Consider the following 135,147-nt stretch of genomic DNA (forward strand, 5'->3'; position numbering starts at 1 on the left):
TGTTACATGAAGGGTTTCCTGAATGCTTTCCTGAGGACATTGTTTCTCTCTACAAAGTCATCAAGGTCAAATTCATCATGGGCTTCACTAGTCCTGGTCTTACCAGGACCCTGGTTAGTGGGGCCCCAAACCCATCTCAGTTCCTCATTTGGGGGGAATCCAACCTCAGACTCTGTGGAACCTGTAACAATGACGGGAGCTCAATACCATGGCTCTCAGCATTTGCCCCCCTGGAAGGCCGAGCCAGCAAAAAATCAAGCTGGCACATCCAGGCAGAGCCTCAGGATGCAGTCCTGAGTAAGACACTGTCAAGGGCATTCAGAATCCTCCAAGGTTTGTCTTCTCAAGCTCTGTAACCTCTGTAATACTCCAGCTCCATTTGGTGTGATATGATTTTGTGGTTCCCTAATTTTAGGGGGGCTTCTGTTCTGACAATAAATCAGTGACTTTAGATTTTCTGCCTCAGGAAACTCCCACAGATCAAACTCCTTAGACAACAGTGAATGACCCCACTCCTCAATTCATTGCTGACTGATAATCTGGTCAGTAATAATCTGGTCAAGAGATTCAAATCCCAGAGGCCACTCCTTCCTACCTATGAGCCATAGAATAAGCATATCTATGATTGAAAGCTGGATAAATGTATCTTTTTGCTTCTGTTTCTCTGCTGAATTCCCTTACAATCCAGTCCCCTGAAGTTAAGCCTTTGTTTTATTTTTGGAAAAAGAAAAACTCTGTGTTGAGCAAACTAAAACAAAGGCAAAGGGACAAAGTTAGTCTATGTAGAGGGCAAGTATTGAATAAATCCATGAACAGCGAGAGTCCGGTCCACATATTACTGCTCTGTTAGGACAAGCCATTCAAACTACTGGCTCACCATCTCCCTAACAATCTTTGAAAGACAAACTTGGGATAAATTTAGAATAATCTTGATGGAGAATGCCTGCCACAGGAACAAGCCATTTTAACTATACTGTGTCCCCCTTAACAACGAATTAAAGACATACTTGAGGTAAATACATTAGTATGATCATTTCTCCCATATGCTACTGTTTTGGGGATTGATAAAATCACAACTTTTCTGTTGATGCTGATGAGCTTCACAACTCTGCTATTTACAATTCTGTGCTGAAAAGTACCTTGGTATTGATAAAGGTAGATACTGAAAAGTCAAAGTATGGATTGTGCATTAATCCTGGAAGATATATGTCACCTGAAAGTAGCTAGTAATACTGTAACACTAGCCTAAAAGGCATATAAACTCTGGCACTCGGATTAATAAACAAAGAGTGCAAAGCATATCTTTCTCCTAGCCTGGGATATCCATTCACACTCTTGGTATTCACTGGAGCTGGACTCCAACGAGCCTAAAACTCAATTGTTTTCAAGCGTGTAAAAGTATTAAATCATTACACTAAGGATAAATATCATTAAATTAAGTTCCTGAAGGACTTGGCAACATTTTGTATTTTAAAATATCCAAATTTCATTCCTTTAGAGCCTCTACTCTGATTAGTCAAAATTAGTGAGGTTTTAGGAAGGTGCAATAACATCTGGTATTTTTGTAGACAGTACCTTTAATAGCTTCAAAATTACTAGCTTATTTTTCCTAGACCTTTCTTTTGAGGTTGTCAAGCTAAACAGCATTATCCCCATTTTACAGAAAGGGAAACTGAGACTTAGAGAAATGGTGATTTGTCCAAAGTCACCCAGATAATAGAGATAGATGCTAACTCCACCTTTCTATCCCCAAGACCCACCCAGCCTTTTTCCATTTGCAGAACACACACACACACACACACACACACACACACACACACACACACACACACTCTCTCTCTCTCTCTCTCTCTCTCCCTTGAGGGCACTATAGAGTGTCCAAACCTTTTAGGTTGCATCTTCAGATCACATCCCACTCTACAGGAACGTGCCTTTCCAGGCCCCTGGCTGGTTGAGAGTCTTGAGCAAAGAGGAAGTTTTTGTTCAATATGGTATTCAGTCCTCCAAATGTTCTCCAGAAGTCTTCCCCCACAAATAGCGTACCTGGAAGCCCTGAGCCCCAGGGTTTCTCTGCCTGTATCCCCACCTCCCACTCCTTCCCCTACTTTCACTCTTCTGTTCACCAGACTCACAAGGTGCTATTCCAGAAAAGTTTCTCAATTCTTCCATAAGATTAGTTATAAATATCACACAATTATGTATCACATATTTTTGGACTTTCTTGATGTATTAATTGTGCTCTTTTTTTTTCTCTAAAGAAAATTCTATTTGTCATATGGGCTGGCTCTCTTGCAGGGGTAGAGGAGGATTTAGGAGATACTATGGTTATATAAGAAACAGAAAATATCAATAAAAGCTATTTTTTTAAAAAAGAATACACTTGTCACTTTTCAAAGTGCTTTTATATCTGTTACTTCATTTGACACTAGAAAATGTAATCTCTTTGAAAGCTGGGACTTTGAATTTTGCCTCTGTGTCTCTACACAATAATTATAAGAGCCAGCGTTTACATAGTGCATTAAGACTTGTAAACCACACTGCCTTTAACTTATTTGATTCTCATGAGAACCCTCTGCAATCCCTATTATCCCCATTTTAAAGATGAGCAAACTAAGGTTGAGAAGCTAACCGGCCCGTTTGGGGTCACATGGTAAAATGAGGCATCATTGAACTCAGGACTATTTTCTGCCACTTTTTGTATTCCCAACACATAGTAGACCCTGACAAATAAATGTTTATTGAGTAACACTGCAACACTTATACACAGTGCTACCTAGCTGCTGAATGTCCGGCACACAGGAAGCATCTAACAAAGGCTTGTTAGGTTGGATTGGTTTGAATTGTTAGAACCTAAGATAACCTCCACACTAGGAAAAAGAACATTAATTGGATTTGGTGGAGTTTTCTGACTCTTGACCCAAAAAACAAAACCAAACAAACACCAGGAAAAGTCTGATGCTGAAAGGGAGACTATAGGTTCATCGGAAGTTTTGTTCAAGTATATGATAGGGAGGATTCTTGTTCAGAAATTGGACCATTTTTCTCAGAGCCTGTGAGCAGTAATTCTGTAAGTTTCCCAGCTCAACCCCCTTTCACAGTAGAAGTCTTTTAAGACAGCAGAAGCCAAGAAGAGTCAAAGGAGAGGCTGCTCTTTCAGGAGCCAGGGCAGAATCCAGGCCAGCAGAAGCCCCTCCCCAAGGCCAGGGGTCCCACAGCCCGAGGTTGGCCACTGCCCAGCTCACACTCCCGCTTGTTAATGCAGCAGTGGGCACAGGAAAGGGAGCAGAGACAGTGGAAAAGCACCAGACACAGGGCCGCTCAGAGTGGGAAGTGATTCTTGCAGGCTTCCACAGGATAACCTCGGCTGCAGCATCAGCTGAGCAACCAGGACGCAATCAGGGTGGGGGAAGGGGAGGGACCCCCCCCCCCAACAAACCAACCCTGATGTGTTTCTAGTGCACTGAAACCACTGGTGAGAAAAGGGACAAAGGCACCCGAAGGAAATCAACAGGCAAGAAAAAGCACATTCGAGTCCTAACTCCAGTGGAAAAGACAATGGATTTGCAGTCAGGGGATCAGATCTCCTTGGATGACTGGCCACTGGGGGCTTCAATCTCCTTTCCCTAGAGTGAAGGGGCTGGGGTGAGAGCTTCTGGTTCTAGATTTATGATCCCCTGACCACTCAGCGCTCTCACTCTGCTTCTCATAGAAACCCACTGGAACTTTGGGAGAGTAACCAAAATCACGGATGTGACAGCAGCATGGGAATCCAGCCGTGTCCTGGGCAGGACACCTTAGTAAAGAACCTTATAGTGCTGGAGAGATTTATGATCATTTGGATTTTTACACAGCCTCTCTGGGCCTCCAGTGATCACTGTTAAGAGTAGAAAGAACATAAGAGTTGGGGTACAGGCTCTAAGTTTGAATCTGCTTTTGTCATTAATTAGATGTCTAATCTTGGGCAAGTGGCTTCCATCTGGGAGTCATTTTCCTCATCTAAAAAGCAGAGTTTTCATCATCGTTGCACAACCTCTCAGAATTATTTTGAGGGAATAGCTTGATAAGTGTATGTTTTGGTTACAAAAGGATAGGAACTGGAACTGTACTTTCACTGGCATAGGGAAGTCAGAGGTAAGGAAACTCCCTTTCCTGGTGCAGGTTGTCACTGTGAGCACAGAAAGTTTAAGTGACTTGCCTAGGAGCAGGCAAACGATACATATCTGAGGTGAGATTCCAACCTGGGTCTTCCTGATTCCAGTATCAGCTCTCTAGGCACTACCACACTGAAATGTTTTGTATTTGTTTCATTTGATCCTGTAGAATCCAGTACCCAACACAAGTATCACCATTTTACAGACAAGAGAAACTGAGATTCTAAGAGGATGAACTACTTGGTCAGACTTATAGTAAGAGCATTTGATCAAGGACAACAAACAGGACAGCTATAAAGACAGAAGCAACATTTTTAAGAAATAAGACTCCCAAAGTGCCAGAGAAAATCTGGAGATTCTAATCCCAAAGGTCAGCATAGCCCAAAGTCATCTACTGAGGGCTGCAATCAGCAGTGAGCACTTCAGGAGAGAGATGGTAATTCCTTTAAGAACCAATGTGTGGGAGCAGTTAGATGGGGCAGTGGATAGAGCACCAGCCCTGAAGTCAGGAGGACCTGAGTTCAAATCTGGCCTCAGATACTTAATACTTCCTAGCTGTGTGACTCTGGGCAAGTTACTCAACCCCAATGAAAGAAAGAGAGAGAGAGAGAGGGAAAGAAAGAAGAAAGGAAGGAGGGAGGGAGGGAGAGAAGAAGGGAGGGAGGGAAGGAAGGAGGGAAGGAAGGAAGGAAGGAGAGAAGGAAGGAAGGAACCAATGTGACTTAGTGGACAGAGATATGATCTCAGAGTGACCTCAGCCAAGTCACAACTCCTCAGTGTTCCAAGCCCCAGCTTCTTACAATGTGGTTCAATACACCATATGGAATCTTATGACTGAATGGGGGGGGGGGGAGTTGAAAAATTATGAATTGTAAGAAAACTTTTGATTTGCATACCTATTTTACACACCTATATATCTAGAGCAACAAAAAATTTCTCAGGTGAAAAGAGATTGCACATGGAAAAAGTTTTAAGATGCCCTGCTCTAGGCCAGGGGGTCAAACTCACATGGATACAAAGGCCACCAAATTCTACAGAAGGCTATTTTCAGCCCCTGCAGCCGCACATTGACTTAGAAAACCACATGTTCGTATTATCTATGTTTTATTGTATCTGTTTAAATATTTCCCATTTACATTTTCATCTGGTTTGGCAGGCACTTGGAAGTGTAGTGGGCCCCATGCAGCCAGCACAGCCAACACCTGTTAGAGGCACAAACTGAAAAAAAAAGGTGAGCACCTGCCTTGTTTAGGAGTTCCTTCTGTCAAAGAAACCACAAATCCAGTCCCTAACTCAGAACAGGCCATGGAGAATGTGACCCTTACAGATTTTATTCCACTGATGAAACATCCCAGAGTTATTAAAAGAGCACTGGATTGGGTCGGAGGACTTGGTTGCAAAGCTCAGCTCGGCTTATACGTCCATTTTTATTTACTTGGATGAGTCTCATCCCCTCTGGGTCCCAATTTCCTGCTAAGAGACATTCCTGATAGTGAACTATAATCATATGCATTTCAGAAGCATTCTGGTGCTTGCTACCACCACAAGGGGGCAGCCCTGACCCATCATACAAATTCAAGGGGTGGGAGATGGGGAGAAGTGGTATAAAATAAAATCTTCTCTTTGCCTCCCACTCCCACACCCCCCCCACCCCAGCTCCCAGCCTCCAGGGCCTAAAAACAGCCTCTTCCGCTCAAATTCCCCTCAGATTGTCCCAATTCCACCATGCTTTATGAGCCCCAGGCCACAGAGGATGTAATGAGGTGGAAGGCCCTCCCAGGACCAGGGGCACGACCAGTAATTCCCCAAGATGATGGTGCAAGGGCTCCAATGACTCCAGCCTGAGACTATGTCCAACTCACACTGCCTACATCCTATTTGAACATAGCTGCCTGCATACTGTCTGCCCCCTGACAAAGTGAGCTCCTGGGGGCAGGCGCATTTTCTCAGACTGCCAGCACTTAAACAGAGCCTGGCACAGGGTGAATGTTTAATAAATGCCTGCCATCTGAATGGCAGCCTGCCTCCGGCTCTCCCAGAATACAGCCCCAACCATTTCAAACTTTCACTCAAGTGAGAACAGCATCATCCCTCCCAAAGCCCAAATCTCTAGGATAGATGCTAATAGAGGAATAAGAGATATCCCTTTGACAAGCGTGGTTGCCTGCCCCTTAAATTTCAACCCAACACCTATTTTCGAATCTCTGACCGATGTATGAAAAGGGGCCTCACTTTTCAGGTCCTCCTCCCAGATGACTAATTCAGTCTCTGGGATGGTGCTGACCAAAGGACTAATATTAGACAGAACAGTATATAGCTTATAAATTATATGCTGCTATCAAGTGCAGCAACTTGATAGCATGAGAAACAATTTCCTCTATTTCCCCCAAATCTCCCTGACTCCTTTTGGTCCCTCCAGGCCCTTGGTGACTAGAGTTGATCACAACCACTAAAATGTAGTATGGTTAATGTAGTTTGGGACACTCTGTCCCAGGGACCTGCTAGGAAATTCTGGGAAAACAGCTGCTGCTCATCCTGCAATGGCTCAGGCTGCAGCCTTTCTCAGTCACTGATGGTCTTCCACCCTGTGCGTATCCCACCATCACACCAGCAGGGAGAATAGAGGCAGCATGGTTCTCAGGATCCAGTTTAATTGGATTGTACTCTACAGGAAAGGGGGTGTTTTCAAGCAAATTCAACAGAGAGATGCTCCCCCTCCTCCCAGTGGGAACAACTGGCCTCCCTCTCACAGCTCACGCTCTCCTTCTCTTGGGAATACATCCCCTTCCAGGGCATAAAGGGAGAGTTTCCAGGAAAAATAAGAACAGGGAATGGGAGGGGAGGGGATGGGAGAAGAGACAGACTGATTTTAGAATTCACTCCAATGCAGTCTGGGCCCAGGAGTGCCAGCACCATCCCACCGGCCTACACAGCCTCTGGAAGGAGACAAAAGCTTCCAGTTGTGCTCACACGAAGCCAGACTCAAAACTCCCCCCAAAGACTGACAGCTGGTATTTCACTAGTCATCAAAGGCCAGTCCCAGGGCCAATGCCAACTCATCCTGGGGCCATGGTGAGGATAACTCCCTTGTAAGCTGGCTTCCCACGAACAGAGTTCCAAGCTCAGGAAACTTAAGCAGTTGTAGTCACCACGAGACAAAGGGCATCCTCCCTCGCCGGGAACACGAGTTTTCTTTTATAGTGCCTCTCCTCAGGCTGGACAGCAGCTTAATCATCGGATGGTAGCAGCAAAATGCCCAAGGAGATTGGTGGAACCAACCTGGCGATCAAGAGGAAGAAAAGGGAAGGGGGGGGAGGCTGGAAAGGGAGGAGGAGGAGAACGGCTGGAACAAGAAGCAGAGAGAATCCTACGCAGGGTCTAGGAAGGCTGGGGCAGAGATGGTGGCCACGGACTGCCACTTCCACAGGCTCCCGGAAGGGCCCTCCATTAGCTCTTCTCAGGACGATTTCTGTTCAATACAGCTTTGGGAGCAAATTCAAACTTGTCCTTAAGGCTCACCACCTGCGTGAGGTCCTTGCCTAACAGCTCTTCCAACTTTCGGTCTTCCCGGCGCTCTGAGATGCTCTTCTCCTCCTCTATAGGCTGGGGCGACTTCCCCCTGATGACCCACTCCAGGTGGTAGCCCACAGCCCCCACCACAAAGGCCACAGGGAACGTGACATAGGGAGCGTAGGCTCGAAACGCTGTCCAAAATAAAGGCCACATGGCATCTGCAAGATGGTATGAGACAACATTAGGGACAGACTGTCATCTGCTGAAGGTGAAATCGTGGAGGCAAAGTATTAAACTTAAAGGGTTCCGTGTCCCTTGTGATAACTACTACTGTCAGGGCTCTCAAAATCACTGGGAGGACTCGGTGAAGGAGCCCTCTAATTTAGCTGTCCTTTAACTTCATATTTTCCAGGTGCTCAACAAATACTTGTTTATGACAGATCAATTTCCTTTTATCAGAAAAAAATCAAATCACCAGAACTTAGGCTAATCTTTTAAATTATATTTTTAAGGAAGACAAAGGAAAGGTAAACAGCTAAGTTTTATTCCAAAAATGCAATTTCCAACTCTATCATGTGGTCAAAAGAAGATTCAACCTGCTCTTAATTCTTACCTTCACAATCCTGTCCAATAAGCCTGAGTGGAGCAGGGTGGAGACACTCAACCGCTCTTAAGCATTTTACCATCCTCCCTTTCTCTTCCTCCTCAAAGGGACTTCTCAATCCAAAAACCATCCTCATCACTCCCTCCCTCTGACCCGCAAAAATTACAGGGAATAATGAGTAGTTACTCTCAAACCCAGCCCTAGTACATGATCACTTTCCATTAACTAGAAGGTACAACAGGCCAGGATCCTAATCTAGCACTAAACCTTTGTGAATAAGAGAGATTTGCTTCATTTTTGAAGGCAGAACAGCCCTGTGCTCAGATCCTGTATTCCATTTACACAACCACTCTCTAGCCACACTTAGGGGGCACCCTAGGGCCTGAGGTCCATTGTCTTAGTCAGTGCTAGATTAAGAGGAGAGAAGTCTCAAGCTCCCCTAAAGAGGCAGACCAGTCCTCAAGTAAGCTAAGGACACAACAATGCCCAGATAGGCCATGCCATCAGTCTCCGCAGTCCGCTGCTTGTTTTCTCACAGGAGGGCCAAGAGTTGATTTGTTTACAACAATTCAAAAAAGAAAGGCAGTTTCCAAATAACCCCACAGTTAACAATGGGGCCATCATACCTAAAACCTTGCTAAAAGTACATTTTTTTTTGGTCTACATGACTTGCTACAGTCAAGATGCCCCAACTTTACTCTCCCCCGTTTAGCCAAGTACTTCCTCTCAGCCTTCCTCTTTTGGAGGCCTTTAATTTAATCCTGCAGATGCTCCTCTACTCCCATAATTACTTTAGCTGCTTTTCCTGTATCTTTTGTCAACAATATCACAGCTTTATTCAGGTGCAGCAGCCAAAACCCGTGCCCAGTATTGACACAAGGTCCAATCTCTAATACAAGACAGTGCTGTTTTCTTTAAAAGCCCTCTCCCGAGGATGCAGACTGCTTTGCTAGCCTTCCTGACCCCACTATAGTCATAGAGAAAAAAGTCAATAACCAGAAGATTCCCTCTGGAGCTTAGCAGATACCCAGAGGAGTTAAGGGTTCTCTCCTCCAAGCCCACTCAGCCACCACTTGCACAGCTCGGGAGGTTTTCCTGTAATCTGCCTCCACCAGCTTCTATAAAGGATCTGCCCCGAAGGCCAGAACTCGCTGAGGTCAGAACCAATCCAAGGGACGCCTCCCTTCAGCTTCAAGGCTTGCTCCGATAACTATTTCCCACCTTTATCCAACCAGATCTTTGACCTCAGTCCCCCCCCCCACCCTGTTTTTGACTTTTTCTGTGTTCCTAGATCTCAGCAGAGTGCTGCATACACAACAAGTACTTAATAATTGCTCACTGACTGACTGGCTTCTTGAGACCTGCCACACAACCTGGCTTTTCCTGCCAGGCCCCAACTGAAGCCCCTCCAAAGCAGAGATACTTTCATTTTTTTATTTGTATCCACAGCACCTAGCAAAGGCCTGGCACGTGGTAGGGGGTTAATCGATGCTTCCAGAATTAAACTGACTCGGTGCCAGATGTTAGCACTCCTCTCCCCCTTCTTACCAGGAACACCACATTAGTGGGGAACAAGACTTTGTTACGGCCCAAAGATGAGCAGGCCTAGTTCTAAGTGAGGATATGTGGGGGAGGGGGGGAATCTCAAACTACAGAGCGGTGCTAAGTGCTTTCAAAGCCTCAGAATCCAGCCCCGCCTTTCTCCCGACCCTCCCTCCTTACAAGGGGAGGGAAGTATTTATTCGGTGCCTACTAAGTGATCCAAAGGGTCGGGTTGTCCAGATGTCCTAAGGGAACAAGAAGTGGAACAGGAAGGGTGGACCCAAGGGGCTCTCTGGAGGTCCCTTCCCGCTACGATCAACGAGCAAGGACACCAACAGGGGCCGCTGGGCTTCTTGCAGGGGTACAGGGCGGACCCGCCCCCTCCGACAGTCCAGGACCTGGGTGCGAATCTTTAGTCATTGCTCTGGACAGGAATCTCTTCTATAGGACTCCCAACACGGGGTTGAATACTTTCAGCGATGGGGAGATCACTACCTTAGGAGGCATCCCATTCCACTAGAGGTGAGCTTTGCTCCCCCACCCCCACCCAAGATAGGCCCCTTGGCCAATTCCTTCCCCTGCTCCGCACCTCCCAGAGTTCCAGATTCTAGTTTAAGTCAGTAAGCATTTATTAGGCGCCTACGATGTGGCTCCAAGGGCCGCGCTGAGGAGCTTTGGCCCTCCAAGGAACGACAAGAGTGGCCCGGGTACCCCGGCTCTCAGCCTTCTCTTCTCCGGACCCAACATTCCCGCTCCCTCCGAGGGAGAGCGTGGCCTCTGGGTGTCACCAGCGGGGCCGAGCCGGGAACTCTCCGGGTCTCGGGGTTGGCACGAGCAACACCTCGATAAACTGAGGCGGGAAAACTCCAGGAGCATCCGGGATTTGTCCCGCCCCTTGGCGGTTGCCATGGTAACCTTGGGAGGCCAGGGCAAAGGTGATAGAGTAGGGGGCAGGGGAGGAACAGCCCGGCAGCGGCTGGAGCCGAGGCTTCCTCTTCCCACCCCCAACACACACACATACACACTCCGCACGCACACACACAATCCCCCAAGGTTGCCATAGTAACTGAGCCAGGCAAAAGGGCAAAGGTCATAAAGCGGGGGGAGGGGGGGAAGAGAGAGGCACTGCGGCTACCGCTGGAGCCGGAACTCCCCTATTTCCCGGCACTCACACATACACTCCCCGCGCCCCGGGAAGTCCCGCGCTCACCTGTGCCTCTAGGCCCTGTTCCGGGCCCTGCTCTGCACCCCCTCCACCCGCCAGCAGGCCTTGCGCAGATTTCCCCACCCCCACCCCGCTCCCAGCGGCCTGCGGGGCCGGACCCACCCGCAGAGAACGGATTGGTCAGGTTCCGGGAAGCTGCAGGGGGAGAGAGAGTGGGGCTCCGGCGCCTGCGCCTGCGCCTGCGCCGGCACTGCCAGCGTCTCTCGGAGGGAAGGCGACAGCGCCACCTAGCGGTGTGGCGCGGACGGCAGGGGACCTTCCGAGCCCCGGGGATTTATGAATGGGTGGGCACGTGGTACAGCCCTCCAGGCAACTGGGCACCTAGAGCGGGAGAAGCCAGGTCTGAGCTGGAGTCCCCGGGGAGGGCGCAGTGCCTGCTGGTGAGCGCTCGGATAAGAGCCTGCCTGCCTACTCGCGGGGCACAGAATCACCTCCTATATCCACGCGATAGCAGGGTCACCCGGGGGCCCTCACGGCGCCGCAGGCCGTCAACGCCCCCGCGGCCGCCGCGCCCAGCCTGCCCGAGGCGAGGTGACGGAGGCCGCAGTGCCAGGCCGCTCCTCCCAAACGCGCCGGTGGCCGCCCCGGCGGGAGAGTCCGGATCAGCTTCCCCCCCCCCCCTCAAACGGCAGGTCCGTCTCCCCTAGCAACTTCTCCCTCTGGGGAGATGCTCGAATGGGAGAGTCTGAGCATCAGTCTGAAACCCCGCGAGGGGTAATCCCAGCTTCGGGCCGTCCCCCTACAGCCAGGCCTGTGGGAGGCTGCTTGTGATGAGCCGCACCCTCTGACCTCCAGAGGCGGGATGTCTCTCCCTGTCACGTGACACTGTCTCTCTCAACCTCCCCCCACCCCCCAGTGTCCCAGCTTTCTCCTCATCCTGGTTTCGTCCCCCGGCTTCAGCCCCGAGTCTCCCTGCTCTCTTTCCTATTAGCTGCATCACGTGGAATGGAGCCCAAGGAAGAGACCTCACGGGCACATTTTCCATCTCCTTTCTAAGCCCCATTCCCCACGGGCAGCTGCGCACCAGGGACCACGAGAAACGTCTCTGAAACCAGTTCTCTGTAGACTCCTCCTCCCGCCCGCCGTGGTTGGGTATTCTTTAAAAATGTAGTCGGGGAAGAGACTCGAGAGCGCCCTTCCACTCCCCCCTCATTGTAAGCTGTGGACCGGCCCACGACGACGGTCCCACAGCGGCGGCCCAGGCCCCAAGCCAGGCCTGCTGGCCCCCGGAGCGGAGCGCTCCGCTCCACAAGTGGCCCTGGCCTTGCAGAGTTTCCTCTCCCTGACAGTGGGCAGTAGCAGTTGTCAAGGCCGGAGCTTCAGACGAGAGGGAAGTGGCCCTCAGGCGGACAGGATGGGGCCCTTCCTACTGGGCCTTGCCCAGGAGGCGGTCTCCGTGGGGAAGCCGGGCCTTGGGGGAAGGGATGGGTTTTGGCCGAGACTTCTGGACTAGGAATCTCGGTGATCGTCCTGGGCTTAGAATGAACGGGGAATCCGGGCTTAGTCTGGAGCAGGGAAAGGCCTGGCCCTGACTGGAAGAGGGAAGGGAGGAAAAGGACACAGGAAGGTTCCTGTCCGGAGAAAAATCTGGTGTCCAGGCCTTTGCTGCACCTCCTTCAAGCACGCGAACGCGCGCACACACACGCACGCGCACACACATGCACGCGCACACACACAGGCCCACCAAATAGATGCTCCGGGCCCTGGGATACGGGAGGCTCCTCATGGAGGGAGAGTGGGCAAAAAGGGGTCCCTGCTGAAAGAGAAGCATAAGAGCATGGCTCCTGTGCTGGGCGATGCTTCCACCGCCGCTTTATTCCTCCTGGTATAGTCAAGGTGGGTCCAGGGAATGGGAGTTGAGGGGGAGGGGAAGCCTCCCGCCTCTCCCAGCACCCTCCCCTCCCTGCAGCAGGTGGAGAATGGGGCATGGCATCTCCTGGGTTGGTCCAGCCACTGTGGTCCCCAGCAGGCCTGGCAGGGGAGGGCGGGGATCCTATCCCAGCCTGTTAGGGTGGGTGGCTGGGTTTAGGGATTCCCCTCTGCTGGGGGGAGGTTCAGAAATCTTCATAAAAAGGGGGTGTTAAAAGCCACAAAGCTCAGTCCCCACGAAGCCCAGCCCCGCGGGGAGGGGGGGACATGGAGCCTGAAGGGCGGGGGGCCTGGCCCGGCCCGGCCCAGCAGGGAAGGGGACAGGATGGCAGAGATAGTGCCTGAGGCAGCCAGTGGAGGAGAAAGCAGAGAAGGGGACCCTGGCCCAGAGGGGAAAGGAAGCGAGGGGGTAGTTCTAGGTGAGGAGGTGTGTGTTTGGGGGGGAGGACTCCCCTCCTCCCCCCACAAAGGAGTCTTAGCTTGGGACCCAGAAGGTAAAAAAACCAAACCCAGAAACTGTGATAGGGCCAGACCAGGCCAGGGTCTGGGAAGGCAAGGGGCCGTGGGGCTTCCTGGGGGGACACAGAGGGCTGGGCCCACCTCTGCCCTGGGAGGGCCCCGATATCACAGTGACCTCTACGCTGTGTATGTACAGTACAGATAGAAAACAAGGGGCCGCAGGTGGCAGGCGGGCAGGGCCTCGGGCAGGGTCTGGCAGGTCACAGTCTGGTCTGGGCCTCGGGGATATAGATCTCTATGCTGTCCGCACTCTCTGTGGCTGAGCTGTGGCGGAAGGAGGCTGCCCGCTTGGCTGCCAGGAGCCTCTTCCGAGCTTCCTGCCGCTGCCGGTCTACAGAGTCCAGGGAGCGATCCTTCACTGGGACCCCCCGCCCCCGAGAGGGCTTCTTTGGTATCGGGGGAGGGACCTTCTTCTCCTCCTGCGAAGGGAGAGAAAACAACGTGACTCAGGAGGCAGGGGCTGGGGTGAGGGGAAGGTTCCTGAGGGGCTCTGACGAAGGAGACTCCAGGGGTGGTGATAGTGAAAGAGCACGGAGACCTGAGAGGCAGGGAGGATGGAGAGCGAGAGACACAAGGGACGGGAGTGGGAAGAAAGCAAGAGGACCCAAGGGGCAAAGATGAAGAAAGAGCTAAAAGACCCAAGGGAAGGGAGAAAGTGAGTAGGAAAATATGAGAGCATTAAAGAGGGGGGAGAGAGGGAGGGAAGAAGGGAGAAAGAAAGTAGAAAATCTCACTGAGGGGCAGAGACAGGGAAAGATTAAAGAGACCTGAGATACAAGGAGGGTACAGAACTGAGAAAGATAGCAGAAACAGGAGCAGTGGAGAGAGACAGGGACACACAGATAGGAGAAATAAAGCAGAGGGTAGAGAACTGAAGGGGAAAGATGAGAGGGGAAAGTGGAAAGAGAAGGATGAAGGTAGACAGCAGGAAAACTTAAAAGGAAGGGATGAGAAGCCTTCAAAACAGGAAAACAAAAATTGGAAACGTAAGGATGGGACATACCTGAAGACAAGACAGTAAAAATTAATGAGAAAAGGATGAAGAAAAAAAGATCACATAGATCCCGGGGTGATGGATGAAATGAAGGTAAAGAGAGCTAAGAGACAGGAATGGAAGAATAAGAAGTGAGGCGCAGAGATCAAAGGGAGAAGACCTGAGTGTTTGCATATTGGGGGCAGATGAGAAGGGCAGGAATGGTAGAATTCAAGGGGTATGAGCATTACAGTTGGAGACAAAGAAAAGGAAATAGCAAAAAAGATAAAATTCAGCACAGAAAAACTTGACAGATGAAAACAGGAGTTATTATGACAGATATTGACCAAGATCCTCTCCAAATCATAATAATCCCAAGAAAGAGGCAAGCCTTGGGTGGTGGCAGGGACTACCTGTCCCCACTTCACTACTTCTCCCATGTCAAGAGTATACCCAAGGCAAAGACGACTTAGAGATGACCCTGAGACATCCCAGAGTGAGTGGTTGTCAGTGGGAATGATTGATCTTAAAACATGAAGGGTTCCCTACAAGCTTCCAGACAAGGGAGTCATTGTTAGATAGCTCTGATTTTTTAGGAAGAAGGAACTTGCCTTCCCATAGTTTCTACTAGCTTTCCTTTGTGTCTACACAAAATGTCTGATCCTTTCATCCTTCCTTCTCTCCTACCCCAATGCCTTCCCTCTATGGTGTCTTCCATTTATATACATACATATATATGGGTGTGTGTATAAATACATATATATATATATATATACACATATATATGTGTGTGTGTGTGTATTGTACGTATAATATGCATGTGTAATAAATACACACATATATACACATACCATATGTATCATGTATATATGGTCAACTTATGTTCTCTCCTTATAATGTCAGTTCCATGAAGGCAAGCACTGTGTTTTTGCCTGCCTTTGAATTCTCAGAATTAGCCAGAAATGCTTGTTGGCGTCCAAGACCTTTTTTGACCTTTTGATCTTTTCCCCATGAACTGATCCGGACTAAAGTTAAGGGACAGGTCTTAACCCCAAAATCCTAGGGGCCAATGAGAATTGACTCAGTTGAGGGCTGGAGACCAAAATGAGGAAAAGCATTATCAAAAAGGATTAATAATCGTCTTTCTCAACAAAGAATTAAAGGTTGGTTGTAAAATCAAGAAAGAGATGTCCAGTCTGAAGACCAGAGTATGGTCATCTCTTGTGACCAAGACCACTGGTAAGGGAATGATAATACTAACTCATATCTCCCTATAGCTTTAAGGATCCCAAAACTCTCTTCCCCATCTCTCTGTGAGTTCAGTGGTATGAATATTATTATCTCCACTGTATAGAGGAGGAAAAGTGAATCTCAAGAAATTGGCCACACTCACAGCTGTAAAGATCAGAGCTAGTGTTTGACTTCAGGTACTCTCTGGTATCACACTACCCACCTCGAGAGACTGTGGAAGGTAAATATCTCCATCCAAAAGAACTTCCAGCGTCTGTCCCCATAAAATCCTACAATCAACTCTACGTGAGCCAGTTATGGCATAAACATAGTTCTAAAAGTCAGTGTAAAATGCCAGGGACACAGGGCTGACTGCCTTCTTGACTGCTTCTCATTCTGTAACTTGGTGTGTTTCCCTTATGTTAACATTGCAGACAAAGCAGGGCTCTGTTTTTTATCTAACCCTGGCTTATCTTTATTTGTGGCTTGATTAAAGATATGGCAATTCATAGATTCTAAGCTAGAAGGAATCTTAGAGTCCAACACCCTCATTTTATAGAGGAAGAAACTGAGACTCAGGAATGTTGTGATCACACAGGTGGAAAGTAGCAGCATCAAGTAGTCCAAATCCAGGCCTTCCCGGTTTCAAGTCTAATAATCTTCAAACTACACCATTTATTAGATGCCAAGCTGATTAAAATCAGGATGACAGGTTCAAGATGGAGTGGAGTGCAGGCTGAAGTCATGGGTCAAACTCTAATAAGAGGACATTTGTGCCTTCTGTTTAATAGTTCAAAGACCCATTATTTCATCAGCATTTAATTTACCTCCTCCTCCACCCACAAACACAGATCTTTACCATTCTACATCTTGATAGAGAACTTGATAGAGAGGTTGGTCCTCTCTGGGCCTGTACCTAAGTCTTTCTGTCTTGGTAGCATCTACAAAAACCTTTGAGAGCCTAGAAACACCTTATCCAACAAAATAAGACATAGGAGGACTTGGAATTTACTCGTAATACAGGTAAGCTTCTACGTGTGACTTTGAAAACACAACTTTTCCACACAGGGTGGGACTGATGTGATTGGATAATAGTTCATATTAAAAGAGCTCAAGCTTTTGCTGGACCTTAAGCTAAATATTACTTCTGAGTGATGTAAGAGTCAAAGGAGGTCCATTGCCAAGAGTAATGTTTAACTTAAAGATAATATAACTGAAGTTGAAATAATAGGGTGAAAGGAAGTGACCAGAAAGGCAGAGGCCATGTCTTTATTATCTTGTCCTGTACTTCTGGGCTGCCCCAGGGTCAGGATCTGCAGGACAGAAAACTCAGTACCCTTCATATAATGTTCAGCCTCCAGGTGTATGAGGGAAAAGGCAGAAGCCATCTAGATAGTACCTGGAACCATGACTAAAATCATCCAGAGATTAGTTGTACTAAGGGGACATGGGAAGGGAGTTTGCATATAGCAGAGAGACTAATCAGAAGGAAGCAAAACAAGAAAAGGCCTTGGGCTAAATTGAGTCCAGATGTGATACATTAAAATTAAATGAGGGGATCCAAAGGCATAGATACTGTATTCTAAGCAAAAAGCAATGGTCTTGGAGCCAAAAGAACCGTTTTCAGGTCCTAGATTCAACACTTACTTAGCAGTGTGACACTGGACAAGTCACCTTTCTGAATTCTGTTTTCCTCATCTCTAAAATGGTGTTGGGATGCACCTACCTCAAAGGTCATTAGAAATTTTCCCTAACTGGACAAGTTTATCATTACTATCCCTGCATGAGCCTGGGTAGACATATCCTTTTGAACTGGTAACCACAATCTTTCTATTGGACTCTATGACTGCAGGAGCTGTAGCTCCTATTGCAGATGGTTACAGAGTTACCTTTTCTATCTCCTCAAAACCTAGCACAGTGCTTGATATATAATTAATAAAATGGTTATTGAATGAATGAATTATATGATCATTACCTCAAATACCTGCAGACTGCCATGGAAAGTGATTAGATTTCTTTTACATGGGTCCAGAATTGAAAAATAGGAATAAGGGCACGTTCCCTTATTCAAATTCCATCTTTGCCACTTACTAACCATGTAACACTGGGCAAATTATATATTCTCCCCGGACCCCAATTCCCCTATTTGTAAAATGAAGGGAAATTGTGACTAGATCTCTAAGGTCCCTTTCTGCTTTAAATTTATGCATGTCAGTTACAGAAAGATTTCAATTCAAGATAAGAAGGAATTCCCTTAAAATGCAAGTTATAATAGTTATTGTTTAGTCATTTTCAGTCATGTCTGACTCTCCATGATTCCATTTGGAGTTTTCTTGGCAAAGATATTAAAGTCATTTTCTATTCCTTTTTCAGCTCATTTTGCAGATGAGGAAACTGAGAAAAACAAGGGTAAGTGACTTGGCCAGGGCCACACAGCTAGTTAGTGTCTGAAGCCAGATTTGAACTCACAAAAATAATTCTTCCGGATTGCAGCCCAGAACTCTTTCCACTGAACCACCTAACTGCCCATATAGTTATAGCTAGCTTTTCCATAATATTTTCAAGTTTTACAAAACATGTTCTCTTAGTTGGTCCTTACTAAAAGACTACAAAGCAAGTATCACCATTTTAACAATGAACAAACTGATCCCAAGAGAGGCTGTGTCTGTTAGTATCTGAGGCAGAACAAACATATTCTATCTGCCATGTCACTTAGCTGTCCTTTGTTGTTATCCAACAAAGGAATAAGCTTAAGCCAGTTGGTTTAAGGGGAAATCTTAAAAATTAGGGATCTTTTCATTTAGATCTTTGGGTCCCTAGCATCTAGTACAGTGCTTGACACAATCACACAGTAGACATTTAATAAATGTATGTTGATAAAATGATCACTAGAAGAAAATGAACACAGAAATGGCATGTAGGAGCTGTCAGTGGTCCTGAACAGCACTACCATTATGAACAGCTCCTGAAAGGCAGAAACTGGGCTAATGTATAATTGCCACTACACTGTGTGCCCCAAGGAATACATGTTAAGCTTGTAAACAAATTGTCTTTACTAGGCACCTTTTTGATTGTCTGCCCCAAAGCTTAAGTGGGAATTTTCATCAGAGCAGGACTTTCAAAAAAGCCACAGAACTACCTTCTTGGAATATGCTGTCCTTGTACTGCAGAGAAACCAGTCTTGACTGAGTACATTTTGCTCCCAGGCAGAGTACTGGGCACTAGTTCAGGGGAGGCATGATTTTTTCTCTGGTATCTCTGGGAAAGCAGGATTTTCTGCAGAGAGGTATTTATCTGTGTGTATAGGTATGGAGCTGAAAAAATTCTGTGCTTGCTTTTAGCTGCTCGGGATGCCAGGGCTCAGACATCAATGTTAAGAGCTGATCTCAGGTCTCATGATTCTAAGGCCCTAAATCTCTTAATTGCTATGGGGAGCAATCAAGGAGAAATGGAGAAATGGAACTAGTTGAAGTGACTAGATGACAATTATAAAGGAGCCTGTAGAGAAGATTTCTGCAGTGGTAGGAAAGTTGAATCAGTGGCTTTCCCACCATCTTCAAAATTTTTATAAAGCTTTCAAAAGCCTCTTTATACAAGCTCCCTAGAATATGAGTGTGTATCTATGTCACAGGAGAAGTGAGGCTGTTTTTAGTCAATGAGAGAGAAGAAAGTTTCCCAAGGAAATCCCTGGTGATAGAAATTCAGCAGAAGAGCATCTGAGAAAGAAGAACCAGGGCTTAGTATCTCAAGGTACCCCCAGGAGGCTTAGTTTATCTGAGACCACCCACCTCAGGCTCCAGGGGTTTCCAGCTATTGGCCTTAAGCTGCTGCAGCTCCAAAAATTTGAGGCTCACATCCTCGATGGCAAGTTGTAGGAGGTCCCAGAAACCAGCCAGGTCCTGGGAAGTGGGCACAGGAAATGAGGCTGGGTCCTGCAAAGGTAAGAGAAGAGAAGAATATCCCAGAACCTGATTTAGGGCAAGATTGGAGAAACTTTCCTCAACCCCCATCCATCAGAAAAGCAGGACAAATTCAAGGGGAGCCCAAGCACTTATTATGCAGCCTGAGGAGAAACTATTCCAACCCTGACAAGACCTACACTTTTGGCCCCAAAAGCTCTTACATCAATATGGGCCCCCTCCTCAGATTCCAATTCCACAGAGAGAGTTTAAACATTTTCTTTGTCAAGGCACAAGTCTTCTTTGATAGAGATACAAGATTCTGGCCCGAGAGGAGAAGAAGGGCACTCACCATGCTTTGCTGGCACAGCCGGAAAAACTGCTGCACCTTCTGTGACATAAGAAGCTGGGCACTGCCTACTGCACTCCGAATCTTCTCTAGGACTGAGAAGGACAAAAAAGCCATCAATTTTTCTTGAAAAAGATACCTCTATCCTCAGCTTCAGGTATTCTCTCCCACTTGTGATCTCTGTCATATCCAAAAGGTCAAGCTTAATTAACTAATATCTACTGTTTGTCCCAATTGTCTTATTAGTCCCTTTTCACCACAAACCCTTGATCTTCCACAAGCACCATATAGTCTAGTCTATTGAGCAAATTAAGTCCATTGGGATGAGCTCCACTGTCTATTCTGACCCTTATTTTTATCTCTCTGCCTCTATCTTCTCCCTTCTTCTCTCTAGTCTCAGAAAATAAGATGGTTTTCCTCTTTGCTAAAGCTAATTCCCTTCCTACAGTTGTGATCCCATCACCCTCTGCTTTCTATAAAATCTTAATCCATTCAACATCTCCTGTCTCCTGCACCTCCATTTTTCCCTCTTTATTGGCTGATTCTCTTTGTCTACAAATATTCACATCTTCTGCTTATTTTGGAGAAAGAGGAGGAAAGATCACTTGTCTTAGCTGCTACTATCCAGTTCTTTTTCCTTTTATGATCACACTTTTAAGAGTAGTATTCTAATCCCCCAAACACCAATCCCTCACTCTACATCTTCAACATCCAATCGCTCTTAAACTCCCTGGCTAGGAATAGCCATCACTTTCCCTCCAAAGTCACTAATGACCTCCTAATCACCAAAAGCAATGACCTTTCTTAGTTCTCATCGTCCTTGACTTCTATGCTACATCTGACATCTGACATCTGACATGCATACTCCCTCCTAACTGTATTTCCTTACCATGGCTTTGGTGACACTGCTCTTTTCCTGGTCCTCCTTTCCCCTCTTTAACCTTGATTTTTTCTGTTGCTTTCATTAGATTCTCTGTTTCCTTCTTGGTCTTCCTGGCTTTCTTTAAGATTCAGTTCAAGTCCCACTTCTACAGGAAGCTTTTACTGATCCTTCAGATGATAATGCCTGTTCTCAGATTACTTTCCATTTATTCTGTATATATGTTATTTCTAACCTACTTGTTTATATATGTTGCTTCTCCATTAGAATGTAATCTCCTTGAGGACAGAGACAATTTTTGCCTTTCCTTGCATGCTCAGTGCTTAGCATAGTGCCTGGCACATAGTAAGTGCTTAATAAATGCTTTTTGATGAATGACTCCTTCCATGAACTAAATGGCATCATTCCTCGCAGATCAGTCCTCAGTCACAATCTGCTTATCTCTCAGAGAGAAAGTAGGACTCCCTCAGAGAGAAGAAACATTTTCTGAAACTGTATCCACACTGGCAGAAGAGATTTTGGAGAATCCTAGGCTGGAAGTCAGTAGATACAAGATTCTGGTCCCAGTCCTGCCACTAACAATATGTGATTCCACTTAAGCTCCTCTCTCTCTGGGCTCAGTTTTCTCTTCAGTAAATGAGGAGGTGGGAGAATATGATCTCTAAGGACTTTCCCAAATCCAACATGGTATGATTAAAAAAAACTTTCATGTGCGAATATCTTGTCTCCCAAAAGATTCTTGAAGGCAGAGTCTATAAGATCTTCCTTCGTGTCTATGTGGGAACCTGCAGAGGACCAGGCAGTGGGAATTATATGAACACTGACATCAGGGAATGAAAATCCTGTTTTACACTCATTCTGACCTTGTGAGGGTAGTTGCATCATTCATGTGCCTATAACCATATCTCCCCTATAAAAAGGAAGAGGGAGGTCTTAAGGAGTCTGTAAAGAAAGGAGTTTCTTGGGGGATCAGGTGGGTGTCAGGCTGATTTATCCTTTCTCGGTGATGGAAAACACTAATAATATTTTAAACAAGGTCTTCTTTCTCCTCTTTCTCTCAAAGAGAGACAGTAATGAGCAAGTGATTTTTTTGGAGCACCCAGAGGGAAAATGGCAGTGATAGAAAAGGGGGATATCATCAGAATTTAGATATAATAGAAACTTAGGGGTTGACAAGGTCAGGGGCTTGGAAATGAAACCCCACATGAAGAAAGTTGAAACATGAGCATGGGAGGACAGCAGTTATGGCCAGACTAAATCACTCCTTCTCTCTCATGCTAGTACTTCCAATGTAACAAACAAAGCAGGAAAAAACAAAACTTGTGAGTTGATGCTATCAGTAGTATTATTTCAGAAGTAATTACTTTCATAATAAGGGAAAAGAAAAAGAAAGAGTCAGATAACAACCCTGTGGCAAAACAATGTGGCTCCAGGGTTTGTGCATTGTATGGTATATGTACCTAAAAAAGTCATGTGTGTCAGACTGTTCTGTGAATTGCTTGGGGAGAGTTGGGCACAGAGAACATGAAAAGGTTTGGCAATGATGACTATATCACAAAAACAATGAAAGCTACATATGGGATGATCCCTTCCTCCAAGACAATAGGACAGGAACAACCAGAAATCACAGGATCCTAGTACCCTCAAACCAAGTTTAGACGTCTTGTACGAGCTAAGCTTAAAGAATGGGAAACTTCTCAAGGACAAAGGATGTGATTTGCTTCCTCATTGTTATCATCCCCTGAGCCAAGCCCTGTTCCTATGCTTAATAAATGTTTGTGAATTCAGCGGAGTTTGCGGAATTGGAAAGATTCTAGCATAAAGGAATTTGTGAGCAGAAGGCAAGTCCCTCTGGGGAAGGCCCCAGAGGTAATTTTCTCAAAGCTGAAGCCCTCAGCTAGGCTATAGCTCTGACCATTCTTCACAAGCCACCTCCGACTAAGGGCTCCTGAGAGGGGGTGCTTTTAACTATATCTCCCAAACCAAAGCAATGATAAAGTGATGCTGCAATGAGCCAGATATTGGAAGAAGGAAAACTCTGGTCAGAAATGGAGTGATACCTCCCCAAACCCAGCCATAACCCATATGGTTAACCCATGCAGCCCCATGTCCTCACTCAAAATTAACCCAAAGTTGTCTACATGTCACTAAAACAGTAATAGCATTCATGTAATGCTTTACAATATTACCTCATTTGATCCTCACAACCACACTGGAAGTAGGTGCTATTTTACAGATGAAGAAACTGAGGCAGGAAGGGGACTTGTTAAGTGAGGCTTACTTCCAGCTCCAGTGCTCCATCCCCTGTGCTCCTGGTGACATGCCCCATCCCCCCCATCATGGGCAGCCCACTTACTCTCCTCAGGCAGGTCATAGTCCTCAGCCTCCCGCTCCATCTGCTGGCACCAGTGCTCCATCTTTTCCACCTCTGCCTGTAGCATCTTGATGAACCACTCGCCATCCCTGGGGCAGGGGGAGGCACGGCCGGAGTCGGGCAGGCTGCGGGAGCCACGCTCCATCCACGAGTCTCGGCGACCGTGAGTTGGAGCCGGAGTCGGAGCAGGGGCCGGGCCGGAGCCGGGCGGCCCATCCGGGGCAGGAGGCTCATAGGACAGTGGGTAGCCCTCGCGGTAAGCCCACTGGCCCTGCGTGTGGACGGTGCGGAAGACAGAGTAGGCAGGACCTCGCGGCCCCGGCTGGGGTTCAGAAGCGTGCCGCTGGAAGGAGCGGCCGAACTGCAGAGCCTTGTCCTCCGTGGCTACGGTCGCCAAGCCAGCCAGGCCTTCCAGCTCCAGGTCTGCCTGTACTCCAGCAGTCACGCTATTGGAACGCTTGAACCGGGCCCGCCTGGCCAGAGATGGGTATCAGTCATCTCAGCTGTCTGCTGAGCTGTCTTCCCTCAAAAGCCCTGCAAATTTGCCCCTCTCTGTCCCTGGTCACCTAGTCTAAAGCCTCAGGTCCTGCCCTTTCTTCCTGCCCACAGTTGCCTCTCAGTCATATGGCATTTTATCCCTAACCGGGTCCTTTCTTCTTCATCCCCTTAAGTTTACCTCAGCATGTCCTCTTCCCGTATCTCCCCTAGACACACTCCAAAGCCCTCCCTCCCTCTTCTCCTCTCCTTTCTCATCCTCTTCCCTCAGGTCCTGCCACCTCCCTCTCCAGACCTCGCTCTTTGCCCTTCTGCAACCCAAGCCCACCCTGCTACATCCCGGAGACACTCCTCCCTCTTCCCAGGATCCACTCCAGCCAAAAGGAACAAGGAGAAGGCTGGAAGGAAATGTGGGCCTCCTAGGGAAAGGGAGCCATATGGGCTCTGCCTGAAAAAGGCCCAGCTAGGCCTGTTATTTTAAAAATAAGGACAGGGAGCCCAGAGAGTTTCGGTGGCTTTTCCAAAGTCATATAAGCTGTGAATAGCAGAGAGGGAATTCAGACCCAGGTCTTCTGAATCCCAATCCGGGGCTTTTTCCATCTTAACTCATGAATCATTATTTCCCAACTCAAGCTCTTTTCTTACAGCACAAGGAAAAATCCCCTTTCCGAGAGACCTGAGTTCTAGTCCAGGCTCTGCTGCCAACTCACCATAAGCATAAGCGAGTCACTGAACTTTGCTTCCACTTTCTTTTCTTTGGTGATAGGGCATGTGTGTGCATGTACATGTGTGTACACGTGTAGATGTGTGTTATGTGTATGTGTGTGTGCATGTACATGTGGGGGGATAGAGAGACAGAGAAGGCAAACATTCCTCAAAGCCTCTTCCAGCTCTGATATTCTGTGGCTCACATTTCTCCATACTCCTAGCACTGGGTATACACGAAATGTCTGCCATATTGAATGCAGAGAGTCTGGGAAGGACTTTTCCTAACAAACAAGTCCTCCAGGAGGATTCAAAGAAGCTTACTTTGAATTCCATTTCTGCTACTTGCTAATAGTGTTATGATCTTGGTCAAATAACTTTTCTGGGCCTCAGTTTCCTAATCTGTAAAAGTTAGGCTTTGGGTTAGGTTATCTTGAAGGGCTTTTCCAATGATGAATCCTAGGAACTTATGATCTCAGCACAATGTTAAGGATGCAGGCAAGTGGGGAGTGGGAGACAGGCAGGGACAGAAATGGGTTTCTGATTCCTTAGTCCCACCCAGGCTGCCTTGTAGACAAGAATGGTTTGGGAGCGAGGGCTCCCTTCTGCTCCCCACCCAGTAGTTCCCTCCCTATCTCCTTTCCTCCCCTCCTCCCTTGCAGCTGCCTGGGAGCTTGTCACCATGGCGACCGGCCCTGGATGGAGGCCACAGCACCTAAGGAGAGATGTGCTGCTGGCATTCAGTCTCCAATCTCTGCCTTGTGGCATCCCGACTCTCCCCCACACCCTAAAGCCAAAAAGGGATGAGGGGAATCCGCCCTGGATCCTGAAATGGAAATGGAGTTGGGGGAAAAGGAAGGACAAGGGTGGAGAGTCCACCGGGGAGGGTCAGTCTAGGACCACGGGAGGACGCCCAGTCAGCCTGGGGGTGGGACAGTGGCTGATCTTGTAACATTATTGTCCCCGCACTCACCTCCAGATTTTCACTGACCCCTCCCTCTCCCTCACCCAGGCTGTTGCCAAGATTCTTCTTCTAAAAAAACCTTCCTATTCATCTCATCCGCCCCCACCTCTCCACTCACACAGCTACCATTCCAGTATAGGACTTCATCACTTCCTGCATGGACTAGGTCCTGAGCCGTCTCCCTGACTCAGTCTCACTTCCTCTCCATTCCATCCTTCAGGGAGTTGCCCAAATAATCTTGCTAAGGGGCATGTCTGACTAGGTCCCTCCTCCATTCAAAGTATTTCCTACAAGATAAAATTCAAATTTCTTAACCTGGCATTCAAGGCCCTAGCAATACAAACTGTCCCCATCTTTGCAGTTCTACCCTCTTAAACCTCCCCCAACTCCAACCTAGTTAGTCTCCATGCTTTTCTGTAAATGTGCCATTGTCCTTGCATGTCAATATGATGTAATAGAAAGAGCCCTGCACTGAGAGGCAGGAAACCTAGTTTGAAATACCAGACGCTTACTAGATATATAATATTGGACACTTCCTTACCACACCCCAAGGAATCTCAATTTTCTGATCTGCAAAATGGGCATAACATTTGAATTCATACTGTTACACTTCCTTCAAAGCCCAATTCAAATGTCTCCTCCTCCTAGAAACCTTCCTTGACTACTCCCTTCTCAGGAACTGAATAGCCCTTAAGATTGGAACAACAGTTTATCACTTAGCTATACTCTAGCACCTGTTCAGGTTTTGGTTTATTTCCTGCCAGTACCTTGTGAGATCTGAACAGTTACCATAACAAATTTGCTTTGTCTCCTGATACACAATTGAGCACGCAGGAGACATTGATAAAAATGTGTTGATTGGGACTATAAATAATAAGAGTTTGTGGTGATGTTAATAATCATTTGGTTTTGTTAATGGTTACTAAGTTTAGAATAAATAAATAAAAATAAAATCTGTTGATTTATTAAATGACATGGACTGCTGCCCTTGGCCATTATTACTCTCAGTACATACTGCCATCTCTTTATAACGAGAGGAGGAAAAGTGGAACTTAGTAGTCACATGTCGGAGGTAAATCAGTCTTTCTCTATAATGAGGAGTCAACAATCTTTGCCCTAACTCAACATTTCTCCCAGAGATAGAAGATGAAGAATGAGGAAGAAGGAGACTCCCCCCTTAACTTACCTCTTGTCCTCCTCCACCTGTACCCCAATGGAGTGGAATTCTCTCCGGCTTCTTGTCTCTGTGTCAGAGTCTGAGATGGTCTCTACCTGAGAGATAAAAGAGACATAGAGTAACAACTCTACCCTGTATCCAAAAGGCCCTTTCCTTGAGGGAGTAAGCAGCAAAAATTTTCCAGGGAACAATCAACTAGATGAAGGCTGATTCCCCAAATTTTCTCTGGCTAAATAGAATAGCAGTTGAAGAGAAGAAGTGTGTGACAAATCTCTCATGATAGTCTATGAAAGAGATAAAGGGATGTGGACTAAAGGAGCATACAGTGTGGCAGATTCAGAATGAATGGAATGACTGAATCCATTAAATGGTCATGTCTACCTGGACTGAGGTTTCTAGTGAAGTGTCCTAGGTCTCAGCTCTTGGTCCCATTCTATTTGTTTTTATAAATTACTTGGCTAAAGACACAGATGATATACTTAGTAAATTTAAAGAGAGAAGACATGAAACTTGGAGGGGCAGCTAACAGGATCAGGACCCAAAAAGTCTAGAGCTGCAACATTAGGGAAAAATCTAAAAAGAAAACAACAAATCAAAAGAAATTTAATAGAGATAAATGTAAAGGTTCAAAAATTATCTTCACAGGAATAAAATAGGAAAAGTGTGACTAGAGAGCAAGTCATCTGAAAAAAGATTTAAAAGTTTTAGTGGAATATAAGCTAGCAATCAATAGCAAGATATATTAGCCAAAAAAACAGAGAACATTAAAAGAGATACAAGGAGAAAAGCAATGATGTGAAAATCCCACTATATTTTGCCTCAGATCATACCTAGAATACTATGAGTTCCAAACACTATATTTTGTGTAGTGGAAGGTTATATCCAAGGGTTTGGAAGAACCAATTGTTAAATCCCAGTGTGAGTATGCCTCAGAAATAGACAAATGCTATAAATCAGGACTTCATTTATTGTCTTATTATATTTTACTTACTTATTTTATATTATTTTATTTGTATTTTATCTAGATTAAGAAAATAGTAATAATGCAGATTAAAGTTAAATGTATGGATACATATTTTTTTTAGAGAGCTTGGTTGTTTAACCTTTACCAGAACATTCCTATGTTGCTAAGCCCAACAGGAGGGCAATAGAAAGCCCAGGAAATGAAGTCATTACTAAATATGAGACCTGGTGAGTATAGGCTAAAATAATAGTAACTGACATTTATATAGAGCTTTAAGATTTACACATATTTCATTTGAATTAAAGTGTATAATAACCCCATTTAATATATGAGGAAGTGACTTGTCCAAGTTCACTTGGCCATTAATAGAGCCAGAATTTGAATAGAAATTATCTGATAATAAATCTAACACTCTTTCCAGATCAGTAGAAACTGGGTAAGAGGGATATTTAGACTGGAAGTTGTATTGTGCATTAATGGTCCAATTAAGGATATACTAAGATGCAATTCCCAGACTCTATGAATTCAATTCAATTCAGCAGATTTTTATTAAGAGTCTATTCTATACTAGGAGCTGAGCTAGGAGATGAGGTTACAAAACTAAAAAATAGCTCTCGCATTCTGCTGGGAGTTAGAATATGTAAATAGATAAGAAAATACAAAAAAAAGGACTATTTTTGAAGGCTATGAAAAATTGTTTCAGTCTGAGAATTATGTAACTGAGAGATGATCTTTAAAGTTGTTACATTTAAAGATTTATTAACAAGACACAAAGTGTTGGTGGGCAGAATTCTTAGAACAAAATTAAGAAAATACAAGACAAATTGTTGAGAAGGAAATTTCTAACTAGAGAGATAAAGGAAGGCTTCCCATGGGTGTCATAGCTAAAGATGAAGCCTTGAAGGAAGCAAAGGACTCTAAGAAGCCGAGATGAAAAGGGAGTAGATTCCAAATATGAGGAACAATCTATACATAGGCCCAGAAATAGGAGACTGAATGTCAGCTTCAAGGAAGGAAAGGTGGCTCATTTGGCAAAAACATAGAGTACACGAAGAAAAATAATGTCAAATCATGAAAAGGTAGCCATGTTGGAGAATTTTTTTGTATTTTATCCTGAAAGAGAGAATTCAAAATAAAATCAGCTCGATGGTTCCCCCATACCTGTACCCCAATGGAAGGCCTCCATTTGCGCTGCCTGGCCAAGCTGCGAAGCTCTTCCCTCCCAGGGATGGTCTTGATGATGAGAGTGGGGGGTTTGGGACTGGCCCGAGCTGGGACGGGGGCCAGCTCAAGGGTCCGGGTCCCTGTGGGGGGGCCGTCCAGGCCATCGGCCGAGCTGCAGCGCCGGGTGGGTTCTGGAGCCCAGGCGGGGCCCTCGGGGGGTGGGTAGCTCTCATGGGCAGAGTCGGTACTGCTCTGGGCCGTGATGGAGATGCGTGGTGGAGTCTGTCGTCCCGCAGGGATGGGCGGTGGGGCTTTTCTGAAGTTAAAGGCTGTGGCAAGAAAATGGAGATTACAGACAGACTCTCCTTGGCCTGAGACCACACTAAAAACTCTCATAGCCACCACTGGCAGACCCTGGGTAGCTCAGCAATAAATGCAGCTCCATGAGGAAGAAGCACCCGGCTGTGCTGCTTTCCCACCCATTCTCTCATTTGACAACAGCCAGGTTGGACAGAGGGAGGAGCACTTACAGGTGCTGGTCTTCAGGACGCTGCTTGGCCCTGCTCCCATGGGGGCAGTGAGGAGGGGCAGACAGTCGTCATCCTGGGAGCAGCCGGCCTGGATGGCCCGGAGGTAGCTGTGGCTCCGCATTCGGAAGCAGCCGGGTAGGTCCAGGGCGTCCACTGCCTGGGACTCAGGCTCCCCAAATACTGACCCACACACGGCCTCAAACTGCTGGCTTAGCTCCTCGCTGAGCTGGTGGGGGTACAGGATGGGGAGCGGGTCAGGGAGGAGCCTCCTGAGGAGAGCAGCCCATCCCCAACACTCCTAAGGACTGCGGTTGTTAACGTGTTCATGTTCACAGTCTGTATAAATTATATATCTAGCTATATTCGTCTCCTCCATTTAGGTTAAATAAAGTCTTTGGGGGTTTTTCCATCAGGAGAACTAGATTCTGCCCATTCCTGTACCTAAGGCGGGTCCCTCTGCAGCCAAGTCTCTAAGCCCTCAGCATTCCCTTTGAGACTGGCCCCACCTCAACCACAAGCCTCCCTTTTCACACACCTTCCAGAGTCCCAGGGTCCCATCTGAGTCCTGTTCTCGGCTTACTGACCAGCAGGACACAGGCTCACACAATGTGGCATAATAGCCTTCCAAGGGGACCTTGACTTTTAAAACTCACGCTTTATTCTTAAGCCTAGAGAAACCTTAATAGTGAAAAAGTAAGCCTAATTTGGCACGGAGAAATAATAAGGGCAGATCTTAGCACTCCTTTCTGGAATGATATGGTAGAGGACTAGAAAATATATCTCAACAGTCTCCTAGTGATCTTCCCTTCCAATCCTTCCTTCCCACTGATACCAAAACAGTCTTTCTTACGCACTGATCTGATGGAAAAAAATCTTTGGCTCTCTTTCACCTTCTGGGTGAAGTGAAAACCACTTACTGACATCCAAGGCCCTCTAAAATACTGACATACAAAACCCTCCAAAATATTGACATCCAAGGCCCTCTAAAATCCTGGCATCCAAGACCCTTTAAAATACTGAGACATCCAAGGCCTTCCAAAATAGTGACATCCAAGGCCCTCTAAAATACTGACATCCAAGACCCTTTAAAATACTGAGACATCCAAGGCCTTCCAAAATAGTGACATCCAAGGCCCTCTAAAATACTGACATCCAAGGCCCTCTAAAATACTGAGACATCCAGGGCCTTGCAAAATAATGACATCCAAGGCCCTCTAAAATCCTGACATCCAAGGCCCTCTAAAATACTGACATACAAAACCCTCCAAAATATTGACATCCAAGGCCCTCTAAAATCCTGGCATCCAAGACCCTTTAAAATACTGAGACATCCAAGGCCTTCCAAAATAGTGACATCCAAGGCCCTCTAAAATACTGACATCCAAGGCCCTCTAAAATACTGAGACATCCAGGGCCTTGCAAAATAATGACATCCAAGGCCCTCTAAAATCCTGACATCCAAGGCCCTCTAAAATACTGACATACAAAACCCTCCAAAATATTGACATCCAAGGCCCTCTAAAATCCTGACATCCAAGGCCCTCCAGAATAGTGACATCCAAGGCCTTCCAAAATAGTGACATTCAAGGCCCTCTAAAATCCTGACATCCAAGGCCCTCCAAAATACTGACATACAAAACCCTCCAAAATATTGACATCCAAGGCCCTCTAAAATCCTGACATCCAAGGCCCTCCAGAATAGTGACATCCAAGGTCTTCCAAAATCCTGACATCCAAGGCCCTCCAGAATAGTGACATCCAAGGCCTTCCAAAATAGTGACATTCAAGGCCCTCTAAAATACTGACATCCAAGGCCCTCTAAAATACTGAGACATCCAGGGCCTTGCAAAATAATGACATCCAAGGCCCTCTAAAATCCTGACATCCAAGGCCCTCTAAAATACTGACATACAAAACCCTCCAAAATATTGACATCCAAGGCCCTCTAAAATCCTGACATCCAAGGCCCTCCAGAATAGTGACATCCAAGGCCTTCCAAAATAGTGACATTCAAGGCCCTCTAAAATCCTGACATCCAAGGCCCTCCAAAATACTGACATACAAAACCCTCCAAAATATTGACATCCAAGGCCCTCTAAAATCCTGACATCCAAGGCCCTCCAGAATAGTGACATCCAAGGTCTTCCAAAATCCTGACATCCAAGGCCCTCCAGAATAGTGAAATCCAAGGCCTTCCAAAATAGTGACATTCAAGGCCCTCTAAAATCCTGACATCCAAGGCCCTCCAAAATACTAAGACATCCAAGGTCTTCCAAAATCCTGACATCCAAGGCCCTCCAGAATAGTGACATCCAAGGCCTTCCAAAATCCTGACATCCAAGGCCCTTCAGAATAGTGACATTCAAGGCCTTCCAAAATACTGATATCCAAGGCCCTCTAAAATCCTGACATCCAAGGCCCTCCAAAGTACTGAGACATCCAAGGTCTTCCAAAATACTGATATCCAAGGCCCTCCAGAATAGTGACATCCAAGGCCTTCCAAAATAGTGACATCCAAGGCCCTCTAAAACCCTGACATCCAAGGCCTTCCAAAATAGTGACATCCAAGGCCCTCTAAAACCCTGACATCCAAGGCCTTCCAAAATACTTTTTGTGCAGCAAAATAACTGTATGGACATGTGTACATATATTGTATTTAACATATACTTTAACATATTTAACATGTATGGGACTATCTGGGGGAGGGGTTGGGGGAAGTAGGGAAAAAATTGGAACAAAAGGTTTTACAGTTTTCAATGCTGAAAAATTACCCATGCATATATCTTGTAAATGAAAAACTATAATAAAAAAAAATACTGGCATCCAAAGCCCTCCAAAATACTGACATCCAAGGCCCTCCAAGTTACCGACATCCAAGGCCCTCCAAAATCTAGCCTTACCCTTCCTTTGGAGGCTTCCCTTCCAATATTGTATGGCCTAGTCAAAGTAAACTACTCTCTACATCCCTCCCAAATATTCCGGGGGAATCTCTCCCCTCCATGTCTATGTTCTTGCTGTTCCCTATGCCTGAAGTGCCTTCCCTTCCACTCCTCACCTAATGAATTCCTGCTAATCCTTGAAAATTCAGCTCAAACACCACTTCCTCCAGGAAGCCTTCCTGATTTCCTTTCCAGACATCCCCCCATGGGTCTTATAGAGCATTTTGTCTCTAATTGCAGAGCAGTGTTGTGTACTGGAGTGACTCCAGCATGTCTTAGCCTCCTGCCAAACTTTAAGTTGCCTGAGTGCAGGGTCTGTGCCCTATTTAAACCTCTATATCTCCCCAGTTACTGTGCCCTGCAAACAATAGATGCCTCAGAAACCCTTGCTGTTTCCCACATCTAATCCTGTAATATTGGGGAGGGTGAGGGAGGAAGGAACAGAAGAGCCCTGGTGGGTCAGTGCCAGAAACGAGGGGGTGGCAGGTGGAGCTGGACCAAGGTGGCTGAATCCTGGCCTGGGGAGCTCAGCCTCAGATGGTGATGGGCCCAAAGCTTGTTCGGAACACAAAGCAGCATTTGTCACTTGGCCTGGGCACAGCTCCCAGATAGGAGATAACAGGTGTCGTTTGTACACTGGGCCGGCCTGACAGTCAGATGGGAGCAGGTCCCAGCACTCAGGGGCAGTCGCTCAGTGGCAAGATGTGAGAGAAAGACATTTTGTCAATCAGGTTCTCGAGAGACCCTTAGAGTAAGGGAGGTCTGCAGCTACCCAGAATTCCACAGCCCTCCACAGACAGGGCAGTTTGTCCTTCCCTTAATGGCTAGAAAACAATCTTACATTTTTGCTTCTGGGAGAAAGGGAGGAATCTAAAAAAGACCTGGAAGGGGGAAGGGAGTGAAAGTAAAGGAGCCCAGCTGGAGCTCAGAGACCTGGTTTTCTCAGTTCCGACTACTGCCCATCAAAGCAGAAGCTGATTCTCCCTCCCTCTCTTCAGGCATCTATTGGAAGATAACTTACCTGTCCTGTGGTGAGGGAGCGACCATAGGCAGGGGCCCCAGTTCGGGGGTGAATTCGGGGTGGCACACAGCAGCTGGAATAGGTACAAAATAGGAGTCAGCAGGGTTTGATGGAACAGAGGGAACTCTGGGGAAAGACCCCCCCAGAGAGAGCCCCTGCATCCAGAGAGAGGATCCGGCCTCCAGCCCCCGCAGGCCACCTCCTTACTTGATCCGAGCCTGGTCCACGCTGGACGAGCGGCGATAAGCATAGCGGCGGGAGGCTGCCTTTGGAGACATCTTGGGGCTGCCATCCGAGTCCCCACTGTCCTCATCGCCCATTGCCTTGATGTAGCTACCACTTCTCATTCTTCGACATGGGATCTCCCCATCCTTGCCCCCGGTTGGATAACCTCCCCAGTCGTCATGGGGCACCTAAAAATCAAGACGAGCAAAATGAGGAACAAAATAAAACTTTCCTTCCTCCACTCCCCCCCAAAACTCAGGGGAGTGACCATCTCTCTGTCCACATCTAAGCTCCATGCTTGTCCTTCTGATTCCTCCTCTCTCTCTCTCTCTCTCTCTCTCTCTCTCTCTCTCTCTCTCTCTCTCTCTCTCTCTGTCTCTCTCTCTCTCTCTCTCTCTCTGTCTCTCTCTGTCTCTATCTGTCTCTCTCTCTCTGTCTCTCTCTGTCTCTCTCTGTCTCTCTGTCTCTCTCTCTCTCTCTCTCTCTCTCTCTCTCTCTCTCCTCCATCGCCTCTACTTACTCTCTCTCTCTCTCTCTCTGCTTGATCATTCTCCTGGACAGACCTTTATCCTGTTAAAGCTCCTCAGTGCCCCATTTCCTTGTCTGGCTTCCCTTACCTGCCTTTACTCTTGTCATTTACCTTCTAACCTTAATACCCCTGACCATATTTTCATCCTGACCAGAACCTCCTCAGTGCTCGAGTACTCTACCCAATCAGAGAAGGAGGGTCAGGGATTCAGTCTTCATCCCTCCTTCTCCATCACCTCCATTAAACTCACATGACAAATCCTGTTAACTCTTCCTCTTCCCAAGACATATGTCACTCCTCTACTCCAAAACTTTCTCTGGATCCCTATCGCCTCTAAGATAAAAAAAAATCTTGTTATTTAGTCATTTCTGACTCTGTGACCCCATTTGGAGTTTTCTTGGCAAAGACACTGGAGTGTTTTGCCATTTCCCTCTCATTTTACAGATGAGAAAACTGAGGGAAATAGGGTGAAGTTAGGGTCACACAGCTAATGAGTATTTGAAGTCAGATTGAATTGAGGAAGAGGAGTCTTCCTCACTCCAGGTGTAGTGCTATTAAGCTGCCCCTTTAGGATAAGACACAAACTCCTCATCCCGGCATTCAAGGCCCTCTTTGATAAGGTTGCAACCTTATTTCACCTTGTGCTCTGTGTTCCAGCCAAACTGGATGACTCACTAACCCCTGGACACATTTGGTGCTTTTCTGCCTTTAACACTGCTCATTATGTGTCTTCTTCTATCCAGTCATCCTCTGGAATTTCCAACATAGCTCTCTATGATTATCCAGTCTACCCATCCTTCCAGCCTTAACTCAAGGCTTTCCAGCCTTCTGCTGTGTCTGTCTGTACAGTCTGTATCTCATAATCAGGGACTTCACATTCATTGGTCTCTGTCTCTTTCTGGTCCACTGCTATGACTTTTCTGATTCCATCTGACTTTGAACTCCCTAAAGGCAGGATCTGGATTTTATTCTTCATAGTCTCCCTTAGTAGAACCCAGCATAGGATTGAGGACATTACAGGCTTTTGTAAACATTTCTTAAGAAGATGGTTAAATGGATGAACGGATGATAGCACTGGAGGATGGAGGGAGAGAAGGATGGATGGATCAAAAGCAGTCAAGTCTCCGTAGCTGATGACTGACATTCAGTTTTGGGCCCAACGGTTCCTAAGTGAAAACTCAATCAGCCATAACACTCACCCCTAGGACCCCACTGTAGTCATGGTTATAGTTAAGTTGTCACCCTCATCCAAGAACAGTAAGCCCGACACTATATAACCCAGCAATTTTTATGGTGCTGGTGAGTGAATTGGCTGCTCCCCCAGCCTTGCTGGGAGAGTTAATGCAAAGTGGTGACTGTGCATGTGGATAGATTAAAGAGATCCATATAGGACCCATACCACAAAACATCCTGGCTCTGCAGTATTTCATAGCTGGCCCCGTTTCCTTCCTTTTTTGTAAGTATGTGTTTCTTTCTGGGTCAGTGACTCAGGCCTTTTTCATCAAAAGAAGACAAAACTTGGTTTCCCTGACCCTAGGAAAATGGAGAATACTGTTGAGAGCCCCATTGATTTACCTATGTCTATGGAGAGCAGGAGCCAATTAAAGGCAGCATGATGTAGTTGATAAGTGCTGAATTTGCAATCAGGAAGGCAGGTTCAAATCCCCATATAATCATGGGTAAGTGCTTAAGCTTGTTTGCCCATCTGCAAAATGGGGATAATGGTGCCTGTATTACCTACTTCTCAGGGTTATCTGAAGTTCAAATAGACTAATGTATGTACTCTGCTTTGCAAACTTTAAAGCCCTTTTCAAACGTCAGTAATTATTTGTATTGAGTCCCAGTTCTGATGAGATCCTTCACCAGTCTGGTCTGCTGGACTTTGGTTCTAAGGCTTCAGCTATTCCTAATTATGAGAGAGGGCTCTGAAGGAAGATGAAGTTGTTTCACAGAATGAATAAGCAAAGAACTGAGAGGAGTTAAGTTTGGGGGTGTCCCTAAGGACCCTCTCTTTACAAAGAGACAGCCTGATCCAAAAGAAGGAAAGCTAGGCAATTGGGAGAAGGGGGATGATATAATCCTTCATTATCCCAGGAGGCTGAAGCCAAAAACTATAGGCAGAAAGAAGGGATAACTTCATAGAGTTGGAGTTCTCTCAGAAGTATCCAGAAAGAGGGTCCTGGGCCCTTGGAGCCCCACTTGTACTGCATGATTCCCAACATCCTCTAAGAGGGAGTTTGCCCAAGAAAGTCACTAAGGAAATTGAGCACGTAAGCAGTGGGACTCAGCCCAGAGAGGGTGTCTCCAGCCCCCTTACTGCTACCCACCAACTCGCACCCATCTGGACTATGGCTTAATATACAGGAATGATGGGCTCTTGGCTGCAGATGGAGTATAGCTAATGAAGGTTGGGAGGGATATATTTGCCTGGAGATTTGCTGATTTAGTCAACAAAGCTTTAAACTGAAAATTGAGGAGGAGGAGGAGGAAGAAGAAAAAGAAAGTGCTCACATTCAGCAGCCAAGCCATATCCTATAGAGAAAAAAGGTATAATGGAGGAAGAACAGCAGTAGAGGTGCTTTTTAATTCAAGCATAAATGATTCTTATGGCCTCAGATAGCCATACTCCAAAAACTGGTGAATGAGAGTTTTTTATGAAAGAAGGAAAATACAAACTAATAGGTATCATGGAGTTTTGATACAATGCAACTCATCACTAGAATGTGGTAATGGAAGAGTAAACCTTGTTCAAAAAGAAAAAATGAGTGAATTAGTTAAGGTTGGGGGTGTCCCTAAGGACCCTCTTTTACTCTTTACAAAGAAACAGCCTGATCTAAAAGAAGGGAGGCCAGGCAATTGGGAGAAAGGGGATGATAGTGGTAATATATGTAGTAAAATAACTTGATATTTCAAATAAATTACTCCTGGGTAAAAATCTAAAAATTAAAATCAAGAGACATTGAAGAGCATTCACAGGAGGCCTAATGGAGAGAAAACAGAAACAGACAAATAGAGGAAATGAATGATTTACAAATATATGGCAGCACATAGAGGCAGGCAAAATGGTGTTAGGAAACTTCAATTGGAAATCTATTCCATCATTATTAAAAGCAAAGTAGCCATCACTCTTTTGAGCTACAGTACTGCACCTAGAAGGTATCACAGTTCACCCAGAGCATGGACATTATGAACTGAACTGGTCAGAGGAGAATTTCCTTCCCCTGCTCTCCCTCTTTTACCCCAGTTTGGAGAAATTAGCCCCGGGGTGTTTTTTTCTGTTCCATGTCATTTAGTCTTCCTGGTTTCAGATTTTGTCCACCAGAACTGAGAATTGTAGTCATAGTGACCTTAGAGCCAGGCTCCTGAAGGAATGATCAGTCAGCCAGCCCAGGATGGAAGCCCTAAGAAGCCAGGGTGTCTGGGATGCCTTCTTTGGGTGGGCTTCAAACTTGGAACTGGGTATGTGCTCTCTAGGAAGTAAACTAAGCTATGAACCTAACCCCCTTCCCAGAGAAAGAGTCAGTATAAAGAGGGGATGAGGGGTGATGGAGATTGCTATGCTTCTCACATGTTGAGGGGAGAAAGTAAATTTACATATTAGTGACTAGACCTTCTGAAGTAAATGCATCTGTGTAAAAGCTTTAAAAAATCAGAGCAATTAATAAATTATTTTATTTCATCCTTCAGAAGATAGAAGAGATGATAAAGAGAATGGCTATTCTGCATCTGATTATGACCCTAAAGGACACTAATTACTAAAGAGAAAAGCAATCTTGGGATGATGTGACCACCCCATCTTAGAGATAATATTAAGGACAAGGTTTGATAACTATACTAGACTTTAGGAGAATAAATTTCTTACATTTCTGTCTTATCCTGAGCCTGAAAGTCTAAGGAGGAAGATGGATCATGAGAAAGGAGAATATCAAGAAGAACATGTGACGATGAAAACACAAGCCATCCCAAACTAAGCTTATTTTCCTTTTAGATAGTGCTGCTAGTCATATTAGGGATATGGCATTTAACATAGTACAGTCAGATGTCACTAAGACGTTGGACAATCTCTTTGTGGATGAAATAAAGAAATGTGATCCAGATGACTGTAGAGTCGGATGATTTCAAAACTCACCGAATGACTAGGGACAAAGAATATTGATTAATGAACCTATTTTAATAACTAATACGAGAGTCACGAGGCTTTATAGTTGGACTTATTCACCATGGAGAACATATTACACTTACTACATTTAGCTCTAGAAGACACAAGGACCAATGCTAAAAGGAAAGACTATATCTCAATATAAGGAATAACATGTAATGACCCCTAAGATCTCTTCTAGGTCTGGGATTCTATAATTCTCTTTATATCAATAATGAATTGAGAATTAGCAACATTATATGTAACATTGTCACAAACATGTATCTGATATATAGTCTTATATGATTAATAATAATAGCATTGATATGCTATATTGTTTCATTGATGCTCACAACAACTCTTTTGAGATAAGTGCTACTATTATGGCCATTTTACAGATGAGGAAACTGAGGTTTAGAGAAGATAAGTGATTTTTCCAGAATCACACAGGTGGTAACAGTCTAAAGCAAGATTCAAACTCAGAATTTCTTGACTCCAAATCTAACTCTCTATCCACAATACTTCCAAACTGCAAATGTTAATGTACCCAACAGATATATCTTATCCACTGAGTCAAATTCCTTTTGAAATCCATTTAGTTATATAATCACAAAGATATGTTCTATTTGAGAAAATAATTGATAATAACATGTCTCTCACATTCTCATGTTTTAATCAAGGGCTATGTTTTCATGTAGGCATAGATTAATCTCAAAAACTCAAAAACTTATGGGATTCATAGGATCACATTTCTAAGCATCTCATGGCAATAAGGAAAACACAATGTGGGTCAATAGTGTATGTCATCTCAATTGTCTTTTTAAAAAATGGTATCCTCTGTATTCTGATGGAAGTGGAAATCTTCAACATAAAGAAGATCCAACTCACTTCCAGTTGATCAATGATGGACAGAAATAACTATACCCAGAGAAGGAACACTGGGAAGTGAATGTAAATTGTTAGCACTACTGTCTATCTACCCAGGTTACTTATACCTTCGGAAGCTAATAATTAATGTGCAACAAGAAAATGGTATTTACACACATATATTGTATCTAGGTTATATTGTAACACATGCAAAATGTATGGGATTACCTGCCATCGGGGGGAGGGAGTGGAGGGAGGGAGGGGATAATTTGGAAAAAGGAATTAAAAAAAAAAAAAAAAAGCTTTTTAAGAAAAAAAAAATGGTATCCTCTGACTTTTTCTATTCTTTTGGAGTCTTCCCTTCATTGATAAATCTTATGAATAGTTCTCCAAATGCCTTTAAAATTAAATTACTTCATGCATGGGTTTCTCATTTTCATAGAATTATATATGTTTAGAGTTTGAAGAGACTTTCAAGTCATCTTGTTCAATTCATCCTTTAACAGAAATATTAGGTACAAACATCCCAATGGTTTCCAATTTCTGTGTGATGATCTCTCGGTGATAGGTAACTTTACTTCATCTTTCAGTCCCTCATATTGTTAGAAAGTTCTTCCCTTTACTGACCAAAACTCTACCTTCCACCCTTTGGTCTTCATTATGCCCTCTAAGGACAAAAAAAGTAAATCTATTCCATATAATAATTTTTATATGCTGAAAAATGCAAACATTCCCTCAAAATAACATTGATCTTTCATAGAGTGATGCAAGACAATTCCTAAAGGCCTATGATGAAAAAATGCAGTCTACCTCTAGAGAGAGAAGTGATGTCATCTGAGTGCAAAATGAAGTATTTTTTCTCTTTATTTTTCTTGCTTTTTTGAAATTTAGCTAATATGGACATTTGTTTTGCTTGATTTCATATATATAATTCTTCTCAGTGGGTGGGGGAGAGAAAGAAAGAATTTGGAATTCAAAATTTAAAAAGAAAAGAATGTTTTAAAAGAATAAATATCTTTAAATGATATTGATCATTTTTTAAATTCTAGTAATACTGTCAGTCTCACATCCCTTAGTTAAAGGGAAAGAGTTTAAAGGTGGTGGTTCCACCACTAAAATAAATGTTCATAAAAATACTAACCCATCTGTCATACTTTGTATTTTTCTGTTATCTTCCTTTCAGTTTCATCTATAAATGCACTCTAGATTATCTAGCTCAGCTCCCTCAACTGCTTTTCACTGTCTTATGAGGAATATTATTCATAACTTTCCATCTTCCTCCCTTGTAAAGATTTGAAAATGAATTTAGATTCTAAACTTGTGCTTTTCTTGGCTACCATGTCATTCTCCCTGGAAAGAAAATCAGGTACTTGTTGGCAGAGGCAGTTTTCTGAATTTTCCTAACCTCCTCATTGGCGATTGTTCTGTATCAATTAATTCCCTTTAAAAAAGTGATAGACTCAATGTCTTTTCTTTTATCCATTTCCTGTTTGGGGGAAATTTTTGTTAAAGCAGGCTTTTACATGTCAAGTTCCAAATCACTTTCAATGTCCTGTATCTTTATATCTTTTTTTTGTTCCTAACTTGGCATTTACCTTATCCTTAGCTCTAATAAGCTAGCAACCTACAAGTAGCCATTTCTTATCTACTAAGATTTAATCATTTCTACTTTTTACATCATGTATTGTTCAATATGTCTAGTACCCTCCAATTCTCATCTTTGAAAAAAAAATTTAATGTGATTGCTATTCCTGCTCAAAATGTCAGCTAATTTCCCTCCTGGAAGATAAGATAAAGGAGTTGGAGGAATAATTCTCAATTTTCCATGTTTTAAAGAAAAAAGCAAAAGAATACAACTGTCCTTTTAAAAAGTAAAAGAAGGAATTCAAAGGAAAAAGTGAAAAAGAAAAGATTTCTGAAGAAGCAGAGGGAAAACATGATCTATATCAGGAGGTGAGAGGATGAAAAAATGACCCAAAGATAAAAATGAAAGGATTCTTGGAGTTAATTAATACGTCCTTCTTATATAGGAGGGTTCTAGACCTTATGATAAAATGATCGACTGGTTCCACATCAAAAGATAATGATGTATATCTATAAGTACCATCAAGAAAGAATTCACTCAGAAGGGTTAGGGAGAGAAAAAACAAAGAGTGGTGATTGATGTTTCCTGGATGAAGAAAAAAGTTGAACTGATGTTAATAGTAATGACTGCTGTCCTCCAGGAGCATGTTCTCAAGACAGGGCAAAAAACTTCTCAACATGGATGAAGTCAAATGACTTCTACCCACTTCTGGTGATTGAGTGGACATAAATAATATTTACTTCCAGAGTAAGATCCAACAGGAACCTAGAAAGTATTTCTCAGAATTATGAAGTCTTGGACAAAAAAAAAAAATAACTGGAAACCTTAGAGGCCCTGGTATAGCATTCTCATCACTGGTGATGATCAAAGTCAAGGACTTCAGAAGAAAAAGACAGATTTGGAAAATGAACAGTTGGTTAAGAAGACAGTGTCTGGGAAAGGATTTGGATTTCTGGACCACAGCTTAAAATACAGGCTCTAGGCCAGGGATTTGGATTTCTGGATCCCAACTTAAATTACAGGCTTTTGGCACCTAACAATGACTGGTGAAAATGTATTTGCTTGGAGTCTTGCAAATGTGATCAAAAGGGAAAGAGTGATGGGGGAGAAGGGAAAGTGATAGTGATGCCAAAAAAAAGAGAGAAGAAAGAAAAGAGCATCAATGAATCACTGAAGAAAACAGAAGGAAGTTCAGAAGGGGACACAGACAAGCAGGGCAGTGTTGCAACTACCATGTTAAATGAAATCTATACTTTTAGAAAAACAAACTCTACATGACGAAGAACTATGATTTCCTATATAATCATTGTTCTTATTTCAATATAGAAATATTCATATCTGTTAATGCTTGTTAAGTTCATAATAAAAAGGAAATTTAAAAATAAAATCTCAGCAAAAAAAGCTTTAAATTTTCTTTCTGAAAAAAAGGGAAAAAACTGCCTATAAATATCTACCAAGAAAGATGCTATGGAGATTAACTACAATGTAGGAAGAAAACTAACAATATGGATGTTCCAAAATTCACAAGAGACAAAATTCAAGAAAAGAACAAGTTATAAAACCCATAGTCCCACATGGACAGATGGATAAAATATGGGTAACAAATAACATGCTCTTGAAATTCTAATATGAGGGGAAAACTATGACCTCATACTTACTACCATCTCCTTATAAAGAAGTGATAGACTAAGAGCACAGATTGACTAACATTTTTTTACACAAATTGAGAAAAACTGTTTTCTTTGACTATAACATGATATTTAATGGGGGGGCTTAGTTTTTCTTGATTAACTGGGAAAGCGAGAGAATTGCTGGGATAGGACCTGTAACTATAATATGATTTTGGAATAAAATACTTCATTGTGAAGATAACAGTTTAGTATTATATATTAAGAAGAAATACTAATGTTAGAAAATTGAAGAATTGGAGGGAACTGGTCTGGTAAAAAGCATTTTTAAAAAGTAAAATTTTCATTAGAGTATATTACAGTCCACCTGGACAGAAAAAGAAAATGGAAGATAGAGGGCCTATGTTAAAGAACATCGATTTCCATTAGAGATCACAAACTCCAAGAAATCAGAGTTACCTGAGGGTCTTCCATCAAACATATATAGTCTAAGTGCTAAAGATACTACAGAGTCTCTGCTTCCAAGGACTTAGAAACTGAAAGCTGAGTATTTTTTCCATCTTCTGGGTACATTCTGTATATGTCTCATCCCTTCACCAATAAGGGTACCACCATTACCTACTTTCTTCACTTCACTTTGTATCTTGCTGAGAGATGATAGAAAAAACTCATACAAATGTGCTAACTGGATCCACTACAGATATTTTTCAATTCTTATCCTTCTTGACCCCTCATATACTTCTTCCTCCTGGACACATTTTTCTTCCTTTGATTCTGTGACCTTGCTCCTTCCTAATTTTCCTCCTATTTGACTAATCCTTTACCACATCATCATATATATCCTTCCCTTTAGTAACAAGTGATCCCTAATGCCCTGTTCTCTATATATACTCTCTCTTGGTCATCTCTGCTAACACAGGTTTTAAAATTATTTCCAGATAAAAGAATCTTAATTCTATATATGCAACACCAAGCATTCTCCTGAATTTCAATCCTATAGTCACCTGCTGCAAATCCCTATCTGTCCCATTAGCAACTTGGATTCAACATTTCTAAAATAAAACTCATTACCTTCCCCTAAAATACTTCCCTCCTCCAAACTGGCTTATTTCTGCCAAAGATACCACCATTCTTTCTTATTACCTAGACTGGAATTCTCAGAGTCATCCAGGACTCTTCCTTCTTCTTTTTCATTCTTCACATCTAGCCAGTTGCCAAGTCTTATCTATTCTGTTTCCACTATATCTCTCAAATCCACCCTCTTTTCCCCATTCAGATGGCTACTACCTAATTCTTATTCTCACTACCTCAAACCTAGACTATTGTAATAGTCTCCTGATTGGTCTTTCCCTCCCTTCCAATCTGCAAACCCACATGCAGAGAACAAAGATCTATCCATTTCACTTCCCTGCTTAAAATCCTAATACTTCTAAACCAAAATGTAAAGCCTAATAGCCCAAGCCCCCCATGATCTGATTCCCATCTATCTTTACAAATGTAATTCATATTACACTCTTTTTCCCATTGTCCATGTTTCAGACAAAGTAGCCTATTACGTAGGATCATAACTGGGAATATCCTAGTCATTCTACCCTAGTTGTGGTTCATCTACTCACTATTTCCTGAACTCAGAATTCCATTTCCCTTATTGGTGATTTCAAACTATTCTAGATTCCCAAATGTTCTCCCCTTACCTCCACATTTTAGAATAATCCCTGGATTCCAAAATTTCTCATTTGAAATGCCACCTCCCATATAAGGCCTTTCCCAATCTTCCCGGTACATTGTGCATTCTCCCTTCTCAAACTATCTTATATTTACTTATCTGTGTACATAGCATATCTCTCCTCAAGAATATAAGCTTCTTTAAAAAAAAAAAAAAAAAGAATATAAGCTTCTTGAGGACAGGGACTCTATCTTTATTTTCATCTTTGCCTCTCCAGGACCTAAAAACATAATTTGCATATAACAAGGCATTTTATTGAACTGAATGATGAGCTTGGGGAATATATTCCAAGCCTGACCCAAGAGCTAATAGTGATGAAGAATTTCAATTATTCAGACAGCTGCAAGAGCTCTCTATCTTTGCCCAAATCAGAGAAGCTAATAATAATTCTTTGATTTGCCTAATGATCATTTCATTTTACAGAAAGAGGAAGACCTAATTCTGACCAACAAGGAGAAATTAGGTACTGAAGTAGAAATAATGAAGACTTTGAGGGGAAGTGAATATTTCAACTTAGAATTCCTAATGGTAGAAAAGAAAGTTGGGTATACATAATATGATCCACACTCTAGAATTAAAATAGAATTCTCAAAGGGTTCGGATATAGAATAGGAAGAATCCCATAGTCAGCCTGGAAGTGATGGGAAGCTCTCAAGGATGAAAATCTGAGAACACAATAAGAAACAATTCTGATTAAGGAAAAAAGAATTGAGAGTTGCTTAACATGGCCAATGAGAATTCATAAACTTGAATTTTTAATATATATTCAAAGAATGAAATGAAATACTAATTTTCATCCTATACAAAATGGAATATGGGAGATTCAGAGAAATGTGGGTAAACTTGTTTTAAGGTAGAGTGGAGTAACCAGGACTAGGAAAACAATATAAACAATAATATAAATGCTAAGAACAGAAAAAAAAAAGAAACTGAAGAACATAGAATTATAATGACTAAGCTTAATTTCAAGAAAGAGATAAGATTATACATCTCCCACCCTTATTTGAAGAGGTAGAAAAATAAATATATGGAATACTGAATATATTGTCAAACTTTAGTGATGTATTAGTTAATTAAGTTGAACTGCTTTTTTTCTTTCTTCTTCCTTTTCTTTTTTCTTTCTTTCTTTTTTTTTGTTGTTGTTGTTGCTATTTTTTTTTTACAAGAAATGGACCACTGGGTATGAGAAAGGGAAAGGATGTATCTGAAAGTAATGGCAATATAAAAATTAAAACATCAATAACAATTTAAAATGTAAGATAAAAGAACACATTGTTCAATTTTAAATAACAGGCACAAAAATGGAAGCAAGGGCAGGAAATATAGAGAATGAATTACAAAGTATGATAAAGTCTTGTAAAAAAAATTAGCATCAGGAGCAAATAATAAATTACTGGTCAGGTCTATGGATAAGAGGACAATTCCTGGTCAAAAAAAGAGACAGTGAAGAACCAAGAAGGTTAAGGGTAATTTTGATTATATAAAATTAAGAAGTTTTTTGAACAGACAAAAATAATGAAGCAACTCTGGTAAAGGGAGGAGTCTTATAGCAAGTCTTTCTGATAAAAGTCTAATTTCTAAAATATATTCAAATTTATTATAAGAAGAGTGATTCCCCAAATGATAAATAGTCTAAGGCTATGAATAGATAGTTTTCAGAGGGAAAAAACCAAGCTTTAAATAGTCATGTTTTTAAAAATGCTCTAAATTGCCAGTAATTTAAAGAAATGAAAATTAAAATTATTCAAGTTCCACATAACACCCATCATATTGGCACAGATAGCCATAAAAGAAAATGATAAATGCTGGAGAGACTATGGGAAAGTGGGTACATTAATGCACTGTTGGTGAAGCTATGAACTGATCTGATCATTCTGGAAATTACTTTGGAACTATTCCCAAAAAGCTATTAAACCTATGTATACCCTTCGACCCAATGATATCACTACCAAGGAAATCAAAGAAAGAAAAGAACTCATCTATACAAAAATGTTTATAGCAGCTCTTTTTGTAGTGACAAAAAATTAGAAACTAAGGGGATGCCCCTCAAATGGAGAATGGCTGAACAAATTATTGTATATGTATATGATAGAATTCTATTGTGCTACAAGAAATGATGAAGGGGATAATTTAGAAAAACATGGGAAGATTTGTATGAACTATTGGCAAGTGAAATGAGAAGAATCAAGATGACAATTTTTACAAAAAAATCATACAATTTGTACAATAACAACAATGTTGTAAAGATAAACATCTTGCAGGCATTATGAACTCTAATCAGCATAATGATCAACTACAATTAGTGTCCAGAGAATTGAAACTGAAAAAGGTTACTCACCTCCTTGTAGCAAGGTAATGGATTAAGAAGATAAATTGATATACATTTGTTGGGTGGGGTCAATGAGGGAATCTAATATTCCTTGACTATACATTGTGTTAATGGGGGTTTCATTTTTAATTGGGGCAAGGGAGAGGAGAGAAAGGGGAATGTAAAGAAAATAAATTTGAATATTTTTAAAATTTTAATTTTAAAAAAGTGCGATATTCTTGAGTACCACAGCTCAAAATGAAATGAATCTGAAAGAATATTAAATATGACAAAAAGAAAGGTTTAAGTTTTACTGGAGGGAAGAAGAAAATGAAAGAAGGGATAGAGCCACTTTTTAGAGTGGATGGAATGATCATAATGGATGATAGAGAGAAGATAGACTTTTATTTTCCTTCTACTTTTTAAGTTAAAGACATTAATCACTTAACAGGAAAGGACAGAATAAAAATGAATAATGACACGTTTTTAAAAAAAAAACCCAAGTAGGGAAACAGTAAAAGAGTACCTATATGCCCATGAACTGAAGTCAACCTGGCCTATATAAACTTTAGGGATTACATCCCTAAAGGAACTGCTCCAGACAACTGCACATTCTCTACTAGTAATCTTTGAAAAACTACAGAGAAAAGTGATGTGCTATATGATAGAAAAAAATGAAAATATGCTGATTTTTTTAAAAAGGAAGAAAATTGAGTCTGCAAACTACAGTCCAATGATCTTGACTTTGGCTCATGGCAAAACTCCAAGATGTATTATTAAAGGAATGATTAATGAATGTTCAGAAAAGGAAGCAGTGATTACCAAGAGATGACATGGCTTCATCACAAAGCCATGAGCAATTAGATTATCAGGTCTGGAGTCAGGAAGACTTACATCTAACTTGAAACATTACCAACTGTGTAACTGCCTCAGTTTCCTTAACTATAAAATGTGATAATAATAGTATTTCCCTCCTAGGGTTGCTGTGAACTCCAAATAAGATGATAATTGTAAAGTGCTTAATATAATGCCTAGGACATAGTAGTTGGTATATCTAAATATATATCAATACTAATTATTATTATAATCGAGAGCAGGTCATGTAGGACTAACTTCATTCCTTTTTTTTAGAGGGTCACTAGATAGGCCAGAGAAAGACTATTGTTTACTGACATTTTAGAAAGAGAAAAAGAAGAAAAGATGGAAGGAAGAGAGGGAAAAAAAGAGAAAGAGGGGGGATAGAAAGGAAAGGGAGGGAGGGAGAAAAAAAGAGGAAGAATGGAAAGGGAAAAGGGAGGGAGGGAGAAGGGAAAGAAGAGATGGAGGGAAGAAAATTATCTCTTTTGATCCTGACAAAAATCCTGGAAGGAAGATACTATTATCCCCATTCTGTAGTCAAGGAAACTAGGCAAGCAAAAGTTAAAGTTGCTTCACAGGTCAAACATGAATTCAGGTCTTCTGATTTTAGGCTCAGTGCTCTATCCATTGTACCATCTAAGTGAATAAAAGGAAAAGACTTGGGCTCAATAAAAGGAGAAATTCCCAAGGAGTAAAAGCTGTACGTATATGACCTGGTACACCTGAGGTGCAATTGAGTCTCTCGAACTGGAAATCTTCAGGCAAAGCCCAGATGACCACTTGTCCGGATATCATAAAAAGACAATGTTGTCTTTGTAAAGGTTAGAGAAGAAGGCTTCTGAGGTCCTTCCAACTCTGGAAGTCAGTGACTTCCTTCATTCCTTGATGCTGAAGTGTACTTCTCCATATATTTTTCATCTTCCATCCTCTCCCTCCCCTGCCCACATCTAGACTGACATCACCAAATTGAAGGAGATATATTAGGTGCATTTAATCAAATTCTTCACAGAACTCGTCTACCTTGTATTATCCTAGCATATATGCTACAATTATCTTCGGGGGATTTATTTGTTTCCCCTTTTTAAGAGCACTGTCAATTAAGATGACCCAGTATCCCATGAAGTAAGATTACCATGAGGGCAAAGGATGAAGTCAATGGACTCTCCAACAAGAACCCTCCATGCCTTCCTCTGAGTTGTTAACTTTATTCTTCTAGTTTCATTCATAAAGATAACAATAATATGCTGGGTATCAGTCAGGCCCTCTAGTAGTTGGTCAGTTGTCATTATCAATGTCATTTGGTCATTACAGAAAAATTATACATTAAGAATACCAACTATTAAATTAATGTATGTAGGTGGTCTTTTTAAAATGGTGCCTTTTAGTACATTCTGTCCCCCTTTCCTGACATGCCCTGGAAGACTTAACCTTTCATGTCTAGAACCCTAAAGCTCTGCTGTCCTGAGAAATGTCTCACATTAACTCACTACATCCAAATGTAGACTTCATCCACCATTTGCTCCCCAAAGATCTTCTTACTGCCACAAATGGATGTAACCCTGCAGCCCCCCTTTTCTAATTCTAGAATATTAATCGAATCAATATTGCCATTGCCTTTCCAAAGGATGTGTTAATTCCCTAAGGCTTCTCCACTCACCATTCCTGTAACTTTCCAAAACACCACCTTGTTTGTATTCCCAGCTCTCATCAGTGTTTGGTATGAAGTAAGTGCTTAATAAATGGCTTTTTATTCATTCATCTCACTACTCACGATAGAAGCAAAAGAAGGAAACACAGAACTGGGGGCCAGTTTAAATTTGCATCATGCCCAAAGAAATTCTCAGGTGGACAAATTTCTGAGGATGAGCCCCTCTGTGCTTGTCCTCAAATGGCAGGCCTACAATCCATCACCAGAATTGTACTTGAAATCTTTCCAGTTTGAAGGGATCACTGATGTTTGGAACTCAGGATCACCTCCACTTTATAATAAGGCATCAATGGAACTTTAGTGTTATAACCTATGTTTCTATTATTTCATAATACTCCAGAGAGACTGCCCTAGAATCTCTCCTTTCTGCTCTATAGACATTGGATTTGGGGGGGTTATATTATCCAGGAAGGTGGTAGCTGACTTTGCCATTCTTTGAAAAGGAAATACTAGGCACTCCTGAGTTTGGGCAGTTGGGCACAGAACTGAAAATGAGTATGAAAAATGTATTTCAAATCTTTGGATTTCCACCCAATCACCTTCTATTACCTGCTAATCTAAAGAGGAAGAAGAGAAAACAGTAGAGGAGGAAGAAAATATTGAGAAGGAAGATAGAAAGAGAAAGTGAGAGGAAGAGAAAAAAATAAGGATGAAGAGAAAGGAAAGAAAGAAAAAAGGAAGATAAGAATGGGAAAGGAGAGAGAAAAAGGAAAGGAAAGGAGGGTGAGGAAGAGGATTGGAAGCAAGAAAGGGAGAAAGGAGAGAAAGAAAAAAGGGGAGAAGGAAGAAAATGGGAAGAGAGAGGACAACATGAGAGAAGAAAGAGAAGAGGATGGGAATAAAGTAGGAGAGAATAAGGAAGGAGAAAAGGGAGATTAGAATAAAGAGAAAGAGAGAAGACATAAAGGGGAGGAGGAAGAAAATGGGAAAAGAGAGGACAATGTGAGAGAAGAAAGAGGAGTAAGGTATAAGAGAATAAGGAGGGAGGAAAAGGAGAAAATTAGAATAAAGAGAGAGAAAACTTAAAGGGGAGGAGGAAGATAGTGGAGACAGGAGGAAGAAGAAAAGATCAAAAGGAAGAAAAGGAAAAGACAAGAAGAAGGAAGAATCTCTTGGTTTCCTGCTATCTCCCTGTCCAGCTGCCTGAGCATTTTGCCTTCCCCATCTTCCCCCTCACTGACCCCCTCTGAATACACATGGACTTCTCTCTCTCTTCCCTAAAGCCCAACATCCCCATCCCCATGACTTTCTTCCTGCTGTCCAGAGCTGAACTCCAGCAAACACAGACTGGTAGTAAATGGAGTTGGAGTGCCAGGAGGATTGAGGATTGAGGTTAGAAATGAGTGAGAAAAGAATAAGAGACCTGGTAACATCTCTTCCCCAGAGATCTTTGGCAGCGAGAGCCAGTCTGGGAGGAGGAGGGATGGAGGAAGGAAAAAATGACTTCAAAGGTCCTTCTCTGCCTGGGGACTGGGCATGTGTATCAGACCCAGGCCAGGGAGCAGGAGGAAGGCTGACAAGGTCATTAGGTAGGCTGAATATTTGCATATTTCCAATTTGTGTGAACTGGTTTGAGACAAATAGGGGGGTGGGGGATGGGGATAATTCACAGTGCTAGTAAGGCAAAGGGCCAAGAGAGCTCAGTGAAGGAATGGGCACCAAGCAAAATGTGGGCTGAGTAATGAAACAAAGGTCTCAGGGAAGGGCTGGTGGCTCAGCAAGGGGATGGGCGTCCGTGAGGGCTGATGTCCCAAGATTTTTTTCCAGAGGCAGGGAGGGGGGATGTCAGCAAGCAGAAGCCTTTCGAAGGAGACAGGGACTTAGTGAAGGGGCTGAGAACCAGCAAGAAGACAAAAGGTACAAAAAGGAGATGGTGTTTCAGTGAGAGGAATGGGGACTTAACCAAAGGGATAGGGGGCTTACTGAGGGGAAAGGGACCCAGAAAAGGAGAGCATGGGGATGGAGCGTTCAGTGAGTAAAATTGAAGCTTAGTGAAGGGATGGAGGCTTGGATTCCAGTTGGACTATAGTGTTCCTTCCCCTCTTTGGGGTAGGGAGATTGCATGTTCTTGAGGAGTAGCAGATAGTCTAGAATCTCCAAGGAATACAGAGAGCCCCACCTTAGTGACTCTGTAGTGTACCCCAGACTGAGCTGGGGGCTCTGGATCAAAAGGAGCCCCAGCCCCATAAAGGCCCTGTCTCCTGCCCCTTCCTGTCCCAAATAGTAAAACTGCATGATGAGGTGGGAAGGAGGGGAGAAAAAGAGAGGGAGCAGAAAGAGACCAGACTGAAAGAGATGGAATGAAATCCAGGAAGAGAACTGGAGTAGCAAATCTGTCCCCACTCCTCCTGCCGCTTGGATCACTGGCAGCTGCATCCCTCGCTCCCCTCTGCAGGATCCTGTGAGGTGCATGTTAAGAAGGAGGGCCCAGGGGAGGCCTGGAGTCTATCTCCCCTCTATCTGCAAAAAGCTCTAGAGAGAATCAGGAAGAGACCCCTCTCCTCTTCAAATCTCCCTCCCCTTTCCCCATTCCTGGTTCTAAGGAATTTCCTACACAGCCTAGTCTGTACTTGTAACTGAGAAGTAGAGAAACAATTATGGAGAGAGGAAGCACTGAGTATGAGGAGGAGGAAAGGAAATGGGAAGGGGGAGGCAGTCAAGGAGGCACCCCCAGTCCTGAATCCTACCCCACAGGGCTTCAGCCCACGTCTCTGGGAATAAGGAGATGCTGGTTTCATATCTAAGACCTCCCTACCCCACCCCACCCCATCCCATCTGCCTTTCCCACAAGGGTAACAAGCCAAAATTCATACACACCCATTCCTCCGTTTATATTCGCCTTTCATCAACATTGGCCCTACCCTGTGCTGGGGAAGGGAGAGGGGGCTGCCCTCTGCCCTAGGTTCCTCTTCCAACACTCTTCTCTATGGTTCTTGCCTACTTTCTTGGACCCCCCTCTCCTCATAAAGCTCAGTACCCTCCCTCTGGCCTTTCTGATGACATACCAGCAGGAAGGTAGGAAATATCTGCCACGTGCATCCCTTATGGCCCCAAAGCAGATTATTTCCAATCAACTCTATTGGGCCTTTTATTTGATTAAAATAGTTAACCCAAGTCCACATAGTGTCTAATCTGTTAATCCCTTGTCAAGGCTGCAGGGATGGTCTTTAAAAGGCAACATAGGTGACCCAAGGCAGAGAAAAGCAACAAAAGAGATTTCAGAAGGTCCTCCAGCCTGCTAAACCCCACTTTATAATATGAACCATCGAGGAGGGAAGTACCTGTAATGAAAAGTCCATACTGTCAGTGGACTTCTGTCCTTGCTCCAGCTAGGTTGCTGTCAAATTTGTGAATTAGAAGAGAAAAAAAGTACTAGGTTTGGAATCAAAATATCTGATTTCAAATCTTGCCTCGGCTATTCACTCCCCACATGGCCTCAGACCAGTCCCTCCACCTGGCTCACAAGTAAAATGAGAAGGATTCACAGGCTTCAGGCTTCCAAAATGGTCAATGATCACAAAGAAGGCTGAGAATCCTCGGGCCATATACTCTGAGGTCCCTTTCTCAGTGTACGAAGCCGGCTCTAACTGGAGAGAGCCAGTTGTGTGAGCATTTATTTTGGAGAATTCAACAAATGTTGTAAATCAGGATTGAGGGCTGGTAAAGAACAGGAGCCACACCTAGGGAAGACAGAGGAGAGGGCAAAGAAGAGCTCACCTTCGTCTACCTTTCAGTTGATCCCTAGTTTAATTATTATTACTAACTAGGTTCTAAATTCTGTGATTTCTATGTTACTGAAGCACTGCACATGCCCTTTAAATTCAGCATCTTGGGGCAAACTCCTAGTCCCCCCACCTTGATTGCGCTTCTGCTGTTCGCTATTTCCTGAACTCCGTATCCCATTTCTCTTCTCTGTGGCTTCAAACAACCCATCCTGGATTCCCAGGTATTCTCTCCTCAACCCCACATTAAAATCCTACAGTGTTTCCCTAGACGCACTAAATTAAGATGCAAAGGCCTCAGTCTGACACCTAAAATCCACCATAATCTGAATCACAACTACCTTTACAGATCTATTTCATATTACTCTTTTTCCCCACACTCTGTGTTTCAAACTGACTGGTCTGCTAGATGGAATCATACCTGGGAAGATTGGTACCCAAGACAAGTACCATAAACTGTACTCAGGGCAAGGAGCATGTTCAATTGAGATTAGATTGAGTTGAGAGCTGATTGTTAAAACATACTGCAGGTTCTAGGTCATATAAAAATACAAGCCATGACTTAAGTCTTCTGGGTCTCTAGACTGTTCTAGTTCAATTCCTTTCCTCCATAAGGAATAATAGATCAAAAACTGTTGGATTTTTGAAATCCAAGACCCTGGATCCAAAGGTTAACACTGCCTTCTAGGTCTATGACCCTCAAAAATTCCCTTTTTGAACTCTGTTTTCTTGCCTAGAGTTAGACCAGGGGACTTCTGAGGACTTCTAGGTATAGATACTCTGATCCTTTAGAAACTAATAAAACTCCCATCTTGTGTGGTCTGGGTGGCTAACATGGAGCAAAGGAATTTCCCAGTTAGGAACAGAGGCATCAGGCTCCCTGTTGTCCCAAATGGGACTGATGGGGCTGAAGCCAGAGGCAGGTGTGAAAGCTCACTCCAGAAGAGCAGTATGGTAAAGGCAAAGAGTTCTGGACTTGGAATAGGACCGAGTTCTACTACTACCTGCATGATATGGACAGACCTCAGTGTCCACATCTGTAAAATTTGGGAGTTAGACTAAATGCCATTTGAGCCTCCTTCCAGCTCTGAGTCTGTGATCGTGTGCTTCTTTCTCACTTGGGTTTCTTTAGAATGAGCTGTGGCCCATGACGGGGACCACAGAGCTCAGCCTAGCTCAGCCCTCGGCTCCTCAGCAGCCCAGCCAGAGATAAGCAGGACAGGAACACAAAATAAGGCCCTTCCCTAGTTCCCAGAGGAGCTGGAGCATCCTTTCTCTCAGGAGCAAGCAGCCTTGGAGGTAGGGACAGACTGCAGGGAACGGGGAAGGGATGTCCCGGCTTCTCTGATACCAGCAGTGGCTTAACCCTGCTAATGAGCAGCCAGAAGGTCAAGGAAGCCACACCTGGAAAGAGCTGGCCAGTCATCCAGCCTAGAAGGCCTGCGTGTTTTTCCCCACCCTTCCCCCCAACACACACACACACACACACACACACACACACACACACACACACATACACTCTCAAGTTCCCCCTATCTACATTTTCTCCTTAATACCCAGAAAATGTGAGAGCTCAGTTATTTTCATGACAGGGTATTTGACAGTGGATATTCAGTTTGCCAAGTGGATGATGGAGAGATGATAATGGTGGGAGCAAGCTCCATACTCCCCTTCCAAGAGGAGTGTGGGGGGAGACAGAAAAGGGTGAATGTGTCCAGAATCAGCACCCCCCCAGCATAGCCCCCCCACCCCACTAGAACCTCACCTGCAGATAGTGGTAACTCCTATCCTTGGCCTTGGTCTCAGGCCCCAGGAGCCCCTTGCCTGGCCCGGACCCCTGGAACCCATCCCGGCCCCTGGCTGACCATCATGGTGTGCCAGGCACTGCGCTTCACCGTCTGCCCGTCCAGGGACATGGACATGCCAGTACAGGCCAGGCACCGGCCCTCGGGCCCGCCTGGAAGCCCCTTGAAGCTCAGGTCCCGGAAGGTGCCATCAGGTGCCTCTAGGCAGAAGGGGGCACCAGCCTCTCCTGGGGGCCTCCCACCTGCCAAGAAGCCACTGTCGCTGTCCAGGTTGTCGTCTGAGCTCCACCAGCCCATGGACTTGGGTGTGTGCCGCCCATTAGTCTTGCGGTCCTTGCTCTTGCTCCTCTTGCCGTGGCGGGACTGGTGGTGGTGGTGGTGGTGATGGTGGTGGTGGTGGTGGTGGTGTGGGGGCCCATGTGGGGAATGGTGACCAGCATATCCCTCACTCCCCGATCCGGTTCCAGACCGGCTCTCCGCCTTGGGCCCATTGTAGTCTCGCTTCCCTGGGGCTTCCAGAGAATGGGACTTGGCAAAGAGCTTTTGGACAGAGTGGACCAGGTGGCGGATGCGACTGGGGCTCTCGCTTCGGGGCTCGGGGGCACCCCCACCAGGACCAGAGCCGGCCCCAGTCCCACCACTGCCCCCCGCCACCCCTCGTGGGTACGGCAGGGTGTGGAAACCGTCCTGCTGCAGAGGCAGCTGCTTCTCAAACTGGTCCAGGAGTGTCGGGGGCAGGCGGGCAGCGACCTTCCCTGGAGGATGACCAACACAGTCTTCACAGCCATCAAAGGGGGCCTGCCCAGGGAACATCCTGGGGAAGGTGCTGCTGCCCGCCCCGCCAGGCCCTGGCCCGGCTCCCAGCCCCCCGTCAGGACCTGCGGAAGGTGGCTCGCTCAGACTCAGGGGGCCGTCGGGGGACAGGTGGCCTGGGCCAGCCCGTGAAGGGCAGTAGCGGGGGTCCGTGGGATAAGGTTCGCCAGGGCCCAGGAGGTACGGGGGTCGGGAGCCCGAGGCCGTGGGGCCGTAGTCCATGGGCGAGTCAGGCAGGCGGGCGGGGCGGGGCTGGCTGCCTCGGTCGCCATGATAACCCCTCATGGCCTCAGCGAAGATGACGCAGACTCTCCATGGTATTGCAGGCCAGGCCCGGGGGGCCACCTGGACATTGGGAAGAGAAGAGAGATCAGTGAGCCTGGAAATCAATCTCCCCAGTGAGCGGCCAATAATTTGTACCAGACCCAACATCCTTCTCCCTACTCCCCCCAGCTCCCAGAATCCATTCAGGACCAAGGACAGAAGCCATCATGTATGAACTATAATAGCTCCCAGAAATCTAGCCCAGGTGCACACCCTGAAACATTTGCATAAAACAGCCTCATTGGTAGAGAGGATGATAACTCAGGTTCATATCCATCAATGAGGACGGCTATGCAAATGACCCAGGTGTGCATCTGTGCATTGGGAGCTATTGTAATCCTAGAGTGCATGAAGGTTCACAAAGTGCTTCCCTTGGGCAAACCTATAGTAAAATAGTACTAAAATAGTAAAAATAGAATTTTTATCTGAGTCTTACTAATGGGATTAGAGAGACTGGAGCTCGGTCTCCTGATTCTATTGCACTCTTGTTCAGTCTGACTCTTCCTGATCCCATTTGGGGTTTTCTTGGCCAAGACACAGGGGTGGTTTACCATTGCCTCCTCTGGCTCATTTTACAGATAAAAAAACCGAGGCAAACAGGGAGAAATCGTCCGGGGTCATACAGGTAGTAAACGTCTGAGTTCGGAGTTTAGCTCAGATTTTCCTGACTCCAGACCCTGCACTCTGTCCACCGTTCCACCTAGCTGCCATATCAGGTCACTGCACACAGTGCCCAGAATGAGTCAAGTGATGTCATTGGTCCTCTTCAAATAACAACAAAGGAAACAATAACATAATAATGTGTGATACATAAAAAATAATAACTGGCTTCATGTAGTGCTTTATGTTTGCAGAGCTATAATGTTCATGATATTTTTTGAACATCACAGCACCCTTGGGTCAATATCTCTCTCTTTCAAGACCAGGAATCCTGAAATTCCGAGATACCCTTCCATCCCCAGGAGTGCACAAATTGTGAGAAGAAATTAGCGACCTTAGAGGGCATATGTTCTTCCATGTGACTGAGATTCTTCACCAAAAACTCTCTTTGATGGCCACAACTGCTCTATTGCCCTTCCTCCCCCAATTAGAATGTAAGCTCTCCAGATCCAAAAGAACATTGTACACAAAACAAGATTATGTGATGATCAACTGTGATAAATGTGGCTCTTTTCAGCAATGCAGTGATTCAAGGCAATTCCAAAAGACTTGTGATGGAAAGTGCCATCTGCATCCAGAGACAGAACTATGGAGACTGAATGTGGAACAAAGTATAGTATTTTTACCTTTTGTTGTTATTTGTTTGCTTGGTTTTTTTCCTTTCTCGTTTTTTTTCCCCATTTGATGTTGTTGGGGGGTTTTTTGCACAGCATGACAAATATGGAAATAGGTTTAGAAGAACTGAACATATTTAACCTATATTGGATTATTTGCTATCTGAAGGAATGGGGAGGAGGAGAAGAGGGAGAAAAATTCAGAACACTAGGTTTTGCAAAGGTGAATGTTGAGAACTATCTTTGCATGTATTTGGAAAAATAAAATACTATTAAAATAAAAAGTTAAACAAATTAAAAAATGAAAAATATTTTTAAAAGAATGTAAGCTCTCTGAGGGCAAGCACTGCTTTGGTTTTGGATTTCTATTGGTTCCCAGAGCCAAGCACAGCGCTTAGAGAATAAAAAGCATTAAAAAAATGATTATTCGTTCATTCATTCATTCATTCATTCATTCATTCTTCCCCAAACAACCTATTACTCCCAGGATGGAGATGGGTATGAGGGATAAAAAAATCCTAGACTCCCAAATTAGAAAGACCTGGATTCAAATCCTGCTTCCAGCTCTTACTAGCTATGATTCAGTGCAAGTAACTTCACTTGTTTCCTCATCCATAAAATGGGGATAACAAAACCTATAGAACCTATTTCACAGGGTTTTTGTGGGACTCTAATGAGATTGTAAAACAGTTTGAAGACTTTAAAGCATTTTTTAAAGTTTTAAAGGCTATGTAAATGTCAGTTATCATTATTATCCTCAAGATCATGGGGCCTTTAAACCCTTCACATGAATCTTTCCCTCTCCTCCCACCATCCCTGGGAGACGTGATTCCCCACTTTACGGAGGAGTATACAGATTCCCATGGAACAGGTGAGCTGCTGAGCACGTTTCCAGGAAGCCCCAGAGCAACTCATAAGGGAAACTGGAATGGGAGCCAGGCATCCTAGCCCCCGGGCTGTCACTCACTCACAGGATCCTACAGTTCAGGACCAGAAGAAAGCATAAAGTCTAACCTCTGGCTTTTCAGATGGGGAAAAGAAAGCTTAAAGAAGGGATGTGATTTGTCCAATGTTATGTAGCAAGATATAGTAGTTGAACCCAGGTCTCTTGATCCCTCAGTTCAATCCTTTTTTCTGAAATGCTAGAAATCTTCAATCTCACACTCTTTCCACATTCTACTTTCCAACGCAGTCATCTGTCTCAGAAAAAAAAATGCAAAAGTAAAGTACTTTTACTCTGTCACATAGCTTCTGTTTACTCTCACTTTCCTTTCATGGCTTTATCAATCCCCATGCCTCTACTTCCTGTCCATTTGTTGCTTCCTTTGTTATTAAGCTTAGTTCAGTCATTTCAGTCATAACAGACCCTTCATGAGGCCATCTGGGGTTTTCTTGGCTGAGATAATGAAGTGGTTTTCCATTCCTGCTCATTTTACAGATGTGGTAACTGAGGCAGGCAGGGTAAAATGACTTGCCCAGAATCAGACAATTGTTTGAATTGAGATTTAAACAGGTTTTTCTGAGATCAAACATTCTATCCAGTACATCACGTAGCTCTCTATAATATGCATTATTTTGTTTGAACTTCCAAATCTGTGAAATCAGTACAAAAGTCTCTCTTTTACAGATGAGGAAAGTGAGAGGAATAAATGACCTGCCTGTTGTCACATAGCTTCTAAGTATCTGACCCCATGCCTCCTTAACCTCAAGGTCAGCATTCTATAGACTACACCATATTTTACAATACCAATACCTTGAGGCTGTCTCAAGGGCGTTTGAGGCTCTAAATTCTATTATCTTATGTAGGTGACTTGCCAAGGTCACTATAATCCAAAGTATGAACATCGGATCAGAGATCTAGACCTTAAAGTTCAATTCATCCAACCTTCTCATTTTGCAGATCAGGAAATTGAGGTATAAAATTTCAGTGGCTTCCACTGAAAGGAAAAGGACCACAGCCACAGGACCATAGGCCCAGGAGATCTGTCTGGGTTGGGGAGAGTGTTCTTTGGGGTACGGGGGGAGGAGCTGAGGAAACGACATAATTGTTTCCCCTCATTAAGATGAGGATGAGGTCTGGTTTAGAAGCAATTTCATTATTCTCTCATGAAGCTTGGTTAATTAACAGACTCATTAGCATACCCAAAGAGGGCCCAGGACAGCTCAGCTAGTGCTATTCCCCAGGGGGTGAGGTCTCTGTGATCGTCAGGGATGCTGAGAAAAGCTTCAGACTCCCCCTCCCCCCACAGCCTCTCCCACTCCCAGCCCCCGCCCTCAGCCCAGCACAGGGCCAGCTCGCTTATCCGCACCCCCAAGCTCTGCCAAGCCCTTTGCCCTCTCCCAGAGCTCTTCTCCTTCAGGAAGCCTTTTCCTATTAACCCTTCACGCTGTGTTCCCTAGTCTCCTTCCAGACACTAAAAAGGATACTTCCTGGCACTTTATTTAGAACCACCTCCTCCCACACTCCACCCAATCTGGGCCCCACCTGTCTCATCGCTTCCTTTGTTCCTGTGCCTGGCAAGTGTCCCCACAAGGTCCTTCCTTGATGCTCCATGCCATCTGAGCTCCCGCACCTGCCCTTACCTCCTCCTCCTCCTCCTCTCTTAGTCTCACCTACTGTCCATCTGACTGGCTAACTCCAGTGGTGGACAGGAGGACCCGGGTCACGCTGCTAGGAAGGGGAAGAGCTGAGAGTCATTTCCGGATCCTTCTAAGCCCAACTGCAGCAATCTTTTTGCTGCACCACACTTGCACCCAGACTCAGAGATGATTGATCCCATATTTTTGTCAATCATATCACTTTCTGTTCATAATCCATCTATTTACATACATACCCACAAACACAAACACACACTCATATACTACATTGAGAGAATGTTTTCACCTGGGGTCTCACAATCCCAGTCTATCCCAAAAAGAAAACATCCTTTTCACCCATCCAAAACTGATCCATCCTCCTGATTTCCCTGTCTGTCCCTGGCAACACTACCTCCCTAGTCAACCAGACAGGAACACTCAGAACCTTCATCCCATAAATGCATTATCAGTTTTCCTGTATTATGCCTCTGGCTCAGGTAATTCCCCCTGCCTGAGATACCCTCACTCCCCATTTCCAAATCCTACTTTCCATCAGGGCCCAGATCCATTCCCTCCTCCAGAAAGACCCACCTTCCTCTCCAAAATTCTACAGCCCTGATTGGACCATGCCTTGGCGCCCTGAAACTGTTCTTCCTTGGGATGAGGCAGGTCTCTGCAATTGTCTCTCTAAGCTCAGAGATTATGTTTTATCTTTTCCTCATCTACTCCTCTGCAGAGACCAATGGGTCTGGGCACTCAGTCAGGACTTGTGGAATGACCCATTGTTCCTGTTCCTCTCTTTCCTCTTCTCTCCCATCAGGTCCCTCTAGACCGCCAAAGATCATAGCAATAGAACTGGAAGGGACCTTAGGGATCTTCCAATCCAAACGTCTCACTTTACAAATCAGATTGCAGAACTGGTAGAGATTTCAGAAGCCACCTAATACATCACTCCCAATTTACAGATGAGGAAACCTGAGTCCCAGAGGTTAAAAAAAAAAATGTAAGATTTAAACCCAGACACCCTAACTCCAGAGCCAAATGTTCTTTCCATTCCTTTCTGCCTTAGCCCCCTTAAAGCCATTCTGTTCCTTCCCCCTGCACCATCTACAGCCCCTTACCATTCAGGGTGTCCCATCCTTGGCCACAGGATCCCCACAGCTTGGTCACCAAGAAGCCTTCCTCTGAATCCCCTGGTTCCTGTGGAGCTAAATACATAGGAGTGAGAGAGACAAGGATTAAGATGTGAAGTTCCCAATTATCAACACCCTCTAGACCCCACAAGTCCTGTCCCTGGCAAGGGCAAAATGACCCAAACAATTCTTCTTTATGCCCCAAGTCAGACTGTCCAAGACTCAGAGCATCCAGCACAAAGTTGGGACAGACGTACTCCTCTCCTCAATACTCCTTCTCCTCAACTTAGTCATGTATCCATCCTATCTGCCTGTGCTTTTGACACTGGGCATTTCAGCATCTGGATTAAGGATACCAAAAGCCTCCCTCTCAGCACTTTAACTGTTCTCCAATTTGAGCCTAATATATACACATCCCTTGACATGAAGTCTAAAGGTTCTACCCTAAGCTATAAACCCAGTTAACCACTGGGGTTCAGGGGACTCCCACTACCACCTCCTAATGCCAAGTCTATTATTCTTTTCTTTATATCCTGGAAGTCAAACTTATGAATGGACTTCCTGGCCCTCAAGAAGAAACAATGAAGGGAAGGCAGAACTCAACTTTTACTATCTGTCTTGTTTCCGCTATCAAGGGTGAAGATGTTTCTACCAGAAGTGCAGAATAGAAATAGTTAGCAGGGAGTTTCAATCTCAAGATAAGGAATAAAGAAATGGTTTGGGGGGGTTTGAAGTGTCTGAGTGCCCTCAATGAGTTTAAGTCATCAGGTTCAAACTACATCCCAGAGGACTGAAAGATGTGTAGATGTGACTACTGAGCACCTGTGTGCTACACAAAAGAAAATTGTGGCATCTACTTGGAGACAATCCATAAAAATCCAACACCTGGATTAAGAAAAGGAAGTAGGAATTATCTTGCCTGGAGACAAAAAGCAGGACCTAATGGTAGATAATCCTAATAATCTAATCATCAGACTATGAGCTCCTTAAGAGAAGAAACTATCTCATCATTTTTTTTTTATATCCTCAGGGCTTAGCATAACATAAACTAACAGTAGTTTATAATATATAGTAAGTTTATGATAAGTGTTTATTGATTGATTATCTGACTGAGTCCTCAAGATTATATCCCCCAATTCCCTCCCCAAATTCTACCAAAGACTGGAAGTGAGGCTGCTAGTAACATACCTGATCCCACTTCTGACCCCACTCAAACTTTGATCCACTAGTCCATTTCCAATTTGGGCCAATTAGCCAGTTCATTAGGCAGTTTAGTTCCCATTCTCCTGTCCCTCATCCCAAAGTCCTCTCCCATTTACAGGAGCTCATTATATTAGTTTAGGACATAGCATTGAATCAGCTCAGAACTCCCAAGATCAAGCAGTCTATCAGCCTGGGACTTCCCTAGTAAGAGACTTTACAGGAATGTACCACCACACATTGACTCATACTGAGTTTGTGGTCCATTGATAACCCAGGTCTTTTTCACTCTATGTATCAGATTGACTTCTTGAATCCAAGTTTGAATTTTGCATTGTTTCTATTAATATCACTTTATTGGATCTGACTAGACTAGGTTAATTTAAGATCTTTTAGGATCCTGATTCTCTCATCTAAAATACTAACTAGCCCACCCAATGCCATAAAATCTACACATTTAATCAGCATCCTATCTATTCCATCATCCAAATCAATGATAAGAACATTGAACAGAACAAGACGAGAAGCATAAAGCAAAACTGTGGGGCACCCCATTGATGACCTTCCTCCATATAAACACTTCTACCACTTTTTGGTCTGATCATGTAACCAGTTTATGCATCTCAAAAAGATGTCTTGAGAGATTTAGACAAATCTCATGCTTAAGTCAACAAAGCATACTATATCTATAGCATTTCCATAGGCTACCAGTCTAATTGCTATATCAGAAAAAGATATGACCTTAATCTTTCATAATTTGTTCTTGATAACCTCATGCCGATTTATAGTGATTGTCTCTTTTCTTTCTAAATGTTCACAAATTATCCCTTCAATACTATGTTCTAAAACTTTTGTCAAGTATCCAACTTAAGCTCATCCTCCTATAGTTTACAGAATCTACCTTCTCCCACGCCTTCATCCCTTTGAAAATCTGAATATCTGTTTCCCACTCTGTGGCGCTTCCTTCATTCTCCATGATTTTTCAAAGCTAATTCAGCAATAATATCAGCAAATCTTTGAGTAACTTGGGATGTGGTAGATTTGGACAAGCTGGTTTTGTTTACATTGAATGAAACCAGATGCTTTCTTACCATTTCCTCACATAAATTGGTTTTCGACTCTATGCTAACCATTTTTATTCTCTACTTTCTAAATAAAATATAATCTCAGAAAGCAAATAAAAATCATAATGGGGCTGAGTAGTTTTGCCTTCATTCCATCATTAAATATCATCATAGGTTCTGTCCATCCCAAGCAGTAATCTAACTCTTCTTTGATCTTCTTCTTGCCCCAACGTAAGTTGATTGGTTTGTTTTTTAAGTTAAGGAATCCTTTCTGAGGGAACAAAAGTGATTTTAAGCTGAATTTCGAAGGGGAAAGGAAGCTGAAGGAAACAGAAGGAGGCTGAAGGAAGGAGATGCTTAGGGATAACAAGAGGTTGGGGAAAAGGAGGATTCAAAGGGATAAGAAATTGAAGGAAAGGAGAATCCTGAGGACAAGACAGCAGGTCATGAGGACGGACTTTTCTGCCTGGAGCTGTAACCAGTACAAGCTAAAAGGAGGGGGGAAGGGAGCCAGCCTGAAGAGTTTGAATCAAGCACAACAGACAATAGAAAACTTGCACAGGAGATGATGTGATGAAAAAAGATATTTGAGGATGATTTCTCAGGCCAGGGCAGGGCCATGAGCCCAGCAGGACTGCCATTCTCTAGTCTCAACAGCTAGGCCAGGTAGCTCAAAATAGAACGGCTTTGATATGGCAACCACTGAGAGGAGAATCAGCAGAAGAAGTACACAGCCTGAGCAACCATCTCATGCCTTTCCTCCCTACCTCCTTCCAGGAAGGCCCAGGCTGGTGAGAGCTGCCTTTCTGCCAGAGAATGGGATTCCCTCCCCACCTTACCCTATATCCCTTTCCTCTGGTTTGCTGAAGATTCCCCTCCATCAAATCAGAGGCAGTCCCTCTTTTTATCTAACCTAAATTCTTTCAATAGTAGATTCAGATCACAATGCCAGAGGATTGAAGAAGCATCTCCCAACAGAAAGGGATGGACTTAAAATGCTGAATGAGACTCACATGTTTGGACACAGCCAATCAAGGAATTCATTTTTCTCAACTATTCATATTTGTGATAAAGGCCTTATTTTTACTTTTTTTAATTGCTCAAGGAGAGAGGGGGGATTAATTATTTTTTACAAATACATAGATTTATAATCATAGATCTGGAATAATCCTTAAGGACCAGCTACTCCAATTTCCTCATTTTGCAGATGAAAAAAATAAAGTCCGTAATTTTGAAGAAATTTTCCCAGTGTCAAAATCAGGATTCAAATACAGGTCCTAACTCCCAGATAGTCTGGGTCCCCCTCCTATTAAACCACAATATCAATTTCCACAAGCTCCAACCCTAAGCTAACTGAAAAAAATACTCCTTTTGTTATATTTGAAATACAAAGGCAGCTCTCAGCCTTCTCTTCTCCAGAACTGTCATCATCACCACCACCACCCACCTTTGGCATCTATAAGGCTTTCCCTGGACTCTCAGCCAATCCAGAACATAATAGCCTTAACCTTCAATCATGTGTCTGGTAATTATTCCACCTTTAGGGTATGGATTTATTTACTGTATGTGTCAAACCACAAAAGGCAAGGACTTCATCTTCTACCTTAACAGGAAATAGAGCAGTAGGAAGAATGCTGAATGTGAAGTGGGAAAACCTGGATTTTCTGCCATTTGCTATCTCTATAACTTTGCTTGGTACCTCAGTTTCCTCATCTGTAAAGTGTTGAATCAGCTAACCTCCAAGGTTCCTCCTAAATAGGGTTCTGTGATTTTGATACATTAGCAACATCTCCAGCAAGAAGCCTAGAAGACCTCCAATGACTCACAACCTTCCAAAGTAGCCTATTCTACTTCTCAACAGCTTTGACTTTTTTTTTCTTTTTACTGAGCCAAAATTTCCCATAATTCTCCTAATTCTGCCCTTGGGCCAGGTAAAACAGGTATAATATTTCTTCCAATGGCATAGCTTTTCAATTACTTAAAGACACCTAGATGGCCAACGAATAGAGTTCTGGACCCGAAGTCAGGAAGATCTGAATTCAAATCTAGCTTCTCACACAGTGACTGTGATTTTGACAAATCACTTATCCTTTCTATGCTTCAGTTTCCCTACATATAAAATAGTGACATTTAATAGGACCCACCTCCCAGGATAAAATGCAAATCATAAAGCACTATTATAAATGCTTAGTTATTAAGACAGCTGATCGGGACAGAAATGAGACCATCGAATCCTTCTTTAGACACTATGCCTCAATTAATGTCAAACTAATATCAACAGATCACAACTTTTATGACTGCATCATATACTTCTAATTCCAACTGAGTCAAATTTTCTTCACCTGAAATGATATCCAGTCTTATATCTTGCATTCATTGAATTGTTTTTTTTAACCAAGTATAAAATATGACATTTATTTTAAGATTTCCAAAGAGCCATTTTATTTATGTAAGTCTTCTCTAATTCCACCCTCACAGATCATTATCTTAACAGATGATCTCATGAATTGTTATGACCAAAAGGACTTGAAATTTATTCCTGACAATCTGGGATCAAATCCCATATCTGACACCTGGTAACTATGAGACCCTAGATAAATCATGTCATTCCTAAGTGCCCCAACATCAACAGAAAAAGTCTTCCCACTAGAAGTTCTCTAGATGTATAAATATCACAGATCTGATATAATATTTTTCATCTTATTAGATTCACCACTATCTCTTTATTTAGCACAAGGGTTTGTAACCAGGGGATGGGAGAAGAAATTCATAAATCTTCAAGGGGTCTGCTAATAAATTTCAAGGAGTCCATAAAGTTGGATGGAAATAAAATTACATCTTTTATTTCAACATAATTGGTTTCCTTTGGAATCATATGTATTTTACTTTATGCATTTAAAAACAGTATACTAGATAAAAAGGAGTGCATAAGCTTCACCAGGTTGCCCAAGGGATTCATGAAACAAAAAAGGTTAAAAATCCCCTGCTCTTGCCTGTCAAGATCTTTTTGTATCATGACTCAATTTTCTGTCATAGAAGCAATATTTCCCAGCTTTGTCACCCCCAAATTTGGTAAGCATGTCATCACCTATGCCTTCAGCCAAGTCATCAATAAAAATGATGACCAGCACAGAGCCTCTTCAGTGGAGAACGCTCTACAGATTGATAGTGGTTCATTAATCACTATTCCTTGGGTCCAGCCATTCAACCAGCTCCAGCCTGACCCATAGCATCATCCAGCCCTCATCTTTTCATCTTGTAAGATAGAGACTGCAGATTGTATCAAACATCTTGGTTAACCCAAGTTGCTCTATCTGTGTCACTCGAGGAGCTCAGCAACCATCATTTTAATAATCTAATCCAGAAGCTCCTCACCTGGGATCCATCAGTTTGACAGTTGGTTTGGGGCTGTTGGGATTTAGGGCTTTTTTAAAATATTTTAATAACTGGTTTGATCTAATTAGTTTCCTATGTGTTTCATATTATACGTTTAGCATCATTCTGAGAAGGAATGCAAAAGCTTTCCCATATTGCCAAAAGGAGAGAGGGAGAAAGGGAAGGAAGGAAGGAAGGAAGGAAGGAAGGAAGGAAGGAAGGAAGGAAGGAAGGAAGGAAGGAAGGAAGGAAGGAAGGAAGGAAGGAAGGAAGGAAGGAAGGAAGGAAGGAAGGAAGGAAGGAAGGAAGGAAGGAAGGAAGGAAGGAAGGAAGGAGACAGAGGGAGACAGAGACAGAGACAGATGAAGGGAGGGAGGGAAGGAGGAGGGAGGGAGGAAGGAAGGGAGGAAGGAAGAAAGGGAGGGAAGGAGGGAGCATTTTTAAGGGCATACTATGTGCCAGGCATGGTGCTAAGAATTTTAGAAATACTATCTCATTTAATAGGTCCATAGTCCTCATTTAAACAAGTCCATGACTTAAAAAAAAAAAAGGCTAAGAAACTCCATCTATTCTACAAAATGATTTAATACCATCCTGCCTCCCTGGCCCTATTCTTCAGGGCCACATCTCCACCTTCTCTCTTGGTGCTCAGGAAACAGAAACTCAATGAAAAACAGTCTGAAACAAGTCTGGAGCTGGAAGGGATATCAAAGGTCATCTAACCAACACTCCTCACTCTACCAATAAAGAAGCTAAGGAAGTATACAAGCCTACAGAGAAGATAACTGACAGAGACTGGATTTAAACCCAGGTCCACTAACCCAAAATATTGTGGTCTTTTCCCACTGCTTTTCTAATAGGAAGGAAGCTCTCCATCACTGAAGATCTTTAAGGGAAGGCTGATCCTCTAGTTCATGGGTTGCTAACCTGAGGTCTGAGACCTTATTTTCTGAAAAGCATTTTGATAATTACATTTCCATAGAATTGGAATCCTATGTATTTTATTTACATTCTAAAACATGATTCTGGGAAGGGATTCAAACACACACAAAAAAGTGATTAAGAACCCTTGCTTCAGTTGTTATTGATCTAGCCCTTCACAAATTATCTTAAATTTCTTCATCTGTTTACATATTCTACCTCCCTCCCTGAAGAATGTCAGCTCAGCTAAATGTCCCAGTGAATAGAGTGAGGGAGTGAGGGAGACCTGAATTCAAATCAATTTTCAGATCCTCACAAAACAAATCACTTGATCTCCACCTCAGTTTCCTTATATCTAAAATGATGGTCATGATATAATATAATATAACTTCCCAGGGCTATTGGCGCATAAAATTATATGATATTTGTAAAGTACTTTACAAATCACAAAGTTCTATGTAAATGCCAGTTGTTAATGCTATTGTTGCTCTTCACTTTGTCTTAAGATCCTAGCAATCAGCACTGCCTTTGCACTCAGTACACTCTTAACAAATGCTTGTTGGATTGTATTAGGTACAAGTTGACTCTTGAAGGGTGTTATAGACTAGATTCATACTTCAGAGGGGTTAGGCAAGATGCCCTCTGAAGTACCCTCTAATTCTGAGATTCTTTGACTCCATGACACAAAAGAAGGCTCATCTGGTGCAAAGAACATCCATCATATGCATTCCAAAGTCAGATAAGCATTGCCTGGCTTATTTCCTGTTTAAGATTTCTTGTTCCATGCATTGCTCTACTGTCATGAATAATTGAAAGGTGACCATGTTATTACTACCCAGGCCTGGAGATGGCCGAAGAAGGAAGGTGACGGGGCTTGAGACAATTTGGGTGTGAACAGTCTGTGCCCAATTACTGAGTATTTTGTTCTGATGTATTAATCAAATCGACTGAGGAATGGGTGGGGAGGTAGGGGAGAGAAATGCTTACTCAGGAATTACCTGATTTAGGACACACTGCAGGATCCAGCCATGGTTTTCTCAAAGCTTTAACTTGCTTAAAGCCTGGCCAGCCGCCCTCTCTGCTAATTGCACTGGGCAAAATGGCCGCATCGTTAGCCAGGAATCTGTCATCACCCTGAGCAATAACTCTCATTGGAAAGAAGAGAAAATGGCTCAGGGTACATATAGCAAAGCAGTGGATTCAGGAAGGAGAAATCTGGGTGATTTCCCTGTTCCTTCTGAAACCTAAAGCTCTCCTGCCCATCCCTATTCAGTGTCCTGAGTCTTACGTCCTCAGTCCTAAGTGACTCAGAAACTTCTCATGGATTCCGATTTTATTTTTTTCTCCTGCATGAGCCTGATGAAGTGACTTGGATTCTCTTAACCTACGTGTCCCCACAACTATAAACTGGAGGATATTCAGCAGCTCCAGGCACAGAGCTGGGGAAAAAACTGAATGCACAGATCTCACCTGAGATGGTCCAGCCTTAACACCTGCCACAACCACATTTGAGCCCAAGGTCCCTGCTGTGCCCAGCTGTGTTTGACCAAATAAGTCATCCTCAGCTAACTAGCTTATGAGACAAGAACCTAAATCGCTTGAGGTGGGTCACTCCTCCCCCATGAAGCAGCCTCAGCTTGCTCCATACTGAGCATGGGGGTACTGACAGCGGCAAGTTTATCCTGTACTGTTGCCAAGGAAACCCATCCTGCAGGATACTTGATTCCTAGTCTAAGGATCTTTCTCTTGCACCATGGTTCATATAACCTCACAGCTGGAAGGGACCTGTCAGATCATCAAATTGGGAGTTATTCATTGTGGGGGATGGGGGAGAAGAGAGAAGGGTGGGGGATAGTAATAGCTAGCATTCACCTAGAACTTTAAAAATTACAAAGCATTTTACATATGTTAACCCATTTGCTCTTCACAGCAATCCTTGGGGATAGGTGTTATTAATCCTTTTTTTGCAAATGAGGAAACTGAGGCTGACACAGGTTAAATGGCTTGGTTGGGGCCACACAGCTAGCATGTTTTTGAAGCAGAATTTGAATACAGATCTTCCTAACTCTAATTTCAGCACTCTATCCACTGTGTCACTTAGCTCCCATTCGCCTAAGTGAGAAAGTAAAGCAATAAAAAAGCTAAAAATGTTATGTTTAAATCTAAAAGACATATTAGAGGCAAGAATAGCAACTAAGGAGCCCTGAACTCCTGACTCTAGAGGACCAGGAAATGTTCTCCTCTGACAAGAGAGAAAAAGCCAGATGGTTATCCCATATCTCCTAGTGGCTGTGAAACATTTTCTAAGGGTAAACAGTGAATTATCATCCCCCTTGTTGAGTTTTAAAACCAAAAACCAATCAGCCCATTTCTTTGGGAGGAGGAAAAGAGGGTAGGCATAAAAAATTTCTGAAATTTGCTTCAGAAGACTTGAATTCAAGTTCTAGCCCTGCTTACTATCTGTGTGATCTTGGACCAATCACTTTTCCCTTGGGGGGCCGAGTTGCTTCATCCACAATATGAGGAAGTTAGATGAAATGGCCTCTGATGGCACATTAGGTACTAGATTTACAATCTTACAAGGGAAAGGATTACAATTCAAGAAGTAAGAAAGAGTACTTTTGAGCTCAATTAATCTACCTGTTTCTGTATTTGTGTGGGCTTTCATTGCACTTTTAGAAAGAAAGAAAAAACTTCCTAACAATCATAGCTGTCTGAAAATCGAATAGGCTATTTCAGAAAGAAGTGAGCTTCCTATTATTGGAGGTGTTCAAGCAGAGACTGGCTACTATTTACTAGGGATGTTGCAAAAAAAGATCCTTGCTTAAAACAGCTTTTTGTGGTGACAAAGAATTGGGAATTGAGGGGATGCCCATCAAATGGACAATGACTGAACAGGTTGTGTGGCATATGATCGTGATGGAATACTATTGTGCTATAAGAGTGATAATAAGCAGAATGGTTTCAAAAACTGGGAAGAAATATGAACAGATACAAAGTGAAGTGAGCAGAACCAGGGGAACATTGTATACAACAACAGCAACATTATAACTATGATCAAGCATGAAAGACTTACTCTCAAGACAATGATCCAAGATATTCCAAGGGACCCATGATGAAAAATTCTACCTCCAGGGAGAGAACTAGTGAACTCTGAATTCCGACTAAATATATTTTTCCACTTACTTTACTTGCTTGCTCTATGTGTGTGCTTGCAACATGGCTAACAGTGAATTATGTTTTGAATCACTTCACGTGTATAATTAATATCATGTTGCTTGCCTTCTCAATGGATAGGGAAAGGGGTAAGTGTGAGGGGGAGAATTTGGAACTCAGTTTTTTAAAATGAACATTTTAAACATATTAATGTAATTGGCAAGTGATTAATAAAATAAATAAAATTAGAAAGAATTTCTGTTCACAAAGTCATTGGATTTGATGATCTTTGACATCCCATCTAGAATAAAGCTTCCTAGCCTGGAAATTGGGCAAAAAAAGTCCTAGCTTTGGTACTAAATTGTTATGTGACCTTAAGCAAGTTTCTTCTTCTTGGGACATATTCTCTTCCTCAATAAAATGAGGGGAATGAATTACATGGTATGCCTCCCAGCTGTGGCATTCAACATTCAATGCTCTAATATTGTATGTTTCCTTCATTTTAAAATAAAAATTCCTTTGGCAAAAATCTAGCCTGGTCTTGAATGATACTAAGAGAAATTGGTGTTTTTTCATTCTTGGATCAGAATGAATGGAAGGAGAGAGCTGCCCCTCCCACCAACCCAGTTGTCAAAAGCAAAGAAACTGCATTCAGGTCACAGAAGGTCAGGCCTAGAAATGGAGACATCTGGATTTCACACCACCAACCATGGGCCCCAGCACCCAACTTCCTGCAGAAGAGAACCAGAAAAGATTACTGGTAGATGTGGGAGAAGTTGCCTTCCCACACCAATCCTAATTTGCCCTATCCCCAAGCCCCATCTTCTTAACTGCTTCTCCTTCCTCCTTCCCACCACAAAGACTTCCTTGCATCATTGGGGCCTCCGGATAGCAAGAGACACAGATCTCTTAAAGGAACATCTAAACAGTACCCTACAGAGTAAATACAGGACCTACCAGGCAAGAAAGGGCTTACAGTTCTCTAAGGAGAGAAGAGAAGGCAAGGAAGAGAGGTGAGATGGGGGGCTAAAATGCTGGAAATAAGGAAAACAACCAGTTGAGCACCTCATTGACTCAGAAACCAGGAACAGTTTTGGGAAGAAAAGAGGTAGATGAGTAAAGAGTGACAATTACCATCTTCCCAATCCTTGGATTCCTGCCTTCAACCTCCCAAACCAGTCTGCTGGGTCTGCTTAAGAGAGAAAAAACCTAATAGAGGAGAATAACCTCTGGGATGGAGACTCAGTGGAAAGTCTTCCTTTTCAAAGACTGTATCCCCTCACTGACATCAGTAGTAGAGAGCCAATCATTGTGTTTCTTTGGGCTCACCCTGACCCAGCAGGACCTGCAAAGGGGAGAGGGTTTGAAACAAGCATAAGCTGAAAGGTGCGGGGGAGGGGGTGGGGGAGTCTGTGTATTTTTACATCAAATGAAATGCAAATGAGATGCAAATAACATTCAGATCACCTTTTTAAAATGTCAACAGCTCAGGCACTTTTGTAATGGGCCAGCCACACTGGGAAATGACTCTTTCCAAGCCCCCATTCGACGTCACCAGCCTTGACAGCCTCCTGTCCTTCAACTCAGAAACTAGTGGGCCAAATGTCTCTTTTGCCCTGACTCCCTTAAAGGAACGCCTTTGACTTTAGTGATGAAGGGGTCTGGTGATAGAGAGGGCTGAGGATGGGGGTATTTAATCCTGGTGTAATCCTGGCCTTGCTTGAACCCATCCTTCTCTCTAAAAAAACAAACAAACAAAAAAAAAAAAAAAACAGAGGGACAGGAGAGAAAGCCAAAGAATAGAATACCAAAGTTGGGAAAAAGTTAATAGCTTCCTTTCAGACTAGCTCAGAGGCAGGGGAGAGAGGAAAGAATGTCCACAAATTATCAACTGTCAGGGAATTGGGCATCCAGGAGAATTAACAAGTCAGAAGGCTGTTGGGAAGGGGACTCCCCATTCCAAGGACTCACAGGATCAAAGAACATGGGAAAGCAAAAAAGAATTAATTCTCTGATTAATTAGCCCAGAGAAGAAGCAGGATCTGTCCAAGTCAACCTTTGTCAGGTAGCAGAGCCAGGATTTAAGTCCAAGTCATCTAACCACAAATCCAGTATTTTTTCCACTAGATGATGATTTAAGGGATTCCTGAATTTTCTCTTTATACCCCATAAATGAAGAGGCAGCATGGCAACATGGAGCAGAGACCCAGCCTTAGAGGCAGGAAGCCCCAGGATCCGATGGTGCCTCTGACAAAACTAGTAGGGTGAGCCAGAGCAAGGGGCTTAACCTCTCAGTGAAACTTTCATGGCAGAGCAATTGTAATCTACATTGTTAGAGAGAATTTACTCACTGGGATTCCTCTATAACATTGAAACCACAGGTCTACTCCTCTCTTCCCTCCCATTCCCCCCAAAAAACCCTTTATAAATAATTCTTTAATAGCAATGATAGCTTCTCTGTATCAGTAAGTGCTATCCATTCACATTTTCCTCACCAGCCCACAGAACCAGCCCCAAAGTGCCCATCTTACCTCTGTAAGCTATCTCTAGCAAGGCCAAAGGATTATACCAGCATTAAGTACTCCCATCCTCAGATCTCTCTATCCCCAGACCCCTCCAATATTAAAGTCAAAGTATCTTCTTTCACCTTTGCCTTTCCTCCAGACTCCTGGAAGAGCCTCCTTCCTAAATGGACTCCCTACTTCTTGCCTCTGAGCCACTGAATTAACATTTCCAATGCACAGATCAGATTGTGCCATTACTCATCTCAAAAACCCTCAGTGGTTCCCTATTACGTATATAACCTCCTTTGCTTGACATTCAAGGCTTTCTACAGTCTGGCACCCACGTCTCTCACATTCTCTTCCATAAACAACCCTCCGGGTCAGTAAATCCTCTCCTTAAGGTTCCTTGTTTATTCGTATAAAACTAGAAAGGCCCTTAGAGGCCATGTGGTCCACCCTTCTCATTTCACAGACTAGGAAACTGAAAACCACGGAGAATAACTTACCTTAGATCTCATCAGAGGAGAGATTTGAATCCAGATCCTCTGATTCCAGAGGCAGCATTGTCCACTATACTATAGTATTTCAAACCACAGTGACAGCTGGTCATATCCTACCCATCCTTCAAGACCTCGGCCATGTACTTCCAGGGAGATTTCCCCATATACTCTAGCCCACACTGATTTCTCCCTTCTCTGAAATTCTACAGTGCTTATAATTTGTAACACACACACACACACACACACACACACACACACACACACACACACACACACACACACACACCATCTAGCAATTAGATTCTGTCCTGTTTTCTCCTTAATTGTTTTCTTCTTAATTGTTTCCTGTGTGTGAATCTCATCTCCCCAACCAGAGTGGGAAGTCCCAGAGGGCAGAAGAAGGAGAGAGAAAAAAGGAAAAAAGAGAGAAGGGGAAAAAGGAAGACAGGAGAGAGAGGAGATAGGAGGAGACAGAGAGACAGATAGAGAGATACACACAGAGAGAGAGAATGAAAAAAGACAGAGAGACAAAGAGAAAGACAGAAATAGGAAGAAGAGTGGGGAAAAGGGAAAGGGGAAAAGAAATAGGGAAGAGGGAAAAAAGGGAAAGGAAAAGAAAGGGCTGGAACTAACCCATGTTTTGGCCGATCTCCCTCATAGTACTAACATACGGCTGGGCACAGGTTGGAGAGGAAGGAAGGTGACGTGCTGATTGCCAGATTAATTTATTCCTCACCATCCTTATTCCTCATCCCAGCTAGGAAAATAGCAATGGCCTCCATCTCTGAAGTCAAAGTCAGAGTCAGCCCCACATCCCCTCCTCACCCCACCCCCAGCTTCTGCTCCCACCTGCTGAGGCTTTAGCAACCACTGTACAGGGAGCAATAATTGGTGAGATAGAGGAGGAAACCACTCAGCAGGGCCAGAGTCAGATTGAGCTCTGGGGAAAAGAGCCCAGCAAACCAGCCAACAACAGAGAGCTCTCTGATCAGAGCCAAAGAGAAGAGGCAGCCCAAGCTAAACCACAGAAGGGGGGGGGGAGAGTAGAGAGGAAAGGGGGAGGAAGAGAATAAAGGAAGAGAGGAGAGGAAGGAATTGGAGAGAAGGGAGTGGAGAGGGACACAGGAAGGGGGAGAGAAAAGAGGGAAAAGAGAATGGAAGAGAAAAGAAAATGGGGGGGGAAGGAAAAAGAGATAAGAAGAGAAAAGAGAAGAGGAAAAAAGAAAAGGGAAAACATGAGAAGCAGGGAAAGAGGAGAAAAGGGAGGAGGGGAAATGAAGTGAAAGAAGAGGGGGAAAGTTGGGGGAAATTAGAGAAGGTAAAGAAGGGAGGGGAAAAGGAAGAAGGGGAGGAAGAAGAAAACAAAAGACAAGGAGGTAATATTAGAGGGACACTTCAGAAACAGGCAGAAAAGGTTAGGGGAGGACAAGGGGGGATGAGGTAATTCAAAAGGAATGGGGGAAATTCAAAAAGAACGCATACATACACACACATACACAAGTATTTTAGGAAAGAAGGAAGAGGTATAGATAGCAGAGAAAGGAAAAAAAGGAGAGAAATAAGAAAAGAAAGGAAAGCATCCCAATGAGATGGGAGAAAAAGAAAGGGAGGAGGAGCTGGAGAGAAGAAAAGTGGAACTGGGAAAGAAGAGGAGGCCTCCTGAGTTCCATTTGATTCCCTCAATCCTATCCCACTCCCCTCACCACAGAAGATCTGAAATCAGAGTCAATATTTCAGAGACTGGACCCTCCAGAAGTCCTCCCATCCATCGCTCTAATTCTGTGCAGACCTGCCTTCTGTCCCACATCCTCACTCCCCATTCCTCAAACCAGACACTAGCACCACAACAGGAAAGAGCTGATGGCAAGGAGATGTGCCCACCTCAGGAGATGGAAGACCTCCCCATGCTGTCCCTGGTGAGCCAGCAGAACCTAAAGCTTGATGAGTCCCTAAAACCCCGTACAGAGAAGAAGACGGGTGAGGGAGGCGGGTGAGAAGAGGTTCTATTCAGAGGGAGGCTGGAAATCAATTGTGGCAGTAGGAATATCAAAGAACCCTCAGGATAGAATGGGGTGGAAAGAGGATAGAAACTCACCTTCTTAATCCGTTAGCTTCAGTAGTTATCCCTAAATTAACAGTTTTTAAATGAAATATAAAAAGGAATATGTGGATCTGCAGTTACTGTTTCCATCTTGTGGAAGCCAGGGGAGAGCCCAAAACTAAATTCTGACCTCCAGATTACCAGCAGTTTCTCATGGAAAAGGCACAGAGTTACAGGAAAGGCAGCAGCCAATACCACGTATCCATGCATCCCTCGTCTCGCCCCATCCTCCCTTTTCCCTTTGTCTCCTCAACTGCCACATCTTTCTCTCCCTCACCTTTGTCCCAAGGTCACTAGGGTCAGGTCAGGTCCAGTCTCTGCCCCATCCCATCCCACACACATGCTTCCCGGGGCTTCCCTCGCTGCAAGGGCCAAGCAGGGGCAGGCAAAAATGCTGCATGCATACATGCATATGCATAATCACAAACAGAGCAAGACACCATGGAACCTAAAGCAAAAAATCAGATGGAGGTTCCTACATAGAATCATTCGAGCCCTTCAGAGACACGCCTCACATGTGCACACATATATACACATAGGTAGATGCTCATATCCAGGTGCACACAGTCACAGTCACCCACTCATATGCAGAGCCCATCCCCACAACATATGTTCAAAGATCCCCAGCAAAACCAAGACTGAGCCTCCTTCCCCTCCCCTGCACTCCCACCTTTCCTACTAGCCCAGCATGAGGCCCAGGTGAGGGTAGTCAAGTCCCTGAGGCTGTCCCAAGAAGGCTCTGCCTGTCACTGATCTGTGATGGATGGAATTAATCTGGAGCTGAGGAGAAGAGAAATAATTAAATCCTGCCAGGTCCAAGCTAATGAGAGGGGGTGGGGGAGAAAGTGAGCCCTAAAGCTCAGACCAATATCCCAGAGACAGATGGGGAGCACCCAGAGCCTCAGCCCCCCTGGGAGGAAGGGGTCGAGAAAAAGGGGGGAGCGAAGAGAGGGTGCAAAGGTTTTGCCCCAGGGAGAAGGGACTGAGGAACATGAATCTTTCATCTCCCCCAAAACCTTCAAATATCCACACTTCAATGGGCAAGGAAGGGGTGGGGCCCCAGTTCCTCTGGGTTCTACATCCCAGGGATGAAGGGCTGAGGAGGCAGGGTCGGGGGAGTCAGTGGGGACCAGGCCGCTGCCAGATTGGCTGGAAAGTGGGTCACTTTCCTTTTGGAAAAAGAAAGAAAAGGAAGAAGTAGGTCGCTCTTGGGCCCCCTCAGCCCGGGCACCACCCAAAAGCTTAGCTTTCTCTCTCCCTCATACAAGGTGGGGCAGAATGAAGTGGGCTGCTACCAAAGCCCCACCCTCTGCTTCCAATGCCTTCCAGGGGGTCTGTAAGCCCCAAGGGAGGAGGCAGGAGGCGGAGGATTGAGCATATTTCCTGAGCACAAATTGATGGGGAGAGGTTCCCCCTCCCCCCACAGGTGTCCTCAGGAGGCCAGCCTCAACCAGTGTCACAACTCAGGCATCTGATGGTCCCTGGGTGAGAAAAGGACCCACGAGAAAGGCTTTCCTTTCTAACCTCAGGCCAGAAAAACTAGAGCACAAAAAATGCAGAGATACCCTCCTCCCCTCACCCTAAGATTTGCTGCTCTTTGGTCCCCTCATCCATACTCCTTACTGCCTAGCCCCCTCACCCACTCTTCTGCCACCCAGGCCCCTCGCCCACACTACCCACCCACCCTCAGAGCTGACTCCTCTCTCTTCCCCATCTCGGTTGGCAGAGGCGTTGTTGCTATGTTACCGTGGATAGGACGGACAGACAGCAGCTCCAGCTGCTTCTTCCCTGAGCTCCTCATGCTCGGAGTCCAGGGGGTATGAAAAGCAAAAAGGAGACCCCCCACCCCAACAGCCACTGAATGAGGGAAAGGAGGATGGACTCTCTTGATCACTACACACAGAAAACCATTACAGGCTCCCGAGGGGTACTTTTCCTGGGAAGACAGAGGAGACAATCTTCTGGGCCAGAATCCCTGGATGCTATAATTCAGCTGCCCGAGGAAACTCCAGTAGGTTCAGAGGTGTCCAGAATACCCCAGAAAAGGAGGAGTGGTGTCTAATGCATCTACAATGATGGTCCCCTCCCACCTGGTGGCAAGAATAAGATGTCTAGTCTCTCTCAGGATTGAGCAGGAAGGGTCTGGGATACAGACTAGCTTCTGGCTCCCATCATCCTTTTATCTCTTTCACCCTTAGTAAAAAGCCAGCTTTTCCACTGAGGGGAAGAGGGTGAGAAGTAGGAGGTGAGGGAGGTGGAGAAACAGAGACAAAAAAAACTGACAGAGATAGGGAGGGTTGATTATTTGAGCCAGGTAGGAAGAAACATGTTTTTGGGGGTTTTTTTATGAGTGGACCCAGATGAATATGAATCTACATGCAGGCTTATTTGAATGTACATTGTTGTAACACTCAACTGTTTGTTGTGTTACAATGTGCAACATGTCTATGATGTGTATATGAATGAATATTGTTGCTATGCATATATATATATTACACTGTATGCAAACTGGCATATCTGTGATGGCATTGCATGGGTATTCCCATGTGGCATCAATGGGCATATTCATGTGAGAGTATGGTGCTCGTGTCCATGTACCAAAGTTGCATGTGTGAAGGAAGATTGGTGTGTCTCACACCTCCACCCACTCCAAAAGGCTTTAGAATCCTCGGTGTCCGTAATATTTTCAAGTTCCAACCTCACCACCACCACTCACCCTCTGCAATCACCTCCACCCAAACCACACTCCTACAACCACTCTGTCCCCTCGGTTTTTTCTTTGCAGTCTGCCCACAAGAGAAACTTAGGCTTCCAATGTCATTGAAAGGTTAATGGAAATCAAAAGGACTGAGGAATTCTCTTTCCTATAGTTGATTGAGACAATAAGTCTTTAAAAAAAATGCATATATCACAGATTCACATAGAGAATAGTGGGCTCATATATTGCAAGCAAATATGTACATGCACGTGCACATGGACATGCCTACTGGAATCACGAGACCTTTTGGAAGTCATTTAATTCCATTTCTGTTTGGAGTTCTACTTGGATACCTAGAGGTCTCTTCTGTCCTTAGAAAAGAAGCTGAGACTTCCTCTGCTCTTCCTACTCCTGTTTCTCCTACATCTCCCTTCAAGAAGTGATTTCTAATCTTAACTAATCTTTCCTGAGTACAGACCCAACCACACGGTCTCTTTTAGTGTCATCCAACTCTTGGGAAAGCGGAATGGCCAAAAGTAAGGCTCCCTCTTACATCTTGTTAATTAGCTAATAAAGAGGAAACTGAAATACAGGAGCAAAGTCTAAGATAGGGCTCTCTTGTTATTTTCTCTGCTACTCAGGAAACATAATGAGCATGAAGGACAGTGAGTTGGCTTTTTTCCCTATTTTCTGACCATTTTGAGATTTTCTCCCAAAATTATCTCCCCACCAACTCTGGTAGCAGGCTTTGGGCAAGTTTAATTTAAGGCTTTTCCCATTCCCCACAAAACTGTGCAAGGAGACCAAGTCAGATGCTCAGGGATTGTAGGCTCAAAGGTCAGAAACAAGGGAGAAGTATCATTAGGGCCTGGGTCTTACACAGGCAGGAATAGACAGGGAATCAGATACAGACATTATACAGTCCCAGGGGACTCAGTCAGGGGTCAAGCTCAGGCCAGCAGAGCAGGAGGAGCAGTCAATTCAGCTCAAAGGTGAGGACAGTGAGCAGCAGCTGTAGTTAGGGGAGGGGAAGTAAGGAAGAAAAAACCTTAAAAACCAGCTAAGACGAGGCCTGAGAACTACCAGGAAGAGAGGGAATGGAAGAGGAAGAGAAAGAAGGACCCTTGTGGCTGGACTTGTAAAGGTCTTTTCCAAACAGGGGTGGCTCCAACCTGAAAGCTTATCAAAGCCATTATATAACCAAAAGATGGAGGAACAAAGCTGAGCTGTGCACACATATCCCACTCCATACCAATACACACACACAGAGCTACAAACATGCACATGCATACACCATCTCCCTGCTACTCACAGGACTGCAAACACTCAGTTCTTTGCAAAAGCACATTATAAGGAATACTTATGCATATATAAGGATATTGTCCCTTGCCAAAGCACATTTTACTGGAATATGCCGAAACTGGGTGGGCAACAAAAAGACCCATTGGCTGGAAATCCCAGGACCATAACCCTCAAAATTCAGATATTCTGTCCAGAGAAGAATGGGTCATGGATAGTAGTACAGGGCTGGGGAAAACTGGAAACCACATACCCATCAAAGGAGTGAGAAATACAAGGATTAAGTTCCTCGTGTGTCCTCTTTGACAGGCAGGAGCAGCTGTCCATCTAGGGGTAAGCCCCTACCTTCTTCCTGAAACTACCCCCACCTCACTCAACAAATCACAACTCAGAGTTCAATCCACCCCAGAATCAATAATCCAGAAACTAGGACCCAGAGTCCAGTCCAGCCCAAAGTTCCTGAGCCTCTCCAGCCCCACTGAGAGAGAAAGGATTCATTTGAATATTTGATTGTTCTCTTGGGGAAGGGGGCTGAGCTTGCAATCACTGCTCTACCAAATGTTCCCCACAGACTATTTTACATGTCCTGAACTCATATCACCCAAGGACAAAAATAAGACACCAGGAAAGCTCCAAGCACAATGGAAAGAGGGGTCCTCCTAAGGAGCTGTTTCCTAGGCCAGTAGGAAAGGCTGGAGAGGAAAATGCAGAGGAGCCCCCAGCAAGTACTCCCTAAGGTCCTCTATTTATTTCTGATCTCCCATCTTCTTCATGTCTCTAGCCCTCCCTTTTTTTCACCCATAACTCTCAACCTTTCCGATGGATTCTAATCCTTGGCCCCTCCCTGTTCTCCCCAACTCCCTCCTCCATGACTCTGAACAATGTCCCACCCTCAAACTCTCTGCCTGAAAATTTTACCTCACTCCCACCTCCATAAGCCCATCTCCCTCTAGGAAATCACCCCTCCAAGTGCGCACACTTGGTTGAACTCTGAATGCCTGAGTCTCAACCAATCCAAATCTAACTTCTGAGCCCCAAAGATGACCTGCTCCTCCCCCACCACCGGGAGTCACTGGATGGGAACATCTTGGATTCAGTAGTACCTGTCACTGCCCTTCCCAACATCCCCAGTGCATACAGCAAGATCGTGAAGCTGGAGGAGTGGTTCCCACCTCATCCATGATCCCCAGGATTTTCCCTGGGATGTACGTGAAAATTAAGGGATCAGGAACTAAGCCATGTCCCTAGAGTCCTCCAGGGCATGGTGAAGTCAGAAAAGGGACCTCCCTCCTCCTCTTTCCCCACTCCCACACCCAATCCCCTCTTACCTCGTCCCCTCCCCCTCCCCCCAATGTCAGGGAAAGGTTCCTGCCTCCCCATCACAGCAAGTGGGTCAGACAGCAGCAGGACCCGCCGGACCCTGCTCCAGCTTTCAGTACAAAGCTTCAGCTTTGGTACAGAGGACAGCGTCCCTTTCAGCACCGTGGACAGCTTCCAGACCCAACCAAGGGACTCCTCTCCCAGCTACTCCGCCTGGGACTAAGAGAACGAGGGCACAGTTCCCTCCACCTTTGAGCGCAGGAATCCTTCTTTGTCAGGGACCTCCCCACAAACGCTGGCCCCTTCCTGCCCCGTCCTCTCCCAGTTATGCACATTCCTCCAGAGCCCAGCCCAGCCCGGCTTGGAAATTAACCCCCAGGAGGCCAAAAGCTATAAACGGAGGGACTGGGAAACCGGATGCCTGGGTGCCCCTGCGAGCACTACCCCCGCCTTCAGGAATAACTCACCCCCGCTCTTCGCTCCTCAGTCCCAAAGGAAGGACAGAAATACTCACCCGGTGACAGGTGTGGGCCTGGGCTATCCTGCTCCTGCTGCCCACACCCAGTTGGGTGGTCCCCTTCGGGAGGGAGCCTTCTCCAGTCTGGGGTGGGGCGGGCGGGGCGGGGCAGGATGGGGCGGGGCGGGGTAGGGGGGCGAGCCATGTGGCAGAGCCGAGATAGCTCAAGGAGCCTACTGAGCCGAGAGGAGCATCGGAAGGCGGGCAGGCGGGAGGGAGAGAGAGGGAGGAGAGAAACTGGGAGCCTGCCTGGGAGGTGGGGGTGACAAGCGGGGGTGAGGGAATCCTCTCTCATTTCACTCCATCCCCTACAGACCAGTTCCTTCGTGTTTGAGTATTACAGAGAGTTAGAAGGGGGTGAGAAGATTCAGCAAGCCCCCCCTCCTCCAGAGGATCCCCTTAAAATCCTAGAGAGCAGAAGAGCAGCCCAGAACCAGCTCCCACTGCCACCAGCAACATTTTTGCCCCCTTTTTATCCAGGCAGGCTGACAGTGATTCCAAAAAGAAAGACACTCGTGTAAGACATCCTCTGAGACAAACACACACAGTCTCACACAGAGTTGCTGCACACAAGGTGTAGTCTCTGACATTCATGTGCACCTGGTTTGTGGACACTGACAGATACACATTCACATAGGTATGCCCCCTCACAGGCCCAGGCCCACTTTCTGGCAGACACGTTAACGGAAGCCCTCACACACACACTGGGACACACACACATATGAACACCCCACAAAGCCTGATTTCCTAGGTGCCCTAATTGCAGAGAGTGGGGGGCATCTGTAAGCATATTCTGGTCTAGACCAGCATGCGGGAACCTGTGTACATATGTACCACATGTGTATATTCTGGCCCATTAACATGTTATGTGTGTGTGGCCCCATGTCCACACACTAACACTTCACCAGCTTTCCAGCTGAGACCCCAACGGTAAGCACCAGAAAGGGGAGAAGTCAAGGACCTCAGCCATGATAGCCCTCCACATGCTTTCTTGTGCCTGCCTGGAACCTGGGCTGGGGTGAGGGCCCCCACCAGGTGATCACAACAGATAAGCAAGCGCTCATGCCCACCCAGAAACTAGCAGCCTGTTTCCATAACGATGGAGCGGCTGCCTCGCCTGCTCAGAATCAGCAGCCACAGCCCAGGCTCTCCAGGAAGCAAAGCTGCCTCCCTCCGAAGATGGATGAGGGAGGGGGAAAGGAGGGAAAAGGAAAGGCAGGGTGGGGACAGCCAAAGGCTCATCAGCTATTCTCAGATAGAGAAATTTAGCCCCTCTAGCTGCAGCATGAAGGACTGAGGTTAGACTTCAAAGTGCCTCAGGATTCAGAGCTGGGAGAGGCCTTAGACATTATCTAGTCCCTTTTATAGAGGAAAACAGAAGCTTCCAAAGGGAAAAGGTTTTGCCCAAGGTCAAAGAAGAAGTCAATGACAGATCCAAGAGTAGAACTCAACCCTTCTGATTCAAGTTCAGGGACCTTTTTCCTATAATAGACTGACTTTTAATCCTGAACAGAACAGTGAGACTGAGAAGTGCCTAGAGTGGCTGTGTCTGTTTATAAAGGTAAGATTCTTCTTCCAGGGAACCAGGGGGCCAGGGAGCACTGGAATACTTGGCCCAGTCAGGCCTGAAGACAGGTTTAACCACTTCTGGATATAGTTCTTACTCAAGCCTCTACCCTACACACACACACACACACACACACACACACACACACACACACACACACACACACGGCTTAAGGTTGTTACCTAAATCCCTAGAAGGCAAAATAATGATGGGCATGAGGCTTCTGAATGGGCAACTGCAACTTGCCCACTTCTGGAAACCAGGATTAGAGACAAGTTGGATTCCTGGCTTCTAATTTGTTCTGAAGCCTCATCCTTCCTCTCCCCATCTCTCTTTCCTTGCCAAGGCTCCTGATCTTTTCCTTCCCTCCCAGTCCCAGCTCTTCCCAGTGCTCCTCCCTGGGGGTGCTTGATGTTATAAGGGCCTGGGCTGGTTTAGCTCCCTTATCCTTTATCCAATCCCATTTCTATTGGATTTTGCCAGAAGCTGGGCTGCCCGTTTAGTGTCTCATTAGGCTTAGACTGAAGGGAGAAGCTGCTGCTCTGTTTGGGTCTGGGCCAGGCTAGACTTGGAGGAAGGGTGATACAGGAAGAGAGGGATTACTGGTACCATTGTGATCATAATCACAAAGACCCTGTACTTACTCCAAGTCCCATTCTAACAGATCCTCCCCAGAGCCACAGATGCCAAGGTGATATTCCTAAAGCACGGGTCTGACAACATTGCTACCCTCCTCAATAAATGCTATCAGTTCCCTATCACTTTAGAATCAAATACAAATTCATGGTTTGACATTTAATACCTGTAACAACTTGGATCCAGTCTTTCCACCCTTATTATAGCTTTCTCTTCTTCCAGAATTCTACAGTTCAGCCAACCTGACCTCAGTGTTCCCATATAAAACATTCCATATACCATCTCCATGCTTCTGTACAGACTGGACTCCAGTGCTAGAATGTCCTCCCTCATGAAAACTCATTAAATTGCTACCTCCTATGATTCCCCTCCACAGCTCCACTCTAAAATAAATTGTATTCCTTTTAATATATTAATATTGCATCTATTCATCTGTGCATTCATTGTCTCTTCCAACAGAATGTAAGCTCCCTGAAAGCAACAACTGTTTCATTTTTTTTTTGTCTTCATATTCCCAGGGCTGGCAGATAGTATGCACCTGATGGATATGTTTGTCAATCAATTGATTTGATAACCTGGGAAGTGCCAAAAACATCATATAGATTGAAAGGTAAGGACTGAGGAAGGGATCTCACCTGATCAGTAAACCTTCCATCTCAGATTTGATTTTACCATTTGCTCTACCATGTATGAAGAGATTAGTTTATAGAAGACAATTTTCAGAGAACCTAGTACTTGATTCCTCCCTCTGTCACTTATTAACTGTATGACCTTGGATAAGTCATTAAACTCCTCTATTCCTCATTTTCTTCCTCTGTAAAATGAGAGGCTTGGTACTTGATAACCTCTCATGTCCTCTCTGGTTCTAAATCTAAGATCTCAAAGTCAGAAAGGACCCCCGGGATATGGATCTGCTCAAGAGGATCCCCAAATCATCCCTTCCAGTGTCTCAAAACCCTTGTGATCAGGAAGTTCTTCCTAAAGAGGCAGTTCCTTCCACTGGAAGAAATATGGGGTTTGGAGTCAGATGATTTGATTTCAAATTCTTGCTCCATTATTATTGTAAGCAAATCTGCCATTTCCTCTGCAGGCTTCACTTACCTCAAGCCTAGAATCAAAAGGTTGGGTAAGGTGCCCTCAAAGCCCCTTTCCTTCTCTATATTGTGATGTGCTATGATGTCTAACTTTCCACCCTCATGCTGCAGGCAGCACTCTCAGTGGAGTGGAGAACAGCTGTTCAGCTTTTGGCTATCTCGGTATTCCCTTCTGTCCCTTTCCCTTCCTATTTGAAGGTATCCTTGACTGCTAAGGTCCCTTCCTTATGTTTTCTGACTGTACGTGGCAGCCTTAAGGGAAGTATAGCAGATACTGAGCATCAGCAAGCCTGTAAGAGTATATGTTGTATGTTTTTGGGGGGAGGAAGTAAGAGAAAGCACAAGTATGCATGTGAAAAAAAATTTGGGGGGAAAACAGATGAGAGACCTGTTTCTTAGAAGCATGAGAAATCTGTGCACATGTTCGGTAGTCATATATGTACGTGAATGATTTTATGTGTGCATGTGTGTTGTGCGTGTGATTGAGGCAGAAGCTTTTGTCTGTGTCTCTCCTACCTGTGCCAATGTTCCTTTTAGAAACACCTGCCCCACCAGCCCCTCCCTGTTCCCATTTTTAACACTGACTCACAGCCAACACATGAGCCCTCACTCTCTCCTCTCCCTCCCTCTTTTCTCACCTCTTCCCCCCCTTCCACTTTCTTAGGGTTTACTATGGACCCTTTCCTAAGGTCTCCTGGCATTAACTAAGTATGGGGGAAATAAGAAAAACACACACAAACCAACCATATGGACTGATTTAGAACAGAAGATGGAGCCTAGAAGCTTTCTTCCATTTCCAGTCAATCCAGAGGCAGTGGAAGCCTCAGGTTCTGATCTTCTAAGAGTATCAGAACACAGGACCATACCTCCTCCCCTAGTCCCAATTATTGTCAAGAAATCACAGACTGACTGAGCCAGAAAGGACCATCTAGTCCAGTTATTTTTACAAAGAAGGAAACTGACCCCCAGAGTCAGTGGTCCCATCTGAGGAGTTTCCTGAGACTTTCCTGAAAGGGCAGGAAAAACCTTGCAGTGTTGAGAGAATAATCCAACTGCTTTTAATTATTCAGAGGGTGTAGACCTGCCTATTGGAGACAGGGGACTGTACAAAATGCGCCTCAGTGGAACCACTGATAGCAAAGACACTGTGACCCACTGGGCCTGAGATCCCCTCGCTGTTCACACAAGGCTGGTGCCACCTGCTCCCATATAGCTCCTTCAGTCCTCCCAAGCTGCCCCCCAACCCCCAAACAGCAACATCATCAGTGCTCTGCTTCAGATGGCCAGGACCCTGGGGCCCACAATTTCTGGCCTTACCCTCATGGCTCAAAGCCAGAAAACCGGGGAGAAGAGCTAATTCAATGCTTCACCCCCATCTTCCCTGTCCAGAGAGGAAGCCCAGGCCTAGAACCTAGGACTCTGGGCTTCCGATCCACCCACGGAGAAGGGCCAAGGTGAGCTTTCAGTAACATCTTGACAAGTAAGAGAGACCCTAAGTAACAAGGATCCCAGGGAGCAAAAGTCCCACCCAGATGGCTCCGAGGGAGCAGAAGAAGCCGCAGGGATGATCTGAAAACTCTAAGGCTCCCTCTTCTCTCTTTCTGCCCCTCTCCCTTAGGAAATCCCCTTGGGAAACGTCTCCGAGTGATTCTCGTTCACATTCACAAGCACACAGAACCACATTCACACAGACACAGCCTCCCAGATACACTCTTCTCATCTCGCCCAGATCAAGAAAACTTCTCTCCAGGGGCCCCTCCCCGCTGCCCCTTCGTCCTCTCTGCAGGGGAGGGGGATCCCCCAGACTGGCCCCTGCATCCAGGCTCTCTCCGCCCCCTGAGTGCTGCGATCCAAGTCCCCTCTCTTCCATCCCTTCTTCCCTTGTGCGGAGGCGGGAGGAGGCGGGAGCTTAGTCTCCCCTGGAAACCGGGTCTCCGCCTGGCCCCCGGCGCCGCCGCCACGGCCACTGCCACCACGCCGCCCGCTGCCCTCCCGGGTCCCCGGAACAAGTGGTGATTTCGGACCCCAGAGCTGGGACAGCCACCATCCTCCTCCCGGCCTGGGCCTGGGGTCCCCCCCTCGCCCCCAGCCCAGCCCCAGACAAGGCTGCAGGGCTGCAACCCCCGGAGAAGGGAGAGAAGGAAAATAGAGGAGCCTCCCCTTTCCCCCTCCCCAGGCAAGGGAGGCCGCTAGCGGGGGAAGGGAGACGGGAGGGGACGGGGGCTGCAGCCGCAGCTGTCCGAGCCGGACGGGGAGGGCACTGCGGAGGGGGGGGCAGGCGCGGCGCTGGGACCCCCCTCCCCCAGCGCCGCCTTACCTGGCCCCTGCCGGGCTGAGCTTGCGATCCGTCAGGCTGTCCGGTCACACGGCGGCCCGGAGGCTGCCCGGAGGCGGAGGGCTGGCAGGGTTGGGGAGACAAGGCAGGCCGAGCTGGAGGGCTCAATTCGGTGACTCTGAGGCCCGGAGGCTGCCCGGAGGCAGCAGGCTGGGGTGGTGGAGGGGGCCCCCAGGCCGGGGACTCGAGGAGAAAGGGTGGGGGGGTTCCGGGCACTGCGGAGCCCCCAGCAAAGGGGCCGCGCCGGCTGCGGAGCCGGAGCCTCGGAGACTGGGAGGGAGCCCGGCAAGCTGCGGAGGGTGGATTTCCCGGGAACCCGGACGGGAGGCGGGGGGGATCCCGCCCGCTCCGCCCCCGCGCAGGACGATCCGGGGAAGAGGGGGGAGGGCGGGGCCGGAGCTGCCAGGGTAGGGGCGGGAGCTGGAACCCCGGAGGGCTCGGGCCCCTGCCACCGCTCCGGCCGCCAGTGTGACGGGGGCGAGCAGAGATCTCGGCTCAATCCGAACGAGCCATCTAATGTCCGCGACTGGGGGGAGGGGAGCTGAGACCACCCTGGGGTGCGCCCCCCAGTGCCCAGGGCCGAGCCAGGCGGAGGCGGGGGATTTCCCTGGGTAGCCTTCAGGGATGCGAATGAGACTTCGCTCCACCTCCTCGCAGCGGGGAGGGGGAAATAGGTGGGGAAGAGGGACCTCATCCTTGCATCCAGATACATAGTCTCAGGCAACATACAGACACTGTCACAGCCACACACAGGGTCGCTACAAGCTCCTGGTGTGATGTACAAGCTCCTGGCGTGCAGACACACACACAGCCTTCCCAGCGGACAGACACTGGGTCCAGCCTCCCGTCACAGTCCTGAGCGCAGCCTCTTTGTCTGTCTCTGGGAATCTGTCTGTCTCTCACACACACAGCCTGAAGAGTTTCATAGATGCCATCTTCGCCGTCCCACTCCAGCCTCTCACTCACAGATGTCACAGAGACTGTGACCCAGGGCACAGGCGGCCTGGGATAGCAAAGGTCACTTAGGAAACTCCCACATGTACGCACACACAGAGACCGAGACATGCACAGTCCTTCCTGTCACACATCTTCACATCCCTGGCATATTTAGGGACACGCCTTGTATTCTCCAACCCTGTCCAGACTTCCCCTAACTCCATAGCTACTCCTCCTGAAACTCTGAATCTCCGCCCTCTGGAAGCCCTGGTCCTTCCCTACCGCTCCTTCATCTCAACAGTTACCATGACAAGAGCCCAGCACAGTGAGCCCTCCCACACCTCATCCCACCCCCTCCCACCCCACCCCAGCTCCTCTGCAGCAAAAGAAATTAAAGCTCTCTCTAATTGGAGTCCTGAGTCAGCCTGCAAAGAGAGAAACCTCACCTCATCCCTGGTCAGATCTATGCCCCACGCTCAGGGACGGGTGTGGGGAAGGGGCAGCCTGGTCCCATGATAGCCAGGGAAGCTGCAGAGCTCAGACTGAGGAATGGCTGGCACTGGCAGGAGGCAGGAGGCTGCAGGAGAGCCAGCTGCAGTAGCCCCTTGGAACAGCTCCTTCCTGGCCCAGAGTGATCCTGGGAGGGAGGAGGAGGGAAAGGGGAAGTGGGAGAGCCCACATAGGCCCAACAGGCTGAGGGCAGTGGGGGAGAGGAGATACACGAGTCTGCTACATGGCAGCCTTCTCATCCTGCTGAGAAGGGAGCTGGCGATGGGAGGGCTAAAGCAACCTTCCCACTACTAAAGCCCCTTCCCCCCCCAATTCTGGGCACAGAAAATATGGACTTCTCCCATCCTAAGACCTAACCCTTCCTACACCCATACACATATATACAAACATAGACATACACCATTTTTGGTATCTTCCTGGTCAGGGAGCAGTCACTCATTCTCCTTGTATGAAGGAGAAACTAAGACCTAGAGAGATGAAATAGCCCCCTGACACCTGCCCTTTCGCCCTTCCTATACCCCATCCACCCTAGGTTGGTCCCACAGCAGTATCAGGGGGAAAGCATTGGATTTCAGACTCAGTGGAACAGATTTCTTGTCCCAGTTCTGTTATTTACTACTTGCCACTCAAACTTTCTGGGCCTCAGTTTTCTCATCTGTAAAATGAGGGACTTTGGAAAAAAGGATCTCAGAATCAGTCAGACAGTCCCCCTCCTCCAGGTCAGAGTGACAAGAAGAAGGCAGGAGAGAAGATCCTGGGCTTGAGCTCAGTCCAGGAAGGACTTCCAGTGATGTGAGACGTGTCTAAATGACCAGACAAAATACCAACAACGAAAAAAGGAGGTAGTTCAAAGATCAGGATGGAATCATCTTTTCCTTTCAGAACTCAGGAAGCAGGAAAAATAGAGGAAGAATCAGGATTAGAATGCAGGTCCTTTAACTCTTAGGATCTAAATTCACCACACCCAGATTAAAAGAGGCAGGCAGCTAAATGGTGAAGTAGATAGAACACAGACCCTGCATCAGGAGGACCTGAGTTTAAATCCAACCTTACTTAACACTTATTAGCAGTATACCCTTGATCAAGTCTCTTAGCCCCAATTGTCTAAAACTTATTTAAACTAAAAGCTAAGAGGGAGAGGAGGGAATAAAGGTTAAGATCAGGACAGGACCTCACTGAAAAGGGCAAGGGATGATCAGTTAGTTCAATCTAGGCTCTAACAGGTCAAAGGAGAAACCATTGGCAGGGACTAAGCCAAACTGAATAACCAATGGATACATTAAAAAGAGCACTACACTTGTAGTCAGGTGGCCTCGGTCTGAATTTTAGCCCCGCATCTCCTTTCTACATCTCTTGATCTTAATTCCACCATCTATAAAATGAAACAGCGGATGCAGTGGATAGAGTGAAGGAGCTGATCAAGGAGACTCTAGTTCAGCTAATGCATTGTTGGTAGAGTTGTGAACCAACCATGCTGGAACTATGCCCAAAGGGCTATGAAACTGTGCTACTCTATGACCTACTCTAGATCTGTATTTCAAAGAGATCACAAACAAGGAAAAAGGACCCACGTGTACAAAAATATTTATAGCAGCTCTTTTGTGGTGGCAAAAAACTGAAAATTGAAGGCATGCCCATTAATGGAGGAATGACTGAACAAGTTGTAGTATATGAATATAATCGCATTTTATTGTTCTATATGCAAGGGTAAGCAGGCTGATTTGAGAAAAGCCTGGAAAGACTTATGTGAACTGACGCTGAGTGAAGTGAGCAGAACCTTTGAACATAGTAGCAGCAACATTGTGTGATGATCAGCTATGATAGACGCAGCTCTCCTCAGCAATGCAATGATCTAAGATAATTCAAAAAGACTCATAATAGAAAATGCCATTCACATTTAGAAAAAGAACCACAGAGTCTGAATGCAGATCAAAACATACTATTTTTACCTTTTTTGGCTTTTGTTTTTTCTCTTGATTTTTCCTTTTTGTTCTGGTTCTTCTCTCATAATATGACTCATGTGGAAATATGCTTAATATGATTGTACATGTATAGCCTAGATCAGATTGCTTGCTGTCTTGGGGAGGGGGGAGAGAAGGAAAGGAGGGAGACAAAACTGAAGCTCAAAATCTTACAAAGATAAATGTTAAAAATTATCTTTACATGTAACTGGGAGGGGAATGAATCCAATTAAGAAATAAAACAGGTCAATCCTGGCTCAGCCTCTCGATAAATGTATGGGCCTGGGCAAGTTACCAAAACCTCAGTTTCCTCATTTTGTAAAATTGATATAATAGCAGCACTTATCTCATAGGGTTGTTGAAAGGAAATGAGATTAATACATGTAAATCATTTTGCAAACCTTAAAACTGCCATATAACTGCTAAGTAGTATTATTAAAATGGAGATAATAATATGTTACTTACTTCATAGGGTTGTTATGAGAAAGATGTTTTGTAAACCTTAAAATGCTATAGAGATGGGAGCAATTATTAATGAAATGTGAATTAGTAAGACTGCCAGGGGGTGAACAGTAGGGAGAAGTTCCCACACTTGCAGAGCAGACAGCCATCTGAGCTCTGCCCTGGTCTCCACTCACCTTGATGAAGTTACCTGGCAGCGAACTTGAAGCTGAGGCACATTGTAGGATGAAATCAGGACAGAAGGTCGCTTGGACAACTGGTACTGGCCCTTCTGGTGTCCCATGTTACCGTCACCATTTTACACCCTGAGCGCTGAAACTGGATATCACTTATATAAACATGCTGAAAGGTTTGGGTGGGAGCTGGAGGTCCAGTCATGTGATGGAGGCCCAGAGGGCTGGATCCAGGCCCAAACAACCCAAGTTCAAGTCTAGCTTGAGACGCTTCCCAACCATGAGATCGTGGGAAAGTCACCACTTCTATTTCCTTCAATTTCCTCAGCTATAAAATGGAGATAATAATAGCACTTAATTCTCAGAGATGTTAGAAAGATCAAATGAGATATTTGTAAAAAGAAAAAAAAAAAAAAAGACACTTAACACAGTAAATAGTACATAGGCCTCTAATAAGTGCTTATTTCCTCTCCACCTACATCCCCAAACTGGTCCTGCCCTACATGGCATAAGTACATGATGGGAATCCTACTAAATACTCCAAAATCTCTAATAATCGCAGCCACATCTATCCCGACCAGTGAAATAAAAACATCAACACTTTGGGCTAAAATGTTTACTTCTCAGAACCCCAAATCATAGGCACTGTTCTCCTGGACTCCATCTTGCACTGGTATCCAAGCCAGGGTGGTAAATGAGGAGAAAATGCTGTAAGTCCTCTTCTGAGTGAATCCTGGACACCCCCCCCAACCTTCACCTTAGCCCTAGGAGAGCTGGCCTGGGTGGCCCGAGTATCCCCTAGGAGGAGGAACAAGAGGCTGCTGGGACGCTGGCTCCTCTGGACCCTGGGCAGCAGCTCAGCCCCCGGCAGTCCTGGCGGAAACGGCGTAGGGAAAAGCAGTAGACAAGGGGGTCCAGGCAGCTGTTGAGACTGAGCAGGGCCAGACTGAGGGTGTGCAGGACGTCCAGGGTGGAAGGCTCCAGACACTCACTGTCTCCACGGTCCCCGTCATTCCCCTCCTGCCTGGCCACCCACGGGGCTAGGATGAGGTGATAGGGCGCCAGGCAGACCGCAAACACCAACAACAGCCCGAGGACCATGGTCCGGGCCATGCGTCGGTGGGAACCAGTGGCTGAAGGGCCCAGGGACGCCCTTCTCGATGTGGAAGGCCCCACCAGCACCCGAGCCAAGGATATATAGGCGCCAAGGACCAGGAGGAAGGCGGCGAGGAAGAAGCCCACGGTGACGTAGGCCATGTCTTGCCTGGCCCAGCCGTGCTCGAAGCAGCGGGTAGTGCCTCCCGGGCCAGGGCGAAGGGCCCGGGCAGAGACCAGGGATGGAGCGGCACAGGCCAAACAGAGCACCCAGGTGGCAGCACAGGCAGCCTGGGCCACTCGAAGCTGGTTGAGGGGCAGGCGAGTGCCAAACCCAGGCTTGGGCCCCTGCACGGTGCAATAGCGACTGACGCTGATGAGGACCATGAAGGAGATGGCAGCGTAAGTGGCGGCGTAGTACGTGGCTCCAGCGCCGTGGCAGAGGGAGGCGGGAAAGGGCCAGTGGGCCCGGCTCAGGTAGTAGGTGAGCCAGAAGGGCAGCGTGAGCGTGAAGAGGATGTCGGCCACAGCCAGATTGAGCAGGTAGAGGCGCAGAGCTTGCCCCAGCCTCCCCCCACCTCTCCCGAAGATGGCCAAGGCAGCCAGATTGGCAGGCAGGCCGAGACACAGGGCGACCGCGTAGGCGGCTGGCACCACGATGAAGCGGGCGGGATCATCCCATGGGCCACATCCTCGAACGCCTGCACCTGCTTCTGTGTGGTTCATTGGATCCCAGGGAGAGGTGGGTGGGCTGTGGGAAGAAGGAAGGGTGAGCTCCATGAAGGGCAGGTGGAGGGAAAGCAAACAGAGACAGAGGGAGGGGTCTTCTCTTTGTCCCCTCCTCCTCCCTCCTCCCAAGGAACCAGCCTTTTTACACCAACTAGCCACCTCTTTTGTGCTCCCCAAACTCTGCAGTCATTTCTCCTTCCCCTCCACCCCCACCACAGACAGCTCTTCCTGGAAACTACCTCTGAATCCGAGGTCAAAAGGAGATATAGATATGTAGATATATAAATATACATCTAGAGAGAGAGATAGAGAAACAGAGAGAGAGAGAGAGAGAGAGAGAGAGAGAGAGAGAGAGAGAGAGAGAGAGAGAGAGAGAGAGAGAGAGAGAGAGAAAGACACAGAGAGAGGCACAGAGAGAAAGAGACAGACAGAGACAGAAAGACAGAGAGAGAGACAGAGACAGACAGAGACACAGAGAGAGGCACAGAGAGAAAGAAGAGACAGAGACAGAAAGACAGAAAGAGACAGACAGAGACAGAGAGAAAGAAAAAGAGACACAGAGAGAGGCACAGAGAGAAAGAAGAGACAGAGACAGAAAGACAGAGAGAGACAGACACAGACACAGACACAGAGAGACACAGAGAGAGGCACAAGAGAAAGAAGAGACAGAAACAGAAAGACAGAGAGAAAGAGACAAAGACAGAGAGAAAGAAAAAGAGACACAGAGAGAGGCACAAAGAGAAAGAAGAGATAGAGAGAGACAGACAGAAACAGGGAGAGAAAGAGAGAGAGACACAGAAAGAGGCACAGAGAGAAAGAAGAGACAGAGAGAGACAGAGACAGAGAAAAAGAGACAGACGGAGACAGAGAGAGAAAAAGACAGACACAGAGAGAGGCACAGAGAGAAAGAAGGGACAGAGAGAGAGACAGAGACAGAGACAGAGAGAGACAGAGACAGAGACAGAGAGAGACAGAGACAGAGACAAACAGAGAGAGACAGACAGAGACAGACAGAGAGACAGACAGAGACAGACAGAGAGAGAGAGACAGAGACAGAGACAGAGACAGAGACAGACAGAGACAGAGAGAAAAAAGAGAGAGACAGACAGACAGACACAGAGAGAGGCACAGAGAGAAAAAAGAGACAGAGAGAGAGAAAGAGAGAGAGACAGAAACAGAGAGAGAGAAAGACAGACACAGAGAGGCACAGAGAGAAAGAAGAGACAGAGACAAACAGAAAGACAGAGACAGAAACAGAGAGAGATAAAGACAGAGAAACAGAGAGAGAAAATTCCTTATCAATGGTCAAAAGACAGCAAAAGTAGAGACTGGAAAACTGAGGGTCCAAGTACCAGAATGAACACTGAATCAGTGGGACCTCCTTATACCAGCAAGGGTTGTCAAGGGGGTTCAGTCCTGAGTCTCAAGTTTGGCATAGAGGGAGTAGGCTAATTCAAGGGTGATGGGCCTTCCCCACCCCACTGGACCTCACCCCAAGGGGAGCTGACTCCTAATTCTAGTCTGTATCTTTCTTCCATATCACATACCCATATGGCATCATATCAGCACATGTATGCTGAGATGTGTTCACAATATAATACACATTGACACACACATAAATACACATAGACATCCATGTAAATACATATTTCTACACACAGAGAGACCCAGAAAGATGTTATCCACATACCTGTTCACAACTTTGAGGCAATATAGAAATATACAGACATCCATTCTGAGATACATATACACAGGATATATAATATACACATCAAGTAAGATGTGTGAGGAAGAGTTAGCAAGTATGGAAATAAAATCTTCTATAGAAAGGTCAGAGAAGTCCCATAAATGAATTTTCTGATCTTGGAAAAGGAAAAGAAGGTATCTCAGAGGGTGCCGAGATGAAGGCCCTTTTGAGTCTTTGATTCAATTCGGAATGATTCAATTCAACTCAATTCAATTAAGCACCTACTATGTGCTAGGCACTGGGGATACAAAGTCCCTGCCCTAAAGCTCATAGGGATAAACCAGAAAGGGACCTCAGAAATCCAGTTCTCTCATTTTACAGGTGAGGAAATTGAGGTCCAAGGGCTTGCCCAAGGTTACACAAAAAGTAAATGGAAGAAGCATAATTCAAAGCCCCTGATTCTGAATCTGTTCTTCACCTTGCTCAATGATGCCTTCTCAAGTAGTTTGCTTTCTACTGGACTTCCCAGACTTCCTGGAAAGGTTAAAAAGCAACTATTAAGCTCTTACTGTTTGCCAGACACTGTGCCAAACATTGGGGATCCTTTTCCTCTTTATCTCCACCTCCTATTTTTCCTTCAAGCCACAGTTAAAATTCCACTTTCTATGAGAAAACTTTTCCAATTCCATTTAATACTAGTGCCATCCCCTTTGTCAATTCCTTCCAATTTATCCTGTATATAGCTCATTTATATATAGTTGTTTGTATGCTGTCTTCCCCCACACACACCCCGGAGAATGTGAGTTCCTTGAGAACAGGCACTGTCTTTTCCCTTTCTTGATATCCTTTTCAGTGCTAGATCCAATACCCAGCACATAGTAGGCATTTAATAATGACAATAAGGTAACATTTATATTAAACTCACTATGTGTCAGGCACTGTGCTAAGTGCTTTATAATTAAGAAAAACAATAATAAACATTTTTATAAAGACCTATTATGTACTAAGCACTTTGCAATTAACTAACATTTATATAACACCTACTATGTGCTAAGCACTTTACAATTATTAATAATAGGTACCATTTATATAATACCTACTATACTTTACAATAACTAACATTTATATAACACAATGTGCTAAGCACTTTAAAATTAATAATAATAGCTAATATTTATATAATATCTATTATACTTTATAATAACTAACATTTATATAATACCTACTATGTACTAAGCATTTTACAATGAATAACAACATATAATACCTACTATACTTCACAATTAATAACGAACATACATATAACACCTACTATGTGCTAAACATTTTACAATGAATAGTTAACATATATCTACTATACTTTACAATTAATAATTAACATTTACATAATACTACTATGTGCTAAGCACTTTATAATTAATAGCTAACATTTATATAATACCTATGTGCTAAGCACTTTATAATTAATAATAGCTAACATTTATAGGATACCTACTGTGTGCTAACCACTTTATAATTAATAATAACTCACATTTATATGATACCTACTGTGTGCTAAGTACTTTATAATTAATAATAGCTAACATTTATATGATACCTACTATATGCTAAGCACTTTATTATTAATTATAGCTAACATTTATATGATACCTACTGTGTGCTAAGCATGTTATAATTAATAATAGCTAACATTTATATGATACCTACTGTGTGCTAAGCACTTTATAATTAATAATAGCTAACATTTATATGATACCTACTGTGTGCTAAGCACTTTATAATTAATAATAGCTAACATTTATATGATATCTACTATATGCTAAGCACTTTATTATTATTTATAGCTAACAATTATATGATACCTACTGTGTGCTAAGCATTTTATAATTAATAATAGCTAACATTTATATGACACCTACTGTGTGCTAAGCACTTTATAATTAATAATAGCTAACATTTATATAACACCTCCTATGTGCTAAGCACTTTACAATTATCTCATTTGATCCTCACCCTAACCCTGGGAGACAGATGCTATCATATCTCTATTTTACAGAAGAAAAAAGTGAGGAAGACAAGGGTTAAATAACTTGCCCAAGACTGCATGGCTAGTAAATATCTGAGGCGTAATTTGAATTCAGATCTTGCAAGCCATCCACTACACAATCTGTTTATTGGGGATACAAAGAAAGGCAAAAACACAATTCCTACCTTTAAGAAGTTCATATTCTTATGTGGGAAACATGTAAATAACCATGTGCAGACATGCCATATACCCCAGCTTCTTAAACTGGAGTTTTGCCACTGAATAGAGGTGTTGTGCAATTATGATTGGTTGTCAGCTAATGTTTGATCTGTATACCTATTTTCTATACATATATACCCTGGACTACATAAAAATGTCTCAAAGGAAAAGGGACCATGAGTGGAAAAAGTTTGAGAAGCCCTGCTGTATACTAAACAGAATTATCAGGATCTCAAAAGGAAAGAAGCTGGCTTGGGAGGGAGAGGAGAGGGAGGAGAAAGGCCTCCTGCAGAGAGTAGAACCTGATCTGAGTCTTAAAGCAAGCCAGGGAAGTTAAAAGGCAGAAGTGAGGAGGCAGAGGATTCCAGGCATCAGGGCCAGAAATAGTCAGGTGTGAGGCAGAGGAGGCCAGGTGGGGTAGCCAGCTCATAGTGCACGGAGTGGAGAGGGACATATAAGAGAATGGGAAAGGTGGGAGACTGCCAAGCAGCAGGTGCATGAGGGTACACAATGTGTGAATTTGTGAATGTGCTGCACCTTTGGCTGTCCTCATGCATGTGCATACACATTTGTGCACGTGGCTTTTAGACTCAAACTCTCTCCCCCAGCGTTTTGTTTTGGCTTTTTGGTGGGGTTTTTTTTTTTTTTTTTTTTTTTTTTTTTTTGGCAATAAAAGGGTACCTTTTTTTTAATCATGTGCACGTGTGAGTGAAACCCAAAGGGCTCATGTACATGCATGTGAAGGCATCAATTCACATAAATCCACTTAGGAATGCACGTGGGACAGCCAGAGATACCTTCAGACATACCCACAAATTACGCAATTACAAAAGACAGCGTGGGACCTATCTTTGCTCAGAGGCCCTGACTGAAAGGCCGATATAACTGTCTCTGGCTCTTGCTCCAGAGTCCAGGGCTAGGAAAGGGCAGAAAGAAGACGGGAAAGTTCTCAACCCTGTCGTAGACCAGTGCTTCTTGGCACTCAAGGTCTCTCCCACTCCACCCCTCACACCAGCCCAGACCCACCCAAGGCCCTCTGGGTCATAATTTAGAGGGAGGGATATATAACTAGCGGATCATAACTGTTCCCGGTTACCGATTGGGGAGGAGGGACCCTGGCTAAGAGAGTGAGTCTTTATGTGATGGGAAAAGAACGGTCTGCTCGTGTCCCCTAGAACTTGGTCAGAGGGCCACTAGACAGAAGCCGACCGTTCCAAACCATGGATGCGAGGTGGTTGTTTTAGACTACTGCCAAGACTGAAATGACCCTCCCCAGGAACACAACCGCCTCTTCCCTTGGCCTTCGGCTCCCTCCCTTACCTGCGCTGAATCTGCTGCTCCACGAGCGATCCGTGTGGGTCTAGGAGGTTTTAAGGGGTCTGAGTCAGGAAGGGACTGCCCATTTGCTGTATTTCGCACAGGGGCTAATCTGTCGGCATAGTCCGGAAATGGGTACAACAGCTGGAGGGGGGAAGGGGTACACCTGTGTCCCTGGGGAGAAGGGGCTAGCGAGGAACATTCGATTGCTCAATCCAGGGGAAGGATCTGCAGGCGGGGGTCATAAAAAGGGGGGAAGGGAAGAGAAGAGAGGGCTCTTAGACCAGTGAGGAGGGGAACTAGGGGAAAACACTTCGGGGGAAGAGAATGCAAGGTAGGAGCTCTCCAACTGGGGTGGAGGGAGATAAGGAGGCCCGTAGGAAACTCCCAGATCATCATCCCTCCCCCGTGAAACTTGGGAAGACTGCGCCCCTCCCCGCTGTGCAAGAGCCCCCTGACCCACTCCGCCCGTCTGGCGCCCCCTCATGTGACAATCCCAGACAACTGCTCCCCCGGCACCAGCTGGCCCTGGCGCCCCCTCCTCCCTTTCGGTTTACCGCCCCCCTCCCCACCGCCCACCGCCCACTGCATCTCCCGCGGCCTCCGCAGCAGCTGAGACAGCTCTGACCACCAGGCTGGGGAGGTGGGAACAGCCAACCCCCTCCTTTACACACACACATCAAGCTCTAATCCCTGGCAGGCCCAGAGGTTTTATTTTAAGGTCTGAGGAAGGAGACAGGCTGGCTGCAGCCTTCTCCGTTCCTCAGGGGGCCCTAGGAGTTGCCCCTCAAGAGTGCCTTGGGCTACTTCTGTCTCTGGACCTGTCTCATCACCTCCCTCTCACCCGTCCATGGAGACAGAAAACTAACAAACATCTTAAGAATAAAGAAAAATGTTTTTATTGAACACTGAACAAGTCCCTATCAGTTAGCACACCACCTGCAATTCCTCCCCAAAAGAGGAAAAAACTAAGGAATCTGTCCAGTACGGCCATACTCAAACAGTGGATAGGGAGCAAAAGGTTAAAAATAATCATTGATCTGTCCTTAAGGAAAGCCCCATCCTCCCCCCTCAGAAACAACAAAATAAAGACAAAATAGATTTGCTTTGGCTGAAAAACCATTTCAAGTTTTACACCCGCTTAAGGCATTGCTCCGAGTGTGGTCCCTGACATCTCGCATCCTAGGCAGAATTGACCCTGAGATCCGAAGTTCTGAGGCTCTCATCACTGAAAAGGTCACTCATTCCAAAGGCTGAACACAGTTGGAGCATTATGTTCACTGCTGCAAGGGAGTGGGGAAGGTGTCCCATTTTAGGAAGGACCCTAAAAATCTTTAGAACATACTTAAAAGAGCTGACCGAGACGCTGAGGGGCACTCTAGTGCAGACCATCTGAGGATGGGCTGAAGAAACTGGAGAAACTGCAGATGAGAAGGTTCAGGGAGGATGTGATAACTATCTTCATGAATTTGAAAAGCTATCCTGTGGAAGAAGGAACAACTGGTAGAAGTTGTACATGGGCAAGGTTAGCCTGAAAACCTTCCCAATGAGGAGGGGCTATCCCAAAGTGGAAGGAGTTATGTCTGTCAGCAGGTAGTGGGATTCTCTTCACTTGATCATTGCCTTTCTTTCAAGGGGAGGTTCAATCACCACCTGTCAAGGCTGCTGTGGATTCCTTTTCCAGAATGGGCTGGGCCGGATGGCTGCTGAAGTGCCTTCTCACTCTAAAATTCAGTGAAGGTTTAGACTGCCTACTAAGGCCCAGAGGAGTTCAGATGTGCATTGGTGGAGGAAAGACCCATTATGTCTTAGCACACTAAAGCTGGGGCTATAATTCCCACTTTATTATTCACCTTTCCAGCTTGAGAATCTCCCTGCTTCTGTCTTGTACCCCATTACCCTTCTTTTTTTTTTTGGATGCCCGTTTCCTTTTCTGAGCCCACTTAGGGTTTTCATCTTAGGGCTCCCCAATTTTCTCCTTTCTGATTGGAAATGTAAGACTTTTTAGTAGGGTTTTGCCATAACATGACACTTTGTATTAAATGCCCCTTCTTGACATATGGGAAGGAAGTCTAACAATTCCTTTAATGGGAGAAAGTTCTTTAAAGTAAGTCAGTGCCCTGCTTTGCCAATCTAAATTCCCTCATATATTGAGTTGATCCAGAATGAGGAAAAATAGTATACACGTATGCAAAAACTTACCCATAAAAACAGAGATAGATGGGGGGGAAGGAGTTGAGGGCAATCCAAGGAGCATGAGCTAGAGAAGGAAAAGAAGCCTCTCCCACAGACAGATGGGGGAATACATTGGGATCTGGTCCCCAGGGCAATGAAAGAATAAAGCAAACCCAGAATTAGCTAGTTCAGATTCCAAGGTTGGACTCTTATGTAGTTGCATGTTCCAAACATGTCCTTGTCATCAAATCTACATGAAATGGAAGTCAGACTGCCAGATCTTATGGGCTTCCATTCCCCACCCCTCTGTGATAGTTCAGTTCCCAGTGATGACCCTTCTCTCTTTCCCTTTCCCTACTTCCTCTCCAACCCTTCCCTCAGGCTTGGCTTTGACTCAGAACAAGTGGCAGGCACGGGTACTGAGCAGAAACAGGAGTCCCAGGCAGATGGCTGGGGGTGCCCATGAAGACACTGGCTCCTTCAGCAACAGCAAGCTATAGACTGTACCTGGAGAAAGAAAAAATATTAAGGCAGAATTCATTATTTTAGCATTTGAAAAACTGGAGAACATACATTACTTAGGAAAAAACTGCTGAGAAACTTTAAAGGAGTCTGGAAGAAATTAGGCTTAGATCAATATCCTATGCTATAGTATATTCTAAATGTATATATGACCTTAATATTAGAAATCATTCTATAAAAAATTGAGAAATGGGTCACATACTTCTCACCGCTATGGGGAGATAATACTCTTCTTCTTTTTTTTTTTTTTTTAATTCATTTTTCCAAATTATCCCCTCCCTCCCTCCACTCCCTCCCCTAGATGACACGCAATCCCATACATTTTACATGTGTTACAATATAACCTAGATACAATATATGTGTGTAAATACCATTTTCTTGTTGCACATTAATTATTAGCTTCCGAAGGTATAAGTAACCTGAGTAGATAGACAGTAGTGCTAACAATTTACATTCGCTTCCCAGTGTTCCTTAATACTCTTCTTTTTAAATCATGTTTTTACATCTCTCAGATTGGCTAAGATGACAAGAAAAGATAATGATGAATGTTGGAGGAAAGATGGAAAAACTGGGACACTAATGCATTGTTACTGGAATTGTGAACTGACCCAGTCATTCTGGAGAGCAATTTGGAACTATGCCCAAAGGATTATTAAACTGTGTATACCCTTTGGTTCTATAGTGTCACTACTGGGTCTGTTACCTCAAAGAAATCATAAAAAAGGAGAAGAGTTCTACATGTGCAAAAATGTTTTCAGCAGCTCTTTTTGGAGCAGCAAGGAACTGGAAATTGAGGGGAGGCCTATAAATTGGGGAAGGGATGCATAAACTGTAGTATTTGAATGTAATGGAAAACTATTGTTTTGTAAGAAATGATGAGCACGCTGATTTTAGAAAAGCTTGGAAAGACTTACATCAATTGATGCTGAGTGAAGTGAGCAGAACCAAGAAAAGATTATATCCAGTAATAGCAAGATTATGTGATGATCAACTATGTTAAGACATGGCTTTTCTTAGCAATATATTGATCCAGATAATTCCAATAGACATGGGATAGAAAATGCCATCTGTCTCCAGAGGGAGAGCTATGGAGACTGAATGTGGATTGAAGCATACTATATCTTTTCTGTTTGTTTAGTCTGCACTTAGGATTTATTAGTTCTCTTTGTGGATGTACAAAGCATTTTTCATCATAGGTCATCTGGAATTGCCTCGAATCATTGTTTTTATCAGAATAGCTAAGCCTTTCACACTTAATCATCATCATATTATTGTGTGAATTAGTCTCCTGATTCTGCTCACTTCACTTTGCATCAGTTCATGTAAGTCCTTCCAGGTTTTTCTGAAGCCATCGTGTTCATCATATATTCATAGCATCATTTCTCTTCAGCCATACTCTCAGTTTCTAATTCTTTGCACACCCACAAAAAGAGTTACTATAATTGTGTTTGTAAATTAGTCCTATTCCCCTTTCTCTGCTCTCTTTGGGATATAAACTTAATAGTGGTATTGCTGAATCAAAAGGTACACACAGTTTAAAATATCCAGTCTTCTGAACATAGTTCCAAATTGTTCTCCAGAATAATGGTACCACTTCATAACTAGAAGATGTATTCTTAAATAAAGAAGACATAGAGGCAATTACAAAAGATAAAATAGATAATTTTGATTACTTGAAAGTAAACTCTGTACAAATGACATTAATACATCTAGAATAAGAAAGGAAATGGTAGAATGGGGGGAAAATCTTCATACCAAATTTCTCTGATAAGGATTTGGCATCCAAGATATATAATATATACTTAGTAGATATATACTGTAGGTAAGACCAAAAGCCATTCCAAAATAAATGTGGTCAAAGAAAAAAACCAAACAGTTCTCAAAAGAATTATAAACTATAAATGAATATGAAAGTATTCTCCAAATCACCAATAACAGGAGAAATGAAAATCAAAACAATCCTGAGATTTCACCTAACACCCTACAAACTGGGAAAGATGACAAGAGATGGAAATAGTTGATGTTGGTGGGATTGTGGGAAGATGAGTCTACTAGTGCATTGTTTCTGGAACTGTGAAAGAATATCCATTTTTAAATTAACTTGAAATATTTCAAATAAAATAATTAAAGTGTCCTTACTCTTTAACCTAGAAATTCTACCAGTAGGCTTATATCCAAGGGGGACACTGATAAGAAGAAAGCTTTTGTATCTACTTTTTTCTCTAAGTCCAAAATCTCTACAATGCAGCACATTTTTGTGACATCAAAATTGTGTAAATAAAGTAAGTAGATGTCTATCAATTGGAAAACAACTAAGCAAAACTGTTGAACATAAATGTAATGGAATGTCTTACTGTGCCATAAGAAGTGACAAATAGATGAATACAGAGAAGCATGAGAAGAGCTACAGGAACTGATGCATAAAGAAGTAAAGCAAAAGCTAGTGAGTACAATGTGGATGAAAAGAATCACCGACACACACCACACACACACACAAAGAGTGATGCGAATTTACTTTTTACATCAGTGATGCAAAATTATAAAAAAATAGCATAGCTTTGAAGCAGATATATTCCCGACTCCACCTTTTTACAAAGGTAGGATGACCATAGGTGTGATACATTGTAAATATTTCCAGATTTTTTTCAACATATTGGTCAGTTCTGCTGATTTTTTCTCTTCTCTCTCTCTCTCTCTCTCTCTCTCTCTCTCTCTCTCTCTCTCTCTCTCTCTCTCTCTTTGTTCTTTAAATATATTGTTGCATAGGATAGCTCTCTGGGAGAGAAAAAGGAGAAGTGCTGAGGGAAACTTTGGGGAATAAAAGTCAGACACCAAGCACCATAATAAGTATTTTTAATAAGTATTTGGTGTACAAATAAAAGCCAAAATAACAGTCTCTGCCCTCAGGTACAGAAATTATAGCTCACATTTATAAATCATATTCATAATCTACTTAAAGTCTCTTAACAGCTCAGGAAAGGAAGTAGTGAGACTACTGTCCACATTTTATAGATAAAGAATCTAGTAGATTGGGAGAGAGCTGCCTACAGTCACATGATCTCTAAGAAACAGAGCCAGGTCTTTAGATTCTCGGGCCAATGATCTTACCCTCCACCAGAACTGCCTCTAAGGAAAAGAGGAAAATAGTTAAAAGGTGAGAAGAGGAGTTATGATGACTCTTCCCAAACCATTCCAAATTCCTTTAAATAATGACTCTAAACAAATTTTAGTGTGTCAGAACACACAAAAAGACAGAGTAGAACAATTTTTCAGTTGAAAACAACTTAGAAAGTCATCTTTCAAGAAATTATCAAAGAAAATTTCCCTGATATTCTAGAACAAAAAGGGTAAAATAGAAATTGAAAGAATTCATCCATCACCTCCTGAAAAAGCACCCAAAATGAAAACTTCCAGGGACATAACCAAATTCGAGAACTTTCAGGTCAAGGAATAAATATTTCAAGCATCCAGAAAGAAACAATTCAAATATAGTGGAACCATGTTCAGGATACCACAAGATTTAGCAGCAGACCACAGAGCTTGGAATATGATATTCCAGAGAGCAATGGAGCTAGACTTACAACCAAGAATCACCATCAGCAAAACTGACTATAATCCTTCAGGGGAAAAGGTGGAAATTCAATGAAATAGAGAACTTTCAAGCATGAAAAGACCAGGGCTGAATAGAAATTTTGATTTCCAAATACAGGACCCAGGAGAAGCATAAGGAGGTCATCAGGAAAATGATATCATAAGGGACTTAATAAAGTTTATCTGTTTATATTCCTACATGGGAGAATGATACTTGTAACTCATTAGTACTGTTTCATTATTATGGCAGTTAGAAAGAATATGTATAGACAGAGGGCACAGGTAAGTTGAGTATGAAGAGATAATATCTAAAAGCAATAAAAGGATTGAGAGAGGAGTGTACTGGGAGAAAAGGAAAGAGAGAAGTGGAATGGTGCACATTATATTCTATAAAAGAGGCAGGAAAAGCTTTTACAGTGGAGGGGAAGAAGAGGAAGAGAGAGTGAGTGAGTGAACCTCACTCTCATCAGAACTGGCTCAAAGAGGAAATAACATACACACTCAATATGGGTACAGAAACCTATCTTACCCTGCAGGAAAATAGGAAGGGAAGAGGACACAGGAAGGAGAGAGAGTGATAGAAAAAAAGGGCTTATTGTGGAAGGGAGTGGTCATCAGAAAAAAAAAAAAAACAACTCAAGGAGGGACAGGATGAAAGGAGAGAAAGAGAATACAATCAATAGGAGGAAATACAATTAGCAATAGTACTTGTAAAAAGAATTTTGAAGCAACTTTCTCTAATAAGGCCTCATTTTTCAAACATACAAAGAACCAAATTTGTAAATTTATAAAAAATTTACAAAAAATAAGAGTCATGTCCCAATTGATAAATGATCAAAAGATATTAATTATGCCCAAAGGACTATAAAATCATGCATATCCTTTGATCTAACAATACCATTATTAGGCATGAATCCCCAAAAAAAAAGATTTTAAAAAAGGAAAAGAACCTATATGTTTAAAAATAGTTATAGCAGCTCTCTTCCTCAGGGAAACAATTGGAAACTGAGGGGAAACCTGTAAAGGGCTAGAACTGAGCAAATGCACTTGGATAATGGAGCACGTGAGACTAATTGCCAATTGGACGGTTCTCTATTAACATGTTGGAAGGTTGACCCTCCCCAGCTGTTCTGTGCTGACTTGATTGGTGGGACAAAGAGGGGGAAGTGACGTATGTGGGGAGAGTAGGAGGAGGAAATTGAGGCACTCTCCTGGCAGTGGAAAGAGAGGAAGATAGGTGCCCAAGAGACCAAGAATAAAGACTTTTGATTAGCCTGACTCCGGCTAATTTTTGGGAAGACAGAGTTCCAGCAGAAACCCATCAATCGGAAAATGGCAGAATAAAATGTGGTATATGATTATGATGAAATATTATTGTACTATGGGAAATGATGAGCAGAATGCTCTCAAAAAACCCTGGAAAGTCCTCCATGAACGCAATCAAAGTGAAATATACTGGGTACAAAGTAACAGCAATGTTGTGGGATGATCAGCTGTGAATGGCTTTGCTATTCTCAGCAATACAATGATCCATGACTATTCTGAAGAACTTTTGATGAAAAATCCTATCCAAACCCAGAAAAAGAAGGGATTAGTCTGATTACAGATTGAAGCATTCTCTCCCTCCTCCTTTTTAACTTTATTTTTGTTGAGGGATTTTTTTAGGGGGGGGAAGATCTCTATTTTCTTTCACAATATGGCTTTTATGGAATTATTTTGCATAACTTCACATGTGCTTTCTTAATAGGAGTTAGGGTGGAGATAAGGAAAAGGATCTGGAACTCAAAGTTTTAAAAACAAGTATAAATAAATCATTTTTTTAAAAGAGTCTGGGTGGAAAAGGGTCAGTCACAAAAAATTTCTGGTAAAACTATATGAACACAATTACAAAACACTTCATATAAATAAAGTTAGATCTAAACAATTGGAAGAACATCAAATGCTCATGGATTGACCGAAATAATATAATAAAAATAACAATTCCACCTAAATTAATCTACTTATTCAGTGCCATAACAATCAAACTGCCAAGGAATAAAACTAGGAAAAAATATCACAATTCATCTGGAAGAACAGAAAATCAAGAATTTCAAGAAAATTAGTGGGGGAAAAAATCCAAAGAAGCTAGCCTAATTGTATCAGACCTAAAACTATATTATAAAGCAGTGGTCATCAAAACCATTTGGTACTGGCTAAGAAATAAAATAGTTGATCAGTAGATCTAGTGTTTCATAACCCAAAGACTCCTGCTTTTGGGATAAGAACTCATCATTTGTCAAAAATTACTGGGAAAATTGGAAAACAGTATGCCAGAAATCAGGCTTTGACCAACACCTAATATCATATACCAAAATAAGGTAGAAACGGATTCATGATTTAGATATAAAGGGTGATACTATAAGCAAATTAAGAGAACAAAGAATAGTCTACCTCTCAGATCTGTGGAGAAGGAAGGAATTTATGTCCAAAGAAGAACTAGAGAACATTATGGAATGCGAAATGGATAATTTTGATTATATTAAATTAAAAAGGTTTTGTACAAACAAAACCAATGCAACCAAGATTAGAAGGAAAACAGAAAACTGGGGGGAAAATTTACATCCAAGGGCTCTGATAAAGGCCTCATTTCTAAAATATATAGAAAATTGACTCAATTTTATAAGAATACAAACCATTCTCCAATTGATAAATGGTCAAATGATAGGAATCTACATGTGTAAAAATGTTTGAGGCAGCCTTTTTTATAGTCGCAAGAAACTGGAAATAGAGTGAATGCTCATCAGTTGGAGAATAGCTGAATAAGTTATGGTATATGAATGTTATGGAATATTATTGTTCTGTAAGAAACAACTATCAGGATGATTTCAGAAAGGCCTGCTGAGACTTACAGGAACTGATGTTAAGTGAAGTGAGCAGAACCAGATCATTATATACAGCAACAACAAGATTGTACGATGATGAATTCTGATGGATGTGGCCTTTTCAACAACGAGATGACTGATGCCAGTTCCAATGAGCCATCTGCACTCAGAGAGAGAACTGTGGGAACTGAGATCACAACATAGCACCTTCACCTTTTTTGTTGTTTCTCATTTTTTTTTCTTTTTGATCTGATTTTTCTTGTGCAGCATGATAATTGTGGAAATAAATACAAGTGAATTATATATGTTTAATTATATTGGATTATTTGCTGCCTGGAGGTGGGGAGAGAGCGAGAAAATTTGGAACACAAGGTTTTGCAATGGTGAATGTTGAAAACTATTTTCACATGAATTTTGAAAATAAAACATTTTTAAACTTAAACATGATTAAAACATTTTTAAATAAATAAAAAATAAATTTTGAAAACTGTTCCTAGTCCTTTTCCCTCTTTAATCAGGAGACAAATAGAATACTCTTCTACATGCATGGAAGTATGAGGATTGGAGGAAAAGAAGAGGAACTGGGAGTGCCAAGAGACCTGGTCTGTGTCAGAGGAATTGATTTCCAACCTATGGATGCCTGCACTAAAAGATAAATGCAAACTATATGACTGATATAATATTACTATTTGCAATATAATATTACTATTTGCATCTCAATAGGTAGAGAAGAGGGAGGAGGGAGAGAGATAATTCAGAACTCAAAAAAAAATTTAAATGCTAAAAATAAATAAAGGAATGTTGGGGGTATCAAAAAAAGATAAATGCAACTGCAGTTGTAAATTGTATGAAGCCCAGCAACCTCAGCCTAGATTTGGGATTCTTTTTAAAATAATAACTTTTTAATTTTTTTTAAATAGCCGCTCTTTATTTTCAAATACATGCAAAGATAGTTTTCAACATTCACCCTTGCAAAATCTTGTGTTCTGAATTTTTCTCCCTCCTTTCCCTCATGCCCTACCCTAGACATCAAGTAATCCAAGATATGTTAAACATGTGCAACATGTGCAATTCTTCTAAACATATTTCCACATTTAGCATGCTGCACAAGAAAAATCAAATCAAAAAGAAAAAGTGAGAAAGAAAAAAACAAGCAAACAACAACAACAACAAAGGTGAAAAAACTATGCTATGATTCACATTCAGTCTCCATAGTTCTCCCTCTGGATGCACATGGCTCTCTCCATCACAAGTCTATTGGAATTGGCCTGAATTACCTCATTGTTGAAAAGAGCCATGTCCATCAGAATTGATCATCACATAATCTTGTTGCCATGGGCAATGACCCCCACCCTGGTTCTGCTCCCTTCACTCAGCATCAGTTCATGTAGGTCTCTCAAGGACTTTCTGAAATCATTCTGATTATCGTTTCTTATAGAACAATAATATTCCATAACATTCATATACCATAACTTATTCAGCCATTCTCCAAATGATGGGCATCCACGCAGTTTCCAGTTCTTTGCTACTACAAAAAGGGCTGCCACAAACATTTTTGCACATGTGGCTCCTTTTCCCTTTTCTATGTAGATCTGGAATTTTTAATCATTTTTGCATCTTTGACCCCTTGCACAGTCTGATGAAGCCTATGGACCCTTCTCAGAACAATCTTTAATTCATAAAATACATGGGATTACTAAGGATACTAGTTACCTCGAAGTACAATTATCAGTTAAACAAATTCATAAATTCCAAGTTAAGAACTTCTGACCTAAAACCAAAAAGGTTTAGAGCAGGAAAGATAGGAAAGGCCCTCCAAAGGCTAAGGGAAACACACACACACACACACACACACACACACACACACACACACACACACATATCCTTTTCCCAGGTTCTCTAAAAGGGCACATTCATGACCAGGGGGAGAAGAACAAAAGGGAGAGGAGGAAGACCCAGACCCAAACAAACTTCAGTCCTAGCCCCACTTACCCACAGAAAGCAGAAGGAGCAAAATGATGCTGATATCCTGTAGTAAGGGGGGTCCCAAGACCAATAGGAGACCAGACACGAGTTCCACCCAGCCTATTATAACCAGAAGTTCTCCAGGATCTGGATTGAAGCCCAAGCTCTTCAGCGGTAACACATGAGCAAGCTTTGCAGCCTGAGCCCTCTAGAAGAGACAAGGAATAAACAGCATTAGTCAATGAGAATGTACTGAGTGCTAGTTGCTAAGAGAGTTCTAGGAGTCAAGGATGGGATATTAAGGGATCAAAAGGAAAAAAGTCTCCATGTCTCTGCGTTCTGAGTCTCTTTCTCAACTATGGAAATGGATTTTTCTAGGGATAAATGAATGAATGCAAATCACTAGGATATGAATTAAAAAACAACACAGTTCCTGCTCTCAAGAAGCTCACCTTCTAACTGAGAATTAAGGGGAATCAGTTGCAAGTCAGATAATTTAAAGGTCTCATAGGCCTTAGGGTGCAATAGTAAAGCACATAGTTATTGACTTTTTAAAAAAATTGTTTCCACTGATAAAATCATACTCTTTTCTTACACAAACATTTGACAGTACCAACAACTACTATTATTGCCTTTCTTCACATTTACTTAGTACTTTAAGTTTACAAAATGCATTCCCATTGGTTTCTAAATTGGTCAGCTGTTTCTATTTAGAATCAGAGAATTTCAGACTTGGAAGGGGCCTCAAAGCAACTGTAGTTTAATTCATATCTGAGGAGGAATCCCTCTACCGTGTCTCCAACATCTCCAGTGACACCGGAGAAAAGTGCTAGTATGGAGGCAGCCTATTCCACTGTTGGACATTTCTAATTATATAAAAGTATCACCTTATCTGAAATTGAAATTTCCCTTCCTCCTAAACTTGCCCCTTTTCTTCTAGTTTCACCCTATGGAGTCAAGCGTAGCAATCAATCACTCAGTCAACAAATCAAGCACAATACTAAGCATTTGAAACTGAAAAACCAAGAAAACTGATAATAATGAAAATAAAAATAATGGAATGGTCTCTGCTTTCAAAGGGTTTACATTCTATCAGGGAAACCAAGTTGAATTGTACCACCATTACAATCTTTCTAACATCTGAAGATATTTATCATGCCCCCCCCTTCACTGAATTAGACCCACAATTTTCTCTATTCCTTTCTCATTCTTCTCTTCTTCAGAATAAACACCCCAGTTCGATCCATGGATTCTCATAGGGTAAATTCTTCAGGCATCTCCAAGTTGCCTTCCTCTAGATATTGTCAAAAGTCCCACTAAAACAGGACACTCAGAATAACACAATGTTTAAGATGCAGTCTGATCAGGGTAATGGACAGCAGGATTGTCATCTTGCTCATTCTGAACAACTTTGCCTCTAACTACAGCCAAAAACTCAGTAAGTCTATAAAATTAACCCTGGAGTCAGAGTGATCCAAGTCCAAATTCTTCATCAGATACTCACCATGTGACCTCAGACAAGTCTTTTAATGTTGTTTGCCTCAGTTTCCTGTCAACTGTCAAATGATGATAATAATAACACCTCCCCACCCCCCAGGGTTGTAGTGAAGATCAAATGTGATAATATTTGAAAAGTACTTTAGCACTTGGCACACAGTAAGCACTAAAAAATGCTAGCTATCATTATTATTAAATAAAATTTCAATAAATCTGTAGAGCTGGTCTTGAACTTAAGAGTTCAAACCCCACCTTTGATTTATAAAGACTATGTGAGTATAAAAAATTAATACCCTCTCAACCAACTATCACTATTAAAATAATCAAATTGTAGTTAGATTATAGAATTATTGCTGATTTGAACTGGCTAAGGAGTTTTCTCTTTGGGAATTCCTTACATCAAAGAAATCACAAATATAGGTAATTTTTTTTTAATTTTTAAAGTTATTTTTGACTACCTTATTACCTTTTTGACTTATATTGAATTTATACATTTACTAAAAGCTTCAGGTCTTCTTCATATTCATTACCTAATTAAGCTAGCTCTCCTCTACTCTACATTTACTCAATTGACTTTAAAATATATATATATATAAGTGCCAGATTTTGTATTCCTATTAAATTTCATCTCATTAGTTCAAGGTCTTTTTGGATCCCAATTCTACAGTTCAATAAGTCACCTCTTCCATCAAGCTTCAGGGTATCTGTAGCTATATCCTTATCTACCATTGCTAGCTGCCTTGCCATTAGAGAATTCTTTCTAATTGGGTCTCCATTCAGCCCTTGAAATTGCCAAAGCAGAGAGCAGGTTGGTATAATATGTAGTATCATTGGATACTGGTCAACATATCATCAATGTACAAAATTTCATGATTATTACAGCAATTTTAGGATTACAGCTAACATAATAGGATAAAGAATAAGGTTCTCAAAGTCCATTATATACATCATCTCATTTGATTCTCACCAAAACCCTGGGAGGTAGCAATTATTATCCCCATTTTATGATGAGAAAAACTGAGACAGATAGGAAGATAAAGAAACTGAGGCAGCTAGATTAAGTAACCTGCTCAGAATCACCCACTTAATACATGTCTGATGTTGGATTTGAGGTCAGATCTTTCTAACTTCCAAGTCCAGCACTCTATCCATTGTACCATCTAACTTCCCAGTACAAAATGGAGGAGAAGAAAGAGGAGGAGGAGAAGAAAGAGAAGGAGGATAAGAAAAACAAGAGCAAGAGGAGGAAGAAAAAGAAGAACAAGAGCAAAAGCAACAAAAAAAGAATAAGAAGGAGGAAGAAGGAGAAGAAGGAGAAGGAGAAGAAGAAGGAGAAGGAGAAGGAGAAGGAGAAGGAGAAGGAGAAGGAGAAGGAGAAGGAGAAGGAGAAGGAGAAGAAGAAGAAGAAGAAGAAGAAGAAGAAGAAGAAGAAGAAGAAGAAGAAGAAGAAGAAGAAGAAGAAGAAGAAGAAGAAGAAGAAGAAGAAGAAGAAGAAGAAGAAGAAAAAGGGAGTAAAAGAGGAAAGTTGTCAGAGAAATAAATAAAAAATGTGCAATAAATGCAAAGTATTTGAGGGGAATAAAACAACTGGGAAAATCAGGAAAGTTCTCTCTTAAGGAGATGATACTTGAGCTAAGCCTTGAAAAGTGCTAGTTTATTTTTTTTAATTCTCAAGCATTTATTTTTTTCCATTCCATATACTTCCCCCATTACTCAAACTCAAGGAAAAAGAAAAACTCTTGTAACAAATATAGTCAAGCAAAACAAATCCCCACACTGACCATGTCCAAAAACATGTCTCATTCTGCATCTTGACTCTGAGTCCGTCTGTCAGGAGGTGGGAAGTATCACTGATTCTCTGGAATCATGGATGATCATTGTGTTCACCAAAGTTCTTTCAAAACTGTTCAATTTCATAATGCTGATGTTATTGTGCAAATTGTTCTGGTTCTGCTCATTTTATTCATCAATTCATACAAAGTCTTCTCAAACTTCCCTGAAGCCATCTATTTCTTACAATACAATCTAATTCTATTACATTCATATAGCACAATTTGTTCAGACATTTCTGAATTTATATTTTTTGCCATCACAAAAGGATTGTTACAAATATTTTTACATATATGTCTTTCTCTTCTTTTTTAATCTCTTTGGATTATGGACTTTATACTTAATAGTAGCCTTGCAGAGAGCTAGGTGGCTCAGTAAGAGGGAAATAACTTCCTCTCGCCTATAACCCAGAAAATTTCATTCAACTTTGCCACATAAGAAAAACCTAATGGTATTCAAAACCTCTTCTTCATTGGAAGTTTAGCTAGAGAAAGATTAACTTCAACTTGGGGTTCATGGTCAATGGCTTCAGCATTGATTGATGACTGTCAGTTCAGAACACTATGGCAGTTATTCATCTCTCCAACATCATGTTTTTATCATTAATCAATGTAGCTCCATCAACACTAAGTAATTGAGATGCATCAAAAGTCTTTGGCCCATAAATAGCATTCAGGACATCACAAAAGTACTTTGGATTATTACTATAAAGGTAAAACTGAAATTCATCTGCCTTCTAGTTGAACCCCCCAAAATGCTGCATTTCTAAGTTTCTATTGTACTTTATTTTTGATGGAATTAAACACTATCTTCTTAGAGACAAGTGAACTATCCTTTTGGTAAACTGTGGGATTCACATTTTTCTTTTAGCAACTTCTGAATTTTCCCATCATTTTTATCAAGCCAATCTTGATGTTTGCAAGTATTCTGGTCCAGATGAGTAAATGTAATGCTGTATATCAAATCTTTGAAAGCTGCCCACTCCTTCTCTTCTCTACTGTTACCAAACAGTGTGTGTTGGCTCTAATGTGTTGAATTGAGGCTTCTAATAACTATCTTGTCTTGGGGGCCACCACTTTTGTTGACTGTGAATAATTAGATTGGAGAGGATAATTCTATGATCAGTCCAGCACTCTGCCACAAATCACCTTTGTACTTTTCACATCCTCTTGTCTGTTCTTATGACACAGTCTATTATATGCCTATGTTTGTTGCAAAAGCACATCCACAAAATTTTATTGCATTTAAGATAAATGGAAGGGAGTGTTAGTGATGAGAAAATCATGAGATACACAAGTCTTCTAACTCTATTTTTTTCCCCTTGAGGCTGGGGTTAAGTGACTTGCCCAGGGTCACACAGCCAGGAAGTGTTAAGTGTCTGAGACCAGATTTGAACTCGGGTCCTCCTGAATTCAGGGCTGGTGCTCTATGCACTGTGCCACCTAGCTGCCCCTCTAACTCTACTTCTTCTAAGGATTCCCTACTATGTATGGTCAGTGTTGACTGGCATTAAAGTTACCCAGAATTATAAGTTTGTCTTCTTCCAGCACACTGACAATGAAGGACTCTATGTCTTTATAAAATTTTTCTTTGACCTGATGAGTTTGTCTTGGTGGGAGCATACCCAATGATGACAGCAGTTACATTGCCATGAGTTCATCATTTTCTCATTTTTGAAGGCATACAAGCTTCTTGAATTAGTTTTGATTGGAAAACCTGCACCAGCTTCACAATATTCTCTATCATTATAACCACTATAGAAAAATGAGTATCCAATTTCATTAAGTTAGTCTTCATTTATCAGTCTTCTCTCGCTCAGAACTGCTATTTGGACATGATACCTGCCTAAGTTCTCTCAGCAAGAACTATTAATCTTTCAGGTTTACTGAATTTCATAAGTATGCCATGTCTTAAGTCTGACCATAAATGGGCACATTTTCCATGTACTAGCGGTATGTGGAATTATCTTCACAAATTGTTTCTGCACCTGCTTCTTTGTCAATTGTCCATTGCCCATTGTGTCTGGGATAGATTAAAAAGGGTAAAATGAAATGGGTGATATCTTTGGACTCAGGCATAAATTGGATTTAAGTGAGACAGAATTGCACAAGGCTATCATGAAGTGGGAGTCTTTATTACTTAAAACTTATTTATACTTTTAAGCAAATAAATTTTTGAATGCCTGTGTTTCTTTTTGATCTTTTATTCTTTTCTGTGCATTTAAAAAATATTACAATCACCTTCTTTTCTCTTCCTTTTTTGAGCAACCCTAGCTCTAGGCCTCTTCTTCCTCCTATCATCCTCCTCCATTTAAAAAGAAGAAAAAGGAAATCCTTCTAACAGTATGCATCTTTAAGCAAAAGAAATTCCTATACTGGCTATACTGGTCCAAAAATCTATGCCTTGTTCTGCACCTTGAGTTTATCATCTCTTCTTCAGTACATGAGTAGTTGGTTTTATCTCTTGTCCTCTGGAATTGATTGGTCATCAGAATTCTTAAGTCTGTCAAAGTTGTTTCTCTTTTCACTATTGTTAATATTGTATAAATTGTTTTCCTAATTCTGCTCACTCCACGTCATTGTTTTATTCTCTGAAGCCATCACTTTCAACATTTCTTATAATCACATATTTCATTACATTCATATACCAATTCATTCAACCATTTCTTTGCCACTATAAAAAAATCCATAAATATTTTGTAATGTAGGCCCCTTTCTCCTTTTTCTTTTTATCTTCTTGGAGCAAGAGCTTTGTTTATCACTGGTACAAAAAGGGTTTATGCATAGCTTAGTAGTTTGTGGGGCAGAATTCCAAATTGTTCTACAAAATGACTGGACCAATTCACAGCTCCACTAACAATGCAGTAATGTACCTATTTTCCCACAGATTCTCCAGTAATTGCCATTTGCCATTTTTGTCAACCTGATGGATAGAACCCCAAAGTTTTCATTAATGTTATAGAGCAATTTTTCCTCACTTGGTTGTTGATAGATTGGATTTCTTCACTTGAAAACTGCCTATTCTGTCTCTTCTCTGAATATTTAAAGGAGGATGGCTCTGCCTCAAAAGCTTAAACAGGGAAATAAAATGGTCTGCCTCCACTTCCTCATCTGTAAAATAAGGATAATAATAGCAGCTAGCTCTCAGGGTTATTGTGAAAATCAATTGAGATAAATTTGTTAAGTGCTTTACAAACTCTAAAGCATTACATAAATGCCAACTACTGCTGTTATCATTATGAATATCAACAAGGCAGCTATGAGGATGATGGAAGAGTGGATAGGTACGATGCAGGGAAAAAAATCAGGAGATAATTGTAACATTTCACATAGAGATGATGAGGGCATAAAATAGGGTCATTGGAGTGTTAGTGTGGAGGAAGGAATGGATGAGAGAGATGTGAAGATAAAATCCACAAGATTTTGAAATTCATCCATAGGAAGGGATAGAGGCAGTATTGTTTAAAGGAGCATAAAGAGTTAAGAATGATATCTAGGTTGTGCATTTAAGTGAGTAGATTGGTGTTATGCAGGAAGGAGAATGTCAGGAGGCGGGGCAGGTTGAGGAAAAAAGAAATTTAGTGATTCTGTTAGAACATATTGAGTTTAAGATACTTATGGGACATGGAGGAGGAGATGAGGGCTGGAGCTCAAGAGAGAGATAAAGGCTGCATAGACTGGGGGATTGTCTACATTGATCTAAGAGCTAAAACCATGAGGGCTGATGGGATAACCAAGAGACAAGACTTAGAAGAGAAGACGACCCAGAAGAGAGCCCTGGAGTATACCCACACCACAGGGGCAGGAAGTAAATAATAATAATTCACAATAATATAAAGCTTGAAAGCTTGCTCTTCGGTGATCTCATTTCAGCCTTCACAACAACCCCATGAAGTAACTCCTACAAGTCTCCTACCTCCATTTTACATTTGTGGAACCTAATGTTAAATGTCAGAGCTCTTCTAACCTCGGGGTGACTACATAGTCATCTTGCCTCTCCAGAAAACAAAATATCAAGAAATAGAGTAATTTCAAGAAGGAAAGAATACTAATAGATGGGAAAAAATTAAAAGAAAAATTAATTCCCCAGAGAGAACTTATATTAAAAACACAGGTTCTCAAACTTTTTGGTCTCAGAATCTTTTCATGCTCTTAAAAATTTATTGAGGATGTCAATGAGTTCTTATTTATATAGCTTATATCTATATATTTACCATATGAAAAATCCATATATGAGGTATTTACTATGTGAAAAATAAAATATCTTGCTATTAGGAAAACAACCTGGCTTTCATGACCTTCCCAAGAGGACATTGAGGATCCCTTATCCATGCTTGAAGAACCACGGTATTAAAGCTATTTCTAAGTTTCTTTCCATCCCAAGATTCTGTTCCACGGCCAGTGGCAGAGCTCGTGGCTAGAACCCGGTTCTCTTGACTTGGAATGCATGAAAATGATCTTAGCCGGATCTGCCACAAATACTGGCTAATAGATCCTAGAGGATGAGGATGCTTCAGCAGGTTTGGGGTACAAGAGGTTAGGAGGCTGAAGTGACCCAATATGTTCTTGACTCTCACATCCCCCACATCACCGGCCCCCCGAAGAAAGTTAGGTCTTTTTCCAAACCCAGAAGGACGCAGGAACTCTCTGGAGCCGGCGCCTGACACTGATGCGGGAGATGGGGTCTAGGACAACTTCTGCTCCTCCCCATTTCTCTGCCCCTCCCACTAAACGCCCCTTCCTTCTGCTAAGAGACCCGGGCCGTCTTGGCTACACTTTGCCGCCTGCACTGCCGGTCCTGGACCACCCTTAGTCCTGCCAGGACTCCGCACTGTCCAGCTGCCACATCCTCTCCTAAACCACGCCAGGGAAGTTAGATCAAGGCCCAGGGGATCACCCAGCAGGGGAGGGAAAGGCCATCTCCATCCGAACTCCCCCCAGGGAACACCTTCCTCCCAAGGAGTGATCTCCCCAAAGGTCCGGAGACTCGGGAACAAATCCTCCCTTCCTGGGGGAGTCCAGGAAGCAGCTCGCTTCTTAAGCAGGAAGCCAAGGATTCTGGGTTCCAGCCTAGGGCGCCTCGAGAAGTGAAGGAAATTGCCCATTACCTCACCTCCCAAAGGTGGTAATAACTCCTGTTCTACAGGGGTGTCAAGAGGACCATAAATACACCCTAGAAGTTAAGTAGGGTGCTAAGCAGCAGCGGGGAGTGATCATCAACATCCATGGGGTTGGACGGAGCGTTCTAGAACGAGGAAAAAGGAGAGATCGCCCTTCTCATTTAGTGAGGGATCTTCCACCATGTAAATCGGCTACTGGACCACAAAGAACTCCCCCCCTCCCCCCACCAGCAGGGGCTTGAGGGAATTCCTTCCAGCATTTTTTTAAGACGGGCGCTGGGATAGATACAAAGTTCTTTTAGATTCTTTTAGATCAAGGTTCCTACTCCAGAGTCTGCCAGGGTGAGAAGGGAGGAAGAACAGGGTCACAGAGAAATTGACGCAAAATATATAGAATAACTTGTGAGGGGAAACAGTAACAAGAGGTGTGAGGGGAAAGGCCTCCAGGGACTCTGTGGGTATTCCAGGAATGGGGTGAGGGGAAGGGGTAGGGAAGACAAGGAATATGGGGAAATACCAGGAAGGCTGGGGGAGGGGCACCACAAAATTCGCTTGCCAGCTGAGGGTTTTGTACAAGAAGGGAAAGAACAGAGGTTATCACCCCTTCTCTCCCGCTCCTCCCCCACCCCCGGCACAGGCCCCAGGAAGCCCGTCCCGTGTACCAATCTGACCAAGCTTCCTAGGCCTCTGCCTCGGTGTCAGTAAGTCTCCCCAGCTGTAAAATTAATAATTTCTCAGCTATAACTGGGCTGGCAGGGGGCTTTACAACCCCCAGCTCTCCATGTCCCCATTTCACAAGGTGAGGCGAGGCTGGGACACAGAGGGGCCGGGGTCACATACGTGCCGGGGTCACGCAGCAAGCGTCACATTTGAACTCAGAGCTCAAGCCTGCTTTGCCCCCGAGCGCTGTGCAGAATAGACGGCCCCTCTCTAGAGTTTCTAGGGCGCCCGACACGCTCGGGCTCCAGGAGCTAGAACGAGTGCGGAACATTCGAAGTACTAGGGACTGAAATTAAAAGCCCCGGCTCCATTGTGACCTCAGGCGGGATGTCACTGGGCCTCTGTTCCCTCATCTGTAGGGCAGGGGGACGCTCTGAGGGCCCCTTCCACGAGGCTGTGAGCCCAGGCCTCTTCCCCTCCGGGCCCTCGCTCGGGCCGAGGTCACAGAGTCGCCCGGGTCCCTTCAGTCCCCGGAGGGGGCGCAGTGGCCCCGGTCTCCCGTCCCAGCCCCCTCCCGGCACCACACCCAAGCCCGGGAATTTTCGCCCACTCAATCAGGCGGATCCGTAGTGGCTAAAGGGGCGCGGGCTCGGAGCCCGGGGAGCCTAGGCTGCCTCTCTGCCGTGGGGAGGGGAGCGGGATACAGAAGAGTAACCCCCACCCTCCCCAGGCTCCGTGGGCGCGCGCGCGCCGCCCCCGTCCTTCTGCGGCCGCCCCCGCCCCCGCCCGCCGCTCACCATCTGCGCGTACGCGTGGCCCGGGACGTGACACTCCGAGAGCTTGACCGCCCCCGTGAGCATGAAGAAGAGCCCGAGCAGCAAGCGCAGAACCGCGAACACGAGCATCGTGGTCTCGCGCGCCGTCCTGGGGCGGCCCGGGGGAAGGGAGCGGTCCCAGACCAGCTGGGACGCTATCCACTCCAACCCCGCCTTTAAACTATCCCAAAACCCCATGCCTACCCCCAACCCCACCCCCACCCCCGCCCCTACCCCTACCCCTACCCCCCACTTCTCACCTCCCCCGCCCCCCCGGCCCCGCCTCCCCGCAAGGGCCCCGCCCTCTCCTCCTTTCTGGCGCCGGGCACTCGGGACCGTCACAGACTCCTCTTCAATTTCCCTGAGCCCAGCTGAGGAAGAGGAGGCGAGAGGAAGCAGAGGTCCGGCTCCGCTCCGTGCCAGCAGGGCCTCGGGGGCCGGGCCTGGGGCCAGAGACTCCCAGCTCCAGCCGTGCTCTCCCCGGAGAGAAGGAGGCAGCCTGGCCCGGTCAGCCCTGAGCCCGCACACAAACAGCCGCTGCCGCCGGGGCTCGGCCAGAGATCCAGTGTCCGGTAACGGCGAGAACGCGCTGGGGCCGAGGAGACTCAAGGCGGCCCAGGCCAATCACGCCCCTCGCCCACGGCTCCTCTGGAGCTAAGAATGACTCCTAGTGCCCTTCAGCCTGCTCTAGGGCCTCTCCTGCTCATCTCTGACAGTCTGAGTTCTCTTTCACTTGGGCAGTCTGTGCTCTAACGCACCTCCGGCCCTGGCATTGTCTTAGACCCTCCCAAGGCCTCCTTCTGAGTCCTAAGTTTCCTTTTATCTCTGATCTCCTGGGTTCTAAGGGCCCTCCCAGCTCTGACCTCCTGTGTTCTAAGGGCCCTCCCAGCTCTGACCTCCTGGGTTCTAAGGGCCCTCCCAGCTCTGACCTCCTGGGTTCTAAGGGCCCTCCCAGCTCTGACACCCCGGGTTCTAAGGGCCCTCCCAGCCCTGACATCCTGAGTTCTAAGGGCCCTCCCAGCTCTGACCTCCTGGGTTCTAAGGCCCTCCCAACTCTGACACCCTGGGTTCTAAGGGCCCTCCCAGCTCTGACCTCCCGGGTTCTAAGGGCCCTCCCAGCTCTGACCTCCTGGGGTCTAAGGGCCCTCCCAGCTCTGACCTCCTGGGGTCTAAGGGCCCTCCCAGCTCTGATCTCCTGGGTTCTAAGGGCCCTCCCAGCTCTGACCTCCCGGGTTCTAAGGGCCCTCCCAGCTCTGACCTCCCGGGTTCTAAGGGCCCTCCCAGCTCTGACCTCCTGGGTTCTAAGGGCCCTCCCAGCTCTGACCTCCTGGGTTCTAAGGGCCCTCCCAGCTCTGACACCCCGGGTTCTAAGGGCCCTCCCAGCCCTGACATCCTGAGTTCTAAGGGCCCTCCCAGCTCTGACCTCCTGGGTTCTAAGGCCCTCCCAACTCTGACACCCTGGGTTCTAAGGGCCCTCCCAGCTCTGACCTCCCGGGTTCTAAGGGCCCTCCCAGCTCTGACCTCCTGGGGTCTAAGGGCCCTCCCAGCTCTGACCTCCTGGGTTCTAAGGGCCCTCCCAGCTCTGACCTCCTGGGTTCTAAGGCCCTCCCAACTCTGACACCCTGGGTTCTAAGGGCCCTCCCAGCTCTGACCTCCTGGGTTCTAAGGGCCCTCCCAGCTCTGACCTCCTGGGTTCTAAGGGCCCTCCCAGCTCTGACACCCTGGGTTCTAAGGGCCCTCCCAGCTCTGACCTCCTGGGTTCTAAGGGCCCTCCCAGCTCTGACCTCCTGGGTTCTAAGGGCCCTCCCAGCTCTGACCTCCTGGGTTCTAAGGCCCTCCCAACTCTGACCTCCTGGGTTCTAAGGGCCCTCCCAGCTCTGACACCCTGGGTTCTAAGGGCCCTCCCAACTCTGACCTCCTGGGTTCTAAGGGCCCTCCCAGCTCTGACCTCCTGTGTTCTAAGGGCCCTCCCAGCTCTGACACCCTGGGTTCTAAGGGCCCTCCCAGCTCTGACCTCCTGGGTTCTAAGGGCCCTCCCAGCTCTGACCTCCTGTATTCTAAAGGCCCCCCAGCCCTGACCTCCTGGGTTCTAAGGGCCCCCCAGCCCTGACATCCTGGGTTCTAAGGGCCCTCCCAGCTCCGACATCCTGGGTTCTAAGAGCCCTCCCAGCTCTGACCTCCTGGGTTCTGAGGGCCCTCCCAGCTCTGACCTCCTGGGTTCTAAGGGCCCTCCCAGCTCTGACCTCCTGGGTTCTAAGGGCCCCCCAGCCCTGACCTCCTGGGTTCTAAGGGCCCTCCCAGCTCTGACTTCCTGGGTTCTAAGGCCCTCCCACCTCTGACCTCCTGGGTTCTAAGGCCCTCCTACCTCTGACCTCCTGGGTTCTAAGGGCCCTCCCAGCTCTGACTTCCTGGGTTCTAAGGCCCTCCCACCTCTGACCTCCTGGGTTCTAAGGCCCTCCTACCTCTGACCTCCTGGGTTCTAAGGGCCCTCCCAGCTCTGATCTCCTGGGTTCTAAGGCCCTCCCAGATCTGACCTCCTGGGTTCTAAGGGCCCTCCCAGTTCTGACCTCCTGGGTTCTAAGGCCCTCCCAGCTCTGACCTCCTGGGTTCTAAGGGCCCTCCCAGCTCTGACCTCTTGGGTTCTAAGGGCCCTCCCATCTCTGACATCCCGGGTTCTAAGGTCCCTCTCCCAGCTCTGACATCCTGGGTTGTAAGTCCCTTCCCAGCTCTGACATCCTGGGTTCTAAGGGCCCTCCCATCTTTGACACTCTTGGTTCTAAGGGCCCTCCCAGCTCTGACATCCTGGGTTCTAAAGGCCCTCCCAGCTCTGACCTCCTGGGTTCTAAGGGCCCTCCCAGCTCTGACACCCCGGGTTCTAAGGGCCCTCCCAGCTCTGACCTCCTGGGTTCTAAGGGCCCTCCCAGCTCTGACACCCCGGGTTCTAAAGGCCCTCCCAGCTCTGACCTCCTGGGTTCTAAGGACCCTCCCAGCTCTGACCTCCTGGGTTCTAAGGGCCCTCCCAGCTCTGACACCCCGGGTTCTAAGGGCCCTCCCAGCTCTGACACCCCGGGTTCTAAGGGCCCTCCCAGCTCTGACACCCCGGGTTCTAAAGGCCCTCCCAGCTCTGACCTCCTGGGTTCTAAGGGGCCTCCCAGCTCTGACACCCCGGGTTCTAAGGGCCCTCCCAGCTCTGACACCCCGGGTTCTAAGGGCCCTCCCAGCTCTGACCTCCTGGGTTCTAAGGGCCCTCCCAGCTCTGACACCCCGGGTTCTAAGGGCCCTCCCAGCTCTGACACCCCGGGTTCTAAGGGCCCTCCCAGCTCTGACCTCCTGGGTTCTAAGGGCCCTCCCAGCTCTGCCCTCTTGGGTTCTAAGGGCCCTCCCAACTCTGACATCCCGGGTTCTAAGGTCCCTCTCCCAGCTCTGACATCCCAGGTTGTAAGTCCCTTCCCAGCTCTGACATCCTGGGTTCTAAGGGCCCTCCCATCTTTGACACTCTTGGTTCTAAGGGCCCTCCCAGCTCTGACATCCTGGATTCTAAGGGCCCTCCCAGCTCTGACCTCCTGGGTTCTAAGGCCCTCCCAACTCTGACACCCTGGGTTCTAAGGGCCCTCCCAGCTCTGACCTCCTGGGTTCTAAGGGCCCTCCCAGCTCTGACCTCCTGGGTTCTAAGGGCCCTCCCAGCTCTGACACCCTGGGTTCTAAGGGCCCTCCCAGCTCTGACCTCCTGGGTTCTAAGGGCCCTCCCATCTCTGACCTCCTGGGTTCTAAGGGCCCTCCCAGCTCTGACCTCCTGGGTTCTAAGGCCCTCCCAACTCTGACCTCCTGGGTTCTAAGGGCCCTCCCAGCTCTGACACCCTGGGTTCTAAGGGCCCTCCCAGCTCTGACCTCCTGGGTTCTAAGGGCCCTCCCAGCTCTGACCTCCTGGGTTCTAAGGGCCCTCCCAGCTCTTGACACCCTGGGTTCTAAGGGCCCTCCCAGCTCTGACCTCCTGGGTTCTAAGGGCCCTCCCAGCTCTGACCTCCTGGGTTCTAAGGGCCCTCCCAGCTCTGACCTCCTGGGTTCTAAGGCCCTCCCAACTCTGACCTCCTGGGTTCTAAGGGCCCTCCCAGCTCTGACACCCTGGGTTCTAAGGGCCCTCCCAACTCTGACCTCCTGGGTTCTAAGGGCCCTCCCAGCTCTGACCTCCTGGGTTCTAAGGGCCCTCCCAGCTCTGACACCCTGGGTTCTAAGGGCCCTCCCAGCTCTGACCTCCTGGGTTCTAAGGGCCCTCCCAGCTCTGACCTCCTGTATTCTAAAGGCCCCCCAGCCCTGACCTCCTGGGTTCTAAGGGCCCCCCAGCCCTGACATCCTGGGTTCTAAGGGCCCTCCCAGCTCCGACATCCTGGGTTCTAAGAGCCCTCCCAGCTCTGACCTCCTGGGTTCTGAGGGCCCTCCCAGCTCTGACCTCCTGGGTTCTAAGGGCCCTCCCAGCTCTGACCTCCTGGGTTCTAAGGGCCCCCCAGCCCTGACCTCCTGGGTTCTAAGGGCCCTCCCAGCTCTGACTTCCTGGGTTCTAAGGCCCTCCCACCTCTGACCTCCTGGGTTCTAAGGCCCTCCTACCTCTGACCTCCTGGGTTCTAAGGGCCCTCCCAGCTCTGACTTCCTGGGTTCTAAGGCCCTCCCACCTCTGACCTCCTGGGTTCTAAGGCCCTCCTACCTCTGACCTCCTGGGTTCTAAGGGCCCTCCCAGCTCTGATCTCCTGGGTTCTAAGGCCCTCCCAGATCTGACCTCCTGGGTTCTAAGGGCCCTCCCAGTTCTGACCTCCTGGGTTCTAAGGCCCTCCCAGCTCTGACCTCCTGGGTTCTAAGGGCCCTCCCAGCTCTGACCTCTTGGGTTCTAAGGGCCCTCCCATCTCTGACATCCCGGGTTCTAAGGTCCCTCTCCCAGCTCTGACATCCTGGGTTGTAAGTCCCTTCCCAGCTCTGACATCCTGGGTTCTAAGGGCCCTCCCATCTTTGACACTCTTGGTTCTAAGGGCCCTCCCAGCTCTGACATCCTGGGTTCTAAAGGCCCTCCCAGCTCTGACCTCCTGGGTTCTAAGGGCCCTCCCAGCTCTGACACCCCGGGTTCTAAGGGCCCTCCCAGCTCTGACCTCCTGGGTTCTAAGGGCCCTCCCAGCTCTGACACCCCGGGTTCTAAAGGCCCTCCCAGCTCTGACCTCCTGGGTTCTAAGGGCCCTCCCAGCTCTGACCTCCTGGGTTCTAAGGGCCCTCCCAGCTCTGACACCCCGGGTTCTAAGGGCCCTCCCAGCTCTGACACCCCGGGTTCTAAGGCCCCTCCCAGCTCTGACACCCCGGGTTCTAAAGGCCCTCCCAGCTCTGACCTCCTGGGTTCTAAGGGCCCTCCCAGCTCTGACACCCCGGGTTCTAAGGGCCCTCCCAGCTCTGACACCCCGGGTTCTAAGGGCCCTCCCAGCTCTGACCTCCTGGGTTCTAAGGGCCCTCCCAGCTCTGACATCCCGGGTTCTAAGGGCCCTCCCAGCTCTGACACCCCGGGTTCTAAGGGCCCTCCCAGCTCTGACCTCCTGGGTTCTAAGGGCCCTCCCAGCTCTGCCCTCTTGGGTTCTAAGGGCCCTCCCAACTCTGACATCCCGGGTTCTAAGGTCCCTCTCCCAGCTCTGACATCCAGGTTGTAAGTCCCTTCCCAGCTCTGACATCCTGGGTTCTAAGGGCCCTCCCATCTTTGACACTCTTGGTTCTAAGGGCCCTCCCAGCTCTGACATCCTGGATTCTAAGGGCCCTCCCAGCTCTGACCTCCTGGGTTCTAAGGCCCTCCCAACTCTGACACCCTGGGTTCTAAGGGCCCTCCCAGCTCTGACCTCCTGGGTTCTAAGGGCCCTCCCAGCTCTGACCTCCTGGGTTCTAAGGGCCCTCCCAGCTCTGACACTCCTGGGTTCTAAGGGCCCTCCCAGCTCTGACCTCCTGGGTTCTAAGGGCCCTCCCAGCTCTGACCTCCTGGGTTCTAAGGGCCCTCCCAGCTCTGACCTCCTGGGTTCTAAGGCCCTCCCAACTCTGACCTCCTGGGTTCTAAGGGCCCTCCCAGCTCTGACACCCTGGGTTCTAAGGGCCCTCCCAACTCTGACCTCCTGGGTTCTAAGGGCCCTCCCAGCTCTGACCTCCTGTGTTCTAAGGGCCCTCCCAGCTCTTGACACCCTGGGTTCTAAGGGCCCTCCCAGCTCTGACCTCCTGGGTTCTAAGGGCCCTCCCAGCCCTGACCTCCTGTGTTCTAAGGGCCCCCCAGCCCTGACATCCTGGGTTCTAAGGGCCCCCCAGCTCCGACATCCTGGGTTCTAAGAGCCCTCCCAGCTCTGACCTCCTGGGTTCTAAGAGCCCTCCCAGCCCTGACATCCTGGGTTCTAAGGGCCCTCCCAGCTCTGACTTCCTGGGTTCTAAGGGCCCTCCCAGCTCTGACTTCCTGGGTTCTAAGGCCCTCCCACCTCTGACCTCCTGGGTTCTAAGGCCCTCCTACCTCTGACCTCCTGGGTTCTAAGGGCCCTCCCAGCTCTGATCTCCTGGGTTCTAAGGCCCTCCCAGATCTGAACTCCTGGGTTCTAAGGGCCCTCCCAGCTCTGACTTCCTGGGTTCTAAGGCCCTCCCACCTCTGACCTCCTGGGTTCTAAGGCCCTCCTACCTCTGACCTCCTGGGTTCTAAGGGCCCTCCCAGCTCTGATCTCCTGGGTTCTAAGGCCCTCCCAGATCTGACCTCCTGGGTTCTAAGGGCCCTCCCACCTCTGACCTCCTGGGTTCTAAGGCCCTCCCACCTCTGACCTCCTGGGTTCTAAGGGCCCTCCCAGTTCTGACCTCCTGGGTTCTAAGGCCCTCCCAGCTCTGACATCCTGGGTTCTAAGGGCCCTCCCAGCTCTGACACCCCGGGTTCTAAGGGCCCTCCCAGCCCTGACATCCTGGGTTCTAAGGGCCCTCCCAGCTCTGACACCCCGGGTTCTAAAGGCCCTCCCAGCTCTGACCTCCTGGGTTCTAAGGGCCCTCCCAGCTCTGACCTCCTGTGTTCTAAGGGCCCTCCCAGCTCTGACATCCCGTGTTCTAAGAACCTCCCAGCTCTGACATCCCGTGTTCTAAGAACCTCCCAGCTCTGACCTCCTGGGTTCTAAGGGCCCTCCCAGCTCTGACACCCTGGGTTCTAAGGCCCTCCTAGCTTTGATATACTGTGTTCTAAGGGACCTCCCTGGTGACATTCTTTATTCCAAAACCTCTTCCAATTGAGACTCCCTCTGCTAGGATCCCTCCCAACGCTTCTTTCTGTGTCCTAAGGTTACTTTCCTCTGTGACATTCTGTGTTCCAAGGCTGCCTCCCAGCTCTGACATTATGTTCTCAGAGACCGCCCAGCTCTGACATTCTCTGTTCTAAAAGCCCTTCCAATTCTGAAATACTGTGCTCTTAAGATCCTTTCCATCTCTGACATTCTATGCTTCAAGAACCCTTCCAGCTCAGACCCCGCCCATCTCTCACATTCTGTGTTAGAAGGTCCCTCCCAGATATGACATTCTGTGATTAAAAATGGGGATAATAATCCTTGCCCTGCCTCTCAAAGCTGTGATGTGGAAAGCACTTTGTAAACTGTTAAGTGAGACAAAAATGGAAATGTTTATTTTTATTCTTTTGTCTTTGCCTGAAATACCCTGATTTTCTCTTAGTTTCTTCTCTGGGTAATTAGGGAGGAGACAGTGTTTGCGGCCTGAGTTAGCCATTACCCCCTGTTTTCCTTTAGTCCCCTCCTGGTTTTGCCCTACATTTGGAGGGCCCATCACTCCAATTCCAATCCAACTCGGCAGTCTCCTGGGCCTCTAGATGGGATGCAGACCTTGGAGAGAGATCCTCAACCAAGACCAGGTGGCCAAAGGCCAGGGACCTCTGTTTTCCCTTCCTAGTGTTAGGCTGTCAGTCCTTCAGCCAGAGACTGGGGGAGGCTGCTTTTGTTTGGGGAGCTTGGGATGCTCAGCAGCAGCTTTGGTGCAAATGCAAGCGCTGGGGGAAGAAGGCAGGAGACCGGGTTTTGGAAGAGCTAGCTGAAGACAGTTGCTTTCTCCCAGAGGTATAAGAGCCCAAGCCTGCAGATGCAGCCACCCCAGCTCTATGCCCAGTTATTTGCAGTCTCCTCTCCTACTGGGCCTTTCAGTCCCGGCACCCTTGCCTCTTCTCATTTGCAACAGGGAGAGGAAATAATGAGTCACACATTGCCTGTCTCCATGGAAGGCCCCTTCCCCCCACCCCCTTCCACCCAAAAACCCCAATCACGTGTACCATTTTGCATCGAGGCAGCTGAGAGAAAGGGCTTGGAAATTTTATTTTGGGTGATAACTGCTGATTACCAAACCAACTGAGGCAAATGAAACTTTGAAATGTTCTTGCTTTCTCTCTGGGTCTGCCTCCCCGAGTGTGTCTGCCTCCTCCTTCTTCACCCCCGCCTCTTAGAATCCCTCGCTTCCTTCAAGGCTCTCCTACACAGAAAACCTTTCTTGATCTCCCTTTCGGGTTGTTAATGCTCACTCCCTCCTCAAATTATCATGTGTATACTTATCTGCTTTCATGTTGTATCCTGCCGGCCCACTCTCCCCCAATCCCAGAAGAAATGCAAGCTTCGCTGAGGGCAGATTTTCATTACCCCATCACCCCGCACAGAGAGCATCTTGCACCCAGTGAGCAGTTAATAAAGGCTTTCAGGCTGGGGTGGCAGTGCATTTGTGTCTCATCCTCTCTATCTCTCCAGGTCTTTGGATGCTTCTGTTCCTCTTGGGGCCTCAATCTCTCATTGTCTGTGCTCTGAGTCTCCCTCTGCATAGCCCCCATCATTATCTCATCATGTCTTATCTCTGCCTCTAGGGGTGTTTGTCTCTCACTGCCTCAGTCTTCCTCTTGGGGTCTCTGACTCTCATTGCCTGCATCTCTCAGGTCCTCCGCCCAGCTCTCTCTCCCCATTGTCTCCAAGCCCCTGATTCAAGAAGCTAAAATGATTCAGTGCAGGATAATCATCTGCCCCCACTTCAAAGGGGGAGATTGTGTGTCTCTTCCTGGGGGTACAGCTCACCTCTGGAGCTGCTGCTCTGGCGTTTCCATGGTATTTCACGTTTTCCAAGGGCTTCTTCATCCCTCCCTTCAGGGCTTGTAGGCAGGCCCTGGGGTCTAACTGGCTGTCTGGCTGTCTGGCTGAGGAAAACATGATTTCTTAGGGCTTTCAGTGGGGAAAACTTGATAATATCAGGTAGGGCTGGGGAAGAGGGAGCAGCCTTTACTTAGGGGAATAATCACTTCCTCTTTCATTTGCACATAACACCATTTCCCACAAATCCCAATTCTTACCCACTTTCCAGATGGGAAAACAAGGGCCATGGAAAATACATGGATAAAAAGGTATTTAGAAACAACCGCTAGAGAGGCAGGTAAGTTGGCACAGTGGATAGAGCAATGGCCCTGGACTCAGGAGGATCTGAGTTCAAAAGCAGCCTCAGAAATGTACTAACTGCATGACCCAAGACAAGTCCCTTAGCCCCAATTGCCTCTCCCCCAAAAAAGAAAGACTACTAGACTTGGAGTTAAAAATATGTGGGTTTAGGTCCTGTTTCTGCAAGTCACTGTCAAAGAAAATCAAACTAGGGTGTTCTGGCTTCCAATTCAGTACTCTTTCTACCATTCAGGTTCCACTTCCTCTAAGAGGCCTTTCCAGACATTAGAGTTCTCTCCTTAATCACATTTTGTATATGATTCACATATACCTGTACATGATGTACCTCTTCAAAGGAAAGAACCTTCTGAGGCTGTCAGGGAAATAGTAAAATGGAGAGAGTCCCATTCAGAATCAGGAAGACTTGAATTCAAATCCTGCCTCAGACACTTAACTAGTTGTTGTAAGACATTGAATTGTCTACCTCAGTTCCCTCAAACTGCAACATGGAGATAGCGACAGGACTCACTACCCAGGGTGCTTGTGAGGATCAAATGAGGTCTTTATAAAGTGTCTTACCAACTTTAGAAAAGCAATTATTAAGATCATAGGTTGTTTGTTGACTTTTTTGCCTTTGTACCTCCAAATCCTGGAAAAATATCTTACTTAGGGATTACTTAACACAAAAGGGATTAGCATAGTGGTAGAGAACCTGCTTCAGAATCAGAAAGCTCAGGAGTCCAGTCCCCCCATCTGACACATACCAGCCATGGGAGCAAACCATCTAACCCCATAGGACCACCAGAACTCTCTTAGGTTACATATAAAATGCAGGATACTAGCTAGGTTGTATTAAGAGAAGGTATTTCCTTACTGAGAATTCCCTATATCCATGAAATCACAGACCTGAACAACCACAAAAGTTGAATTGAATCTCCATTGCAGGATTCTTGGAGGGAAGTTGTTATTGTTGGTTTTTTAATAAACATTAACAATGCTATAGAAATGTGAATTGTTATTATAGTAACAAATTATAGTACAAAGTAGAAATGTAACCATGGTAACCAGGAATCTGGTTCCCAAGTCTCCCCATCTCAAAAGTTTGAAAATGGAGACAATTCCCCCATCCCGGATCCATGACCAGCTTCAACCCAAAACTCGAATGGAGGATTGTTCCCTGAAACGGGGCTTGAAAAGGAGGCCTGAGGGTTGTGTCCGAGCAGCAATTTCCTAGGTCTCTTATTTTCTGGCCAGTTCCCAAAGTTCTTGACCAAGAATTCACTCTCCAAACCACAAATGGAAATAAAGCTGTGAAATCTAGTCTCCAGGAAGCTTGGGAAAGCTTCCAGGAGAACCCTTTGGACAAGGATGCTACCTGGGCCTGGATGCTTCCTGTGTAGCCTTTTTCCCAAATAAATTGGGAAATTAATGGTATATAGATGACAAATGATAGATGGATAAGTGCAAAATCTCTCTAGGTACAGCTGTCAGAAACATGTTTCTCAGAGTTGCTTTGGTGTCTTGTTTGGGTATTCTGCTTCAGAAGTCAAGAGATACAGAGGACGCTTGCCCTTCCTCTGGAGATATGACGATGTCAAGGTCACCAGTGCTGGAGTACAGAAGGCTTTGGAGCATCAGTTGCTCTACATTCACCCTGTAAATAAGAGCTACAAATTCCTAAGCTGGTGATCCAGTCTGAGGGTCAACCCTGCCTGACTAAAAGGTGTTAACTGGAAGTTTGGGGCCTATGGCCCAGAGAGTAATCTGGGGCTTTATGAATACTCTCCCAGCTCTGGAAGAAGAGAGCTTAGAGCCCCCAATGATCCTGCATGGTCAGCTCAGGAGACACTCCCTACCTGTAACCCAGTTTTATGCCCTGTGCTAAGAGTAATGAAGGGAATGGAAAGAGAAGGGATATGGGGGAAGGAGAGGGCAGAGGGAAGGGAGAGAAAGAAGAGACAAACTGGCAATTCTGCAGCTTATACAGGGATGGGAGGGAGGCTTCGAGTAATAGCTTTAGGGATGATCTGTGGATTTCATTTATCTGTACACAGATACCCAAGACTTGGCTGTATTCCCATCTCCCAAACTCCTGGACAGTTTCAAGCTGCCCAGATTCCACAGCAGCTTAAGGAAAGCTGGTAAGTCCTACAGAGGCTGGCCTGCTGTTAACTCCTGAGTTAACTGAACCCAGGCCATCCCAGGAAATCAGTACCCCTGATCCTCATCAGACACTGGAACAGCAGGACTAGAAGGGTCATGAGCACACATGATGACAAAGCTGGAAAGGACTCTATGACTAGAATATGAAGTGTCAGAGCTTGAAGGGAATTAAGAAGGCTTTCATGTTGGGGAAACTGAGGGCTGGAAAGAGAAAATGTTTTTCCTAAAATCACATAAGGACTCAAGGAGCAAAATAGGGACTGGAGCAGCTATTCTCATAAATTCCATCCCAGGGTTCAGGGGAAAAAAAAGAAACATCACATTAGCAATGCTTCTGGAACTTTTCCATCCTCAGTTTCCATTTGTTGCTCTCTTTCCTGTCTTAAGTTCGTAGGTTAGAAACCATCTCTAAGCCAGAAAAATGTCAACTTTTCTTGGTTGTTTTGAGAGCTTCACAGTGAACTTATTGTCTTGTACCCTTCAGGGCTGATGAGGCAAGTGGGACCAAATGACCACAAGTGGAAGTGTTTGGGAAGGACTGAATCACAGAATCTAAGAACTAGATTTATTAGACTTCTAGTCCAATACATACACAAAAAGAAAACCCTATTATAACATACCTCAAAGAGATCAGACTCAAGGCACTAGCTTGTGCAGCCAGCCAAATTCCCAAGAACCGTCAAACCAGATGTAATTGGGAAATGTTTAACAAAATAAAATATGATACAGCATAATGTTATTTGTGGTTTTTCAGTCAATATGCCCCAAAAAGATTCATTTCTATGAGTTTGATCCTACCAACATACTCTACAAAAGGTCATCCAGCCTCTACTTGAAGACCTCTGAAAAAAGAGAATCATTATCTTGCTGAGAGGCAGCACATTCCACTATGAGAAAGCAATACCTGTTGTGACACTGAATCTAAATTGCCCTCTTTGTAATTTCCATCCATTGCTCTTCCTTCTGGGACCAAATAGAACAAATCAAACGTCCATCGTGTAACAAGACATTTCAAATACTTGAAATGCAGTTATGAATTTTTTCCAAGCTAAATATCCAGTTCCTTCAGCCAATCTTATATGACATGGACCCAAGTACCTTCTCTAGTCACTTTTCAGTTTATCAATAAATTTTTTAAAATCAATATCCTTCTTAAATCATAGTGCCCAGAATGAAATACAATATTTCAGGTGAGGTCTCTTTAAGAGGATAGTGCAGTAAGACTCTCACCTCCCAGTTCCTAGAAACTATGTTACTATTAACACAGCCTAACATTGCCTTAGACTGTGAGTTCCTTGAGAATAGATGCTGTCTATTTCCTTTCTTCAAATCTTCAGGGCTTAATACAGTGACAGGTATATGGCAAGTTCTTAATAAATACTTATTGAAGATAATTCATACAGATAATATGAAGATAATTCATACATAAGGCACATAAATATGTATGCCTATATTGGATTTGCATATATATTTACCATGTTTACTATATATTGGATTACTTGTGGTCTAGGGAGGGGGTGGGGGGAAAGGGAGAAAATTGGAACAAATACAAGATTTTATAAGGGTTAATGGTGAAAATTTATCCTTGCATATGTTTTGAAAATAAAAAGCTTCACTTAAAAAAAGAAAATAAATGTTTATTGATTAACACATTGCTTGCTTATATTGATCTTGCAGTCCACTAAAAGACACAAATTTTTTTCAGGATAATTTCTGTCTATGCTTTCCTCATTTTATATTTGGGCAGTTAATTTGACATTATAAGTCATTGATGCTATCCCAAATTAACTTCATCCTATTAAATTCAACCCCACAATCTAGCCCATTGAAATCCTTTTGGATTTCTTTTCAGTAAACTATCCTTTCCAGCTCGGTGTCATCTGCAAATCTGATGGACAGACTATCTTTCCCTTATCCAAGATTAAGATAGTAAATGGGACAAGTCACAGACACATTACTAGAGTATTCCATTGGAGATCTCTTGTCCCTTACCATTGAACCATTAACAATGACTCTTTGATTTTTATGGTGAGAAGGAACTGGAAAATGAATGGATGCTCATCAATTGGGGAAGGGCTGAATACATTATAGTATATGAAAGTAATGATATATTATTGTTCTATAAAAAATGATGAATGGGCTGATTTTAGAAAAACCTGGAAAGATTTACATGAACTGCCGCTGAGTTAAGCAAGCAGAACCAGAAAAATATTGAACACAGCAACAAGATAATGTGATGATCAACTATGATAGATAGTGTTGGTGGTTCTCAGCAATTCACTGATCCAAGGCAATTACAATAAACTTTGGATGGAAAACACCATCTGCATCCAGAGAAAATATAGAGAATGAATTTTTTCACCCTTTTTTCCTGTTGTTTTTTTTCCTCATGGTTTTTCACTTTTGTTCAGTTTCTCTTAGACCCTGGTCATCCAATCAGTTCTGAATCCCTCTGATTGTATTATTGACTAATTAATGTCTCTCCATTTTCTCCACAAGAATAGTATGAGATATTTTATCAAAAGCTTTGCTAAAAACCTGTTAAAGTATGTCGCACAGTTCAGTAAATGTCTAGTTTAGTTATCCTATTAAACAAAGATATAAGGTTAATTTTTTATGATCTGTTCTTGGTGAAACCATGCTGGCTTTTGATAATCTCTGTTTTCCTTTTTAAGTTTAGCAACCATTTCTTTAATGACCAATTCTAGGATTTTCCCTGGTATCAAAGTCAAGACATTGACCTATAGTTTGCAGATTTTGTTCATTTTTCCTTTTCCTTTTCTTTTAAGAATCAGGCCAATAGTTGCCCTTCTTTAATCTTATGGTGCTTCCTCTATTTTCCATGATCTTTACCCAGACTTTCCCTTCTTCCTATTACCATTGATGATACTACCATTCTCCATCTCGGGTATCTTATTATTTTTACCTTCCAGTGTCACAGTGAATAGACAATTGATTCTGAAGTCAAAAAGACATGAATTCAAATGCTGCCTCCTGGGTAAGTCCCCTAACTTCTGTTTATTCAGTTTCCCCATCTGTAAAATGGGAATAATAATAACACCTCCTTCTAAGGTTGTTGCAAGGATTAAAAGAGATAATAATTATAAAGTACAATGCTTGGTGTATAGTAAGTACTACATAAATGTTAGCTGTTGCTGTTGTTACTATTATTATTACCTTTCATATAAATCTCCTCTCTGCTTACAGAGCCATTACCCTAGACAATCATCATTTCTAGGTTCACCTATTGTAATAGCCTTCCAATTGTTCTTCCAACCTCAAAATTCTCCCCACCCCAGTCAACCCTCCACTCAGTTGCCAAAGTGAATTTACTTAAAATACAGGACATGTCCCACTCCAGCCCCAACACAATAAACTCAAGTGACTCCCTTTTACCTCCAGGATCTGACCATCCCCTCCCTCAAGCTGTCCTTTCTATCATCCTTCCTCCCTTTTCTTATCCCCATTGCTTCTGCCCTCCCTTCTAGCCAATTTCTCCCTTTTCTTTCTCCTTTCTTCTCCTACTTCCATAAAGGATAAGATAAATTTCTGAATGTGTATGTTGTTCCCTCTTTGAATCAAACATGATGAGTAGCTTCAGGATCAAATATAAAATTCTTAGTTTGGAATTTAAAGCCTTCCACAACCTGGCCCCTCTCTATCTTTCCATATTAGCTACACTGACCTACTTGTTTCTCCCATAGGACTCCATCTCCTGCTTCCATGCATTTGCCCTGGCTGTCCTTCAGACCTGGAAGGTTTTCTCTTGACCTCCAAGTTTCCGTCAGAATTCAACTCAAATCTCACCTACAGCAGGAGTCCTCATGGCCCCTCCCTTCTCTCCAGTCTTTGAACACCCTTGGACGTGACTATCCATTTACCTTGCATATATCTAGCTTGTGCACAGTTATTTGCATGTTGTCTCCTCCCGTAGAATCGGAGCTCCTTGAGGAGAGAGACTGTGTTTTTGCTTTTCTTTGCATTCCCAGCATTATTTAGTACAGTTCCTGGCTCTTAGTAGAGACTTAATAAATGCTTGTTGATCGACTGACTATCTGACTGATGGAACCTCGTCACTCACAAGTCCCAGTTCTTTCATTATCTAAGCCAGATGACTTGAATTTATCAGGGGCAGCTAGGTACTCTCTTACTATCTCATTACTTATCTTGCCCCTAAACTCCCTATTAGTCATTTTTGTTTTGTCATTTCCAATTTAAAGGTTGGTTTCCTTTGCAGAGAAGACAAAAACATCATAAAGAATTAGGAAACTCTGTCTTCTCTCCATTGTCAATTGCCATCATCTATCTGCTCCAAGTCAAGGTCCCATGATCTCTTTGATCTTCCCTTTTCCTCCCAATGTAGCTTTAAAATTTTTTTAAAGCACCTTTTCTTTTCCTTAGTTTCTGTCACCAGTCTCAGCTTATTCTGACTTTTAGAATAGCTTGCTAATTGTTCTCTTTACCTCAAGATTCTCCTTTTTCAAACCCATTTTCCAAAGTAAATTTTCCTAAAGTACAGGTTTGACCATGTTGTCCTCAACTTCATAAACTCCAGTGGCTCCCTTTTGCTTCCATGATCAAATATAAATCTCTCATAGCATAATCTTATATTCTTCTCCTTTTTACCTTTTTATCTTCTATACATTTTTTTTGAAATCTCAATTAGTTAATGAGTTCCCTATGCATCAACATCTGTCCCTTTGGATAAATTCCTTTTTTTCCTCTTTTCATTAAAATGTTTTCTTTTATATCTTCAGAAGTTCATTCTTCAACCTCTTCCATCTCTCCTGTGCTGATTCT

General features: G+C 44.7%; 4 protein-coding genes across 5 annotated transcripts; all 4 read right to left on the reverse strand.

The window, feature by feature from the left end:
* Positions 1-6,785: 6,785 nt before the first annotated feature.
* Positions 6,786-11,216, reverse strand: SMIM12 (small integral membrane protein 12). The gene is made up of 2 exons (XM_074305072.1): positions 11,021-11,216; positions 6,786-7,882 (listed from the first exon to the last, which is right to left on the reverse strand). The coding sequence occupies exon 2, from the start codon at positions 7,875-7,877 to the stop codon at positions 7,599-7,601; it is 279 nt and encodes a 92-aa protein (XP_074161173.1). The 5' UTR covers positions 7,878-7,882; positions 11,021-11,216; the 3' UTR covers positions 6,786-7,598.
* A 457-nt stretch (positions 11,217-11,673) lies between these two features.
* DLGAP3 (DLG associated protein 3) lies at positions 11,674-87,098 on the reverse strand. Its single transcript, XM_074305073.1, is given in 13 exon segments — positions 11,674-13,842; positions 19,415-19,558; positions 19,878-19,969; positions 23,111-23,601; positions 26,479-26,564; positions 28,595-28,926; positions 29,128-29,353; positions 33,088-33,160; positions 33,295-33,500; positions 54,147-54,236; positions 54,238-55,344; positions 60,296-60,382; positions 86,577-87,098. Coding segments are annotated over 12 exon segments (3,069 nt in total). The 5' UTR covers positions 60,299-60,382; positions 86,577-87,098; the 3' UTR covers positions 11,674-13,623.
* A 4,243-nt stretch (positions 87,099-91,341) lies between these two features.
* LOC141559959 (platelet-activating factor receptor-like) lies at positions 91,342-92,457 on the reverse strand. Its single transcript, XM_074297614.1, has one exon. The coding sequence runs from the start codon at positions 92,455-92,457 to the stop codon at positions 91,435-91,437; it is 1,023 nt and encodes a 340-aa protein (XP_074153715.1). The 3' UTR covers positions 91,342-91,434.
* Positions 92,458-100,067: 7,610 nt separating this feature from the next.
* Positions 100,068-118,938, reverse strand: TMEM35B (transmembrane protein 35B). 2 transcript variants are annotated; one of them, XM_074305075.1, is made up of 3 exons: positions 118,727-118,938; positions 108,851-109,031; positions 100,068-100,391 (listed from the first exon to the last, which is right to left on the reverse strand). In XM_074305075.1, the coding sequence occupies exons 1-3, from the start codon at positions 118,832-118,834 to the stop codon at positions 100,279-100,281; spliced, it is 402 nt and encodes a 133-aa protein (XP_074161176.1). In that variant the 5' UTR covers positions 118,835-118,938; the 3' UTR covers positions 100,068-100,278. The 2 variants fall into 2 exon arrangements, with proteins under 2 accessions (XP_074161176.1, XP_074161175.1); XM_074305074.1 differs by lacking the exon at positions 118,727-118,938 and adding an exon at positions 118,114-118,435.
* Positions 118,939-135,147: the final 16,209 nt, after the last annotated feature.

This window comes from Sminthopsis crassicaudata, chromosome 3 (genome assembly GCF_048593235.1).
Source record: "Sminthopsis crassicaudata isolate SCR6 chromosome 3, ASM4859323v1, whole genome shotgun sequence".
NCBI classification, from domain to species: Eukaryota; Metazoa; Chordata; class Mammalia; order Dasyuromorphia; family Dasyuridae; genus Sminthopsis; species Sminthopsis crassicaudata.

Coding starts and splice junctions, on each gene's coding strand:
- TMEM35B (XM_074305074.1), bottom strand. CDS start 118,260: ATGTTCCGCACTCGTTCTAGCTCCTGGAGCCCGAGCGTGTCGGGCGCC. Junction 109,032..118,113: donor ACGCTTGCTGCGTGACCCCG/GCACGTATGTGA, acceptor TGTCTCTTCTAG/AGGGCTCAGGCTGCAAAGCT. Junction 100,392..108,850: donor GCTCCTTCTGCTTTCTGTGG/GTAAGTGGGGCT, acceptor TTCTTTCTCCAG/GTACAGTCTATAGCTTGCTG.
- SMIM12 (XM_074305072.1), bottom strand. CDS start 7,877: ATGTGGCCTTTATTTTGGACAGCGTTTCGAGCCTACGCTCCCTATGTC.
- LOC141559959 (XM_074297614.1), bottom strand. CDS start 92,457: ATGAACCACACAGAAGCAGGTGCAGGCGTTCGAGGATGTGGCCCATGG.